Source organism: Eucalyptus grandis, chromosome 2 (genome assembly GCF_016545825.1).
Source record: "Eucalyptus grandis isolate ANBG69807.140 chromosome 2, ASM1654582v1, whole genome shotgun sequence".
NCBI classification, from domain to species: domain Eukaryota; kingdom Viridiplantae; phylum Streptophyta; class Magnoliopsida; order Myrtales; family Myrtaceae; genus Eucalyptus; species Eucalyptus grandis.
In genome coordinates, this window is record NC_052613.1 from 13,126,353 (window position 1) to 13,269,644 (window position 143,292).

The 143,292-nt window shown below is 39.5% G+C and overlaps 8 protein-coding genes, 2 long non-coding RNA genes, 1 other non-coding gene and 7 pseudogenes across 13 annotated transcripts; 6 read left to right on the forward strand and 12 right to left on the reverse strand.

Annotated features, from left to right (window-relative positions):
* Window positions 1-1,296: 1,296 nt before the first annotated feature.
* On the forward strand, window positions 1,297-3,651 carry LOC104423484 (galactose mutarotase). The gene is made up of 5 exons (XM_010035974.3): window positions 1,297-1,466; window positions 1,556-1,605; window positions 1,828-1,954; window positions 2,655-2,759; window positions 2,896-3,651. Exons 1-5 carry the CDS (start codon window positions 1,352-1,354, stop codon window positions 3,519-3,521), a joined length of 1,023 nt encoding a protein of 340 aa, XP_010034276.2. The 5' UTR covers window positions 1,297-1,351; the 3' UTR covers window positions 3,522-3,651.
* Window positions 3,652-3,974: 323 nt separating this feature from the next.
* LOC120290903 lies at window positions 3,975-8,841 on the reverse strand (annotated as a pseudogene).
* A 1,814-nt stretch (window positions 8,842-10,655) lies between these two features.
* Window positions 10,656-21,537, forward strand: LOC104422250 (ERAD-associated E3 ubiquitin-protein ligase component HRD3A). The gene is given in 7 exon segments (XM_010034509.3): window positions 10,656-11,085; window positions 11,088-11,272; window positions 11,650-12,141; window positions 19,980-20,195; window positions 20,426-20,749; window positions 20,910-21,090; window positions 21,344-21,537. Coding segments are annotated over 7 exon segments (1,788 nt in total). The 5' UTR covers window positions 10,656-10,742; the 3' UTR covers window positions 21,391-21,537.
* Window positions 21,538-28,869: 7,332 nt separating this feature from the next.
* Window positions 28,870-33,264, forward strand: LOC104423517 (ERAD-associated E3 ubiquitin-protein ligase component HRD3A). Its single transcript, XM_010036001.3, has 6 exons — window positions 28,870-29,519; window positions 29,891-30,382; window positions 31,105-31,320; window positions 31,552-31,875; window positions 32,037-32,279; window positions 32,744-33,264. The coding sequence occupies exons 1-6, from the start codon at window positions 28,986-28,988 to the stop codon at window positions 32,963-32,965; spliced, it is 2,031 nt and encodes a 676-aa protein (XP_010034303.2). The 5' UTR covers window positions 28,870-28,985; the 3' UTR covers window positions 32,966-33,264.
* A 312-nt stretch (window positions 33,265-33,576) lies between these two features.
* LOC104423501 (protection of telomeres protein 1b) lies at window positions 33,577-40,264 on the reverse strand. 2 transcript variants are annotated; one of them, XM_010035990.3, is made up of 10 exons: window positions 40,043-40,264; window positions 39,159-39,295; window positions 38,741-38,930; window positions 37,670-37,734; window positions 37,415-37,503; window positions 36,410-36,691; window positions 36,253-36,329; window positions 35,524-35,582; window positions 34,683-34,835; window positions 33,577-34,045 (listed from the first exon to the last, which is right to left on the reverse strand). In XM_010035990.3, exons 1-10 carry the CDS (start codon window positions 40,164-40,166, stop codon window positions 33,830-33,832), a joined length of 1,392 nt encoding a protein of 463 aa, XP_010034292.2. In that variant the 5' UTR covers window positions 40,167-40,264; the 3' UTR covers window positions 33,577-33,829. The 2 variants fall into 2 exon arrangements, with proteins under 2 accessions (XP_010034292.2, XP_039162197.1); XM_039306263.1 differs by having other exon boundaries at window positions 39,159-39,330; window positions 40,043-40,152.
* Window positions 39,832-39,929, reverse strand: LOC120290995. Its single transcript, XR_005548805.1, has one exon. It is a non-coding gene; the product is annotated as a small nucleolar RNA snoR113 (small nucleolar RNA).
* Window positions 40,265-40,993: 729 nt separating the features above from the next.
* Window positions 40,994-46,160, reverse strand: LOC104423556 (zinc finger protein VAR3, chloroplastic). Its single transcript, XM_010036031.3, has 7 exons — window positions 45,618-46,160; window positions 44,837-44,954; window positions 44,370-44,716; window positions 43,116-43,232; window positions 41,632-41,748; window positions 41,412-41,510; window positions 40,994-41,322 (listed from the first exon to the last, which is right to left on the reverse strand). The coding sequence occupies exons 1-7, from the start codon at window positions 46,025-46,027 to the stop codon at window positions 41,211-41,213; spliced, it is 1,320 nt and encodes a 439-aa protein (XP_010034333.2). The 5' UTR covers window positions 46,028-46,160; the 3' UTR covers window positions 40,994-41,210.
* Window positions 46,161-48,093: 1,933 nt separating this feature from the next.
* Window positions 48,094-54,703, forward strand: LOC104423567 (prostaglandin E synthase 2). The gene is made up of 7 exons (XM_010036041.3): window positions 48,094-48,218; window positions 49,242-49,792; window positions 50,618-50,752; window positions 50,944-51,037; window positions 51,330-51,424; window positions 52,731-52,898; window positions 54,166-54,703. Exons 1-7 carry the CDS (start codon window positions 48,094-48,096, stop codon window positions 54,324-54,326), a joined length of 1,329 nt encoding a protein of 442 aa, XP_010034343.2. The 3' UTR covers window positions 54,327-54,703.
* Window positions 54,704-56,561: 1,858 nt separating this feature from the next.
* LOC104432258 lies at window positions 56,562-61,907 on the reverse strand (annotated as a pseudogene).
* Window positions 61,908-65,585: 3,678 nt separating this feature from the next.
* On the reverse strand, window positions 65,586-67,177 carry LOC104434587 (annotated as a pseudogene).
* A 24,562-nt stretch (window positions 67,178-91,739) lies between these two features.
* LOC120290516 lies at window positions 91,740-93,241 on the reverse strand (annotated as a pseudogene).
* A 2,919-nt stretch (window positions 93,242-96,160) lies between these two features.
* Window positions 96,161-97,452, forward strand: LOC120286308 (annotated as a pseudogene).
* Window positions 97,453-98,404: 952 nt separating this feature from the next.
* On the reverse strand, window positions 98,405-100,060 carry LOC104435086 (annotated as a pseudogene).
* Window positions 100,061-103,332: 3,272 nt separating this feature from the next.
* Window positions 103,333-108,559, forward strand: LOC120286189 (annotated as a pseudogene).
* A 1,458-nt stretch (window positions 108,560-110,017) lies between these two features.
* On the reverse strand, window positions 110,018-112,855 carry LOC104452767. The gene is made up of 6 exons (XR_005548063.1): window positions 112,294-112,855; window positions 111,997-112,200; window positions 111,380-111,465; window positions 111,096-111,306; window positions 110,873-110,995; window positions 110,018-110,596 (listed from the first exon to the last, which is right to left on the reverse strand). It is a non-coding gene; the product is annotated as an uncharacterized LOC104452767 (long non-coding RNA).
* Window positions 112,856-114,063: 1,208 nt separating this feature from the next.
* Window positions 114,064-116,451, reverse strand: LOC104452766. Its single transcript, XM_039306011.1, has 3 exons — window positions 115,698-116,451; window positions 115,277-115,524; window positions 114,064-114,537 (listed from the first exon to the last, which is right to left on the reverse strand). The coding sequence occupies exons 2-3, from the start codon at window positions 115,520-115,522 to the stop codon at window positions 114,352-114,354; spliced, it is 432 nt and encodes a 143-aa protein (XP_039161945.1). The 5' UTR covers window positions 115,523-115,524; window positions 115,698-116,451; the 3' UTR covers window positions 114,064-114,351.
* A 3,584-nt stretch (window positions 116,452-120,035) lies between these two features.
* LOC104452765 lies at window positions 120,036-122,055 on the reverse strand. 2 transcript variants are annotated; one of them, XR_005548219.1, is made up of 5 exons: window positions 121,490-122,055; window positions 121,281-121,334; window positions 120,850-120,987; window positions 120,545-120,715; window positions 120,036-120,335 (listed from the first exon to the last, which is right to left on the reverse strand). It is a non-coding gene; the product is annotated as an uncharacterized LOC104452765 (long non-coding RNA). The 2 variants fall into 2 exon arrangements; XR_005548220.1 differs by having other exon boundaries at window positions 120,850-120,993.
* Window positions 122,056-122,393: 338 nt separating this feature from the next.
* LOC104455044 (putative receptor-like protein kinase At3g47110) lies at window positions 122,394-125,043 on the reverse strand. Its single transcript, XM_039306795.1, has 2 exons — window positions 122,931-125,043; window positions 122,394-122,791 (listed from the first exon to the last, which is right to left on the reverse strand). The coding sequence occupies exons 1-2, from the start codon at window positions 125,041-125,043 to the stop codon at window positions 122,394-122,396; spliced, it is 2,511 nt and encodes an 836-aa protein (XP_039162729.1).
* Between the last annotated feature and the right edge of the window lie 18,249 nt (window positions 125,044-143,292).

Genomic DNA, 143,292 nt, shown 5'->3' on the forward strand with positions numbered 1-143,292 from the left:
AAATTATTTTGGATATGCTTAGCGACATTTCTATAAGAAACTAATAAATTTTATGGACTAGCGATATTCATTATACTTGGTAAAATTTCATATAGAAAAGTATTAAAATCAATGTGGACAGTAAATTTCCATTTATTAATAACATTAATTAGTGATTGGTGATTCTTTATCGTATATTGAAGTAATCTTCGTATATCTTATTTCCTTAACTCTCTATGTGGCAATAGCAAAAAAATTTGGAAAAATGATACAAACAATTCATGAATTTTGACAAAAAAGTGTAATTTGATCCCTAGAATTTTAATTTATTTAATATGATCTCTAAACTTAATTCCAATGTGTAATATAATTCCTAAACTTTTACTGTATAAAAATTTCAATATTGATACCACCAGTCGTGGTAGCTTTGCTGGATAAAAGCTCCATTAATCCTTGCCAAAGGTGAGGAGTTCGAAACCAATGGAGGCGCTTAATGTCTTAAGTGTGATTTCAACATTGTCACTCTAGGGTTTACTGGTTGCACGGAGTTCCCTGAGTATAAAAAAAAAAAAAGTTTACTCGGTCCTCCACTAGCATCTGATGTCGGGGTGGTGGGTGGTGGCATGGGTTCCTGAGGACAAAAAAAAAAGTTTACCTTGTCCTTTGGAGGCACGGGTTCCTTAGTATAAAAAAAAAAAAGTTTACCTGGTCCTCCACTAGCGTCGATGTCGGGGTGATGGGTGGTGGGTCCCCATTGCGTCACTAGGGTTTACTCTTAAATGTGATGTCGAGGTTGTGGGCCATCCGCTAATGTTACTCTAGGGTTTCACTGCCGCCACATTACGTACAAAAAAAAGTTTACCTGGTCCTTCGCTAACGTCACTAGCTGATGTTGGGGTGGTGGGTTCTCCAGGGTTTCTTTCCGGTTCCGGCCATCAAAAAGGTTTACCCAGTCCTTCGCTAGCGTTAGGAGCTGATGTTGGGGTGGGGGGTCCGCAAGATCACTTCACTGGTTTATGTTGGTTATTAAAAAAAAATGTTTATCTGCAGGGAGCTTCTTGACGGTATGCGAGTTCCTTGGGTATCATAAAAAAAAAAAAATAGAATCTGATTCGTAAATTATATATTAGACTTAAATTCAAACGTTGTCTATGTCATTATCTTTAAAAATTTCGGATAAACTCGGTGAAGAAACTGGCTAAGATCTGTTCAAAAAAATAAAAAACTGGCTAAGATCGGGCCATTTTATGACGTCATCATCTTTGACAGTAGCTGACAGAATCCGATTCCTGCTCTCTCCACCACCTTCAAAATCCCCCTCTCTCTCTCGTCTTCTTCTGGGAAGAAGACGAAGGAAAAAGGAAGAATCTTTATGGCGGATCAGGCCAGGCAAGCGGAGCTCTTCGAGCTCGACAATGGGACCATGCGGGTGAAGATCGCCAACCTCGGCTGCACCATCGCCTCGCTCTCCGTTCCGGGCAAAGACGGTTCGTAGCTGATGCTCCTGGTCTCTGTTCATGGTCGGAATCGTTGCTGATGACTCGATCGTGTCTGCTCTTCTTTTCGTTGCTTTCAGGGAAACTGGTTGATGTGGTTCTGGGTTTCGACTCCGTCGAGCCGTATCTGGTGAGCAAGTTCGTTACTTTTTGGCCGCCTGCGCTTGTGGAGATGTGTCGGTGATCGCGCATTTCCGTTTTCTTCGCTTCCGCGGCTCTTGATCTGCTGAATATTTGGAAACTTTGTGGGCAATCGGGCTGCTTTCGTTGGTTTTGATGTGGGATTGAGCTTTGGAAGATTGGGTTGATGAACGTCTTTTGTGGGTCGATTTGTGTTTTCTGTGCTGCGCAGAAAGGTGCCGCGCCGTTCTTCGGCTGCATTGTGGGGCGGGTCGCGAACAGGATAAAGGAGGGCAAGTTCACTCTCGATGGCGTTGAACACTCCTTGCCCATCAACAAGCCCCCTAACAGTCTTCATGGTATGAATTGTTAATGATCAGTAATTGCGGTGTGGATGTTGCTCGAGCTGGCGAGATCATACTAAATGACGCCCTCGTGCGAATTGGTTATCGTTGTGATTGTGTCAGCCTTCTGGTTGTGTTTGACTATTGATCTGCTTGCGTGAATGCCTTCTATATTGTCCCTTTGGCATAGGTGGTGCCGGGAATCGAATTGTGTGAGAGAGTTGTTGGATCATGAATTAATCACATTTTGACCCTTGCTGCACAGCCTGCCTCTGTGGAAGCTTGAGGATTTGTAGCACTTCAGTTTGAATTTTATGCTTGGCTGATCGAGTATGGAGGATATTTAAAGTCCTTTTCCCCTGAACTGAAAATTACACTGGGGAAAGTGTTCTTATATTATGGTTTGATCACCTCAGCTATCTTTGTATTGTAACTCATGTGAACTGCTTCTGAGAAAAGAAAAGGACCAAGTTTTGCTTTTTTCCAACCATCAGAAGCAGAGCGCACACACAAGCACATTAAGCAGAAGAAACATTTTGAGGAAAATAAGTACTGCTCAATAATCATGAGATCCATGAAGAATTTTTCCTTTTCCAGTCAGTGTTGGTGACAAGAGGTTCACTTTGTTAGAACTAAAAGTATGTATATGTGGAGCAACCTAATTCTTCAAAACGTCAATCTGATAATGGCCTTCTGAATTTTCTGTGTTACTTAGGTGGGCACAAGGGTTTTGATAAGGTTATATGGGAAGTAGCTGATTATAAGAAAGGCGAGAATCCTTCCATTACCTTCAAATATCACAGTCATGATGGGGAAGAAGGTCTCTCTCTCTCTCTCTCTCTCTCTCTCTCTCTCTCATGCATGTGCACACACTGGCGCACATGCTCATCGACACACCCAGTCGTTTGCACCAACATGGCTTTAATGCCTTGGGTTGCATGTTCATATGATTATAGGTTACCCAGGAGATGTTTCTGTGACGGCTACTTACACGCTAACTTCTAGTACAACATTAAGGCTCGACATGGAAGCTGTGCCTGAAAATAAGGCCACTCCTATTAGCTTGGCTCAGCATACCTACTGGAACTTAGCCGGTCACGATTCAGGAAACATACTAAACCACTCCATCCAGATATGGGCTAATCACATCACTCCCGTGGATCAGAACACAATCCCAACAGGTGAAATTATGCCCGTCAAAGGAACGGCTTTTGATTTCACGACGGAGAAGAAGATTGGCACTTCAATTCATGAGGTGCCTGGTTTAGGTTACGACCATAACTATGTGCTGGACTGTGGGGAAGAGAAGTCGGGCCTAAAACATGCTGCCAAACTGAAGGACCCTTCAAGTTCTAGGGTTCTTGACTTGTGGACCAATGCTCCGGGAATGCAGTTTTACACTGGAAATTACGTTAATGGAGTAGTTGGTAAAGGCGATGCAGCATATGGCAAGCACTCTGGAGTGTGTTTGGAGACGCAAGGATTTCCAAATGCCATCAACCAACCAAATTTTCCTTCTGTTATCGTTCGACCTGGTGAGAAGTACAAGCATTCCATGCTTTTTGAGTTTTCATTAGAGTGAAACATTGGGAAGGTTTATGTTAATAAGATGAGTTCTGAACTTGTTTGCCTTTACCTAAGATAAATGTCTTGATGGAAATGTGAGACCTCCTTGAAGTAATAAAAATGGCCAAGTGCTTTCATTGACATTATTCTCCGCTTTCTAGTGGCATACTCGAATCTTTATACATTTGTACCTTCTCTTTTCGGTTTTGGTTTTTAGCGGTTTTCACTGATGTTACGGGGAATACAGCATTGGCTTGGATACAATGGTTATTCTTGCTGTTTAATACATTGTATCTACTCCACCTTGGAGATATAAATATATGTGTGCGTGTGTGTCTGTGCGCGTTGTGTGTCTGTGCGCGTGCGCGCGCATCTTCTCTAGTTACACATGTAATTGAATTTAAACGCGCATCTTCTCTAGTTACACATGTAATTGAATTTACCTGAAACGTGCTATCTAATCTGAGTATAATGGTAAATAGTCAACTATCGTTTAGCAAATGGAAGAGAAGTCATCAACCTCTACAGTAAACGTTCCGAAAGGCCAACAGTCAAAATCCAACCCTTTGAAGCATGTACAGGCTTTAGAGTCTGAGGCTTTAGAGTCTGAGTTGTTGCCTCCAAATATCCAAGAGGATACAACATAATGAACTACGTGATTCTGTTTGCATCCAGTAATAAAAACACCTTTTGACAGCGCAGCCAACGCCATCAAGATTGTGAGCAGATTACATATATGACAACAATCTGAATCAATGGTGAACAACCGCCCAAATGATCACTGATACAAGACACTTCCCTGAAGAAAGTACAGACATTAAAGTCTGAGTTGTTCCCTCCACACTGATTCTCATCTGGTGCGAACCAGTTCAAGTGGTAGAGTTTCCATTGCCATCTAAAATTGATAAAAGGGAGCATTTTTCAAGATAGAGCTCAAGATAAAGCACATAAAACTAAAACAATCCGTTTTCATACCCACAGCCTAGGAGTTCTGGGATCTGACTTCGCCTGCATCTTCGATAGCTCTGATTGAAAGCTAATAACTATGGCAACTTTGAACTCGATTGAAAATGATCTGTTTGTAAGATGCAAGTTAACGTAAAGTCAACGCAGTAGTAGCTTCCACCGGTCCATAAGGAAAGAACAAAAAAGTTACTGCAGATGAATTTTCCAAAGCTGCATGTGAAATGAAGAACAAAAGCCTGACATTCATCTGCGGTCAGAGGTGAAACTAAGTAATCAATAATGTCTTCAAGCACAGAGCATTTCCAAAGGTTGTGCGGTGGTCTCTCAGGAATTTCATTTCAAGAGGAATTTCATTTCAAGCCTTTTGAAACAAAGGTCCAAGCATTCTCTGTTTGTGTGCTTATATTGGGGGCCAACGGGCTGGGTGTTGGATGCTCATCCTTCCAATAAGTGAAGCTCAATGCAGTCAATCAATCTACTTAAAGCTAAGGTTGCTGCATATTTCCAGATTTAACTGAAAGAAGTGATTGTATATAGATCTTTATCAACAAATAAAAAGTTTCCACTGCTGATCTGGATATTTGAAAATAAAATATTGGATATTCAACCTAGTAAGTATATTGAAAGCAAGATTAACCTCTTCGGTTCACTATGATGCTAATGCTCAATTGTCATAAGAGTTCTCCAATAAATTAGATTAGTTGTGTAGAGACTGAAGGGACCTAAGAATACACAATCACTGTTAAGCTGTGGGGTTCCACTACACCTGCTTATGCAGAAAAAGAACAAGACACAAGAGTGGTGGCAATGTGAATCCAGCAACTCACCCAGCCGAGGTCGTTGGACAAGTTAAGAGGCGAGGAGGAATAACGTAGATGGGCAATATCATATGCCGAGACACATCCCCATCTGCTATCTAGTACATGTAGAAGGACGTTGTTAAGGAAGATTTTGATCCAGAAATATACATCTATTTAGTTAAAAATTTACCCACCTGGGTTGTTTGTACCAAGGACGTGTCAGTCACAATTCTATCTCCAAAAACAAATGACTCAATTCAAGTATGTGTATGTCAACAGAGCGAATTGGAACTGCAGATGTTTCCACAATAAGCTCTCCACTAATTGGATCTGACAGAGCACACTGAATGGACATCTTTCAGTCACTCGAAAAAACCACCTGTACGTCAACATCTTCCTCATAAGAAGTTGGATCAGGCGAATGCATATTTGCTTTAGATATAGCAGCAAAACCAATGAGGCTTTTACAATTGATTATAGCAGAACTTGTCCATCCTGTCGCTTTTCATCCAAATATGCATGAGCAAATAAAAAAGTGTAGTACAATTTTCTATCTGACCAATTGACTATAGTTCAGAATCATGCTAAAAGAGACTGAAAGATAAGATACATATAGAAGTTTGCCTGATTTCAACTCAGGAAGCAATGGATGTCTTTGGGTATCCTGAGTAATGTAAAAGATAACTATCTCAGGAGAAGCTGGTTGATCAAGAAGCTCAGCTGAAAAAATTAACAGAGGAAGCACTGGATTAGATCCTTCCCGCAGGTTATCATTGCCAAAATTGATTTATAATCAATGAGAAAACATGTCATACCCTTATCAGCTTCTAAAATGAACTCCATTGTGGCACATAAGGATTTGTGCAGATACCCTCTTGTTACATCTGCAGTTAGCAAGTACTGTAACAGATTTAATGAATATCAACCATGAAAGCAGCCCCTAAAATCAGGCAGAAATAAAAACATTTGCTGAAGGGGAAATAAGAAATCCGATAACTAAATGGTCCAGAAGAAGGGAGCCAAGTGCAAGCTTGCATTTTCTGCGGTTGCCTATATCTTACCATTTTTCACTTTAAGCCAACTGGACTTTAGAACTTATTTATGGAAAAGACATGATGCATATATAGCATTACCTTATCATGTCTACCAAATTTTAAAAGCTCCCAAGATTACTATAACAAAGAAAGAAAGAAAAGGACACATCAGCATTTGATCAAGCTCATCAATCACCTTCGTAGAATAAATATCAAATTTCTTTTATGATCCATTACCCATGCTCATACATCAAGCATCTAATCCTATTATCTATGATCCAACCCCAAGTACTATAATATATGCTAATTACTATGAAGAGCCACCATCTGCTTTCAGGTTAGCACAAAGAATTACTTATTTGGACAGACGCATTGTGCCATGGTGGTGATACAGGCAAAACAAACACAGAACAGTAATGATCCAGAACTTCATTTCCTAACAAGCTGTTTAAATCTAAAGATCATCAAGATATATTCCAACCAACAAGGCTTCCATGGATTTTATGCTTGTACCCAAATTAGGATCAAAACAATGCCTTATATAGTTTGCATTATTCTTCACAAGCAAACAAACATGAAAAATAACCATTCAAAACACAATAGACAAGATGAACTTCAGAAATTCATCATGTCTATTCATGAAAGGCATAAAAATGTAAGTCTTTCTTCCAAGAAAGTTAGTGATCAAATGACAAAAACTGGACAGATACAATGAAAGTTTCATAAAAATCTAAATCTCTTTTAGAAAAATAATTAATTTGGCATTTTCTGGCCTTTTGTAGAATGTGAAAAATCCATGTCCACAATGGCTCCCTCGCTTTTGATAGCAGCATATAATTCTAAATACTGTATCTATCTACAAATAAGACACAACAGTTACACAACGCACAAGTCATATGGAAGCCATCTTTAAAAATCAAATCAAATCTGCAACTGATGTCTGTTCCATATTATATCAAATATGATCAGGTACATGATCAAATTATTCACCTGGATATTGATATTAGCTCCATGAAAGGTCTCATAAAATCTTTCGCGTTTGTCACCTCCTGATTGTTTCAGAGTTACAGAAAAGGGTATCTGCGATGAACAACAGACAACTAAGTCAAAGGCTTCAGGAATTGCATGTCATAGGTTGAATCTGATAAAGGTAAAAACAAGGGCAACTATATGGCCCAACAATAAATACTGGCTTATTTGCACTCTGCTAATATCTTAGCCTAAGACATCAATACAATAGGAAAAAATATTCTGATATTAATATATCGCCAGTAGTGAACTCCTGAAAACTGTGTTATGTTGTTCTCGAAGACTCACATCCAATAAAAAAACAGGCTGCAATCAATTTTGAAGCAGTAAAGGCATCAATTCATTCGAACTTAGGATTACTTCTATCAAGAGATAGAGATTATAATTTTATTTGGAAGACATTAACCATTCATCAAGTAAGATGCAACAGTATGGAAACACCAATCAGCTTGCTCTTTTCAAGACATCGGATATATGTAAACCTTTCTACATATCACTACCTCTGTTGTACCTGATGCAATCCTTCCAGGCGGTCTCACTTCAGTTATCCTATTCCTGTTCAAAAGATCACGTACAACAGCAAAAAAGACGGTAATGTGGACAGTATTCATCCTTCGTACCGCAATTGGATAGTCACGAAAAGCAATTTTATCCAAAAGAAAGTCACATTCTACAGGAATCAAACGCAAAGAAAAAGGGTTTTACTCTTTAAAGAATCTAAAACATCCAAAGAGAAGCAATTTCTAATGCTCAAGATTCAAATGCGGGCAAATACATAAAAACAGAAGCAGAAAAAAAATGCAGCGATTTTCCCGCAATTTCCCCACTTTCGAAGGTGTTTTTTCCAATAACGGAAAACATTTTTCCTTGAGTAATGCACTATCCGCGAAACAAACACCGGAAAATTCGGAAAACGTTTTTCTGAAAGTTATTTTCCAAGAAACGAACGCAGCCATACAGAAATGGAAAGGGCAAGGGCAAGTACACGATCACGACAGGCTTGACAGCGCCCACGATCGACTCGACGAGCCCCGCAGCTCCTCCGCGAACCTGAAAAAAAAAAAACGAGGAGGTCGACGGAACGATGAGCATCGCCGATCACCGATTTCTCACGGCGATCTGACGGCAGAGAGAGAGAGAGAAAGAGAGTACCTGCGTGATGACGGAGCCGTTGACGGCGAGGCGGACGCCGCGGTGGGAGATGGAGGAGGCGGACTTGACGACGATCTTGCCCTCGAGCGGTTCCTGGAGGATTCCATCAACGCCGCCGATCGTGATTCCGGACGGAGAATTGCAGAGCGTAGAGAGAGAGAGAGAGAGAGAGGCGTACGAAGGGGCGGTAGATGCGGTTCGGTCGGGAAAGCTTGATCTCGAGGGTTGCAGAGGACATCGCGAGCGAGCTCCGGCCGGCGACGCGGCGAGCACTGGCGGTCCGCCGTCGACGGCGGTGGGCTCGAAGGAGTGGCGTCGATGGTAGCACAACGACGGCGTTTCGCGCGATTGAGAAGGACGCTGTTGTTAATGCTTCTCTTGTTGGAACCCATTTCTTTCGACTATCCAAACGATATATATATATATATATATATATATATATTGCATGATCTTACGTATGTCTATTTTATAAGAGTCGAAAATTTAATTTTACAAAGTTTAAAATTTCAATTAAATTAGTGGTCAGCACAAAAAATTACGGAATCATCCTTTGACCGATTCGGTTTTGATTTTTATATTATGAACTATCTATTCAACTAAAACATAGATAGATATGTTGTAAATGAATTTCGAATGCAAGGAACTCAGGATATTTTCCTAAAATATATCATTTGAAATAACCTCGACTTTAGAGTTCACCTTGGAATAGAGTAATTCCAATACTAGGAATAAACTCTAGCGGGGTTTGTCCCAACTTCATTATCTAAAAATCCACCCACTCAAGAACGATGTCATAAAAGGTCTAAAAAACACTAGGTTTTGACTATGACTTGAGAGGATCCGACAAGTTCATATGCAATCCTACTCAAATACTAAAAACTTGAAAGTCTCTCCAAATGAGTTATATTATAGTTAGGCAACTCAACATAAAATTGTTCAAAAGTTCACTTGAGACACGAATTGAACTCGTGACCTCATAAAAGATATGCAATTTCAATGGTACATTCTAGACTACACTTGTTTTAAAAGAAATAAAAAAAAAATATAAATGTATGCTAAGGAAAATCTGTTATTTTAGGGCGCGCATGACAAAATTTCCGTTTCTCTATTTCTCTGTTTTTGTTTAACCGAAATCCGTTTAACGCAATTTCATTTTTTATATTCCTGAAATAGATTTGGACAAAAATTAAAAGTTAAATTTTTTAGCTTTTTTTTTTGAAACAAAAATGAGAAATTAATTTTTTTCATCATTTATTCTCATCACCATCTATTGCCCACTTGCCGCTCATGGAATGTTGAATGCCCGCAGTCGATTACTAGCTGCCCACCACTGGCCTTGGTCACGCCTTGGTCACTAGCCATTGACCGTTGGCCACCGGACGTCGATCACTAGCTACTGCACTTCGGTTGCCCGTCGCCAACCACCGATTGTAGGATGCCGGATGCCCACCGGTCGTTGGTTGCTCATCGCCAATCATTGAATACCAAAGGCTTACCACCAACCACCACATGTTTGTTAGCAACCATCTATCGCTCACCACCAATCGCTAGATGTTGATCGCCGCCACTTGTTGCCCATTCTCCCGCCATTGGGCATTCGCCGCCTCCTGTCGTTGGACTCCGAATGTCGGACATCAAATGTTGAACTCCAGATGTTGGACACTGGTTGCCAGTTGTCGGACTCTAGACTTTGGCCACCTATCTCTGATCACTGGACTTGGCACCAGATGCCGAACGTCAGACTTCAGACTTCGATCGCCCGCCGTTGGTCACTAGACGCCAAATGCTGGGTCATCAAACATCGGACTCCCACCGAATGCCAATTGTTGTCACTCCTTAAAATAGAAATTTTATTCTATTATCAAATGAAATTTATTTTAGAAATAAAAATTTTAAATTATCAAACGCATTTTTTATTCGAAATTCGTCCATGGAATAGAAATTAAGAAATTAATTTATGAACAGAAATTTTATTATGAAATTTCCGAAATTATGCAATTTTGGTCGGCCTTTCTTAATCATTCATCTCGATCCGATTGGGCCGGCAATGCAATAGCCGGATCCGGTCCATCAGATTTTACCGACGAAACCCGGTCTCCGACGCGGCAAAACCTCATTGGACAGACACCAGAAACTGACGTGGCCTCACTGGAACATTATACATATCTACGCACGGACACGCCCCAGTCAAAATTCCCATTTCACCCCTGTCGTCACCGTCTCCGACCGCCGCCGCCGCCGCCGTTCCCGACCACCATGCGCGATCCGGGTCGCAGCCTCCTGGTTCCCCTCCTCCTCCTCTCCCTCTACCCGCTCTCCCTCAGCGCCGGCCCCTTCTTCCTCATCCTCACCCAGGAGGACCTCAAGGGCGTCGCCGCCGCCCCCCCGGACGAGCTCCTCGACTCCGCCGACTGGTACGAGTTCGGCGACTCCGAGTCCCGGCCCGAGGAGGAGCTCGATCCCGGCTCCTGGCGCCCGATGTTCGAGTCCGGCGAGCCCCTCGCCGCAGGATCCGAGCCGGAGGAGCTCTACTACTCCGGCGTGTCGAAGATGATGGGCCGCCGCCAGCTCCGGGGAGGGCGGCTGATGGAGGAGGCCGTGTCGAGTTCGAGGCCAGCGCCGCCGCGGGGTACGCGCACGCGCAGTCGGCGCTAGGGTTTCTCCTCGGGACGGGGCAGATGAGGGACAGGAGCAAGGGCAAGGCGTTCCTGTACCACCATTTCGCCGCCGAGGGAGGGAATATGCAGTCGAAGATGGCGCTTGCTTACACTTATATGCGTCAGGATGTGAGTATTCAGCTCCGTTACTAGAATTATATGTCATTATCTCCTATAAGCAGATGATCCATCGTCAGTGTCAAACCAACAAAGACTTTCATTTTGCATTCGCCGTAGATGGTGTTACAAATTTGACGTTTAAGGTTTATGGTGTCTTCATTTCAATGAATTTGATGTTTGGACAAGAAGTTTGTAAGCTTTCCTTTGCAATTCTCACTATGATCACGTTTCTGTTTTTCAGTAATCCTGGGATTTACGTTGGAAAATGAATTTGTTCATCCATTTGTTGTGGGAAGAATTTGGATACCGTAGAAAGTAGTAGAATTTGTTTTGAGATGGTTGTTATTTGACTCGATGAGCTGATCCTTGTTGTAATGTGGTTACAGATGTATAAAAAGGCAGTCGAGCTGTATGCCGAGGTAGCAAAGGTGGCTGTAAGTAGCTTTTTAATCACGAAGGATTCTCTTGTCATAGAACCGATTAGGATTCACAATGGAGCTGAGGAGAATAAAGAAGCTCTGAGGAAGTCTCGAGGTGAGGATGATGAGGACTTCCAGATATTGGAGTACCAGGCACAGAAGGGGAATGCAATTGCAATGTACAAAGTGGGGTTGTTCTATTATTTTGGGCTGAGAGGATTGAGGCGTGACCATACGAAAGCATTGTCATGGTTTATAAAGGCTGTGGACAAGGGCGAGCCGAGGTCAATGGAACTTCTTGGGGAGATATATGCTAGGGGTGCTGGAGTTGAGAGGAACTATACAAAGGCTTTCGAGTGGCTAAAGCTTGCCTCCAGACAGCAGCTTTACTCGGCTTATAATGGAATGGGCTATCTATATGTCAAAGGTTACGGAGTGGAAAAGAAGAACTACACTAAGGTAAATGGGATTGATTGTCTCATAAGTGGATTTGAGTTAATGCTTCCATTATATATGAAAAAATTGGCTCTTAGTTACCGGGGGTATAGATGTTAATATTTGGAAAAATTAGTGTTACTGCCTTGTCTTGTCTCATATGCCACGTGTCACAAAGCTGATTATAGAACTTGTGGCAAGTAGCAAGAGAGAAAGAAGGAAGAGAGAAGAAATAGAGAGGAGAAGAAGGAGAACGTAAAAAACCAAAGAGGGGGCTCTAGGTTTCTATGTGACACAAGTCCTCCACCCATTGTGTTTATATTAAATATAAATTGTCTATGACCATAAAAATAAAAAAGGAATAAAACTCAAAAAATAACAATAACTCAATTAAAGTAACTTAACACTCCCTCTCGAGCTGGAGCATATAGGTCACCCATGCCCAGGTTGGAGCAACCAATAGCAAAGGCAGATCGACATATTGATCTCTAGAGACAACGGAAGGAGTAGCGATTAACTTCTGTCACGAACAAAGTGACGGTAAACTTCTATATGCTTAGTTCGCTCTTGAAAACTTGGATTCCCAGCAATATAAATTGCTATATGATTATCACACATCATATCAATAGGTTGATTAATAGAATATCTAAGCTCCTGGAGAAGTGATTTCAACCACAACAATTCAACCATAGTATATGCCATAACACGATATTCAGCCTTCGCATTAGATCTAGCAATGGTAGTCTATTTCTTGCTTTTCCAAGTAATCAAATTACCACCAAAAAAGGTGCAATACCCATCGTAGACCGCCGATCACATGTTGACTTAGCCCAATTAGCATCAGAATAACCAACCAGAGTGGAAGACTCATTAAATTTAGGGATAAGTGTTCCGTAAGTCCTACAACTTGTCACGAAAATGCGTTTTTTTTTTTTTTTTTTGTGGTAAAGTCACGAAAATGCGTTTGGGTCTTAAAACTTTTAAAAAGCGTGATTTAAGTCCTAAAAACTTGTCAATCCGTAAGATCGACGCTTTAGCATTTTCCGTTAAATATCTGACGTGGCATTTAAAATATTTTTTTTATTTTCCACGTGAATTTTAATTATTATTTTTAAATTAGATTTAAAACTAAAAAAAAATCAAATTTATTCATTTTATCTTATTTTTACCAAAAGCTTTTAAAAAAAAGTTAAAACATTTATTAAAAAAAAAATGTTGCGCCGCCGCCCATCGCCGAGGCCAGCACGATCGACTTGCTTCCGGGCGGGTGGCCGGCCTCGCCGCCCCAAAGGAGGGCCTGCGACCGTTGCCCGCCATAGGCAAGGATCGCCAAATTTGGGCGAGCCTCGCCCCGAGCGAGGGCCGACGAGGCCTCGCCCGGAAGGGCTCACGGCCGCCGCCCCGTGAGGGCTTGGCGACAACTCACCCAAGGGGTGATGGCATGACTCGCTGGGCGGCGGGCCCAGATCCGGGCACCCACACCGAGCCGAGCGAGGGTGCCTCGATTTGGGCCCGTCGCCCGTCGCTGGGGCCAACGGCCGCCCTTCCCCCTCTGTGAGTCGTCGCCGCCCTCACTGGGGCCGACGAGGCCTTGCCCGGGCGGGCGATGCCGCCGCCCAGTGAGGGCCGGTGGCCCGCCACCCGCCTGGCGGCTCGGCGACCGTCGCCCCCCTCCGACGACGGGCCGCTATGGTGGGGGAGAAGAGCCATGGTAATTTTTTTTTTTTAATAATTTTAAAAATAAAATTTTTAACTTTTCTTTTTAGTTTTTGTTGAAAATAGGATAAGAATAAATTTAATTTTTTTATTTTTTTAAATCTATTTTTTTTAAATGGATAAAAATTAATTAAAAAATACACCTGAAAATAAAAAAATTATTTAAAATGCCACGTCAACATTTTTAACGGAAAAGACTAACTGCCGATCTTAGGACTCGATTGAAACAATTTGACAAATTTTAGGACTTAAATGCACTTTTGCAAGTTTTAGACCGAAATGCATTTTCGTGACAAACAGAGGACTTCCGGGAACACTTATCCCTTAAATTTATGAATTAGTCCCTACCAAAAGAGCTTTTTAGATACCAAAGAATGTGACAAACAACATTCGAATGAGTCTTCTTAGGTGACTCCATAAACTAACTCACCACACCAATAAAAAAAAAAAATATCTACATGTAATAGTAAGATAAGTTAGTTTCCCAACTAGATGCCGATATTAATGCTTATATTCAATATCATTTCCATCATCAACTCCAAACTTTTGATTTGGATTCATAGAGTATCAACTGACTTGAAAGCTAATATACTAGTCTCTAGCAAAAGATTAAGAACATACTTTTGCTGAGACAAATTAATAATTTTTTTACTTTGTAAAACTTCAATACCAAAAAAAAAAACCTAAAAGCTCCCAAGTCCTTAATTTGAAATTGCTACTAAAGAAATGACTTAAAATCATCAATGCCGGTTCGATTCCTTATTGCGAACATAATAGAATGATCATAATAACATTGGTGGAAACCATCCCTGAAAATCACTGAACTGAATTTCTCAAACCATGCTCTTAGAGACTGTTTTAACCCATAAATTGCCTTATGTAGCCAGCATACTTACTACGATTCTCCCCTTGAGCAACATACTCAGGAAGTTGCTCCATATGTACTTTTTCAGACAAATCGTCATAAAGAAAAACATTCTTGACATCCTATTGATATAATGGCCAATCAAAATCCATAGCAAGAAAAATAATAACATGAACAGAATTGAAACGTGCCATAGGGGAAAAAGTCTTAAAAAATCCACTCCATAAGTTTAAGTAAAACCTTTAACAATGAGCCGAGCTTTAAGATGCTCAATTAAGCCATCCAAATTGTACTTGATAGTGTATATCGAATGACACTTCACGACATCTTTCCCAAGCGGAAGATTAAACAATGACCATGTTTGGCCAGACATTAGAGCTTCCATTTTCACATCTATAGCTTTTTTCCACTCAAGGCGAAACAAAGCCTCAGTGGTAGAAGTAGGAATTAGATGAGTTTGTAATGATAGAGCAAAGTCATGTAATGGAAAAGGAAGATGTGAGAGAAACACATAACGCTTAATAGGGTAAGCCAAGGAGGATTTTGGCGTATAATAGTACTTTTGCAAAGGGCAATTGGAGAATTGTCCGAACTAGGAGACAAGGAGGAAGATTGAATGGAGGGCATGGAAGAGCTGGAGATTGGTGGTGCTGTAGATTGCTTTCGTTGCTGATACATATGCAAGGGAGGAGGTACTGGAGAAGGACTAACATAATCTAAGGGGGTAAGTTGTGGGATAGGAGGATCAGCTATAATGTTAGTTGAAAACTCTTTACCATAAGTAGAATAGTATGGTGTGCCCTCGAAAAAAGTCACATCAACATTAACATGTTGGGTACAAGTTATAGGATCATAACACCGATATTCTTTTTGAGTACATGAAATACCTGAGAAAAACACGTGGTGGCACAAGAAGATAATTTATCAGCACCGGAACATGGCTTATGGACAAAACAAATACACCCAAAAAGATGTGCAGGATAAGAGGGAATAATGGCTTGTTAGGAAATAAAACACTGATTGGTGACTAATGATTGAGAACAATGGAAAGCATACGATTTATGAGATAACATGGGATAAGGAGAGCATCACTCCATAATGATTTTAGCACATGCATATAAAATAAGAGTGAATGAGTAACTTCTAGAAGGTGACAGTACTTTTTCTCAGCTACACCATTCTACTGAGGGGTATAAGTACAACTTGTTTAATGTATAATGTCAAGATTAGAACAAAACAAAAGGATTGATTTTTGTATATATTCTAGAGCATCTTTCGTTCACAAAATTTAAGGGGATATATTAAACTAATTAGTAACATTCCAATGAAATAATTGAAAAATATGTAAAAATTCAAAATGGTCATGAAGCATATAGTCATGTTAGATGAGAATAATCATCCACAAAAGTAACAAAGCACTTAAAACCATTTCTATTAGCAATATGAGAAGGTCTCCGGTCCGAATGAGCAAGTTCAAGTAAAATAGATACACAAGAATCACTACAAATAGGAAAAGAATTGCGATGATGTTTCCCAAGTTCAGAAGCCTCAAACTCAAGAGTAGAAATTGGTTTACACTCGGGAATTATTTGTTGTAAATAGAACTAACAGCTAAACCATTAGCGTTAGTAGTGGAGACACCATTTGGATAGTAGGGTCCATTACATTCATGCCATCCACCAATCATCTTATTTGTTTGAAGGTCCTAAAAAATGCAATAAGATGGGTAAAATGTAGCCAAACAATCAAGAGCTTTAATTAATTGACTAACAGATAACAAATTCAAAGGATGTTGGGGGACATGTAAAACAAAGGATAAAGATAAAGGTGTAAGTGAAACAATTCCTTATTCAACCACTCGAGTAAATGAACCATTAGCTAAATAACTTCTGATGAAGGACTAGAGTTATGGTAGGAAGACAATGGTTCTTGCTTACCCGTCATAGGACTAGAAGCTCCAAAGTCAATGACCCAAGAGGTGCTAGGAGACAAAGTAGAGAAACATGCCATGTTACTTGCACGTGCAAGAGTGGCAAGGAATGAGAAATTAGAAGCCTTTAGTTTTTGGACACGCTTGATGAGTTATGTAACCATTTTATCCCGAGCCGTAAACTTAGAATAACTACACCCAGATGGGATAGATGGATTCATGTCGTTGTAAGACACATTTCCAACACTCCCTTCAAACACAAAATTTGCATTTGGCAACTTCAATCGTTGAGCCCACTTAGGCTTCTGCCATGCTTAACCAACAAGTGTCACAATATGACCAAATTTGCTGCAGTATATACATTGACAGCTATCTTGATTAGAACTTTGTCCTCCACCACCACGACAACAACCTCTCCCTAAACCATGGTCTTTATTGGAAAATTCACCACAACCATGACCACCACTACTAACCACAAATGCTAAATTGTCTTTAGATGATGTAGAAGACGGAAAAACAATACGCTGAATCCAACAAAATACTTCATTCATAAAAGGAACTCTCTCTAGCAAGAAGTTGACTCTTCACAAGTTGCAAGTTAGCATTCAAGTCAAATAAAAACTGGCCACTTGAAATTAAATTCGCTGTATCTTAAGTTTTTCAAGATCAATAGTGATGGCCTAATTAAAATTGAGTTCTTCCCACATACCTTTTAAAGCACTATAATACTCTCTAAGAGACTTGTCCTCCTATTAAAAACTAAAGATCTTCTTATATAGTTCATAGACTCTACACATTTTTATCTTGTGAGTAACTCTCCGTAAAATGATCCCACACTCCCTTAGCGGTTGTGTAGAACATGACATTAACAGCGATGGATGGTTTCATGTTATTTCATAACCACACCAAAAGTATCATTCTCTCTCATCCAATCACTATAGTCTTTAGACTTTTCAACAGGGGATTTGTAGTAAGATAATTGAGTTTCCCTTTGGCATTAATATAAACCTTCACAACTTGAGCCCATAACAAGTAATTGAAGATCCATTTAATTTAATAGTGGTAATCTAAACATTGGCACTATCTGTAGAAGACTTAGTGTTACTTATGATGATAATCTCAATATAAATATATTTACCACTAATCAAGAAGGCTAAAAATTCAGTGCAATAAATAAAACAGTAATATCGATGTATAATAAGATGTAGTTGGCTCCACCAATTAACAAAAGAGATGCTAAAATCTCATAAAATGTAGGTTGTTGTATTGAAGAAAATATTTGACCAGAAAACTTGATTCAAATAATTATATTTTTGATAGAAATCTAGTAAGACTAGTCAACCATAATCGATGAAGTACTCTGATTTTTTAATTCGTTGATTAGTAAGTATTGTAATCCATGGCAACAAACCAAAAATCTGATATCTTTTTATCTTATATGTATCGAGACTTAGAGAGAACAGGTAAAAGTTGCAGCTTTGGGTGGTTGCACACCAAAGAAGGAATAGGGTTATTGGGGACTCAAACCAACAATAGGATTAAGGAATCAGGTAGTCAAATCTATTTTGATACCATATCACATAGCTAATTAGAGAACCCGCGGCAAGTAGCTAGAGAGAAAGAAAGAAGAGAGAAGAAATAGAGAGGAGAAGAAGGAGGACGTAAGGGTGTGAATGGTAACATTTATGTTCCGGGGAATAATTTCTTTTAAGAAATAGTTCTTTTTTATTTTTACTCCCCAGAACAATTTCGGAGTAAAATAAGGCGTTTGGTAACTATACAAAATTTATATTTTTGGAATGGAAAAAAATAGAAATGCGTTTGGCACAATCAACAAATTTTTGTATTTTTTTTCATTTTTTCTTCTTGCTCACGAATAACCGAATGCCGCCGACCATTGGTCGGCGTAGAGGAAGTGGGCTATGGGCAATGGTCGGGTGGTGGCGAGCGGCGGCGATAGGCGGCTAGCAACGGTCAAGCGACGAGGAGGGTGGCGATGGTCGGCGTGGTTGACAGTGGTCAAGCAATGGCGGTCAAGGGTGGCCGATAGTGGTCGGGTAGTAGCGATTGGTGGCGGCAAAGGTCGAGGATCTGGGCGGTGGTTGGTGTCGGCAATCAACAATTAGCGACAAGGGCTAGCGGTGAAGGCGGCCGGGCGCCAAGGATGCCGATGGGTTGGTGGCGGAGGCGATCGACGGTCAAAGGAAGGTGGTGTTCGGGCAAGCGATCACCGATGACAACGCCTGTCGGTTAGTGGCGAGCTAGCGATCGTGGTGGTGGCGTTGCCGGTCAACGGCCGGCGGTTGGCAATGGCAAGGCTCCGGTGGCTTGGAGGTGGCATGAAGAAGAGAAAGGAACAAAATAAAAATAAAAAAGAAAATTGGTTTATTTTTAGAAATTGTTCCTAGAAATAAGAAGTTACTTTTTTCTCTTTCTTGTTTCTGTTCCAAGTCTATTCTTTGACTACTTTTATATTCTGGGGAATTGAAAAATAAGTTAGCGTTACCAAACGGATTTTTGTTCTTTTTTTTTTTTATTCCGGAAAACAAAAGAACAGAAATTGAGAGTAATAAAAACGTTACTATGCAAGCCCTAAGAAACCAAAAAGGGGCTCTAGGTTTCCATGTGATAGAAGCCCTATACCCATTGTGTTTATATTGAATATAAATTATCTATGACCCTTATGTAAATAAAAAAGGAATAAAACTTAGAAAATAAAATAACTCAATTAAAGTAACGTGACACCATGACTACTTTGACTCTTGTTTAACACATTCGATGTAGTCAAATTCTTCTCATTAACTCATTAGTTTCTCTCTCTTGATTACAACATTGTATGTTAATTTGAAGATTCTCTCTGTTATAACTAAATTTTCTTGGAACGCACACTTGCATGAAATTCTAACTCGAGGCCTTTAACCTTTGACATTATGAACTTCCCATATACCCGTGTTTATGTTTCCTCTGAATTTGTCCTTCCTCCTACAATTGGTCTCTGATTCTTGACTAGGCTACATTAGGATAATTTTAGCAGGTGCCAAGCAAATTTTTGTATGTCATCACTAGAATAAGTATTGTGAGATTTACTATTTATTCGATGACAACAATATTTCGTGATTTTTTTCTTCTTATTTACTCGTGAAATCCTTGTTCCTGTGACTTGATATTCTTTTTCCTAGGCTTGTTCATTTAGTGCCTTTGATTCGATTTGGCAAATGAGTCATCGCTTCATAAAGAACCAACTTCTGAGCACTAGGTTTTTCCTGTGTATGTTCACAGTCCTTATCGTAAATGGTAGTGATGAGATCAATTACGTAGTATTTGCCCCAGACTTATTGTAATTCATTGCAGGCAAAGGAGTACTTTGAGATAGCTGCTAACAACGACGAGGCTGGTGGGTACTATAACCTGGGGGTGATGTATCTTAAAGGCATTGGGGTGAAAAGAGATGTGAAGCTGGCATGCAAGTACTTCATAGCAGCTGCCAATGCAGACCAACCAAAGGCATTCTACCAGCTAGCAAAAATGTTCCATACCGGTATCGGGCTCAAGAAAAATCTTGCCACGGTAAAACTAAATACTTACATTTGTGTGTTTGCAGCTATCTATCCATACATCATGCATCGATGTGTATGTAATGTGTATATCTTGTGAAATTGGAGGATACGCATGCATGCGTATCCTATCTTCACTTTTTGCTTAGTAATCCTTAAAGATTGCGATGCCATACTAATCTTGTATTTATGTAAGGTAATATATATTGGGCTGAACAGCTGTAAGCTTAATATTTTTTTCAGGCTACTGCATTGTATAAGCTAGTTGCAGAGAGGGGACCATGGGGCTCTTTATCAAGATGGGCCCTTGAATCATATTTAAAAGGCGATGTGGGCAAGGCATTCCTCTTATATTCGAGGATGGCTGAGTTGGGCTATGAGGTGGCACAAAGTAATGCTGCATGGATTCTTGATAAGTATGGTGAGCGCAGCATGTGCATGGGGAAAGCAGGATTTTGCACAGATGCGGAACGACACCAACGATCACATTATTTATGGTGGCAAGCTTCCGAGCAAGGAAATGAGCATGCTGCTTTGATGATCGGAGATGCATACTATTATGGACGGGTATGTATTTTCAATGGATTGAATATTGGAAAGGAAAAATAAATAAATTTGTCTTTGTGGACTCTCTAGCCTCTCGATGGAGTACTTAAGGTCTACAGACTTGATCTCACTTGAGTTGCCTCAGCTCCAATTGAGCCTAATCTTTTGTGTCTTCTCTTAGGGTACTGAAAGAGATTATGAACGTGCAGCAGAGGCTTACATGCATGCGCAATCCCAAGCTAATGCACAAGCTATGTTCAATCTTGGTTATATGCATGAACATGGCCAGGGTCTTCCTTTTGATCTTCATTCAGCAAAACGCTATTATGATCGAGCACTTGAGAATGAAACTGCTGCAACACGTAAGTGTTCCATACTGCACTTAAGTTTACTTTGAGTTGCCTTCAAAGCCGGTGGAGTCCTTGGAATGGCCAAGATCTGGTTCGCTAAGATGAAACCGGGTCAAACCCAGTTCCAATTCCAAACATTTTACCAGATCAAAGTGAACCATACAATTAAACCAGTTCAAGATCAGCCTGGTTCAACTGGTTAGTCCAGTCGGGGTTTGAATGGATCGCCTTGAGTTGATTTAGAAGAGCTTTTTCTTGTATGCAGATAATTGTCCTTCTGATGCAACACCTTCCAAAAGCTGCTTCTGTTGATAAGAGGTGGTGCTGAGTCCTGGAGCTGAAGAACACGAACCGTTGATCGATAGATGTCACTTTGATCTCTGTTTCTTGCCATTAGATGTATATTTGTATATGACTTAAGCCGATACCTTTTCGTTTCCTCCCCTGCCCTGATCCTGCCTATAGAGATTGAGGGCCCATTATGTGAAAACATGATTCCTACATAACATAGTGTAAATAGGTGGCAACAAAAGGTTCTTTCTCCGATAAATCAAGCTTTTGATTCCTGTTCTCGTTCGATGGAAGCAATGCCAATAGGCTCGTCTGAGCAAAAGTTGAAAAGGGGAAGAAGATTGTATTCTGTGGTGAAACTCAGATTGCAGGCCGAATTGTCCGGGCTTCACTATTAAGTTATTTCATTAACTATCTTATTCGTTAAAAGTTAGAGTTAGGTTTTTCTTGCTAGCATAGTTTGGGTGTCAATATGCTGTTCAAATGGCCCCAAGAGGTGGAAGGAGTTAGTAGAAGCGTCATACAAGTAACAAAATAAGCCCCATCCACCACTTCTACATCACTGACAAATTGATGGGACAATTGTTGAGGCTCAAAACTTGGCAAATATTCTGAACCAATATTGTTATGCGTCGGGACAATTCATTAATCTCAACAAATCAGGAATTTTCTTTTAGAGAAACTGTCCCCAAGGAATAAAACAGAATATATCAGCTGAACTAAGGGTGCCAATCATTAACAAAACAGGTAAATATCTAGGCGTATCTTTAGACTGGGGACAAATGAATAAACAAATGTTTTCTTGGGTCTTAGCAAGAGTGGAGAGAAAATTAGTAAGGTGGAAAGAGAAGCTAATGTCTAGGGCTGGAAAAGAAATACTAATCAAGATAGTAGTCCAAGCTTTACCTCAATTTACCATGCCTGTCTTCAAAATTCCTATATCAATTTGCAAGGCAATTGAAAAGAAAATACCATCTTTCTGGTGAAAAAAAATGTTGTGGGAAAGGGCATTCATTGAAAAGATGGACTATTTTAAAATCAAGGAAAGATTGTCGAGGGTTAGGCTTCATGGACTTAGTTGATTTTAACAAAACGATGTTGGGCAAACGAGCATGGAGATTTAGACAAGACCAAACATCCATATGGAGTAGTTTGTTGAAAAGTATTTACTTTCCTAGAGGTGATTTTTAGACAGCCAAAAAAGGCCCCCGAACCTCATAGGGGTGTCAAAGTCTATTAATGAGAAGGGATACTATCGAGCAAGAAGTTAAATGAGGTTGGGGATAGCAGCAAGATCAGAATTAGAGAGGATAGATGACTGATGTCAGGCAAGATAGGTGGTCTAGCAAATAAAAATAATCCTCGTTTGGTGTCAAAATTAATCAATCAAACTGAACGGGAATGGAATTCTCAACTACTACAGGAGACTTTCGATGAAAGAATTGCTAAAGAAATCACAACTATGCTTTTAAGCCTAACACCTAGGCTAGACAAGATGATATGGACAACAAACCATTCAGGCACCTACATGGAAAAGAGCAGGTATAACAAGCTTCGAGACTCCAAAAGAATCCAAATGGCAAATTAACCATCCTCATCATAATAGCCTCCTGAAAAACTATGTGCAGAAATCTGGAAAACTCATAACCTCCCCGAAGGTCAAATTTTTCATATGGAGTACATGTAACAACGCTTTACCTACAAAAGAAAACCTACACAAAGAGAAAGATTTTTTCATATGTAGTACATTTAACAACACTTTACCTACAAAAGAAAACCTACACAAGAGAAAGATTTTACTTGAACAAGAATGTCCTCTCTGCGGCCAAGGTCCACATTTTATTCACTGTCCCTGGACAAAGGCGGTATGGTCGAATCAGAGAATTGCAGCCAACACTTCTCCAAAAATCAGCAATCAAATGAATAAATGGATATGGAAGAATCTCACCATAAAGGGAAGCCTACAAGCCAAAGCCGAGTTCGCGGAAGCTATTTGGAGAATATGGAAGGCTCAGAACAGTCAGGTCTTCAAAGGAAAAAAAATCCCAACGCGAGCTTAATAACCAAGGAATCCATACTCTCGACACAACTACAATTGGAACAGGGGAAGAATAACACTTACCAAGCAGATGAAGATCCCTCGGCAGATGTGCAAACGAGTGGACTTTCTTCAGTAGCAAAATCAGCAAGCCCACCAAGCGACTTTCTCTACAAGATCTCAGTGAATAGCGCATGGACCAGCTTGGAACTTGAGGGATCAGCAGCGAGGGTGAGCAAAGATAGAGAGGGAGTCCTCCTCGACGGATTTGCAAAACGGATTTCCACCCCTTCCGTGCTCGTGGCCGAAACCCCAGTGATCCGCAAGGCACTGAACTGGCGGAAAGAAAACAGAGCCGCATGAAGTGAACGAGCTAAAGGAAGTCTTCCACATGATCTGCGCATGCACGGTCAAAGTGAAGTGAGCACGCTCTTAACGTCCAACAGCTTGTCAGCTGTAGAATGTATATGGGGCCAGGCTGAAGCACTATGGGCCGCGCGTTCTGTCATCCAAGGCTGCAGGGACTTGCTGAGCCAGCTTAAAGAAATTCATCTGTGTTTTGAACCAAGAGACTATAACCAAGCCGCGAATTGGGTCGCTAAGACACATTGAACCGACTCGCTCCTAACAAATTGGATTTTAAATCCCCATCATCCTCTTTGGTTAATTTTATGTTTGGACATCAAATCTTTTGTAACCCATCAGTCTCAAGCTAGTAATGAAATATCATTAATTTTGGACCCCCAAAAAAAAAAAGTCAACATACTATCAGCCTTCTTTCAAATATTTAAAAATGAAAAAAAAAATCAAGAACATCATCACGAGGACATATGAAAGCAATACAGTCATATATGTCCCCTTTGGTGAGAGACTTTGTAAGATCAAAATTTATGCAATTCAAAACAAAACCAATCTAGCTAGCCCTAATAAGCCAACAAAGCACAAATGAAGGTCCTAAGCTGGAATTGTCAAGGGTTGGGTACTCCCTTGACAATTCGGCACCTTAGAGCCCTAATAGCTCATGAAAAGCCAGCTTGGTTGTCCTTATGGAAACCAAAAACAGAGAAAACATGGTTCACCGAGTAAGAAAAAGCTTAGGTTTTAAGCATTATATTATTATAAATCCAATTTAAATAGCGGGAGGATTTGCTGTTAGGTGGGGCGATGAAGTTGAAGTGGAATTGAAAGGAAGCTCCAAGAAACTCATCGATATTATTTGCAAAGTCCTTAGTAGTCAACAATCAATGAGGATATCTTTCCTACATGCTTCCATCATATTTTAGGAGAGGCTAAGCTTATGGCAACCTTTGCGTTCAATCAATTACTCTAACAATCTTCCTTGGCTTTGCATAGGAGATTTTAATGAAGTGCTATATCAATAGGAGAAGGTTGGCCGAAGGGAGGTGGCTAGATATAGAATGGCGGCATTTCATGAATTTTTGGACTTTTGTTCCTTAATGGATATGGTAAGTAAGGGTGCACATATACATGGACCAACAATAGAGAATCAAGCGAGCTAGTGAAGAAACGGCTTTGACATGGCCCTATGTAATCCAGCATGGAGAGTTCAATTTCGGAATGCAAAAGTCTTTGTATTACCCGCGATTGGCTCGGATCATTGCCCATTGATTTTAACCTTGGAGCCCAACACAATGAATAGAAGGAGAATGTTCAGGTTTGAGGCATTTTGGCTTGATGAATATGAATGCAAAGAAGTCATCCGAGAAGCTTAGGGAAAAGATAGAAGCAATCCTTTGAACATAGCAAGGAAATCAAGAAGGGTGGTTGCTAAGTTATGGAAGTGGAGCAGGAAAAGATTCAAAAATGCACCTCAACAAATTGAAAGTCTAAGAAAGAGACTCATGGAGCTGATGCATAGTGAAGATGCCGATTCCAACAAAGCGGAGTATAGAGAAATTGTGGAACTTATTGGTAGATTGTGGAGGCAAGAAGAAATGTATTGGTGCACGCGTTCTATGATTAATTGGCTGAAATGGGGCAACCACAACACAAAATTTTTTCATGCCACAACGGTCCTAAGAAGACAAAGAAATAGAATAACCATGCTCAGGCTCAAAGATAACACATGGGGGGTAGAGATCCTTCTATCCTTAAATATCATATAAGGGGCTTCTATCAATCGTTGTATACTTCGATGGGAAATATAAATTATCAGCCTATTTTAGATTAATGCAAGCAAAGGGTCAATGAAGAAATGAATGCGGAACTAATAAGGCCAGTGTCAAGGGAAGAAGTTAAACTTGCAGTCTTTCAAATGGGTGCCACAAAAGCTCTGGGACTAGATGGGCCAAATGGTTTATTTTATCAAAGCCAATGGCCATTGATCCACGAAGTTATATTCCAAATGGTCAACTCATTTTTCAGCCAAGGTATGTCCGACCCTGAGCAAAATCAAACTCACATCACACTCATCCCCAAAGTTACAAATCTTGAAGATATTACCCAATATTGGTCTATTAGTCTTTGCAATTTTAACTATAAGATTATAGCAAAAGTGATGGAAAATAGACTAAAACCTCTCCTCCCTAATATTGTTTCACAAGAATAAAGTGTCTTCATGAGTGACCGTCAAATTCAAGATAACATCTTCATAGTCCAAGAGGTTTTATATCAGCTGAGGGTTCAAAAAAGGAAGTAGAAGTTCTAGGCGGTCCTACTAGATATACAAAAGGCCTATGATAGAGTAGAATGAGATTTTTTGACCAAGCATATGCTGAAACTTGGTTTCTATGAAAAATGGGTCCTCCTAGTCAAAACATGTATCTCATTGGTCTCGTTTTGTGTAAGAGTTAATGGAGAACCCTCAGCCCCGTTCTACCCATCTCGAGGCATTAGACAATGAGACCCACTTTCCGCCTATCTTTTCATCATTATGGCAAATGCCCTATCCTCACTTATGCTGAAAGCCGTCGAAGACAAAACCATCCAGGGTATTCTTTTGAACCCTACCTGTTTCATACTATCACATCTCTTGTTTGCGGATGATGCCATCTTTTTCTTAAAGGGCTCAATTATGGAAGCTCAAAATCTGGCTAATCTTCCGAACCAATACTATTTTGCCATGGGTCAAGCTATAAATCTCAACAAGTCAGGTATTTTCTTTGGGAACGATTGCCCCTACAACTTAAAAGCAAATCTAACGGCTGAATTAAGAGTTCTTATAATGGAGAAAAACAAGGAAGTACCTAGGGATACCTTCTGATTGGGGCCAAACTAAAAAACAATTGTTCGCTTGGGTCCTAGCAAAGGTGGATAGCAAACTGGAGGGTTGGAAAGAAAAGTTGATATCAAAGACAGGGAAAGAGATTTTAATCAAAACGGTCATCCAAGCATTATCGAAATATGCCATGTCAATCTTTAAAATCCCCATATCCATTTGTAAAGTAATTGAGCAACGAATCTCAAATTCTAGTGGAAACAAAGTGTTGAAAAGAAGGGCATTCACTAAAAAAGTTGGAAAGTGCTGAAAACTTGGAAGGATTGTAGAGGACTTCGGTTCAGAGATCTTGCAGATTTTAACAGGGCTATGTTGGGGAAACAAGCCTAGGGGATGATCAATGCCACAGATGCCCTATGGAGTGAAATTTTGAGGAGCCTATACTTTCCCATAAATGACTTCTTGAATGCCAAAAAAGGCCATAATCCTTCTTGGGGATGGCAAAGCCTCCTAGTGGGTCAGGATGTTATTGAACCAGATATAAGATGGGAAATTGGTGATGGGAACAATGTCAGAATTAGAGAGGACACGTGGCTACCCTCGAGTAAGATATGAGACCCTCCAAATCAAAACGACGCTTAGTCTGTTGCTAAACTAATAGATTTTTCAGCAAGCAAATGGGATGAATAGAAACTTTAGGTATTGTTTGAGGATGGAGTAGTTATAGAAATTTTAGCTACTCCCCTTCACTTGAACCTAGGACATGACAAGTTGCTATGGACAGCAAACAATTCGGGAGAATATAAGGTAAAGAGTGAATACAACAGAGTCAGAAATTAGAATAATTGCCATCCACAAGCCCAATTATCTACATTATACCAGATCCCGAAAGCCTTATGGATTGAAATATGGAAGCTAAAAACATATCCCAAAATCAAATTTCTTATATAAAGCATATGTAACAATGCATTGCCTACCAAGGAGTATTTATTCAAGAGGATGATGGTACCTAAGCCTATTTGCGCAATATGCGGCCAACAACCGGAGACAGCGGAACGCCTCTTCCTACTGTGCAGTTGGACAAGAGACGTGTAGTTAGACCCGAGATTAGTAATAGACATCTCCCCAATGGAAATCACACGCATAGACAAATGGGTGTCGGATACTCTTACCTTAAATGCTGACTACTAGGAGAAAGCGTTTGTTGCTGAAGTACTGTGGCAAATTTGGAAGGCGAGGAAGAATGCTATGTCTTTCGAGCTCAACCTCCACAACCAAGATCGATCCTAGAGGAAGCTATCCTAAAATCTCGTCTTTACCAAAAATGGCACCTGCACGAAGAAGTCCCAAACATCAACAAACATTCACAACCCAAACCATGGACGCAAACGAAGAACCAGATCTGGAAAATAAACGTGGACAACTCTTGGTGTAGCTCGTCCATGATTGGATCGGTGGCCATAATCTGTAGAAACGAGCATGGCGTTCTCGTTGATGCTCTTGCGAAGCCGTTCCACGCTACTTCGACTCTAGTGACGAAAACCCTAGCCATGAGAGAGGGGCTACTCTGGTTGAGGAAGATGTTGGATGCACGAACCCCACGAATTGAGTTCAGTTCAGTTTCTGACTTGTACTTTCTCTTTGCCTCCGACAATTTAGTGGTTGTTGAAAGCATTATGGGATAGAGGGAAGCCCTATGGGCTACCAAGTCCCTCGTAAGCGATTGCACTTTTCTGTTGGGCCTTCATTCTCAAGCCTGACTTATCTTTAAGCTCAGAGATGCCAACCAAGTGGCTGATCGGGTAGCGAGGGCCCACCAAATTGGCTCCCTCCCACTGAGTTGGATTGATAATCCTCCCCATTCCTTTGGCTTAATCCTATGCTTAGATGTTGAATTTACTTATTATCCATTTTTTAGCAAGTAATGAAAGCTACTAATTTCGAAAAAAAAAAATGATCGAAGTTCACTCATGACGTTAATTAAACTAGTGACCTCATAAAAATACATGATTCTGGTGTTAAATTCTAGACTAATTATATGATTCACTAGTTTAAAAATTAAATGTGCACGCTAAAGAAAATCTGTCATTTTAATTTACGAAATTATGCAATTTTGGTCGGCCTTTCTTAATCATTCATCTCGATCCGGTTGGGCCGGCAATGCAACAGCCGGATCCGGTCCATCAGATTTTACAGACGAAACTCGGTCTCCGACGCGGCAAAACCTCATTGGCCAGATTCCAAAACTGACGTGGCCTCGCTGGAACATTATACATATACACGCCCGGACGCGCCCCTGTGGAAATTACCATTTCACCCCTGTCGCCGCCGCCGTCGACCGCCGCCGTCGCCGCCACGCGCCGCCGCATCGCCGCATCGCCGCCGCCGTTCCCGACCACCATGCGCGATCCGGGTCGCAGCCTCCTCGTCCCCGTCCTCCTCCTCCTCTCCCTCTACCCGCTCTCCCTCGCCGCCCGCCCCTTCTTCCTCATCCTCACCCAGGAGGACCTCAAGGAAGTCGCCGCCGCCCCCCCGGACGAGCTCCTCGACTCCGCCGACTGGGACGAGTTCGGCGACTCCGAGTCCCGGCCCGAGGAGGAGCTCGATCCCGGCTCCTGGCGCCCGATGTTCGAGTCCGGCGAGCCCCCCGCCGCCGGATCCGAGCCGGAGGAGCTCTACTACTCCGGCGTGTCGAAGATGATGGCCGCCGCCAGCTCCGGGGAGGGGCGGCTGATGGAGGAGGCCGTGTCGGAGTTCGAGGCCAGCGCCGCCGCGGGGTACGCGCACGCGCAGTCGGCGCTAGGGTTTCTCCACGGGACGGGGCAGATGAGGGACAGGAGCAAGGGCAAGGCGTTCCTGTACCACCATTTCGCTGCCGAGGGAGGGAATATGCAGTCGAAGATGGCGCTTGCTTACACTTATATGCGCCAAGATGTGAGTATTCAGCTCCGTTGTTAGAATTACATGTCATTATCACCCATCAGCAGATGATCCATCGTCAATGTAGATTCAGCATAGACTTTCATTTGCATTCGCTGTAGATGGTGTTACTAATTTGACGTTTACGGCTTATGGTAAGAGCAGATTACAAGTTGAATTTGATGTTTGGACAAGAAGTTTGTAAGCTTTCCTTTGTGATTCTCACCATGATCCCGTTTCTGTTATTTAGTAATCCTGGAACTTATGTTGGAGAATGAATTTGTTTATCCGTGTGTTGTGGGAAGAATTAAAGCAGTAGAATTGGTGGTTTTGAGATGGTTGTTATTTAACTCGATGAGCTGACCCTTATTGTAATGTGGTTACAGATGTATGAAAAAGCGGTCAAGCTGTATGCCGAGTTAGCAGAGGTAGCTGTAAATAGCTTTTTAATCACGAAGGATTCTCCCGTCATAGAACCGATTAGGATTCACAATGGAGCTGAGGAGAATAAAGAAGCTCTGAGGAAGTCCCGAGGTGAGGACGATGAGGACTTCCAGATATTGGAGTACCAGGCACAGAAGGGGAATGCAATTGCAATGTACAAAGTGGGGTTGTTCCATTATTTTGGGTTGAGAGGATTGAGGCGTGACCATACGAAAGCATTGTCATGGTTTCTAAAGGCTGTGGACAAGGGTGAGCCGAGGTCAATGGAACTTCTTGGGGAGATATATGCTAGGGGTGCTGGAGTTGAGAGGAACTATACAAAGGCTTTCGAGTGGCTAAAGCTTGCCTCCAGACAGCAGCTTTACTCGGCTTATAATGGAATGGGCTATCTATATGTCAAAGGTTACGGAGTGGAAAAGAAGAATTACACTAAGGTAAATGGGATTGATTGTTTTATAAGTGGATTCATGTTTATGCTTCCATTTTATATGAAAGTTGGATCTCAGTTACACTTTGTAAAGATGTCACTATTTGGAAATATTAGTTTTAATGCCTTGTCTCCCATGCCATGACACTGCTATGACTCTTCTTTTCCACAGCACATTGGATGTAGTCAAGGTCTTCTCATTAACTGAGTTTCTCTCTCTTGGATCACAACATTGTTTGTTATAATTAAATTTTCTTGGAACACACACTTGGATGAATTCCTGATTCGAGGCCTCTAACCTTTGACGTTATGAACTTCCCATATGCCCGTTTTTATGTTTCCTTTAAATTTGTCCTTCCTCCGGCAATTGCTCTCTGATTCTTGAGTTAGCTACGTTACGATAATTTTAGCAGGTGCCAAGCAAATTTTTGTATGTCATCACTAGAATAAGTACTGTGAGATTTACTATTTATTCGATGACAACAATATTTCGTGATTTTCTTCTTCTTATTAACTTGTGAAATCCTTGTTCCTGTGACTTCATTTTCTTTTCCCTAGGCTTGTTCATTTAGTGCATTTGATTCGATTTGGCAAATGAGTCATCGCTTCATAAAGAACCAACTTCTGAGCACTAGGTTTTTCCTGTGTATGTTCACAGTCCTATCATAAATGGTAGTGATGAGATCAATTACGTAGTATTTGCCCCAGACTTATTGTAGTTCATTGCAGGCAAAGGAGTACTTTGAGAAAGCTGCTAACAACGAAGAGGCTGGTGGGTACTATAACCTGGGGGTGATGTATCTTAAAGGCATTGGGGTGAAAAGAGATGTGAAGCTGGCGTGCAAGTACTTCATATCAGCTGCCAATGCAGGCCAACCAAAGGCATTCTACCAGCTAGCAAAAATGTTCCATACAGGTGTCGGGCTCAAGAAAAATCTTGCCACGGTAAAGCCAAACTACTTTCATTTGTGTGTTTGCAACTGTCTTTCCATACATCATGCATTGATATGTATGTAATGTGTGTATCTTGTAAAATTGGTGGATATGCATGCATGTGTATCCTATCTTCACATTTTGCTTAGTAACCCATGAAGATTGTGATGCCATACTAATCTTGTATTTATGTAAGGTAATATATATTGGGCTGAACAGCTGTAAGCTTAATATTTTTTTCAGGCTACTGCATTGTATAAGCTAGTTGCAGAGAGGGGACCATGGGGCTCTTTGTCAAGATGGGCCCTTGAATCATATTTAAAAGGCGATGTGGGCAAGGCATTCCTCTTGTACTCAAGGATGGCTGAGTTGGGCTATGAGGTGGCACAAAGTAATGCTGCATGGATTCTTGACAAGTTTGGTGAGCGCAGCATGTGCATGGGGGAAGCAGGGTTTTGCACAGATGCAGAACGACACCAACGATCACATTATTTATGGTGGCAAGCTTCTGAGCAAGGAAATGAGCATGCTGCTTTGCTGATCGGAGATGCATACTATTATGGACGGGTATGTATTTTCAATGGATTGAATATTGGAAAGGAAAAATAAATAAATTTGTCTTTGTGGACTCTCTAGCCTCTCGATGGAGTACTTAAGGTCTACAGACTTGGATCTCACTTGAGTTGCCTCAGCTCCAATTGAGCCTAATCTTTTGTGTCTTCTCTTAGGGTACTGAAAGAGATTATGAACGTGCAGCAGAGGCTTACATGCATGCGAAATCCCAAGCTAATGCACAAGCTTTGTTCAATCTTGGTTATATGCATGAACATGGCCAGGGTCTTCCTTTTGATCTTCATTTAGCAAAACGCTATTATGATCAAGCCCTTGAGATTGAACCTGCTGCAAAACTGCCCGTTACACTGGCCCTTGCAAGCTTATGGATACGGAAGAACTACGCAAACGGCTTCCTGGTTCTCTCTCTCTCTCTCTCTCTCTCTCTCTCTCTCTGTGCCTGTGTTGTTTTTCTTTAATTCAGAAAATATGGGTAGGGAAGAGTTAATACTACTTCAAGGAGGATTTGTTGCATCCATGTTTGGCCCATCATTTTTATGTTCCACATGTTCCATATCCATAGATGGATTTGAAGAATTGCATCTACGCAAGTTCATACTTCATTTTCTGGTTTCTTCCCTAGTTTTTCCAGAGCCACTAAATTAGCAAGCTTTAACTCTGGATTTCATGGGAAAGTGACGAGGAAGACTTAAATCACCCCTTTGATTAACTCCATAAAATTGTTGGGTACGCAATAATATCTATTGAACTAGTATGTGCTGATAGTTGGTTATGGAGACAGAGCTAGCTTACTATTTAATGTTCCTCTTGTTCCGAGCATCTAAGTCTGAATGATTCATATAGTGGTTGGTTTTCTTTACAGGTCAATATGATTGATTCACTGCCTGAGGCTTATCCGAAGGTGGAAGCATGGGTAGAAGACGTGATTTTGGAAGAAGGGAATGCCACAATACTCACGCTCTTTGTCTGTCTCCTCACCGTCTTATATCTCCGTGAGCGGCAGCGCAGGCAGGCCCCTGCAGTTGTTGGTGAGGTTGGAGGGCAACAGCAACCAATTGAACCTGTTGTTCCTGGAATCAATTAATTGCTGCTGTCACGTCCATTTCCTGTACCCATGAGGTTCACATTAGCTCTCAAGGTGGCAACATGTGGGGTTTTCGATCATGTTTGTATAGCTGATTGTTTTCCTTTTTGTTCATTTGATGGTATCAAATTTTTGTTTACTGAACACTGTAACATAGAGAGAGTAGGTAGGAAGAGGAAACTTACGAATAAGAGTTTATCTTTTCTTCTTCATGATTGACACAAATGTATTCTTAAATAGTATACTTTCAATGCCAATTTCAGCAGTACGAGACAGAAAAGGTCCGTCAGTGTCTGCTATTTTTCAGGGTAATAATAATAATTAGGGTAAGTGCTTCTGTTCACCCTTGTACTTTGAAACATAAAACTGCAGGCGATTGCAGATTCTGAAAATATGGACATCACGACCTGCTTCAATTTCAAACTATGTATTTGTCTTTCCAAAAAGACGAATTTTCTCAATCTCAAGTCTTTTGTCTTCCTACTCTCAGGTGAGCTCTCTCTTTTGCATTGTCGGAAAGCATGTGTACAATCTTTCTCATCTCGCAACCACAGCAACCCAATAAATAGAAAGACTGTTAAGCCAGTGTTGTAGGATTTTAAACCAATTCGTTGGTAAAAGCACAAGCACAAGATGCTTGAGATGCATTCAGAAATCCAATAGTTACTACCATTGCCTCAACAGTGAAGCCTCGACTAAGAGATGAAAGTTGATCCCAAAAGGTTGAAAGAAAGGGGAATAAAACCCAAAAAGAGCATCTCTTACAGACCCTGCTAACCCTATTTATTAAGGGGTTCAGATATTTACTTCTTTACATCTTTACATCTTTACTATACCGTACAATATACTGAATAAGATCGAGCCTTAACCCACCAGCTTGGTGTCAAAAATTCGATACCGACGGCTTCCCCAAACATCACTTTCGTTAAGGTAGTAAGATTTGAGACAGCAAAAGACCCAGGGTGGGTTTCTGTCTGTATACTCAGTTCCCTTGCTGTCGTCATCTTCATTTAATCCGAGTAGCTTGTTCATCCTCCTCTTCAAAACACAAGTAGAAGGATGACCATCAAAAAAGTTTTCCTACAACAGGACGACAAGAAAATGGTTTCAAGTTCCATACACCGAGAGTTTTAACCAATTCATAGAACAAGATCAGGTAGCCTAAGCTAAGAATATGACAGGTCATTGGGCAAAGAAGAAAATTCCATAACAGCAAAGACCAAGGTTATAAGCAATTCCAGCATAGGAGTCTATTAACATATACCTACCTCACCTTTATAGAAAACTTTTAGTTTACCAAGAAGGATTGGTCTCTCATCCAGTGGAGATACTAAACATATAAAAGACTCTTGCTTTGAAAGGTGTCATGCTATTGGGGTCAGAGTTATAGACCTAGCTTGCTAAAGGAGAAAAGACCAAAAAGAAGGTAGCAGGAAATGCTCTGAGATGTCACCAGCAATATTAACCTATTAAAAAAAAAAAATGCAATCCTGGTGGAAATTTATTGTACTCTCCCTCAGTTAACTTTTTCCTTTTTCCAGTCAAGCTCTCTGCACAAAGGACTTTGACTTGACTAAAGATAATGAGGCCTACTTGCGAAGATAAAACCCTTAATTTTCTTCTTGGGCTAGTCAGGGAAACTTTCACATGCAGAAACGAAAGCAATAATCAAAATAGATGGCTACCAAAGAAATTCTGTTTCACTTCAAAATCATACCCCATCTTCAGCATACAGAAATGCATGTACTCGAGCAGTTGGATCTTCAATAGTCAGCCTAACCCTATATGTCCCAGCAGGAGAAAGGAAGTTCTCAGCTTCACATGGAAATGCTGCCACAACTCGTATCACACACTTAAACTTGGCAGTAACCTGGAAAGATAAATTTCTGCTTAGGAGTAAGCACGCACCTTTTATAATATGAGTTTACATTTTCCACACAACAATAAGTCTCAAGCAGCTCTTCAAAGTGAGGCATAAACTCCAAGTCCCATGCTAAAACCGTGCAGAAATTAACAACATGGAACTTGATCTAGATCTTTTTGCTCATCCATACTAGATGATCTAGATAATCAGCAATTGGGGATTCAAGTGCAAGGATTTTTTTTTTTCAAATTGATCTGTGATAAGTGAGATGAGAAAGTGAAGTGTTTCCATAAGAAGCTATTGATTAATATGTCAAAACACAGGAAAATTGCTGCATTGATATCTACATCCTTCTGAAAAAACAATTTAGCAAGATGACTTTAGGCAGCACCATAGGAGGACAAAATTAATCAATGGGTGAGGCCATGCATAGAAGCAAGCATCTCCTTATGTAGAATATGATCAATGATAAAAGGGAAAAATCAATAGAATAAATCCTCAACAGTTCTTCAATTAAACCTCCAACTTCTAACTCATGAGTTTGACTTGTCTACACAGCGTTTGCAGTGACTAAAGCAGTTAGGTGTCACCTCAGAGCGACTTAAAAGATTCTACGCAGCTTTCAAAGAATTGAATCTTCAACAAGCAACTTAGTTCTTCACAAGGATAGAACTTATAGAACTGCATAATTTACCTTGGGATAGGTGAGAACATCCCTTAATGTAACAGGCGGCACGTGATCATGCTCAACCTCTGATAGAGTAAAATTCATCAAGATTATGGATGAACAGACTTCATAATTACAGGAGCTGTAAAGTAAAAAATGGAAATTCCTGATTCAGACGAACATCAGGAATTTAAGTTCATGAATCAATCAAACAGAAAGCAACCTGCATTAAGTAAAAATAAATGAGTTCTACACATCTTTGCTGAAATGATGACTCCGCAATCTTCTATAGCATCAATACCACCATTTACTAAAGTAAATAGATACTTTTTGCTTAGGGAAAAGACAGGGCCCTGCTTTGTTTGACTTTAAGTCATTAACTTTGGGATCATTAAAAGCTAAAACATGGGCATCTCTGTAAATTTGAGGTTTTTAACAATTTAGATCTGATTCACTATCTTAAAAAAAACAGGTGAAAGTTAAAAGCAAAAGCCTCACCAAACACCCACAAAAATCTCTTTTTTTGTCCAGGCCATAACGGAAAAGACAAGTTAATTGATGATTATATAATTGCAGACACGTTGAAACCAGTGTAGTAGAATTCTTCATCCAAGTACAAAAGCAGCTGCAGCACACCAGCAGAGGGCTAGACAGTATATCATGGGAGAACAATCTTTCTATGGATGTCAAATGGTGTATGCCTGTAATCCTAAAATGGAGTCGTAGTCACAGTAGGCCACAAAAAAGAGATCAAACCTGTAACTGTTGATGGTGAAGGAAAGCAAGACCATGGCATGCGACCCCATTTCTCTGACAATCGTTCTTCATAACACCTGAATTATCGAAGGTAATTGAGGAGTTAACCTAAAATCGGCCAAAAGAAAACCTTTAAATTGCCATTTTCTGTGTTGACCTTTGGCACCCCAACACATAGCGGTACTCCTTAGGCACATAACGAAGTTTTGTGAAGGGCATCAAGACACCACGCCAAAGCCCTGCATGGACTTCGCAGATGATGTTGAGAAAGTTTAACCACATGCCAGTCTTTAAGAAACCAAGACCAAGATTCTTGTTGCCTTCACCCAACACCACCATCAAGACACTCCCAACAGAGGGAAAGGTACAGAGCTCGTCTCTAGGCAGTGGCTCTTTTTCCAATTGCAAAGGAAGTGGATTGTCCATCTCATCAGTCATCCTGTGTTTCGCAAAGGACGTAAATGACTCTGGTCCGAAAGCACCAAAAGAATAAATATCTTGTGAGTGATTCAAACATCTTTTAATGCCATTAAAAATCCGCAAATTTGCCCAATTATGTGCAAAGCGAATGCCTTGAAACTAGATCGCCAAGGCATACTGGTTTACTTTATTTCTTTATCAGTAATTATGAGTATATTAGTTAAAGAAACTGTTCATATACATCATTAAATATACATGATGTGCATTTTACTTTTTTTTTAAATTATGGCCAGAAGGTTAAAAAACCTGCCTGGCACTTTTATCTTTTTATATAGAAAGTGAACCAAAATGCACACTTACGTCCCTACCTGAGAGCTATCATTATTCGATTCAGCCTCATTGCCAATAATCAAAACATTCACTTTGTTTATTTCATGGCCAAGTTTTATGACAATCATATTTCTCAAATTCATTGGACGCGTTGTAAAATACTATATGGCCAATAATGGCGGACAGGAAGGGAACAATGTCCAACATTACAGCTTATAGTCGATCTTCAACAAAATGACAGACAAACCACAACAGTCTACAAGGGAAAAGCATCCCACTATGAATGTTCCTCAGGGCACTTGACTATCCTATAACCCCACCCAACTACTAAGTCCAAGGTGTTTTACAAATTTTGAAAATTCAACTTTCACTAACAATTAAAAGAAGAAAAAAATGAACAAAGTTGACTCACTTCGTCTGAATTTTTTTACTGGGGGCATCAGTTCCATCCCAAACATAGATAACCCACTCCTTTTCTGCAACCTCGTGTATGCGAAGAATCTGAGGAAGCAACAGATAGATAGCATGACCATCTTGAAATCACAGTATAATGACAAATCCCTGAAAGTTCCCAAGAAGCTACGAAAGTGACTCAAAATTACTGTAACTGACATTTTAAACATATTAAATGCTGATAATGACAACAAAATGAGGACATGTTGATTACCTTCAAAATAAGACTTAGGCGTTGACCTTCCTTGATCTCTCTTAAAAATTGGAAATCATTCGGATCTACAAAGCACATGTAGAATTGGAATAACTTCTCTTAGGATAACCAGCAAAGAATAAGTTCAACATTGCCAAAAGTATAGGGTACTATTAGCATGCTCACCAAACAAAAGAAGTAATGGATCCTTTTACAAAAACTGACAATGACTGAGCCTTAACATACTATCTAGCTAAATTGAATTTATTTACACCATTGCACGTGATTTTGTATCACACTTGTCATAAGATCTACAAAATTTAAATTTTTATAACTGTCCGTTGCCTCTTCCATCTGCTTCATGTCCCATGTGAATGTGAAATGCAACAAAAAGTCTTCAGATAGTTCTCAAAGACACATTGAACTATCCCTGTGGCTGAGAGCCCTCACAGCCCAGGCACAACAACGCAATTATCAGGGGTGCACTCTACCAAAACCAGCATTCTTAAGACCAAAGAGTTGGTACCAATCAAAAAGACAGTTGTCGCTACTGGACGACGAAATGGATTTTGATTTGCTCTGGAGTAGAACCACTTAGAATACTCTAAAAAATGCTTTCAGCAATACAAAGTCTTTGTTTGATGAGATTGACACTTGACTACAGGACTTCCAATGCATCCTTAGAATGATTGCATCAAGGGGGGAAAGAGAAGTGAATGATGTAGAGCTTCTTACATGCAGAATTCTGTTGTCAACAAATGAAGAATCTTTTACCTAAAAATTTCAATTTTTTGAGATATTTTAAATAATGTACTATAACCAATTTGACAAAATCTTCCATCCCAATCTTGAAAGAAATCTTTTAAACCATTCACACCACCATGTGAAAGCTGTACATCAACTTCAGGAAAATTGCCAAATTCTGCTCTCCACATTTGTCTGAATATTTATATAAACACAGTTGAAACATGAATTATTCTCACCTTCTCTCTGTCCTTGAGCAGAATTTCCCGTGTTTAGCATACCAAAGAGAAAAACACTATTGTAAACACAAAATAACAAGCCAAGATACATAGCCTTAAGGGAGGTTACCTGTATTGAGCTGAAAACCAGTCAACCACTTTCTAAGGTCTGCTATGAACTTCTTGTCCAGTTCTCTGGTTCGAAATCTTGCAGAAACTTGATAAGGACTGAAGTCTCCACTACTTATGCCCTCATATAAAGCAAATGAAGAGAATTTCTTATTGAAGAAAGCATATACTTCGCGTTCATGTGTTTTCATCTGCAGAAATGAAAGGAAGGTATCGTGCTCTTTAAAATGGTGTAAAGAATTTCGGCATAACCACTTTAACTCAACCTCAAAGACCCAGTGTATGTCATGGATGGGGAGCTCAAAACACTGTCTCAGACTTGCAGAAGGAACATACTTCTAGACTCGATATATAAGTTAACTCCCTAATTATTTCAAGTACAATACATAGCATTTGAAGCAAGTAACTGCAGGAAATACCACGACATGAGAGAGCAGGATTATATCTCCTGGTGAGGCAACTACAGGAAGCTTCTCTACGCTTTCAGCGAAGAAGTTGACTGAAATTCCAGGATCCGAATAGGACTCATCAGCTATTTTTAGCGAGATAAAGAAATCTGCAATGAAATATGAATACATCCGATAAAAACGCCTGGAAAAATACAGAAAGCTCCAATGAAAATACAGAAGTAAGTTTCCATTGATAAAATCATCACATTGATCAGGATGCACGGACAAGAAACTAATAAAACAAAACAAGAACTCCATTACGTGTAATGTACAGTTCGAAAGAGTCTCGGTGCCGCCATCGCCTCATCATTGTTGAGCACAATGCACCATTTGAATTAAAAAGCCAAACATCACACTTGCAAGCCGATCGGAATTTGGAGAAAAAGAACGTCGGGCGCACCCTCACCACACGGAACGAGACAAATCACCTCGTTTCCATATCCGGGAGTACGTAAATTTTAATTGCTGCAACACATCATCAAAGACCATCTTTCCAAAATGCTAAATTTAGAGCAACGAAGGAAGCCCCATTCCATATCGAACCGAATCGAGGTCGTAACCATCAAAACAACCTTTACAGCATTACCCAAGCATAGATTCAGAAGGCGAGCGAAGGACCAAAAAAAAAAAAAAAAAAAAAAAACTGGCTCAGACGACAACCTTTTATGAGATTTTTCATCAAACTACTACCCGACCTCGCGGTAGCAGCCGTAAGTCCGGCCTTTTTTGTCATCATTGCCAGCACAAGAGGCAAAAAAAAAAAAGGAAAAAAAAAGGCAAACCTTTTCTCTCTCTCTCTAGAAACTGCAAAGCAGGAAGAGAAGGGTAGAGAGAGAGAGGGAGAGAGATGTTACCGGTGCCTTTGCTCTTCTTGGGGAGGCCGAGCTCGAGGACGACGCCGACCAAGTTCACTCTTTGGTTGAGGCAGGAGACGGCGTCACTCAGCTTCAGGAACTTATAGTCGTCTCTCTCCTCCATCTCTCTCTCTCTCTCTCTCTGCTACTGCAACTCCCGCTGGGATAAAACCCTAATGGGGTTTGGCGCACAAAGTTCGTCTTTTTGAATTTGGGGGAGGAGGATGCTTAGCTAGGGTTTCTGTTTTCGGTTTTTATTTTTTTTATTTTTTTAAATACGCTGGAATGAATTATCCAGCATGAGACTGATTAGTATTTATTTGATGGTATGAAGAATCATTTTGTGTTGATGTGATAAGTTCACCCATACAATTTATGCATAAAAATTGGTTCTTTTTTATCAGGTTCATAGACCTTAACATTATTTTCATATTATCTATTTTTCGACGGGTGCATGTTTATATCTGAGTGCTTAATTAAAATGTGGCAAATCCCAAATTGAAAATTATACGGTCTACATTTCTGTTTCCATTTCGATCAAACCAAATGTTTGCGTAGAAAATTAAGAAAAATTGTGTTGGCGAATTTTTTTGCTATTAGTAAAAACATCATTATTGGAGCCGAACCCAAAAGGCAGGCCTAAAATATTGCTCAAACCTACCCATCCCATAAAGTTTATACGTAACTTTTTGAGCCAAAATTTTTCATATGGGACTATTGCCCAAATCCATCAATTTATCTCTAGGCCGAGCCAATTCCCAAAACAAACGCACTCTAAGATTACTTTACAAATTTGGTTTGTAAGTGGACGTGATGATATTATCATTGAAAGGGAAAATGGCCATAACATCACTTGATATGCTAAATTTTATAGACTATTCTAATAGAGCTATCATTACTCATTTGGTACCACGCGCCCGCCAAAATGATTAGTATACACTCCTCGGAACATCAGGCCAAAATATGCAGTAGCTACCATGCTCGGCAGGCCATTCAGCGTATAAGATCCAATTTGTCAACTTATAATCGTCTCTTCTTTCATTTTACTCAAAATTTGGGAGATCACAGATTTACAGAACAGAATGAAAGTGAAAACTAATGCACACGGGAAGTAGCTTGCTCGAGATCCTGCCACGGAACTATTCCGAATGCCTTAACGAGATTTGGCTTATCGAGGGCTCCTCCATATTTGCTCCTCGTACTCCGTCCTTGTCTCTTGGGGCCGCCTGTGGTTGCATTTTAGGCAGGACGCGTTCCTTCTGTAATTCAAGTAGTCGCACCTGTATAAAGCCATCAGCTATTTAGAAAAGGGTCATCGAGCAGCCATTAAGCAGGAAGGGGCGTGATACAAGAGGGCAGAGAAACTCACGAAGGACATTCCCACTCTCCATGATTTAACTGCCTCTTGGGACGAGGCTCCTCACAGCGCAAGCATTTCCTTTTGCTTGCAAAGTTCATGAAACTGCACCTACAAACAGAGGAAGCACAATAAATTGTTGTCAGACAATAACTATAGCAGGTCCGCACCATCTCTTAATCCCAGACACGATAAAGTTAGAAAGAGGGCCGCAAGATCTGAAGAAACTCACTGTGGGCAATTCCAGTCACCCTTCTTCATTTCCACCTCATCGACACCAACCTTCTTTGGGCCCTGAGTTTTGCACTTTAGGCAATGTGCATTTCTAGAAAAATTGACAAAATTACATCTGCAAAAAGAAAATGTGAATGAGGGTCGCTCTAGCATATTTATGCAATGAATTGGAAATACTCACATTTCATTTGATTAAGCAACCAATGCATCCGTGATCTTATTACTATCATAGGTGGATTTTGCATAAAATGTGTAAGGTAGCACTGAAGAACTAATTCTACCAGCCATTATTGCTCATTTGCATAGTACGAAAAGCATCCTTAGGAAACTATAAATGAAGCATCAAAACCAAATGGTTATTTCAAGAATAAAAAGAGCCATTACATTTTATGTATAAGGTTGTAGGCAAGTCATTTAAGATGAAAAGTCCGGCTATGGTATGGGTTGATGCCTTAAATAAAAAGATCAACTTGACATTAAAACCATCACATATTCAAAATGGAACAAAATAAAAGAAGCTCAATCATGCCACTAGGGTATTTTGAAATTTGCAGCTTTTACATTATCAGCATTTCTTTTTCTAGAATGATCATTGTCTTTCCAGAAACATAATGCAAACCTAAGAAGATTCATTCATAATCAATCTGATAATGTTTCCTTTTGTGGTCGAATCTAAATGCTTGATCAGATTACCTTTGCATTGACCCACTTGAGAGACTTCGAATACATTGTAGGAAATTAAACTCTAACTGGACTAGAGATCAACACGGCAAGACAATAAATTTCATCATAAACAGAAGGTGGTCTCTGGCTAATGTCCTACGGTAGGAATGGGATGCCCACATGATTTCCTACGCTATGATGGTTGCTTAGTCAAAATAATTCTTCTAAAAATCTTGACGATATTAGAAAATTAAGCAATAATTTTTAGGACATATCACTTATCTTCCCAGAATATGCACAAAATCCTTGAAATATCATAAACAGTAAGTGGCCTCATTCAAGATTGTCTGCCCCATCTACATAAGGTTCACCCCAGAAAAAGAACCCAAGATCATAATCTAGCAATACTAACAAAAAGAAGTTCATTCATTCCCAACTTTTGCTTGCCACTCAAGCATTTTTTAGTCGCTAAACTGATACATGGTAGTTCATTCATGTCCCAACTTGCGCTTGCCTGTTTAAGCATCTTTGTCGCTAAAATCATTCACCCTATGTCTGTGATGCTTTTATCCTTGGGAAGCATGAAGAACTACAGTGCCTATATTCTCAGAGTAGAGCAACCATGCACATCATTAAAAATCTCTAAGTCAGTGTCAGAGAATACAAGTATAGTGATGGGGTATTCACTCAGAAGCAAAGAAAAACCATATAAATCAACTAGAATATGCTATAAATCAGATATCATTTTGATTATTGACCTCCACAAGATAAAAGACCATAATGAACAAAATACACAGCAGAACAAACAGAAGGACTTACTCAGGGCAAAGCCAATCTCCTTTCTTAATCTCGACATTATTCGTGTCAACTTGTTTGGGACCATCTTCCATACATTTTAAGCATCGAATATTTTTAGCAAAGTTCAAGAAATTGCATCTGCCACAAGATGAATGCCATAAGTTCCTTGAGAGGCAAAAAACATAAGCAAGCAGTAGATCGAACAGAACAGAACGTAAGCAATGTACCAACATTTTATCATCACATCTAACTAAAAATATTGCTGAAGCTAACACTATAAGGAACAGTTCTCAAATAATCCCCCTTGATGACTAGAAGAACAAAAGATACAGACACCAAATTTGGAAATAAAATGGAAAAGCCAAAGATTGCTACAGGACCTTCTCAACTGTAGCTTAAAGTCTGATGGAAGAGATAATGCTTATAAAATAAGATCAAATCTGACTTCTTACTGCCCAAAACTTTTTATCCTTGCAGAATTCATGACACAAATTCCTCACTATCTGGACAGTCTAAAGACTAAAATTATTCTCAGCAATCACTTGTGGTGATAATAATAGTTGATGGAGCAGTGTATTTTGTTGACAACATAGCTTGCTAAGCCAAAGATTCATGAAGGACTTTAGAACTGTATGGTTCCACAAGTATATTGGCAATTATCAGAAAATAAATCATAAGGTCATATAGAATGAAAACATCTCAATGTATTATGAGAGTTTTAGGTTTAGCCAGAAAAACTGAAACAAGAGGGAAAAATACGTGCAACATGACCAAGCGAAGAGAAAGACATTAGATCACAGCTTAGAAGTAAACTATGAAACTATAATACATTAAAAAGAAGGTTATCTAGCAGCGAATTAAAATAAAAAAAAGGAGGAGCTTTTGCTCTGTCCATGCATCACAGATCACTAGCAGAGTAATTTGCAAGGGAGAGTCCACTTTATACCACAACTTTCAAAGGCATGGAAGCAGTGGTCTTCAAACCCATCCACAAAGAGCTTACCTCTTGGCTTATTTATCAAAAGAAAGAGAAAACCTAGCTGTAGACCAAGGAAAATATCAAGATGGCTCTCAACAGTATCAGGAGCATTGTATGCAGGATTTTCCCACAGACACTCTAAACACTGCTCAAATTTAGATGCACAGAGACACACAAATAAAAGAATCTGATAAAAATTCTAAAAGTATTGTTGACTCTTTTACTCTCCATAGAAGCACAAATCATACCTAAAGCAAATTCAACTGTACTAATCTCAATCTTCTAAACAGACTTACTTGGGACACATCCAATCACCCCTCTTCATTTCCACATCTTGCGACAAATTATCATCAACAAAATTAATCGATTGCTTTATGGCACGCCGAACTTTTGTAGCAGGCTTGGGGAGTTCTGGATCAGGGGATGTCTCACTCAGCTCAATTAACTGAGTAAGCAATTCCCTTGCAGAGGATTCAACAAGGTCTCTGCCAGGAGGTTTCTGACCACCTGAAAAAACAAGTGGATCTGTTGCATAGAATAACAATATCCGGACGATATCTACTGTGCGAGCAGCAGCTTCAGATTCCTTGAGTATCACGTAAGCTTTATCACAAGAGCCTCGCAGGTTGCACGCACTGCAGACCTGCATCAAATCATCCTGGTCAGGATTATGTAGCTTCCCATATGTAGGCAATCGAAAATCTATGGAAATGCAACCAAAGTTAGAGAAAGACTCAAGATCTTAAAATAAACTTCGACATACATCCCCTTCGTCAAGTTGCACATAGACTCTCAGCCTTTTCCCTGAGTTGACAGCCTTGCGAAGAAGATTGGGGCATCCATGCTCCACCACTGTTTGAATGTGCTGTAAAGACAGCGATCTGCACCAATAACAATAAGATCATAACTCAAAATTAGGCTAATCGTAGTCAAGAACAGTTTCAACACAAACGTCAAATGCCATGAGTGGCTGCTGATGTCAGCCCAACAACTTCTAAAATCGCTCAGCCTCAATATGATTCTAACCATAGCTTGGTCATACTTCTACCCCAAACAAATCAACGGCGTCGTGTGTGAAGTTTGCGAGTCCCCTACGAATGATTCAAAACAATCATTCCTCGAGTAGACCTGATCCTCACACCAAATAAAAGCAGCTTCCATAGTCGCACAGCAATTGAGCGCCCAACCAAAGAATCAAAGGCCCTGCTCCGCACCATGTTCAAATCTACAGCCTACTCGCTCGTCTCCTTAATTTCAAAGCTTTCATTACGCGAGGTCGTCCATTAGAGCAATTGAATACAAGAAAAGGTCATCATCTATCGGCTTAAGCTTTCATTACCAAAATATAACACGCCCTCAATTCTTGAGCCAACTCGAAAATGAGAGCCGATGACTCATACCCGAATCTGATAATCTGATCACACGCACTCCTGAAAGACCTCCAGACCGAAAATGACAAACCCCACTTTCCCAAAAGAACCAAGGAGAACCCCACGAACACAACGAGCGAAGAGCAGATGGCCACAGTCCAGGGTCTCCCTTACTTGAAAATGTCGTATCGGTCGCGCGCGAAGCTGAGGCAGGGATCCTTCAGCAACCTCATTTCCTTGTAAAGCTCGCGGTTCTCCACAACATCGCCCGGCTCCTTCGCGGCGGAATCCCCTTCGCTCCCTTCGCTCGGGGGCGGCCGGTCGGCGAAGTAACCCTTGGCCTTGAGGCGGTCGACGAAGCTCACCCACTCGGGCCACGGGTGGTGGTCGTGGTCGTGGTCGTGGTGGAGGAGGAGCGGCGCCTGCGAGGCGTCGGCCGCGACGGCTTCGGCGGCGGAGGCGGAGCAGTGGCCGCGGAAGCGGAGGGGGTGGCGGGGGAATGGCTTGGGGAGGAGAAGCGGAGGGAGGGGAGCGCGGGCGCGGAAGAGGGCGGTCCCAAAGAGGAGGAACTTAGAGGCCGACATTGTTCGCGGCGGCAGACGGCGGCGGACGGCGGCGGCGAGGTCGGGGTTTAGACGGTGTCCATGATGGATTGAGGCGAGCGGTGGCTTGAGAGGGTTTTGGAGAAGACGTTAGAGGGTTTATGCTCAGAGAGAGAGAGAGGGAGGGGGCTTGCAGCAATTATAAGAAAAAATGATTTCTTTTCTAAGGTTATTATTATTGTTTTTAATATTGCCATCATAGACTCATTTTATAAAATATGTGAACCTAAAGTTAATTTTAGCTATTCGGCATGTGATTCAAATGTCGTGCGACCTTCGATAGGAAACTTGGGCTCACGTAGTTAGTCGAGGTTCTGAATAAGAAATGCACCTATAGACTGTATCCACGAACAACAAATTAAGTGGATTGATTTACGGATATTTAAGTTGATAGATGACGGGGAAGAGTAAGCTTGATAGCTAGATCAAAGATGGTCTGCACGTACCAAGGGGCTATGGAGGGCTTCCATTTATAGGTGAGTTTAATTGAAGTAAAGGTCATCTTATATTAGCGAAGAATTTGACAACCTCTTAAAGGAGAAAAAAAATACCTTAAAAGGCTCTAGGCAGGCTGCCCTAGAGGTGTTAAAATGGGTCACAAACCCATTTATGACCCATTTAAATCTTAAATGGGTCATAAATGGGTCACTTGTTTATAACAAAAGATAGTTAAATGGGTTTCACAATTATAGGTTTAAGATAGGTGGGTCTTAAGTGGGTTTTTAAATGGGTTGGGTTGAAAACTCATCTTTAACAAAAACATTATAATTCCTCCCTTCTCTCTTCAACTTTATAAAAATCCAAATTATAATTTATTTTTTATTTTCTCTTTCTTTTTCTTCCTTTTTTTCTTTTCTTTTTTTTTTTTTTTCTTTCTCCTTCCTCCTTCCGGTCGCCGGCACGGCGATGGCCGGCGACCGGCCAGGCGAGCCTCGAGCTCGCCGGCGTCGGGCGAGCTCGAGCTCGCCGGATCTGGCGAGGCGGAGGCCTCGCCGACGCCCGGCGAGGCTCGAGCCTCGCCGATCTGGCGAGACTCGAGCCTGCTGGCGTCGGCAAGGCTCGAGCCTCGCCGATCTGGCGAGCCTCGAGCTCGCTGGCGTCGGGCGAGGCTCGAGCCTCGCCGATCCGGCGAAGCCTCGAGCTCGCCGGCATAGGGTGAGGCTCGAGCCTCGCCAGTTCCGGCGAGGGGCGAGCTCGAGCTCGCCGGATCTGGCGAGGCGGAGGCCTCGCCGGCGTCGGCGAGCTCAAGGCTCGCCAGATCTGGCGAGACTCGAGCTCGCCGGCGTCGGGCGAGGCTCGAGCCTCGCCGATCTGGCGAGACTCGAGCTCTCGGCGTCGGGCGAGGCTCGAGCCTCGCCGATCTGGCGAGCCTCGAGCTCGCCGATCTGGCGAGCCTCGAGCTTGCCGGCGTCGGCGAGCTCGAGCTCGAGGCTCGCCTGTGGCCGGTCGCCGGCCGTCGTCGTGGCCGGCGGCCGGCCAAAGATGAAGAAGAAGGAGAAGAAAAAGAAAAAGAAAAAGAAAAAAAAATTATATTTTAAAAATAAAATAAAATAATTAAAAATTTAATTTTTTTAAAAAATAATTAAATTTCGATTTTTTAAATAATTATTTTAAAATTTATAAAAATTGTCCATTAAATTTATATTGTATAAAACTATTTTAGCAATACAATTTTTAAAAAAATAATATATATATATAAAAGCTTGGAAGTATTTTAATAATATAATCTTTAAAAAAAAACATGGGAATAAGTTTTTCTAAATTTGTTAAATATGAAAATATTTTATTAATATGAGTTGGGTCGGGTCGGGTATGGGTTGGGTATGGGTCCTGCCTCGGGTTTGGGTCGAAAAATTTACATTAAACATTAATGGGTCCATAAATGGGTTAATGGTCAATTTGGTCGAACCATTAATGACCCGACCCAAACCCGACCCGACCCACCGGCTTTAACTACTGTCCCCTCCTGGGGGAAGTGAGCCCGAACGAGACTTTTATCTTCAGGGTTTCTCCCACAAGAAATCCAAGGAACAAGCCCGGAGAGGGCAATGAAGAAAACCCAGGGAAAACGAAGCCCCTGGGGTGGGCCGAGCCTGCCCCCCGAGCCTAAGGATGGACCTAAGCAGATCCTTAAAGTGCTCCTCCCTGAAATGACCATCCCGGGGGGAGAGTAGTATGGGATAATGGTCCCATTGGGAAACCCGGCCAAGCCCTTACGGGTTAGGATTCCACCTCTGATCCCCGTGAAGCCTTCTCTAGTAACCAAACCGGGCGTGGTTCAGGAAAATGACGCCCTTATGGAGGGCTTCCATTTATAGGTGAGTTTAATTGATGTAAAGGTCATCTTATATTAGCCAAGAATTTGACAACCTCTTAAAGAAGAAAAGAAATACAAAAGTCAAAGTCAAGTACAGTTGTTTCTATTGGCATTGCTATAGACCACGTCGTGGTGGTCGTAACATTTGACCAATGACCATTGGTTGCCCTTAAGATTGATTCTCTGTCTCCAAGATTTGTTCTAGACCTGAGGTTGCGCGACAACCTTTTGGTCACGTTGCTCAAGCAATAATGGCCATTGTATAGTAGGACAATCACGATAGCGTTAATAAGCATCAATATTGATCATCGTGGCGATATTAATTCTAATTATCCTATATTCGGATTTTGTCGGGGTCCAATCTCAATCCAAATTCACCAAAAGCTTCATACACGAATAATCTGATGTATTTCTAACACCATCTTATTTTATCAGAAATTTTATTTAGACGGACAAACACAATTTAAAAAGTCCTATGATCATGCAAGTCTTTTATTTTCTAGGCAATCTCGAAGAATCTATAGTCTTATAAGGAAATGTAACTTTATAGGTATTTAGGCAGCACCATACCTCAAAGCTCAATTCTTCTTCCTCTTCTCATACATTAACTTTATAATTACCTCGTCAAGGATACTACAAGTGTACCAAAACATTAATTTCTGTAGCTTAGTTTTTTCGATATGCATTTACATATATTCATACACACACATATATACATACTATTTAATTAACTAAACCGGTAAGAAGTTTCATTTTTACTTCATTATTCAAATCATAATATTGTCAAATATATTTTTTTTTTTAAAGTTAAAATATATATATATATATATATATATATATATATATATATATATATATATTGAAACATAAATAAAAAAGCTTCTCTCGATTTCCTTTTTTCATTTCCCCTTTTGTGGGGTCCCCCGTGACTGGTAAAACCCCAGATCGCCATAAACCCCCTCAACCTCTTCCCCTTTTTCTGTTTCTCCTTCTCCTCCGTTCGACTCGCGAAGAAGCTCGTGGAAGAGCCGCGATCCGCCGTCGTGTCGCCTCGCTCCGCCGCGATGAGAAGGGCTTCCTCCACCCTCGCCCCCTCCTTCCTCTCTCGCGCCCTCGCCTCCTCCTCCTCCGCCTCCGGCCACGACGGCCGCCACCGCCTCCTCCAGGCGGCTCTCTACTGCAGCGGCGCCACCGGCGGCGGCGGCGGCGGAGCCTATTCCCGGCGCGCCGGCCGCCGCTGGTTCTCCCGCCTCTCGATTCGCCCCGGGCTGCATCTCTCGGCATTGCCGGCGCCGTGTTTGCGGCTTCTGCAGCGTCGGCTGCTCTGTCCGGCGAGGTCCTCGCGAAGGAGCCGCCGTCGCCCGAGGTGGTCCCGAAGGAGGTCGTGCTCTACCAATACGAAGCTTGTCCCTTCTGCAATAAAGTTAAAGGTAAGGTGCTCTGGGTGGGGTTGTCTGTTCGTCTGTTCGGTGTTTGGTGCGGTGATGCGGATCTCTGTCTATTTCGTTTTGAGTGATTTGACGTAGTTGCGTGCTATTGTTGTATTTTTCGTCAAATCTTCGATTGAGCTGAATTAGTTGAATCAGGCATGGGATTTGAAGTGCTCCCACCAGTGATAGATTGAGAGAGAGAAAAATTGTTTGAATCTTGGCAAGATGCATCTGGAATTAATCAACTGCGCAGGGAAGTGGATGAATTGTATAATTCAGGTAGGAAGATGAAAAAGTTGGATACTGGAACATGAGTTGGAAATTTCTCGTTATACGTTTGCTCAGATTTGATCACCTAAAGGTGCTGCAGCATAACATGCCTGTTGGTAGTTGATTGTGAATGGAAAGGATTGGTTCTGTTCTTATGCAGTCTCTTACTATTCGTCTTTAACACTTAGAAGCTTGAAAACTGGAGATGCGAGCCTTTTGTCTTTTAGTGCCAAATAATACAAAATTCTGGATCTTGCTTGTATTCATGGCTTATGGCTACATAGATGGCACCCTTGAATCCTCTATCGGGTTTGGAAAATCACGAATTAGTGTCTCCCCTGTCATAGCTTAGTTGTAACCATTGTATGTTGAGAGGTGGAATAGAAAAAGTATTGATCTAGCCCATTTCTTGATGAGTGACCTGTTACAGTTATTTCTTCTTGTGACTATCTATTTAATCCAAGCAGGATGGTCTCATAGGCAATGATGTTCCCTTCTTCAATTTTTCTGTTCCTTTTCATTTCATACTGAGTTCAAGTTTTCTGTCAATCTCAGCTTTTTTGGACTATTATGACATCCCCTACAAAGTTGTTGAAGTCAACCCAATTAGTAAGAAAGAGATAAAATGGTCCGATTACAAGAAGGTTCCTATACTGATGGTGGATGGCGAGCAGCTAGTTGACTCATCAGGTTCTGTGTTCCCATTTTGTTGCCACAACCTATATTCCTGAATTTGTCTCTACCTTTAAATGCTCAGTGAGAAAACTCTAGAAAACTATGTTCATTGAGGATATTTTTCAATGTTATTCAGCCCAAGAGCCCCTTGTTACATTTGAGTGCCATTATGATCGTAACTTATGTGAAAAATTTGAATCATGCAGATATCATTGACAAGCTGGGTCAAAAAATACTTCCTGAAAGGTCAGCCAAACCAGCCACAGAAGATGATGACAGTGAAGAGAGAAAGTGGCGGAGGTAGTCTCCTTTTTCTATATTATGACATGATGTGTTATTGTTGATGATACACCTACACTCGTAAAGTCTGCCATGTCAATCGTAGACTGTAAAGAAATATTGACTTGTTAATTCAGATGTGGGAAATTGCACATCTTTTGCATGCCATCCAAATCATGTGCATTGGTTATTTGCTTAATATCGGCCAGATCAAATGGGGCTTCATCTTTGTGCTTTAATCTGTAGTATGAGTCTAAAACTTCCAATATCATGCCAAGAGTTAATGATTGTGCTCATTTTGTTCTAACTACAGATGGGTTGACAATCACTTGGTGCATGTCTTATCACCAAACATCTACAGGAATACCTCTGAGGCTCTTGAGTCATTTGATTATATCACAAGCAATGGTAAGACACGCTTATGATTTGATGTGAAGTTACGACTGATATTTCGATTTACTTCCCTCACCGAGTTGATTAATAAATTTGGCAGCAAAAGAAGATGATTGATAAGTCTTATGCTTTGCTCATCTGGTAGAATAGGTGGATATATATTTTGATTGCTTTCACTAGGAGGGCAACAAATGCTTCTTCATCTCCTCTCTGTAATGGCTCATGTTTAAAACCCAGGAGAGTGTTTAGCAGGCAAGAATACATATAACAGTAATTGCTGGATAACTAGAGAGAGTCATCAAACTGTTTTATGCAAGTTTCTACATGATCAATGCCTAAGAGGTTGTAGTTTATACGTGGAGATGAATGATGGAGCCAATCGCATGAGTTTTCTTTGGCTTGTGATTTCTCACTCGTATTTTTTATTGTTGCTATTATGGATGCATTTGAAATTGATTCCATGGAGTAAAAGCCATGCCATTCAGTCACTGTCAAAATCTGCCATTTGTTTTGCTGTACTAGTGCATTATATAGCTTGGCTCTCTGATAATATATCTCCTCTCAGTTTGTTTTATTGAAGGAATTCCATCTAGGGTTCTTGTCTATGATTAATATTGTTCTGGTGGAATTAACTCCAAATGATGTAGATAGGTGGAATACACATAATTTGGAAATGAGATGTAAGCGTCATTGCATGATTGCAAAACTAATGCAATGGTACCTGCCTTTCGGATCAGTTTCATGGGGTTGTTTTGCTCAAATACGGCCATATGGTAATTGGCTCAAATATATATAAAAAGTAGATGTGTTTATGTAATAATCATCATAATGTGATCATAAATACATAAAATGAAGTCATGGGCTTGGATTGGCTTAAATTGTTGATTTATTATGCCTTAGAAAGCTGAAACGTGATATACGGACACATTGTAATGGAGTGATATGTGTTATGTGCTCTGGCCTGCTGAGGTGATGTCACCATTTGAGTTGTTAAATGTGTTTAGTTTTGTTTCACATGATCATGCTGCATATATATATATATTTTGAGGGAGTGTGAGGCAAAAAGGACTTGGTTATGTTGATTTGCTGATTAGGTGATTTGCAATCTTTCAAATCCAATTTGGTTGTTTTGGTGTTTGTAATGTCGAATGCTTAAAGTTCATTATATTGGTATTGCTTTTGAAACATGTACAAGGTGGATGTTTAGTGTCATCTATCCATTTGCAATAATTTGGTCGATAATATTTTTCATTTTGTTGTAAGAATCTTACTGTAGAAATGGCTGTATTGGTGTCTAGATTTAAATGTTCTGTGATTCCAGGTAATTTCAGCTTCACCGAGAAAATTATGGTAAAATATGCTGGAGCTGCTGCAATGTACTTTGTATCCAAGAACCTGAAGAAGAAGTACAATATTACTGATGAACGTGCTGCCCTCTATGATGCTGTGGAGACATGGGTTGATGCCTTAAATGGCGGGGAGTTCTTGGGTATGCACTCTAGATATGGAATAGTTGCTTGAAACATGCTTCTTTTGATAATTATATCAGTCTTTTACTCATCTACTGACCTCTGTTGATAGATTGTGTATTTAATATTTTCAGTGCATGTAGTGTAGTCATCTTGCATTCTGCAAGACTGTTGTGAGGTAACTACCCCTCCCAATAAAAGGGGGTTTTTTGTGAAAGCAGGAAGATTCTGTGATTTTACATTTCTGGATCATCCTTGTCACACTTCACCTTGGAAGAGCCACTGGCGTTTGCATTGGTTGCTTTACTTGCATCACTGGTTTTATTTGTACTGCACCTCACATAGCTATCCGACTCTAATGGATTCCTGCTTTATACTAAAAATTGCACTTGGTGAAATTCTGTAATTGTTCCTACAAGGCAACAATCAATTCCATCTTCTTCCATATCTTTCTTTTTTCTAAATTTTTGAATAAATACTCTGATAAGTTGTTGAAAGAGTAGTAAAATGTTCATTAAGTTTTTGCTTTCTAGAATAATTCAGAGTGGTAAAAAAAGAAAATAATGTCAAGTATTTTATCTGTCCACCCAGTGACAGTTATTGACTTCATTATTGATTCCTTACAACGATGTGCGTAATGAAATTATCGCACATGAGCATAGTGCATGCATACAAACTAGTTATTCTTTAAGCCGGGATTGCTTCAAAGAAATGAGTATGATAAGGTTCAAAATTATACATTTGTTAAGCTAGATATGTTAATAGATCAATTTCTTTTGAGAAGATTTTTATTATGTTTATTAGCCTTGGGCCTGTAGAGATGATGGACAAAGGTTCTACCTTCTGAGAAAATACTAATTAAAGCATCTCCACTGTGAGCTATCAGGATATCAGACAATTTGGTGTATAGATGATGTCTCCAACCTACATTAAAAAGTTGGGATGGCATGTAGGCAATAAAAGATATGCTCTCTTATTCTTGAAAGTTGTGGGAAATTCGTCCTTCACAAGATCTAGGAAATGTTCATTATTTAACGATTCTGGAAGTGTGAACTTATGGCATGATGCTTTGTGTTGCTGACCTTTTTAAGGACATTATGATAATGCTTGAGGTAAAAACCTTTTATGCGACTCATATAAAGCTTTTATTGATATAGCTGTTGGTTGACAGCTGGAGAAAAGTTTCCATTTGCAAAAGGTTGTCTGTGATCATATGCACCTTGTTCATAATAATGTCTGCACCTTTGTGGTGAAGATGTTTACTCATCATAATATCTGCTGTTTCAGGGGGCTCAAAGCCTAATTTGGCTGATCTTGCTGTCTTTGGTGTTTTAAGACCGATCCGATATTTGAGGTCTGGTAAAGATATGGTGGAGCACACTCGTATTGGGGAATGGTACTCAAGAATGGAGAGTGCTGTGGGAGAGTCCTCAAGGATTAAGGCTTGAACTGAAATCCTGTTAGATTCAGGAGCATGCTTTCTGCTTTTCAAACTGATGCTCGCTAATTGGTTCTGTATCCAAGTATAGCCACCTGTAGAAAAAGACGAGTCCATATCATTCTTGATTTTTTCTCCTCCAAGATTTATGACATTTGGTGGTAATATATGTCTTAACAAAATTTTTGGGATTCTTTCATCATTGTTTCACTTTGTAATAAACGTCCAACCAATACGAAGGAAAGGAGGTGTTTTATATACACGATTTTTCAGGACTGCTACAAAAATGGTCGTTTCTTGTGTATAAGCTGTTTTATCTGGTTTGACTATTGCCAGAATCCTGGAACTGCGTCTATTTATGTTATGAAAAATGAGAAATTTGTTTCCTTTCTTCTGTTCTTGGGCAATCCGCTAATTTTAACTCCCACGTTTTTGTTCCGGCACATGGGTCTGGAGTTTGTAGCATCGACGGTATGAGACATGAATGGATAGGATCAGGGACTCTTAGATTGATAAGTCTTTTACTTGCTCATATGATGGATCATTCTATTGATAAGATGACACTGCATTTATATGTAAATGCAGTTTTAGGTATGTCCTCTTGGTGAGTTTCTGGCTGAGTCGTTAATTATCAACAAGTTCCATTCTTTCCATATGGATAAGCGAGTTCAAATTCCCGTGAAAGCGGTCCCTTTTGTGCGGCGCTAACTCTACATTGACTGAGTTGGTGCCGCGGCGTGGCATTTGGGATGGGGGTTGCAACGCCTGGGGTTTGAATTGTGCTCGAAGACGAAAATTGTCTTTCCTGGTTAAGTCATGTGGTACAGGTGAAATGCAGATTCAGTAGACAGTGGTCCTGGGAAGGTGCTAGTCTAGTAATCCTTCTTGATGAAGATATTGTATGTTCTGCATCGTTTCAACTTTCATCAGATGCTTGGGAGACTTCTACGCAGGAATGTCTTAGATCTGCATCGTTTCAATTTCATCATATGTCACTAAATTTAATGTGCTATAAATGGTGATATTCTTGTGTTTTTATAAAAATCGAGGTGTTTAAAAATTACATGAATCCAATTTAAAATCATAATAAAGTGCAGTAAAAGAAATAAATTGAATCATATCGAAACAAAGCATTGCATCTTATAATTTGTAAACAGCTAAATCTCTTGTCATTATATGTGTTCAAAAACTTACATAATGGATAAATTTTTTAGAAAAAATATGTTGGATTACCGATATTTTTAGGTCTGATTTGCTTATTTTGTAAATTGAAGTCGAAAGAGTTTGATATTAGTCAAATTTCATACATTAAATGTGGTCCATGTCCATCACCTTTTACTCAATTAATCTATACGTTAAGGCCCCCAACCTACCGGAAGCTGAAGCTATTTCCTTTTTGTGCCAAATCTTCCTCTAGTTTTGTACTTCATTGAAATTTAAGAGATCATACTGCAGAGACTGAGTAAAATATCTTTAAGTCTATATCAAAATCTGTGAGAAAGTGGATAGTGAGTCTACATATAGATAGGTGGAGACCTGATTGAAGTGATGGATGGTGCTCACAGTATACTCGATGTTGTATGGAGATCCATGAACATGTTGAATACGAATTTTGTGCAGAAGAATTAAACAAAAAGAAGTGGACATCAAGAATTTTTCTAAGCAGGACTGCTAGGTTAGCTGTGCAGCCTGTGCTATGTAGATGGTATATCTATCAAAACCATTACTTATGTCAAAATTTTTAGTGAGAGCTCATATGTCAATAAGATGAGACTGAGATTTATTTCATCTACACAGGTTTTTAGAAAAACAACAGGGGCATAGGCCATGCGAAGGTCTAAAGAGGTCTCTCCAACCAGAATGGTCAGGCAAAGTGTTTGTTTATTTGTTTTTTTTTTTTTTTGGTTAATCAGCAATTTGATGTTAGTCATCATATCGAGAGCTATTCTATCTTCCTTCATGTTGAGTTTGTATTGGCATGCGTCAAGTTCCCTGTGACTGCCTTGAAATTGCACAAGAGTTTGCCGCTTTGGCCTTAATATCTAAGACGCTATCATTCTGTTATTAAAGTTCACATGACCCTTCCCAAGGCGTTGTGTAAACTTGATTTCCATATGAAAACCAGCATGCTCCAAGTTATCTTGGTTCACATTTGTTCTCATATAACAATATCATCCCCGGTCTGATTTACCAGTAGAGATTCTATGCGAAAAAACATTTAGTTGAATAAACTCTGCATGATGGCTTTAGATGAAATGCCAGAAAGATATTACTGCACAAAGCATGATCAGGTTTTGTAAAGGCTTGGTTTTATAAGCAACATATACAGCTGCATAAAACAATGTCATCTCAAACTCTCAACATAGAGTAACCAACCATTAGAGCTGGAAAATTGTCAATGTATGAGAAAGGGTGACTGGGTTATAAGCAACAGAAGGCCATTCAATAGCTAATGGCCTGGCCAAAAAAGGGCCACAAACCATATGACTAGGCAGTGCAAAGGACCAGTTCGCAGCACTCCCAACTCTAGGCATGTTGGACTCCTTAGTCTCTGCACCACTTTGAATGTGGCACCGTGCATTTGGCCCGAGCTATCTACCCTAGGAACTGGCTTCACCTCATTCGGTGGGTGCTCATAACTCCGCAAACCTCCAGAGCTGGTGAAGAAGCATCCTGAGTTCAAAAAAGAAGGCAATGTTAAACGGTGAACGATTTGGTGGCACTCGAAAACCATTGGAAGAGCAACATTGTAGGTTAAAATGCACATCAAAAGATGCATACGTTTAAAGAACACCACTTTAACCTTAGATTATAAATTTAGGTTCGGAACCAATTTTTCAATATGATGTTACCCAACAACATAACATTCTCCCCTGAACTCTGCTTAATATCAGCAGAGCTCATCCATCCTTACTTTTCACATTGCAATGCATGGACCGAACTCCAGTGGAGCCGCATCAACAAACCGAAAAAATAATTACCTTTAGGGAATGGTGTGAAAGATTTCCCAAAGCCCATCTTCACGACTTCTGCATCATCTGAGAGAACAAGACTGCCTCCAGAATCAATTCCCCAGAAGAAAGCAACACTTCCATCAACATCCTGCATGATTCAGAGAACAGAAAGGATTAGATACAGATCGCAGGTTGAGGGAGAGATTGCGAGCGATATCCAGAACAAAATCAATGAACATTATTATTACTCACAGAGGCCTGAAAAGCTGTTTTAGAAGAGCTGTCAAAGAGCACAAAACCAAACTTCCTGCTGATGTCTCTCACAACTTGATCAGCAGGGTAAGGCCTCTGATCCCTCAGAGTTCAATAAGCTTCTACGCCGATAATGACCTCATTAGCGGTTTTATTCCATCCATATTGCTGCTTAAGAAGAGCAACATTGTCTATGTTTCCTTGGAACAAGCAGGAGATATCATCAACAACCGCAAACAAACTGCCACAGAGGGTAAGGCATGTCAGATCTCCATGTGGGATGAGCTTATTGAGAAGACAAGACAGTAACGCAATTTCCATCAATTAACAATCCAATAAATTTCATTTTCTGGCTTTCAAAATGAACTAGAGACTCAAGTTCCACAATCTCATTTAGGCTGATATATGGAACCTTTCATGATATCACAATAAAGTCCAACAAAAATCAGTTTGATCTAACCGTTGCCTCTCTAAACAATGAAATCACGATTTTCTTTTTTTGGGTGTGGCTAAAGCTACCATTATCAAGAGATGGAGTGGGTATTTGAATAGAAGAAAGATAAACTTTATTCTTTGACCAGGTAATCAGTTTTTAAATGGGTTTCGGCCTGCATGGTTAATTCAAAATTTAGTTGTTTCATTCGCATATTCAAACCTCTATTTTCAATTTATCCTTCCATCTATACAATAACTGTTATGGGAAGAAAGAAAGCTTCTTATTTTGAATATCACCTGAACATGTTAAAAGGATATTATCTAACCAATTCACATACAGAATTTCATATAGTATTTTTTGGCTAGGCATGGCCTACAACATAGTTACTAAAAGCAATTCTGTACTTAGAGTCAAAAGTACAAACTTTTAAAGCTATTGGCAAATGATACTGCATATTCAATGTTAAAAACTTAAGACTCATCCTTCCATGAGCCCTAATCAAAATGACAAACGAAGGTTGCTGTTACTGTGAGTACATCCTGTATATCAGCAGCAATCCTCTCTTCATCATTTTTTGCTTTCTCTCTGTAACAAAGCCTCATTTTATGTTTTGTAAGGTAATGTCATGTGATCCCATTGAACCACTCTTGGCTGATGAAAAGAACTAAACTCACCTGATTCAACGAGGACTGAAATATCTTCTTATGATCCTGGAAATTCCCACGGAAAGGGACCACCTTGCCTTGAGAAACCATCCAGAGCTTGCCATGCTTCCAGATATTGGATGCTCATTGTCACCAACCTGCAAATCAAGGTAAAAAGATGGCTATTAGCTGTAAAGACGATCCATCATTGGTCAAATTGAAGTATTTTGGCAAAAAAGTCAATCTCACAGTCAGACATCTTCCTTGGAACAAGACCAGACCTTGAATGAGCGCCTCAACCGCATCCAAATCCTGCAGTTTGGGATAGTAAAAAATGCAGAATCATACTCATCAATCCTTAGACAAGAAACTAGGAATTTGCAAAGAGAACACTTTAGTAGTCATAGGCCATTAAAGTAGAACTTAAAGTCCACATTTACAAACAAAGAAATTTCCACATTAATTATGTGGAAAACCCAATGCTGCCTATAGGATATTGGAACTACTTGGTATTATAGATTACTGTAATACAAAAACACTGATCATGCTAGCATACATGTTTGATTCCCAATAATTTGCCAGTTGGACAATTAGATTGGTTTCTGTTCCATTATAAGTTAGATGTAAGATGGCAGAGGCTCCCTATTGTGATCACTAATTGGTTCCATTGTATTTTCAATGTAAAGACCAGATTCCTATAAGTTCAATTAGTGCAAGAACAATATAACAAGCTAACTGAAAAAGTAATCAAAGTCACAAAATGGAGAAAAATGAGTAAAACTTACCAGATGATCGGATGGCTCACAAGCAAAAGTATGTGAGGTTTCTTGAAAAATGCAACACTGCTTTTCTAACCACCTATTTATATGGGCAAAGCACCATGTTATATGTGCAATAACATCCAAAAAGCCTCAGAGAAAGTACACAGTGAACTGCAATTTAGATTACAAATTAACTAACCTCTAATAGAGCTTCACAATCTCACATGAAAATTGCTTCAACCAAAAATTTACATATGCAACAGTAGCAGAGAGGGAGGAGATGTATCAAACAAGGTTTGCATTTGTTGAAGTGCAAGATTTCCAGTTACACCAGACAAACACAAGTGAGCTCGAAACTTTTGTTCCGGAAAACCCTACGGGAAGAATGCCACATAAGAAGGTATTTTCAGATAAAATAACATAATGTAAGACAAAATAATATTCCACTGTAGAGTAAACACACATGACTGATACTTTAAAGAACTGACTAGATTTGCCCCAGAGGTCACTGCTGATAACGCAATCACAGAAGTAGGTAGGATATCATTTCAATCTCAACCAAACAAGAATGAGTAAATTGGCTAAATATTTCTTGCAAGCTTTTAGTAATATTTCCTAACCCACCAGAGATCAAGACCCAAGCAGAAGGTGATTTATGGAATATCAATGCTGTCATGAATTGGTGTGGCATTGAAAGGTTGGAGCCATGAGGTGCCCCAGAATTTTATCCCAGATTGACTGGTTAATACTACAAAGGATCATCATCAACAAAAAGAAGGTTCTCAATGATAAAGGAAACCATTGAAAAAAAAAAAGAAAGGAAGTGCATCCCTTTTCTTCACAATCATATCACAACATCCACATAACTAATCACCACTTTTAGATTTTAGAAAAGATTATTATTATTTAGATCGTATTCACTAGAAGAAAATTTAGAACATCTCAGTACACCAAATAAAATTAAACGCTTCTTTTTTCTTTTATTAAATTGCAAAAAGTGACACTTAACATCAACAGCATTAGCCCCACCTCAACAGCATTCGCAAGAGATCCTTCCAAGAGATTTTGCCAATACAGATCACAATGGTATATGCAAAACAACCACAGTGAATGAGCTTAAGGGCACAAGAAAAAAGATGTTGGGAAGAGAACATACAACAAACGCTGAAAATGCAGAGGAATATGATTGTGGAACTCTATGATTCTTGGTGATTCTCACACAAAGCATAGTGCATTTTAATTCACAATTTGTTTGGTGGGTCACTCAAGTGCAAAAATAAGCACAGTTTTTGGGCATCAAGAAGAGTTCAAGATATGTCATCAATATAGCAAGATGCAGCTTTGTGAACATTTCATTCTACATATGTCAATCTTTCACCTTCAGCGGCTGGTTTTTGAAAATTTATGTGAAAAATCTGAACAAGGAAAATCAGTTTGTATCAAGCATCGAATTGAGGAACCGGCTTCACCTCATTCGGTGGGTGCTCATAACTCCTCAAACCTCCAGAGCTGGTGAAGCAGCATCCTGAGTTGGAAAAGAAGGCAACGTTAAAAGGTGAACAATTTGGCGCTCAAAACCATTGGAAGAGCAACATTGTAGTTGAAAATGCACAAATTAAAACATGCACACAGGTAAAGAACACCATTTTAACCATAAATTATAAATTTAGGTTCGGAACCAATTTTTCCAATATGATGTTACCCAACAACATAACATTCTCCTCTGAACTCTGCTTAATATCAGCAGAGCTCATCCATCCTTACTTTTCACATTGCAATGCATGGACCGAACTCCAGTGGAGCCGCATCAACAATCCGAAAAAATAATTACCTTAAGGGAATGGTGCGAAAGATTTTCCAAAGCCCATCTTCACGACTTCTGCATCATCCGAGAGAACAAGACTGCCTCTAGAATCAATTCTCCAGAAGAAAGGAACACTTCCATCAACATCCTGCATGATTCAGAGAACAGAAAGGATTAGATATAGATTGCAGGTGGAGGGAGAGATTATCCCAGAACGAAACCAATGAACATTATTATTACTCATGGAGGCCTGAAAAGTGGTTTGAGAAGAGCTGTCGAAGAGCACAAAACCAAACTTCCTGCCGATATCTCTCACAACTTGATCAACAGGGTAAGGCCTCTGATCCCTCGAGAGTTCTATAAGCTTCTATAACGATGATGACCTCATTTTCGGTTTTGTTCGATCCATATTGCTGCTTACGAAGAGCTACATTCTCTGTGTCCTTGGAACAAGCAGGAGATATCATCGACAACCACAAACAATCTGCCACAGAGGGTAAGACATGTCAAATCTCGATGTGGGATAAGCTAATTGAGAAGAGACAACAGCAGCACAATCCCCGTCAATTAACAATCCAATAAATTTCATTTTCTGGCTTTCAAAATGAGCTAGAGACTCGAGTTCCAATATCAGTCTGTATTACGCATCGAATTGAGGGAGCGGAATCAAAATTGATGCCTTGAAAACCAAAAACATACCCGAACCCAAGAAAACTTACATTACATCAAAGAATGAATCCAACAAATGAAAGTGAAATATGAAAGAAGTTGGAAGCATTACCTGAGGAACAAAAAGAAGTCAACAAAGACAAATCTATCATCATGGCTCGGGCATGATCGATTTTACTTCATTGGATCCGAATGCTATCAATGCTGATGAAAGGGATCTCTTGAAGGGAGAGAGAGAGGGGCCATCCTCTGGCAAGTACCCCAACTTCGCATCCATATATGAACAAAAATTTGTTGGGATTGAGGCCAAAACAGAAACAGAGGAGGCTGAATTACTTGCTGTTCGAAAGAGCATTGCGGTGGCTAAAGAGAAAAGCCGGCCCAAGGCAGTAGTGGACATGGATGCAGCTGTGGCATACAAGAATATCATCATCATCATCATCATCATTTTTCACAAGCCAGTGCAATTGGAGACTAAAGGAAGCTCTTGCTGGATATTCAAGCAGCTAATTATCAATTTTTCAGCTCTGAATTTCAGTCGTACTCCACGAAAAGCAAACGTCTGCGCACATTGGAAGAAATTACTTCGTATTAAGCGTCGAACCGAAGAACAGAGACACAAAATCGATGCATTCAAGACGAAAGGACTCACCTGAACCCATAGAAATCTGAACGTAGATGGAAGGGATTGAATCGCGGCAATTAGCAAAGGACAGCGAAAGTGGATCGATTTCACTTCATCGGATCTGAGAACCCAATCAATGCGGATGTCAGGGATTTCTTAGATTTTCGGAAATTCATGCGGAGCTTCTTCATGGGAAAGTATCGATTTGTATCGAGCATCGAGCTGAGAGAGCAGAATGGGAAATCGATGCCTTCGAAACCATAAACTTACCCGAACCCTAAGAAAACCTTCGACCATCCATGGAACCCATCAATTTTTGGATCCGAACGGAAATCAATGTCGATGAAGGGATCTCTTGGACGAGGGGCCAATAGTCGCCGGTGTGTTTTGAGCATTGATCTTTCAGAATCTTGCATTTAAATATGGACAACCATTGGAACGAGGGAGGGAAGCCATCCTCTGGCAAGTCCCTCAACTTCGGGCAATTTCCAATCCATAAATCTTGGAGAGAGGAGAGATGGTTGCGAAGGCCATTTGATAGTCTTTCCACGTTCCTCATATCGTCAATCGAAACAAACTTAAGAGAGGAAGGAAAGAGAAGACTCCAGGAATCCCCGTTGTCTTCCTCCGAAGGAAAGCACTCCTTGTCTCCCTCCCCTCCCATGCTGCATCCGTCCATTCCCAATCTCTCGAGGGAAGTGAGCATGGGCAAGCCCCATTTTCTCACTGGCTGCTTCATATTCTTGCACCCCCAAATCTCAAACAACCGCAAATTTGGAGGCAAGCCTCCTTCGGGGAAGCATTCGATATTTTCACAACTTAAAATATATAGCTTCTCAAGGGACGTAAGACGATGGCACTCCAATGACTTTATCTTCGGACAAGAGTCAAGTCGAAGGTGCAATAAGGTGATTGGAAGTTTGGGGAAGCATTCGATATTTTTACTCCATCTCCAAGGGACGTAAGACACCACTCTAATACTTTATCTTCACAAAGTAAAGTGAGATTGTTATCAACTATCAATGTTTGTTACAACTGTTGGCAATAGACTTCATCTTCGGACACCCAGAAAGTGAAAGACTCGACAAGGTGAGGGGAAGGGGAGGGAGGTCCTCCAGTGCTGGACAACCACTTATTTCCAAATGAGTAAGATGGACGAGCGTGTGAAGGCACTGTGGTAGGCTTCTCAAATTCATACAATAGCTAATATTTAGAGATTCTAGCGATTCTACTACGGTGATCTCTGCTAGCGACTCTACTCCCTTACAATTCCTAATACAAAGTGTCTTCAAAGTAGCAAGTCTATCCTTAGCAAATGGAAAAGATATCCAAGAATCACAACCACTAATCCACAGATATTCAAGCTGCGACATCGTGTTATTGCTGCTCGAGTCATTTGGAGAAATGGTTAGTCCCATGATTTTTGGACAACTCCAAATAATCAAACGTTTAAGTGTGTGCAACTTGCTTGGAAGCCTTTCTAAACTCGTGCAACCCCCCAACTCCATCCTTTCAAGGTTGCATGGCAGCTCAATCTCTCCTTCTCCCTCCATAAAAGATGTGAATCGAGGACAATCTTCAATGACTACACTCTGGAGGCAAGAAAGATTTTGCATTTCAATTCCATCTTGCCATAGGTATGTTAGCATCTCACATCTTCCTATATGAAGCTCCTTTAACTTGACCAAGTAGCTCATAAATCCATTATCAAAGCAAACAAGCTCCACAAGATTCTCAATTTTGAGAATGGTTAAAGAAGTTAGGTCTTCCAACTTCTTTAAGATCTCCTTGTTACAATCCCCAATGTGTAACTCACGAAGAGAGGGAAGATGAACCTTATTGGTTGAGTCATTCAAATGCAAGCATGAAAAAATTTCTAGCTTTATGAGATGATCTAATTGACGAGGCAATGTCCCCATCAACTCTGGACATCTTCGGACAACAAGATGCTGAAGACAGGAGAATGATTCTTTTTCTTCTTGACTTCCAGCATAACAAGACCAATCTTTCCATGCCGACATCCCTTCAAACTTCAAAATTGTTAAGGATGGAAAAGGGCTTTTAGTTCCGTAAAATTCAAGCCTATCATGCGTACTGCACTTAGACCTTCAAGAGATAATTCTTTGAGTGAAGGGAGCTGTCCAAGGGATGGTAGCGAACTAACATGAGGACAGCCAAGCAAGCGCAAATACACTATCTTAGAATAGGATGGATCACCTAACCATGACGGGAGTGATTCACCACCATAGTATGAGATAGTGAGATTTCTAATATTAGTGTGAGGTCGCAGAGAGTGAAGAACCCGTGCTTCGCGCTCTGTATTTCGGAAATCTCCAGAACCTTCATTCCAATGCAAGAATAAGTTGCTAAGGTCTTGCTTTCCAAACAAATTAGCATCAATTGCATCTCTAACTTCTTCCACCTTCTGCAATTCAGATATGAGTAAATCTCCTTGAAGATGTGGCAAGTTCTTTAACTCCTTTAATTGTGACCCTTTCTCTGGTCCTACCACAAACTTGGGCAAGATAATAAGATTCCTCAAATTACCGATATTTAATGGCATCTCTTTCAGACCCTTTGTACCTCTAATGTCAAGAAACTGTAAGCTGACCAAATTTGCTATATCCGGAGGCAACATAGAAAGGTACTCACAACCTCTTAAGATCAAAGCTTGTAATTTGCACAAGGCACCAATTGACTCGGGTAGCCTTTTGATATTGGTGTATGAGAGATTGAGATATCGGAGATGTTTTAAATCACAGACACAATTCGGTACCTCTATGATGTCACAATGGCATAATGATAACACCCGCAAGTACTTCAAGTTTGTTAGCAAGTCGTGCAGCACCTTTCCGGAAATAAAAATTCCTTTTCTATTTTGAGTAAATTGAACATTCAACAGCATTAAACTTCTTAGTACCTTCATTCGAGCATATGCTCTCGAGCTTTCTGTTGTAACCATCTCTGAGACAAATGATGCATAACGAGCTTTCTCTTCAGTACTCACTACTTTTGAGTCCCCAAAGGTAAAGCATGTCGTATTTGCAATTGACTTTGCTAGATCATTCAAAAGATCATGCATCAAAAACTTCGATGTGTTAACATTGGATTGCTGAAAAAAGGATCTAGATACTAACTCATCAAAGCAATCACGTCCCAATCTCAAGATACCCCTTTTTCTTTTTCTTTTTCTTCACCTAAAAAGCCCTCTGCTATCCATAAGAGTGCCAGCTCGTCCCTCTCAAATTCGTAGTCCTTTGGAAATACAGCGCAATACGCAAAACATCTCTTCAAATAAGAAGGGAGATGGACATAACTCAATTTCAAAGCTGGAAGAACCTCATCGTTTTTTGCCGATGCTACATCCCATATTCTATTATTTAAGATAGCTTCCCATTCGTCTGGATTCTCTTTATTACGTAGGAGACCGCCCAATATCTTCGCTGCCAAAGGTAAACCTCTACATTTTTCAGCTATTTTCTTGCCTACTATTTCTAGATGCGGGTGCCTCTCGAAATTTCTTGCTTCCAAAGCGTGATAGGCTAATAAGCTGGTACAATTATCAACAGACAACTCCTTCAAAGGATATGGCGAAGCTCCTGTTATGGAAACCACGGGATGGTTGCGCGTCGTGATGATGATCTTGCTTCCCTTAGCCCCCGCTTCAAATGGCTTTAAGAGGGAAGTCCATTCTCCATACTTCTCATTCCAGACATCATCTAAGACCACAAGAAACTTCTTTCCCGATAGATCATCTTTCAATTTAACTTGATGCTCGTTAAGATTGTTGCCCTTGCAGGGACCCAGTTATTGATTGTAAAATAGTCTTTGTTATGTCGACAACATCAAAAACATCTGAAACACAAACCCATGCTTTCCTCTCGAAATAGCTATTCATTTTGGGATCATTGTACAACCGTTGAGCCATTGCTGTCTTTCCAACACCGCCCATCCCAACTATGGGGACTATGCTCAGCCTGGCATCGGAATTTCCAACCTCACCGATCAATAGTTCCAGTAACTCCGCTTCTTCCTTCTCCCTGCCGAAAAACCGAGTCTCCGGCAAAGAAGTGCTAGGGAGCCTTTTGTTGGTGTAGTTGGATATGTCCGCGGCATTCTCTCTCAAGGTCAGACGAGCCTTCCTAGTGACAATATTTTCCAACCTGCCACTGATCTCTTGTACCTTAGTTTCAAACGAGCACGAGTTCAGATTCGATCTGGATGATCCATCTTGGCCCCAGGAAAAGAATTTCCACGAGTTCAAATTCGATCCGGATGATCCATCTTGGCCCCAGGAAAAGAATTTCCTTTTCTTCTGATCTCTGCTTGCGCTGGATTCTGCCCCAGACTTAACTTGAGTGGCTTCAATCGCGAACTCATCGAGCAAGTCTTCCATGTCATAGGCCAAGTCCCTAACATCATCCAGCCACAGCTTCACTAGACGGTTACCGCCCAACTGCTTGTCCTCTGCATCATCCAGCACCACGTTGATTGTTTCCAGCATCCCCTTCCACTCGTCGAGTAAAGCAGTGTTGATTCCTTCGCGTTGTGCATATTCCAATCCCAGAGAAGTCAACCTGTCGAAGAGGACCTGCAAGAAGGAACCCAAAACGATCTCTCCAATGGCCATGGGTGAATCAGTCACTGCAGAGAACAACAAGGGCAATGGCGAAGCAAAATGAGAGTGAGCTAATGGAGAGAAAACTATGAAAGTTCAGGAAGACCAAGGCTTTTTCCTGCCTAAAAGGACCGAACGAAGATGAAGACTTTTAAGGACGATTTCTGTCCACAAGTGCTTGTTTCACCTCCCATTTGATTTTTTTTTTTAAGTCAGGCCCATATATTTGTACTTTCCACTATCATTTATTTTCATTCATGTAATTTAACCATTTACCAAGTTTTTCATGTTTTTTTTTTTTTTTTTTTCTATTTAAAATTCAAGAAGGTCAAGCATAAACTCAGGAAGACCAAGGCTTTTGTGGACATCATGTAGTTTTTTTTTAAAAACACATCATATATAAGTCTAGAAAGTGAAGCAAATGTCAAACCGAAAGGCAATAAAATCCAAGGGCAATGGCGAAGCAAAATGAGATTCTTCAGAGTGAGCTAATGGAGAGAGAAAACTATGAAAGTTCAGGAAGACCAAGGCTTTTTTCCTGCCTAAAAGGACCGAACGAAGATGAAGACTTTTAAGGACGATTTCTGTCCACAAGTGCTTGTTTCACCTCCCATTTGCATTTTTTCTTTTTTAAGTCAGGCCCATATATTCGTACTTTCCACTATCATTTATTTGTTTTTGTAATTTAAGCATAAACTCAGGAAGACCAAGGCTTTTGTGGACATCATGTAGTTTTTGTCTAAAAGAAAGTGAAGCAAATGTCAAACCGAAAGGCAATAAAATCCAGCAATACTAGTAGAATTTCCATGCATTACTGTTAAAATTTACAATACTACAATTTTCATCCAACCCTTTTCATGTTCATTTATTTTGTGATATTTCATCATTAATCTCTATTGTACCTGTCTATTAGAATTATGTCTAAATTTTCATATACCTTTTCAAATTTAAGTTGAATAAAAGAAAAGAAAAGAAAAAGCAAAGAGAAAAACAAAAAGAAAAATACAGCAAGAAAAAAAAAATGCCGGAATGGGGAGAGAGAGAGAGAACTACCAGTCTCACGGTCATTGCCCCGCCGCTGGGCCGTCCACTTCCAACGTACCATTTTATAGTCACATTTGTAGACAATATTTTTCGTCAAATGCTTTTCTTAGAGCGGTTTAGGAGTTAGGGATAATGACATAGTAAGCTAAGCTTTTGTTCAGCTTACAATCGAATACCTACACTTCTTTTTAGGCGATATTTGTTCTACAAACTCATCCTTTGGATTCATTGCTCGGTTTCACTTAAATTGTTTTTGTTTTTTTATATTTTTCATTCTTTCATGTGAAAGAGAATAGGAAATACTTTCGATAATTTCACGCCATTGCAAAAAGATTTTAGCAGCTAAATGTCAAGCACACTTGGAGACTATAAAATTCTCAATGTTAATTTCTTTAAATTATCTTCCCGAATAATTTCAATAATAAAATTTGAAAAATAACGTATTATTCTTGTCCACTTTTTTGGCCAATTCCATTGCTTTTCCTTTCATCTCCTCGCCCAAATCAACAAAAGTATATGCTCAGATAGTTTGGTGCACACTTGAATGTAATTGGAGATTTAAAATATATTTCTAAGTCTAAAGCACTTCTTTTCTTCCACTCAAAATATTTTAGTGGCTTATCAAACATTTGATTGAAGACAGACTTTTTCTACGTACTTGATTTTTTGTCGGTTGGACATTATGTTAATAAAAAATACTATTACATGTACCGTTCATGCACACATAATTTAAAACTTTACTATGATTTCTTTTATTCATTTGAAGACGTTGGCACATTTATATGTTCTTGGTTTGTCTATTTGGTCTACCAATTACAACTAATTTGCATGATAGTCTTTTTCGTAGATAGCAATTTGTATATCTTTCTGTAAGCCAATAAATATTCCCTCATTTTCTTCGTCATTGGATAATTATCCTAAATATCGTAAACCTATTGGACGACCGCCAATTCAATCCTAAACTTTTCAAATTGATCAATTTAGCTCTAAATTTGTTAATGATTTGCTAATGTAGTTCTTCGAGCCAATTTTGACTAAAAAATTGTTGATGTAGATGCTAACCATCCTATGTAGCATGATCATCAATTCAGCGCTTTAGACCAAAAATGATTATATTGATAAATTGTAAAAAAACTTAAAATTAAATTACTTAAATTGAAAAGTTTAGAATTTAATTTGCTATCATATAATATCTTTAGGATTTTTTTAGACAATTTTGTTGGCAAATCACGTACATATGTCAAAAGCATTGAAGCAGTAATAATGTTTTCCTGGGACTAGGCTACAGCACTCTGACATCCATTGAATTTTGGGTGCTTTTCACATGAACGCTAGTGGTTAGAAGAATCAAAATGATGTACTTTTTGTCCACAAGTGCTTCTTTCATAGTATACAGAGAACATCTACATAGACTTTATTGCATATCACGTGCTTTTTTGTCTGGAAAGTGAAGCAAAAGTGAAAGACCTAACAGGAAAGAAACTTTTAAGTTTCCAGGAAGACCAAGACTTTGGCTATGTGAATGTCTTGGTCATCATTACAAGTGCCACTTCCACGAGTTATATTAACATTAATCTATTCTTTTTTCTTTTTTCAAATTTTGCTCAATTTGAGGTGTCCGTCATGTAAATTGCCATGTCTTGACATTGTTCAATTACCCTACAAGTTCGACGATGAGGAGAGAGAGTGTACGTTGGTTTAGACAATCTTGGCATAGATTGTTTTTGCTAACGTGACAACATCTCAAGGTACCATATCGACACCAATATGGACATTTAACAGCTATTTAACAGCGCTAGTCACCATGTCAATCTTTTACATCCGAAATTATAACAAAGACCTCAGGTAATTGATTAAACCATAAAACGTTCATGTACTTTATTGTGAAAGGGATAACAATTCAGAAACTCACGATTTCATTGTCCCAAAAAGTTTATCATACAATCATTGGTCTAGGTTAAATCTCACATGTACTTTTGTTTATGCGATATCTTTTCTACGATTTTATCCTCTCAATTCATTGTTTCGTCTCCCTTTAATAATTTTCTTTTGTAAGATTATTCATTCTCTCATGTGAAAGACAACAAGAGATATTTTTGTTAATTTCACATGCCAAAAGATTTCAGGGGCTAATTGTCAAGCACATTGAAAGACTACGAAGTTTGTCAATGTCCATTTCATTAAATTTCCTTTCCTTTAGACTACTAAGTACTAATGATACCTTGGCGCAAAATTAGATTAGTGCATTTGACGATTTATTTTGTTATGGGTTGTTATATTTGGTTCAAGTATGCCAAGTTCTAAGGTTTGAGTAATATTTGGAAACACTCACTTCAGAAACAGTTCATTTTATTCTAATTCCTAATTTTTAATTACATGTAATCTGAATAAATGCGTCCAACGTCTTCGTCTGTGCGTAGCATGTGTATGAACATTAATAATCTAATTTAATTTCATATTTCATAATCAATTGACCTCACTAATTGGGCTCATATCTAAATTATATCATCTGTTTTTTCAATTAATAACTTTTAGGAAAGGGAAAGATAATTATTGATAGGGCTGATCATGGAGGACTGACCAACTTATTGAATAACATATATATATATATATATATATATATATATATATATATATATGCGTACGTATTTTTTCAATTATATCTTCCAATTCAGGAACTCATGAGCAACAATTGAAATTGTCCACAACTTATTGAATTTTTTCTATCTTTTTTCTTAGTTCTATCTTTTTTGAAGCAGAAGTGAGCTAATGGAGAGAAGATATTATTTAGTCCAGGAAGACCAAGACATTTACCTACCAAAAACATTAAACAAAGATCAAGCCCAAGCCTTTTTTTTTTTTATTTTAATGCATTCGTACATTCTCAGTAACCTTATAATTTCAATATCTTCGTTTAATGTGTTATTGGTGAATATGCAATCAATGTAAGCTTTTACATGGCAATTACGATGCTAAAGATTTGTAGCAAGAACGGGCAATAATGATCTTCTAAAGGGTGTTGAGGCAGTAGTTGATGATCAAGAACCACTTGATAGGAGGATTGTGGTCCTTTGCACGATTTTCCTATTCATAAGTGTGATGCCTACAGTATATCTAGTACATTGTATTGTTAGTTGGTGATGCCTGATCCTTTTTCTTGTCTAGCAATGAATAAAGCTGACCATAATTAATACGACCGACAAATAAGCATCTCTGTACAACTTGCACGGACTGAAATAAACGTTGACGATTCACCTAACAATCGCATCTTACTTTCTATTATACATCTGCAAGTCATCAAAGACAACTTATTTTGATTGTTTGATAAGGAGAGTAGAAACACGTGCCTTGGGCTAAACAAAAAAAGAGTCGGGTACACCAACAAATCCATGAAGCAAGTTTTCTAATTTAACTCTAGAAATAGTAAATGATTGGCAAATCACCAACTAATCCATCAAGCAAGTTGCTTTGGGCTAACTCTTTCTATTCAAAGGACCACGATTCTCCTATCAAGTGAGTCACAATCATCACAACTACTTCAGCACCCTTTAATGGGTCATTGCCACCCATTTTGCTGCAAATTTTTAGCACTATAGCTGCCATGTAAAAACCTATACTAAAAAAAAAAAAAAAAAACAACAACAACAGTATATTTGTAAGTTACAAATTTTTATGAAGATATGCATGCCCTCGAAGTTGATCATGTGAAGAAATATCATCACTTATCCTCCGTTTTGGATGGCCACAAGAAAAGGTTCTTTCTTTTAAACGACAACCAAAAATCTTGATCTAGAGAAAAAGGAGAACGGTTGATTTATCTAACTCAAGGACCCAATGTGCATCAATACTGGTCTCTTCGATCTAACTCAAATTGATGGTTGTCATAATACACTCATAAAGTACTTTTCACAGGGAAGACCAAGACTTTACTGAAGGTGCAAATTGGCTTCATTGCTTCACTTTTCACATCCCTCTTCTTCCATCCCTATGCGAATATCTCTATTTCCATTACTTGTAAAATTTCCACACACTACATGTCTTGCTTAAAATTAAGCATACTATAAATTAGTATAAGAAGGAAGCTAAGAAGGAACCCAAAAAGATCTCTCCAAAGACCATGGGTCAATCATAGAGAACAACCAAGAGTTATGGCGAAGCAAAGTGATCAACCAAGACTTCAAGGACACTTTCAGTCCACAAGTGCTCTGTTCATGTAGATAAACCACAAACTCAGCAAGACAAAGACTTTACTGGACAGCATGTACTTTTTGTCTAGAAAGTGAAGCTGAAGCGAAAGAGAGCAATTGAAAAAAGACAGACTTTGCACAATGCAATTGGGCATTGTTGCTCCACTTTTCACATCCCTCCTCTTCCATCCCTACGAGAATGCCTTTGTTTTTCCAGTACTAGAAGAATTTCCCACACGTTTTAGGCCATGCTTAAAATTGACCGTTACTGTAATTTTCATCCAACTCTTTTTTTGTGCTTAATTGTACTGTGATTTTTCATTCAATAATATCTTTTGTACTTCTCTATTAGAATTATGTCTACATTTTCATGTATCTTTTCAAATTTATGTTCAATAAAAAATGAAAAAAATCAACGAAAAAATATATAGAAAAAACAACTAGAACTTAAGAAAGGGGAAAAAAAAGAAGCAAGAATGATGTTATTCTTGAAGCGATTTAAGAGCTAAGAATAATGATATCGAAAGTGCCTAACCTCTTTTTTAGTTTGCGATCAAGTACCTGAACTCTTTTTTTTTTTTTTTTTTCAATCAAGAACCTCAATTTTTCAAATTTGGCTCAATTTGAGGTATCGATTAAATAAATTGACATGTTATGTAATTTTGCTGACATGACTCGTTTACTCAGAAAAAGTTAAAAATAATAATTGACGTGGCTACTTACCCTTTGATGAGGAGAGAGAAAGTGTGTTGACTTAGATGATATTAGCATCTAATATATCTCGATTGACAGGCAGCATATCAAAGTTTAGGTTTGAATTAGTAGTCATAAAATAAATTTTTGAATTTTTTAGATAATTTTTCGTAAAATCATTTTCATATAGTAGTAATGATGCTTTCTTGGGACAAGGCTATAGCACTTTGTCATCCATTTAATTTTGGGTGCTTTTTAGGCGCACGTCAGTCAGAGGAATCAAAATAAAATACTGTTTACCCACAAGTACTTGTTTGGTAATATTAAGAGAATTTCTCCAAAGACTTCATGGATACCATGTGCTTTTTTTTTTTTAGAAAGTGAAGCTAAAGAGAAAAAAGAGGTAATGGGAAAGAAACTTCAATAAATTCCAGAAAGACCAAGACTTAGCAGGACACAAATTGAAGTTTGTTGCTTCGCTTTTCACATCCCTTCTCGTGCATCCCATGAGAACGTCACTTTTCATGGTTTACTATTTACCCATCATCCTCTCAGATGTGGTTCGGCACTGCTAGCTAAGGGTAATTACTGTTGCTCCTCCAATGATTGTCGATGGGGAGATTTTACTTCGTTTTCTCTTTCTTTCTGATTTCTTCATTCAAAATGAAATTTGCACCCTGTGGTATAGTAAGCAAGAAAAAGCATATTTGGACATAAAATGCAAAGTAATTTCTTATGATTATCTTATATGGAAAGTGTTTTTCTCGGCAGAGTAAGTACATAAGATATGTACAAATGTGTGTCGGGGAAGATCAGTTAAGGTGGATTGCATGGATCAAATGCACAAGAAAATAATTGCAGTCAGACATCTAATCAGTGGGAACGCATTACACACACTTCCATACATCATGTGCGAGTTGTCCAATATTCACATACGTGACACCTGCACCTGTTGCACAACGTCCATGATTTAATTGAGATTTAGTTCCTCCACATCGGTGCAGTTTCTTAACATTTTATTCCCAGGGACTGTGCATCATGTTGTGAAACATTTGAAATGTCGAGGTAATCGATTGAACGGAAAAAAAGAAAAAAAAAACTTTAGATACTTAATTGCTAGCATATTGGTAAGAAATTTCATGCACCTCATTATCTGGTTTTATTCAAGTCAATTTGATTTTCTTTAGGAAGCCACACATATAGAAAGTCTTTTTTTTTTCTTTTTTTTCGGTCCAAAGATATAGAATGAAATTGATGAGGCTCATTTTATGGAGTTTTTGCTTCAACCACTCCCATGCGAAATCGAATAAGCGCCTCCTCTTGAATGTCTTTTTATTTTCCTTATTTAGCCAGATCCCAAATGTTTGAAATAAGGCGCAATCAAATTGTATGTTTTTTTTTTTTTATAAGCCAAAAAATATTCTCTGATTTTCTTTGTCATGTATTACTACTAGGGGATTATAAATGATAGTTGTAAAGTTATATTCACATGTCAAAAGCATTGAAGATGGGACGAGGCTATAGCACTCTGTCATTCATTTAATTTTGGTGCTTTTCACTGGCTATGTGGTGACTCTTGTATTTGGTTTTTTTTTTTTTAAAAAAATTTAATAGTCAATTAAAATTGACATTGCTTGTACTTGAGGCCTCTACAGACCAAATTAGATTAGTGCATTTGACAATGTTATTTTCTTGTTGGTAATTATATTTGGTGCAAGTATGCCAAGTTCTAAGGTTTAAGTAATATTTGGAAACAATCAACCACAGAAACAGTTCATTTTATTCTAATTCCTAAGTTTTTGATTATATGTAATCTGAAAATATGTGTGCAATGTCTTCGTATGTGCGTAGCACGTGTGTGAACATTAGTGATCTAATATAATTTCATATTTCATAACTAATTGACTTGATTAAGTGGGTTCTTATCTAAATAGATCTTAGACTAAATCATCTGTTTTTAAATGAGGTATGGACACTTGGAGTGCTAAAATTTGGCACGGAGGGACACTTAAGTGCCAAAAGTTTGAAAAGTGACACTTAAGTGCTAAAATCGGAGCAAAATGGATCATTTAAGTGTCACTCCAGCCAAAATCTGGCCAAAATGCTGACGTGGCAATTTTTCGATGAAGTAAGGGCAAAACGGCGTCTTTTGTTTGATGTGATGTGGTATAAAAATTAAATTTAAAATTAATTAAATTAAATTTATTTAAAACATTTTTAAAATAAAATTATAATATTAAAAAAAAAAATAAAAAAAGGAAAAAGGGGGAAAAGCGAGGGCTCTGCCCTCACCGTCGCCGCCTCCCCGCCACCAAGGCCCGGTGACCTTGGTTGACCCTCCCCCTCCGCCGCCGACCCTTTCGGTGGCGGCGGCGAGGGTAGAGCCCTTGTCGATTCCCCCCCCTTTTTCCTTTTTTTTTTAAATTTTAGTTTTAATTTTTAATATTATAATTTAATTTTTAATGTTTTAAATAAATTTAAATTAAATTAAATTAAATTTTATATTAATTTTTTTACCACGTCGTGTGTAAAACAACGTCGTTTTGGCTATGTCAACGTGCAAAACAACGACGTTTTGCGCTTGTTTCGCCGGAAAATTGCCATGTCAGCATTTTGGCCGGAGTGGTACTTAAGTGATCTATTTTGCTCCGATTTTGGCACTTGCGTTGTACTTACCCCTTTTTTAAACTAATAACTTTTAAGAAATGGAAAGTAAATAATTGATAGGGCTCATCAAGGAGGACTGACCAACTTTATATATATAAGTACAAATGCTATGCATCGGCTTATAATCAGTGTGTACGTATTTTTAAATTGAAATTTTCAATTTAGGAACTCATGAGAAACAGTAGAAATTATCTACAACTTATTGAATTTTTTCTCTCTTTTTGTTTAGTTCTATCTTCTTTAAAGTAGAAGTGAGCTAATGGAAAGAGTAAACTATTTAGCCCAAGAAGACCAAGACATTCACCTACCAAAAGCATTAAACAAAGACCGAGGCTTTTTTTTTTCCTTTGTGCATCCATACATTTCCAGTAACCTTATAATTTCAATGTCTTCATTTAATGCATTATTGGTGAATATGCTATCAACGTAGGCATTTGCGTGGCAATTACAATGCTAAAGATTCGCAACAAGTTGAGCAACAATGATCTATTGAAGGGTGCTAAGGTAGTAGTTGATGATTGAGAATTGCTCTTGATAGGAGAATTGTGTTCCTTTGCACGATTTTCCTGGTCATAAGTGTGTTGCCTAAAGTATATCTAGTACATTGTACATTGTTAGTTGGCAATGCCTGTCCATTGTCTGGTGATGAACGAAGATGGCCACAATTAATATGACTGACAAATAAGCATCTTTGTGCAACTTGCATCAACTGAAATAAATATTGACGATCCATCTAACAATGACATCTTACTTTTATTATACATCTACAAGTCATCAAAGACAACTAACTTTGATTGTTTGATGAGGAGAACAGAAACACGTGCTTTGGGCTAAACAAGAAAAAGAGTCAGGTACACCAACAAATCCTGAAGCAAATTAAGCACTCTAGAAATAGTAAATCACCAACTAATCCATCAAGCAAGTTGCTTTGGTCTAACTTTTTTTGTTCAAAGGACCACAATTCTCCTATCAAGTGATTCATGATCATCACCAACTACTTCAACACCCTTCGCCAGATCATTGTTGCCCATTTTGCTATAAATTTTTAGCATTATAGCCGCCACGTAAAAGCCCTTACCAAGAGAAAAAAAAGCCAACAAAACATTTGTAAGTTTAAATTTTTCAGTAAGATATGCATGCCCTCTAAGTTGGTCATCTGAAGAAATATCACTTCTTATCTTATGTTTTGGATGGCCACAAGAAAAGGTCCTCTCTTTCAAAAGACGACCAAAAGTCTTGCTATGGAGAAAAATGAGAACAATTGATTTGTCTAACTCAAGGACACAATGTGCATCAAAACGTGGCCTTTTCGGCTAACTCAAATTGCTTGTTGGGATAGTATACTCATAAGGGACTTTTCATCAGGAAGACCAAGACTATACCGGACAAAATATACTTTTTGTCTAGAAAATGAAGCAGAAGAGAAAGAGAACAATTGAAAATAGACAAACTTTGCAGGATGCAAATTGGCTTTATTGCTTCACCTTTCACGTCCCTCCTCTTTCATCCCTATGTGAATGCCTTTATTTTTCCATTACTAGTAGAATTTCCTCACACCTTATATGCCATGCTTAAAATTGACTGTTACTATAATTTTCGTACAACTCTTTTTTTCATGCTTAATCGAACTATGATTTTTCATTCAGTAATATCTCTTGTACTTGTGTATTAGAATTATGTCTAAATTTTCATGTATCTTTTCAAATTTATGTTCAATAAAAGCAAAAAAAAAAAAAAAAAAAAAAAAGCAAAGAAAAATATGTATAGAAAAAACAACTTAAGAAAGGGAAACAAGAAGAAGCAAGAATGATGTTATTCTTAAAGTGTTTTAAGAGTTAAGAATAATGATATCTTAAGTACTTGAGCTCTTGTTCAATTTATGATTGAGTACATGAACTTCTTTTTTCTTAAAAAAGTTCAATCAAGAACCTCATTTGGGGCATCGGTACAATAACTTGTCATATATGTAATTTTGCTTATATGACTTGCTTACTCAGTAAAAGTTAAAACATAATAGTTGACATGACTCCTTACCCTACAGTGATGAGGAGAGAGAAAGTGAGTTGACTTAGACAATATTAGCATCTAATATATCCGGTTGACATGGTATATATCAAAGTTCAAAAATGAATTATTCATTATACAATAGATGTTTGGATTTTTGGATAATTTTTCGTAAAGTCATATAAATATGTCAAAAATATTGAAGTAGTAATGATGCTCTCTTGGGACAAGGCTATAGGACTCTATCATCCATTTAATTTTGGGTGCTTTTCACGCGCACATCAGTGGTCATGGGAATCAAAATAAGAAAATCTTCGTTCACAAGTGCTTGTTTGGTAATACTCAAAGAATTTCTCCCAAGGCTTCATGGATACCATGTGTTTTTTTGCCTGGAAAATTAAGCAAAAGAGAAAAAGAGGTAATGGGAAAGAAACTTCAATAAATTTCAGGAAGACCAAGACTTTATTGGACACAAATTGAAATTTTTTTCTTTGCTTTTCACGTCCCTCCTCTTGCATCCCCATGAGAACGTCTCTTTTTTTCCATTACTAGTAGAAATTCAATGCTTTATGTCAAGATTAATCTCTATTACCTTTTCTTTTTCAAATTTGTCTCAATTTGAGGCGTCCATTAAAAAAATTTGTAATGATTTTATGTACACAATTCGCTTACCCTGTTGATTGGGTGATGTGGAGAGAGAGAGATTGTGTTGGCTTAGACAATCTTAGCATTCAATGTCTCTATTGATATGACAACATCTCAAGATGCTATATTAGACACCAGTATGGACATTTAACAACTACGTCATGTCAACATTTTCCGTCCGCAAAATTAGCAAAGGCCTCACGTTGACCCACATGAAAAATTAAGATGATTGATTGAACCAAAAAACTTTAGGTACCTAATTGCAAAACGGGTAATAATTCAAGTACTAGCAATATTATTGTCCCAAAAGTTTATTATACAATCATTGGTCTAGGCTCAAATCTCAAACATACTTTTGTTTACGCGATATTTGTTCTACAACCCATCCTCTCCATTCATTGCTTGGTCTTTGTTTAATAATTTTCTTTTGTAAGATTATTCATTCATTCGTATGAAAGAGAACGGGAGATAATTTTGTTAATTTCACATGCCAAATAATTTCAATGGCCAAATGTCTAGCACATTGGAAGACTACAAAGTTTCTCAATGTTGATTTCCCTCAGATTTTCTTCTAGTCATTTGATCATAAAAATTCAAGCTTTACACTCAAAACTTTTTAGTGAATTATCAAACTTTTGATTGAAAATAAAAATTTTCTTAGCACTTGATTTTCGTTCGGTTGGACATCATATTGATAATATTATCATCATATGTAACTGTACAGGCACACATAATTTAAAATCTTACTGATTTCTTTACCAATCATAACTAATTTGCCTAAACAATATTTTTTGTAAATAATTTGTTCCAATTCTTCAAGAGACCAATTGATATCATTTGGAACGGTTGGTTTGACCCACAAGAGACAAAATTGATTCCATAAGGATCATATCTGAAGCCAATGTAAACAGTTAGCGGCTACTTAATATTGTTGGTGTCATATAGACAGTTTTTCATTTACGATTTCAACAGAGGTCTCACATCGATTTACATTAATAAATGACGAGGTAATTGGTTGAATGAAAAAAAAAAAACTTTACATACTTGATTGCTAGCACATAGGTAAGAAATTTCATGGACCTCATTATCTAGTTTTATTTCGGTCAATTTGAATATTTTTGGAAGCCATGGATATAGAATGAAATTGATGGGTCTCCTTCTATGTAGTTTTTGCTTCAACCCCTTGCATGTAAAATCGAATAAGCGCCTCCTCTTGAATGTCTTTTTCTTTTCCTTATTCAGCCAGATCCCAAATGCTTGAGATAAGGCACAATCAAATTGTATGTTTTTTTTATAAGCCAAAAAATATTCTCTGATTTTCTTTGTCATGTATTACTACTAAGCGATTATAAATGATAGTTGTAAAGTTATATACACATGTCAAAAGTATTGAAGTACTAATGATGCCTTCTTGGGACCAAATTAGATTAGTGCATTTGACGATTTATTTTGTTGTTGGTAATTATATTTGGTTCAAGTATGCCAAGTTCTAAGTTTTGAGTAATATTTGGAAACAATCAACCACCGAAACAGTTCATTTTATTCTAATTCCTAATTTTTATTTACATGTAATCTGAAAATATATGTGCAATGTTAGCATGTGTATGAACATTCGTAATCTAATATAATTTCATATTTTATAGCTAATTGACCTTATTAAGTGGGTTCATATCTAAATAGATTTTAGATTAAATCATGTGTTTTCTAAATTGATGACTTTTAGGAAAGGGAAAGTAAATAATTGATAGAGCCCGTCAAACAGGACTGACCAACTTTATATATATAGACACATTCGCACAGACACTTTCGTAGAGTACCCATCCTACGCATCGGCTTATAATCAATGTGTACGTGTTTTTTAAATTGAATCTTTCAATTTAGGAACTCATGACCAATAGTTGAAATTGTCCACAACTTATTGAATTTTTTTTCTATCTTTTTGCTTAGTTCTATCTTATTTAAAGCAGAAGCAAGATAGGAAGACTGAGACATTCACCTACCAAAAAACATTAAACAAAGATCAAGACCAAGCCTCATTTTTTTTTTTTTTTTTGGGGGGCATCCATACAATCTCAATAACCTTATAATTTCAGTGTCTTCATTTAATGCGTTATTGGTGAATATGCGATCAATGTAGGCTTTTAGGTGGCAATTACAGTGCTAAAGATTTGCAGCAAGACGGGCAGCAATGATTTACTGAAGGGTGCTGAGGTAGTAGTTGATAATCAAACCGCTTGATAGGAGAATTGTGGTCCTTTGCATGATTTTCATGTTCATAAGTGTGATGCCTAGAGTATGCCTAGTACATTGTGCATTGTTAGTTGGTGATGCCCGACCATTTTTCTTGTCTAGCAATGAATAAAGCTGACCATAATTAATATGACTGACAAATAAGCATCTTTGTACAACTTGCACAGACAAAATAAATGTTGATGATCCACCTAACAATGCATTGTTAGTTGGTGATGCCCGACTATTTTTCTTGTCTTGCAATGAATAAAGCTGACCATAACACCGAACCGTTTTGCAGCAGGGGGCCTTCAAGTCCGGACCTAGCCACTTCAGCAGGGTTTCTCTCTCAGGTGTACCTGTTCCTGGTTCGTGCATTCTCGTGCTCCTGGCCCAGGGTCTGTTGACCAGTGGTTGCGGCCGTTACTCGGTGGAAAGTGGCGCCTTCCACCCCTCTTTGAAACCCCCATTTCGTTGACCCTGGTATGTCCTTCCCTCTCGGTTTGCATGGCTTCGTTGGTTAGGGTTTTCGCCCGCTGATCTGCTGAGAAGTTGATGTCTGGGTTGGATTGTGAGGGGGATAACCCCCATGTTGCGGATGAGGGGATGGATTCCCGTGGGAAATCCACTTTGATTGGGGATGAAGGCCCCTCTTCGACCTTGCCTTCGGATTCTCGGAATGCTGTTACTGCTCCTTCTAATGGAAAAGTTCAGCGACCATCCCAAGCGTCTGCAGATGTGCGGCCTATGAATAGGGGAAGGTCAAGTTCAAAGAGGCCTACTGGCCGAAGTAATTCAAGGAATCCTCAGCAGAAGTCTTAGGTGGCTGTGGGTCGGACGGTTGCAAAGGGCTATGACTTGATTTATACACCACCTACTTTAGTAAACAATAAGCCTGTCATTGAAATCACAGATCAGGACTTAGAAGCTGTTGATCCAAAGATGCATCAGTGCCTTATGGGTCATTTTATTGGCCGTAGGTTACCATTTAGAGTTGTGGAAGAAGCTATTAAGAAGCTATGGGGGCCGAACTTGTTCGAGGTTATGTCGAACAGTAAGGGACTGTATATGTTCCACATTCCAGACAGAGACTTTCGCAGGAATGTCCTCAAGGTGGCCGTGTCACGGTTGCTAATGTTCCCCTCATCCTTTAGCAAAGGGACTCCGGTCTTGAGCTAAGGAAGGAAAACCATCCCACCGTCCCTGTATGGATTCGACTGTCCAATTTACCTTTCTCCTGTTGGTCGGCTCAATTCATAGGAAAGGTTGCAAGTGCGGTTGGTAAACCTGTTTATGTTGATCAGTGAACTGAACAACTTAAGAGCCTCTCTTTCACTCGAGTTTGTGTTGAAATTGCAGCAAATTAGACCTTTGATGAGGTGATAGAGAAAACTTACAACGGTGAAAAATGTGAGATAGGAGTTGAGTTTGAATGGAAACCTTCGGCTTGCGCTATTTGTGGTGTCTTCGGGCATAATTGTGCAGGGAAATTTTTTCCAAAAGCCAAGGATTCTGCTGCTGCGGCAGCTCATCCTGTTGTTGAGGCGCAGCCTCGTTCTCGTGTAGAGGGAAGTTCACAGCAGATCAATGAGGACCCGAGGTCTTTAGCGGTTGCTGCACATGACTTCTCTGTGGAGGGCAGTATAGTGCCTGTAAAGGAAACAACCCTGGTTGCAGAGCTTGTGCAACAGAGGAGCGTGGACCCGAATCTCGGTTTTGGGGTGACTCCCGGTGTCTTGGAATCTCATAAAAGGCGATAGCCTACGGCCGATCCCGATTCCGTGTTACCTCCTGTCTCTGACCCTGGAGAGGCCGGCTGGAATCAGGTAAAACCGAAGAAGAAGAAGCAGCAGTTCTCAATAGATGCGGCCTCATTTGAGTTGTCCCCGCTGGGTGATGGGGGGCAACTCCTAAATCCGAAGGAACCTAGGCCTTCAGAGTTTGTGCAGCAAAAGAAATACCCCAATCGACCCTCGAAAGCTGTGGGCAAGGATGGCACCGGCCGTTCCTCACGAGCTGCAGGTGATGTTGATCATTCCACTGCTGCTCCTTCTCCCACTCAGGAAGATGAGATTTGCAATTTCTCCCCTGGAGAAGATGCAGCTGCGGTCAAGTCTGTTAAAGCTCCCTTGGCTCTTGTGGAGGGATCCATCCAGGAGCAGCTATTACAGATTCGCCCTGATCCCCCCGACTTGTTACAACCGGAGACTTCAAAGGCGATTAAGTCAAGTCGCAAAGCCCACAAGCGGAAGTAGGTTCTCTCATCCCTTTTTTGATGTTTTGGATTCTGGAATGTGAGAGGAATCATGGACCCGTGCGAAGGGCCGAGGTTAGGAAGCTTGTTGCTGTAAATAAGTTGAGCCTTATTGGCGTTTTGAGACGAAAGTCCGGAGCAGCTTTTTGATTCTATTTCATCCTCTATTCTAAGAGGATGGCGTTGGATTGCTAATTATGACTATGCTCCTAGAGGCAGAATCTAGATTGGATGGAACCCAACTTCCGTTGATTTTGATGTGATATCCCTTAATGACCAAGCCATCCATGGTCGTTTAAATATGAGTTCGTCCAACTTTTCTTGCTGCGTTTCTGCTATTTATGGTGAGCACACCTTTGTGTGTCGGAGGCCTCTTTGGGATGATCTTATCTTTTGTGATGAGCTCTTTCAAGATACTGCTTGGTTAGTTTCGGGTGACTTTAATGCAATCAAAGATCCTTCTGACCGCTTTGGTGGCTCTAATGCTTGGATCCCTTGTTTTGATGACTTCAAGCTTTGTCTAGATCAAACGGAACTTGAAGATCTCAGGTACTCAGGCCTCAGATTCACATGGTCAACCTCGGTGGGAGAAGCCAAAAAGATGCGAAAGATCGACAGAGTTCTTGTGAACTCTAAGTGGAGGATGGACTTTTCTTATTCGGAGCGTCCTTTCTCAACCACGAATTTCAGATCGCACCCCTATGGTTGTTAGGGTTGTTGATCCGCAGCCAAAGAGAAAGCCTTTTAAGTTTTTTGATTTCTTGGTTGATCATCCGGATTTCCGGTCTACAATCTCATGCATGGAATAGTCGGGTTTGGGGTGTTCCGATGTTTAGACTTGTTTCTAAGCTAAAGGTGGTGAAAGCCCGCTTAAAGGATCTTAATATGGAAGCCTTCTCGGATATCTCACGAGAGAACCCTTCAAGCGAGGAAAATTGCGTTCTACTCGGATGCTCCTTCGTCGGATCCTGAAAATATCCCGCTTGCTGAACTTGAAAGAGGTCAGCGGAGTGCGTTTATTGACCTTCGTCGTCAAGAAGAATCATTTTACAAACAAAAATCCAGAATTAGATGGTTGAAGGAAGGTGAGCGTAATACAACATTCTTTCACAACTATGTCAAAGCTAGATGCCTCAACAACCGAATTCTCTCGGTTAAGGACTCGCGAGTGTGGTTGTTTCGGATCCTGTTTTGGTGCCTAAAGTTTTCCTTTCCTTCTTTACGGATCTCCTTGCCCCTCGGGTCAATTTGGCTAAACCAGATCTTCAAGAGTTGACTTCTCTTATTCCGAGGCCACCGACGGAGGGCCGGGTATGTTCTCTAGCCTCACCGGTGTCGATTTGGAAATTAAGAATACTTTGTTCTCGCTAGCCAAAGGAAAGGCCCCCGGTCCCGGATGGTTTTACGAGTAGAATTCTTCAAGAATAATCGGAATATTGTGGGATCCTTAGTTACCGAGGCGGTGCAAGATTTCTTCTCCTCAGGTTTTCTTCTAAAGGAAGTCAATGCGACTATCCTAGCCCTTATCCCTAAGGTGCCGAATGCTTGTGAAGTGAATGACTTTAGACCAATTGCATGCTGCAATACTGTCTACAAGCTTATCACTAAAATATTGGCCAATCGAATAGCACCTGTACTTCAGGATCTTATCAGTCCCACCCAGAATGCATTCGTTAAAGGAAGAAGAATTATGGATAATATCTTATTGGCCCAAGAGTTGTTTGCAGGTTTTCACCTTGACCCATATCTTCCAAGATGTGCGGTAAAGGTGGATTTCCGTAAGGCATATGATACCATTGATTGGGACTTCCTAGAGCTCACACTTACAGCTTTTCGGTTTCCTCAGTGGATCATCACTCGGATTATGGCTTGTGTTCGTACACCCGGGTTCTCTATCTCTATTAATGGGAGCTTCATGGCTTCTTCCGGAGGCGAGGTCTTAGGTAGGGTGACCCATTGTCACCGTATCTGTTTACTTTAATCATGGAGATCTTCTCAGGCATTTTGAACCGAAGGTCCTCGGCCAAGGAGTTCAAATACTTCTGGAGATGTAAATCTTCTAAACTCACACATCTGTTTTTTGCAGACGATGTCTTTCTTTTTTGCCAAGCGGATTGGAAGTCGGCTACGATCCTGAAAAGAAGCCTCGACATTTTCTCTTCTTGGAGTGGACTTCTTCCTAACAAAGAAAAGAGCGACATTTTCCTTTCGGGAGGTGATCCTTCTCTACGTAGCAGAATCCTCCCGGCCTTCGGATTCCAGGAAGGAAAACTCCCGGTTCGGTACCTTGGAGTGCCGATCATTTCTAAAAAGTTGAGCAAGGGAGATTGTGTTCAGCTAATTGACCGCATCACCTCGCGGGTTCGCTCCTAGTCTCACAGATTTCTCTCCTTTGCGGGGAGGCTCCAGCTTATAAGGTCAGTGCTTCATGCAATTCAATCGTTTTGGACTAGTGTTTTCACTTTGCCGGCTTCGGTAATCCTGGGGATTGAGAATATTCTACGTAGATTCCTATGGAAAGGTACTTCTTTGGCCACGGGAGGTGTGAAAGTTGCTTGGGCGGATATTTGTTTGCCTAGGGAGGAAGGGGGGCTGGGTATTCGATCTATTAAGGATTGCAACAAGGCCTCAATGCTGAAATATATTTGGATTTTGTTCACTGATAAGGAATCGTTGTGGTGCCGCTGGATTCACTCCAACTTCTTAAAAAAGATAACTTCTGGGTTGCCCAGCAGCCTTCAATGTGTGCTTGGAGCTGGAAAAAAATTCTTCAATTAAGGGGCCCGTTCAGGCAGTCCTTCGGGTGGGAGGTCGGTAATGGCCACTCTATTTCCTTGTGGTTTGATAATTGGTTGCCCAGTGGCCCTCTCCATCTACAGGTTCCTGAGCACTTTGTCTCTGATTCCGACGTTCCTACTAAGGCGACTGTGGCGTTTCTCTATTCGCACACTGGCGGGTCTTGCAAACGGTGTCTGGAGGATCTTGGGTTTTCTTTTCCATCTCTCTCGGCTATTAATGATCGCTTTGTGTGGCATCAACATGCTTCGAGTTCTTTCTCAGTGGCCTCAGCTTGGAATTTTATTAGAATTTCTAAAGCAAGAGTTCCGTGGACCTCCTTTGTATGGGACAAGGACTTAGCCCCTCGATTTCAGTTTCTTTTATGGCTCACCACTAAGAGACGTTTGCCTACCCAGGCTTTTTTGCTCTCTCATGGAAGAATTGACTATTAGGTGTGCACCTTTTGCAATTCTCAGCCGGACTCAATTGACCACTTGTACTTTGGCTGCAATTTTCCAGCAACTTTAGTTTACTTCTGGGCTACCAGATGCAATTTACCGTGGAGAAATGGCACCTGGGAAGAAAACCTTGATTGGGCCCGGAGGTTCCTTGCTGGTAAGGACTTCTTTCATAGTCTCTCTCGGTATTCCTTTGGTGCTCTGTGCTATCTTATTTGGAAGAAAAGAAATGCCATGATTTTCCGAGGGGATTCGTTGGATATTCCCACTTTCAAGAACTGTTTGATTAGGATGGTTAAGGAAAAAGACCCTTACTTATAGAGATGTGCCTGACACTCCAAGGAATCGGCGCCTTCAGAGAGGTTGGGGATTTGACCCAGCCATCTTTGTGTAAGACTGCAGTTCTTTTGTTCTTCCGTTTTGCTTCCTTTTGATCCCTGTCTCGGTCGCTTCTGGCCTTTGTGTTCCTGCCTTGCACAATTGCTTCACGGCCGTCCTTGGAGGTTTATGGTTGAAGCTAGTGGATGGGTAGTTCTACGTGTCCTGCCTTGTGCTCTTCCCCTTCACTTCCCTGGCGTCCTTGGTGGTTACGTGGCCAAGTTTTTGGCTGGGCAGAGTTTGTTATAGTTAGTGCTTTTGCCTTTATGGCTTTTACGCGGCTCCCTTCCACTCTTGTGCTCTTGCATCTAGAGTGTAAGCTTTTGGTGCCGTTTTTTGTTCATTTGTCCTAAGCTATCAATATATTCTTACCTTTACCAAAAAAATAAAAAAAGCTGACCATAATTAATACAACTGACAAATTAAGCATCTTTGTACAACTTGCACAGACAAAATAAATGTTGATGATCCACCAAACAATTGCATCTTACTTTCTATTATACATCTATAAGTCATCAAAGACAACTAACTTTGACTGTTTGATAAGGAGAACAAAAACACATGCCTTAAGCTAAATAAGAAAAAGAGTTGGGTACACCAATGAATCCATGAAGCAAGTTTTCTAATTTTACTCCGGAAATAGTAAATGATTCACAAGTCACCAACTAATCCATCAAGCAAATTGCTTTGGGCTAACTTTTTCTGTTCAAAGGACCAAGATTCTCCTATCAAGTGATTCACAATTATCAACAATTACTTTAGTACCCTTCAGCAAGTCATTGCCACCCATGTTGTTGCAATTATTAGCACTATAACTACTGTGAAAAAGTCCATACTTAAAAAGAAAAAGAAGAAAAAACCAACAAAACATTTGTAAGTTAAATTTTTTTTTACGAAGATATGCATGCCCTCAAAGTTGGTCACGTGAAGAAATATCACCTCTTATCCTCTACTTTGGATGGCCACAAGAAAAGGTCCTCTCTTTCAAACGTCAACCAAAAGTCTTGATTTGGAGAAAAAGGAGAACAGTTGATTTATCTAACGCAAAGACACAATGTGCATCAAAATGTGGTCTCTTCGGTCTGACTCAAATTGCTTGTCATGACAGTTTATTCATAAAGGACTTTTCATCGGGAAGACCAAGGCTTTACTGGACATAATGTACTTCTAGTCTAGAAATTGAAGCATAAGCAAACGAGAGCAATTGAAAAAAGACATACTTTGCACGGTGCAAATTGGGTTTATTGCTTAACTTTTCAGGTCCCTCCTTTTCCATCCCTATGTGAATGCCTTTGCTTTTTCATTATTTGTAGAATTTCCCCACGTGTTACATGCCATGCTTAAAATTGACTATTACTATAATTTTCGTCCAACTCGTTTTTCACGCCTAATCATACTATAATTTTTTATTCAGTAATATCTCTTGTACTTATCTATTAGAATTATGTCTAAGTTGTCATGCATCTTTTCAAATTTATGTTCAATAAAAGGCAAAAAATAAAAGCAACGAAAAAATATATATAGAAAAAAACAACGAGAACTTAAGAAAGGGGGAAAGAGCAAGAATGATGGTATTCTTAAAGCGGTTTAAGAAATAAGAATAATGATATCGTAAGTACCTAAGCTCTTGTATAGTTTACGGTCAAGTACCTAAACTGTTTTTTTTTTTTTTTAATCAAGAACCTCAATCTCTCAAATTTGGCTCAATTTGAGGCATCGGTCAAATAACTTCATGTAATGTAATGTAAAAGTGAAACATAATTGTTGACGTGGCTTCTTACCCTACAAATTGAGTGATGAGGAGAGAGAAAGTGTGTTGACTTAGATGATATTAGCATCTAATCTATCTCAGTTGATATAATAGTTATCAAAGTTTAAAATTGAATTATCCGTTATACAATAAATTTATGGATTTTTGGACAAAATTTCATAAAGTCTATGCATATAAAAAAAAATATTGAAGTAGTAATGATGCTTTCCTAGGACAAGGCTATAGCACTCTGTAATCCATTTCATTTTGGGTGCTTTTCACGCGCACATCGGTGATCAGAAGGATCAAAATAAAATACTGTCTGTCCATAGGTGCTTGGCTGGTAATATTCATAGAATTTATCCAAAGGCTTTATGGATACCATGTGCTTTTTTGTCTGGAAAGTGAAGCAAAAGAGAAAAAGAGGTACTGGGAAAGAAATTTCAATAAACTCCAGAAAAACCAAGACTTTGTAGGACACAAATTGAAGTTTGTTACTTCGCTTTTCACATTCCTCCTCATGCATCCACATGATAAAGTCTCTTTTTCCATTTCTAGTAGAACTTCCATGCATTATGTTTGGATTAATTTCTATCGTTTTTTCTTTTTTCAAATTTGTCTCAATTCGAGGTGTCCATTAAATAATTGCCATGTTGTAATGATTTTATTGACAACATTTTTCTTGAGATGTTTTTCCTTAGAGCGGTTTTGAAATTGAGGATAATAACATCGAAATTATCAAAATTTTTGCTTGTTTTACAATCGAGTACCTAAACTTTTCTTTTTTCAATCAAGTATCTCACTTTTTTCAAATTTGATTCAATTTGAGGCATTCGCTAAATGAATTGTCATGTCATATATTTTTGCTAGCACAATTCACTCACCTTGCATATCAAGTGATGTGGAAAGAAAAAAAGTATTGACTTAGATAATTGTAGCGTCTTACATATCTCAACTGATGTAATAGCATATTAAGATACCGTAGCAAACACTTATGTGGGCAATTAACGACTATTTAACAACATTAGTATCATATCAACATTTTTTTGCCCGTGATTTAGTAGAGGACTTAACCACTATTTGAAAATTTGAGGTAATTGAGTGAACGAAATAAAATTTAGGTACTTGATTGCAAAATGGGTAATAATTTGAATACTTGTGTGTTGTTATCCACAAATTTATCATTTTGTTTACGTGATATTTATGAGAAAGAGAATATTATATAGTTTTGTTAATTTCAAGCCATTGCAAATTACAGTGGCTACATGTCGAGCCCATTTGGAGACTATGAAGTTCTCAATGTTGATTTCCTTAAAAAAATTTGCAATCATTCTATCATAAAGCATTGCTCTTGCCCCTTTTTCTTGGTCAATTCCATTGCTTTCCCTTTGATCTATTCACCCAAAACTCAAAAAGTATGGGCAGGTAATTTGGCCAAAATCAGATCGAACCAGTTTGAACACCAGTTCACTCGCTAAACCAGCGAAACATACCTTCCAAAATTGGATCCACCCAGTTTTGGAGTCTCATGGGTACAAAACTGGGCTTTTGGCTACTGTTGCACATGGAGGGACTCGAGCACTTAACTCCACGGATCACCGGCATTTCACTTTACCACCAAGGCCAAACAATTCATGTGTTCATGGGCAATCAACAGCATTACATATCTATAAGCATTTGCTCATGACATCATCACTGGTTCACCTGTAGTCCAGCACCTTGGACCGCAAAGTGGCAAACTAACTGGTTCTCTGACTGGCTCAATTTCAAAAGCATTGGTGCAAAGCTCCAATCCCTTCTTAAAACAAGTAGATATGACTATCTTATATGAATCGAGTCGTCATGCATGCGATACTTTTGCCACGTAATGGAAGATGACAGCAAGTGGTTATACCTCATAAACATTGATGCTCCTCTTTCTCCTTGATCATATGAGATCTGGAAAACCTTCGTAGTGCCCCAAATGAGGTTGATGCTCATCCTTCATGGTATGTTACTCCTGTCGTTGCTGTAGTTGGAGCTATGATTGATGCTTGACCTTTCCCTTAAAAATTTCGTATTCCACGATGAGTCTTTGCTTTGGTATCGCACATACTTTGACTTAAGATGCTAATATATCTTAGTCAAGAGGGAAAAAAAGTTAACATCTACCACTCTTAGGAACCTTATATGCTCTTAGGAACTTAGTTGAGCATGGCATGTTATCGAGAGGTTGTAGGACCTTGTCAGGCTTAAGAAGAGATCTAATCGCTGTGATCAAAAGAAATGAAATCTATCAACCATTGGATTTTTTTTTTATGACCCGGGAACCCCCATATAGCTGGCAGCCGGCGAGGTAAACCCGGGGTGACGCTAGCGGAGGACCCACCACCCCGACGTCACACTTAAGACACCAGATGGCCTGCCAGCCTCCCTTCAACTTGCGTTGAAGGGGTTTCAAACTCTGGATCTCCCGTTTGGAGGTCTGGAGCCTACCCAACAGAGCCACCACGGTCGGTGGTATCAACCATTGGATTTTGTTATAAAGCAAAAACCATAAAATGACGCAATGCAATATATTTAGCTACACAATGGCAATTTGATTTGTCACATAAGGTTTTGGATGTCATGGTCTTTATGAGCATGAAAAGAAATCAAGTCGAAACATCTGGAACCAAATTACTCAACATCATCTCCAGTGAGTTTGATAAGAATTTTCTTTTGATAAGCAAAAGAAATTTATTGCACAATGGCGTCAAGCAGATGGTCGTCCATGTAACAAATCATAAACGCAATTCGTGCTATGAGGTATAAGAAAGAATGCACATTAGTAATATCATTTTCACGCAACCAAAAGCTGTGGAGAGCCATCTATCATTCAAATTAAAAAACCAGTCTTGCTATTTTCAAAGGCTCTCCTATTTCTTCTTCAAAATGAAATAGTAAGCTAATGAAATGAATCAACCAAAAACACAGCCCAACATAAACAAACAGTAATAAAAACTACTTACTATTTGATGTTGGGTTCTAAAATCCAACAAAAGGAAGTTCTCCAGTAGAACCCAAAAACAGGAGTTTGCCATGGTTTCATGGAGATTTTGAACAAAAATTACAAGACCTATGGAACAGGCAATCAGATAGAAAGCAAATGAAAGTATGTTGCAAAAGGCAATCTTAGATATTGTGGCCCTGAACGTCCACCCAACAATTGAGATTCAAATGCAAGGTGGCAAATTCATCTTCATAATAGAATATTGGTATGGCAGCACTCATTAAGTCGGAGCAATAACTGAGAATGAACCGGTCACCATACATAGACTGCTTCTGATGTCCTTGCTGGCACCAAGGCGAGCGGAGAGTTGCCAAAAGCATTATCTGCACATTCTTTCTGAATCATTGATTTCAGGAGTTCAAGTGGCAATGTTTAGGACTAGCAAGGAATGGGATGGATCAGTTCGCTACTGGTTGACTTGGTTTATAGATGTAAGCAGAGCTTGTCTAATTAAATCTGTACAAAAACTTGAAACTTTTAACTTGTGAAGAAGAAGACTGGAAAGCAAGTTATCTTGACAACTCAAATAAGAACATATGACCTTAAAATGAATCATGAGGCTTGTATTTATTGTCAATTTCATGTATATCCATTAAGGAGCTGTCAATGTCCTCCAATTCACTGATGGCTTCTATTTGGTTAAGCTGCATAGCAATGCCTTCATCCTCAGAGCTACCCTCTAGAAAATCATTATCTTCCATATCTGATGAGTCCATAAAAGTTTCCATCTTTTTCTTCCTCCCCATATAACCAATAAGGCTTAGGACTTTTTCCTTCCAAATAACGAGTAGACATTTCTAAATCAGCTCCGCACCTTCATAAGCTCCTCTGAAGAACACACTAAACCTTTTCCCCTCTCAGAGACATAGAAAACACCACAATGCTTCAACAGGAGTCTCATCAGCTTCTGAGGCATCACAAATTCTTGTCGAAAGTGCGTGAGGTGATTGGTTACCAACCTCTTTTCCATTGTGAAGCTAAGTAACTTGTGCATTGCTGCAATGGATCTCTTGTTAGATTCTTTCAATCCAGCTTGAAGGCCACATGCATCAACATAAGGAGTCAAGTAAGACCTTTTTGAAAGTGCTCAATCTTCCCTCCATATCTACACAGCTTCTTGTAACTGGCAAGAAACTTCAAGGGGAAAGATAGGGAAAGCAACCCTAGAGTATGAAAAGGCAAATTCTGATACCCCCAAAATGGGCTTCTCCAACTCTGTGATAGCCCAAGCAGGATTCCACTCTATGAGCTCGAGATAATCAACTTCATCCAGAGATTTAACCACTTTGAAGTGCTGCGGATACTCGTGTACCCACTTGCTCCTAAAATTAGCTAGCAAACCAAACTCTCTCCTGGAATGAGCAATTTTGTCCAGAGGAAGCCGTTTATCGACCAACATCGTTAACATCCTAGTCACGTATTCAACAGCCGTGTCAGAATGTCCCCTAATCTATCTCTCCTCTTCCTCTAACAAGTCTTCAGCTTCTTTAGTTAATTCCAAACCACAATACCCCCTTCCGATCCTTGTACAACTCACAACAGTTTTGGTGACTTCAGAATAAAATCCACTACACCGTTTGCTTGGCTATAGATCCGGTGATCTCACAGGGATTATCATCTCGGGTTCCTTTCTCAACATTTCCATCAAAACCAACACCTTTGACACCACTTTTGCTTCTCAGTGGCAATTTCGAGATCATAGACCCTCTTGTCCTTGTTCCTATCTTGCACTCTCTTGCTTGTGGTCATGAATCTACGCTGTGACCAGTTAAATAAAATCTCACCAAAACTCGAGTTTCCTCTCAGGGTAGGCGAATGCACTGGTGAGGCGACAAAGCAACCAAACTCTCTTGCCGCGCTTCATTCATTCGAGAAAGCCATTGTTTTAACAATGATTTGAAGACGGGTCATCTCAAGATGGTAATGCCTCGCTCCAAATTCAAGAAACAAGCCCAACAAAAGCAAATGCCTCTCACTTAGGGCAAACATCAAACGGCTTACGTGCAATGGGACGAGGAACAACAAGAGCCCAAGACAAAAACATTCGAGAAGATCGCCGTAAATGCACGATTACCACCTCTCTCGGATCACTCGATCAGCATCAGTCTCGACTTCGACGGAAGCTGGTTGGGATTTCAGGCCGGGCTTGTGCGGAGAACGAAGAAGAAGAAGAAGAAGAAGAGGGGCGCGAAGAAGAGGGAATGGGCGGTAGAAACGGAACGGATTGTCGTTGGTTTTTGCGTTTCTCGTCGCGGGAGAGATGATATTTAGATTTAAATAATTAAAAGAGCTTGAGGGTCTTATAAATGGCGATATTCTTGTGCTTTTAAAAAAATAATAATAATCATAAAACTGAGGCATTTGAGATTACACCAGAAATCCGATTTAGAAACATAATACATTTTAGTAAAAAAAATCGAACCATATCGAAACCAAACATTGTATCTTGTATTTTATAGACAGTCGAATGTCTTCTCTCGTTATACATACATTCAAATACTTACGTAAAAGAACAATTTTTTTAGGAAAATTATGTTGAAGATTAGTGATGTTCTATATTTTAAGTATGATTTGCCTATTTTGTAAGTTGGAGTCGAACCATTAAATGTGCTCTATGTTCAACAAAGAAAGCACATGCTCCATGTTCATCACCTTTTATTGAATCACCGAGTTACAAATTTTAGGATGTATGCCTAAACTGATCACGAGCAAGTTCTTAGCAAGTCATTCCGGATAACTCAATTGTTCATTGATATTTTCCTAATTTTGCCATGCAGTTTGAACATAATGCAATTAGACCAAGTATTCACCATAATATGGATTGATTCTTTTCCTTTTCTAAGAAGAACTTGATTCAGTCCAATTTAAGAAAATCATAAGCCGAACATGATTAAGATAAATATAAAACCAAGCTAAATAAAAAAAAACTGAGTTGTTTAATGCGAAATAAAAATAAAAGATCAAACCAATATTTTCCTCTCCCTCTTAAGGAGTGTATCTGATAAATTCTTAAAACAGATCCATTAAACCTCAGTCAAACCTCAGAAAAACGAAACTCAGTCAAACCTTTTTTTCTTGAAAGAGAAAAAGAAGAGAAAAGAAAAGAAAAATAAGCCGAGAGCCATTCCCCCCCGCTTCCCGCCTCTCTGTATATATATAATAAGATTCCCTCCAATTTCCGATCGTTTCCAAAATCTGCAAAAAAAATTCGAGAGTTTCTCCTGCTGCGCAGAGCGAAATTCCATCGTCGTCGAAGATGCTTTTGTCTCTCAACTGAGTTTCACGAAGCTCCGCTTGATTCCACCTCATGTCCCTTTCCGCGGCGCGATCGCCTGCGATGATGATTCTGAGTTTCGTCTCGTGTTCGCTCGTTGATGTTCAGAGCCGAAGAGCAGAAGATCGTGGAACGAGAGGACGTCGACGACGGAGCAGAAGACCTGCTCGAAACGATCGACAAAACAAACGTGAGTTACGGCAGAACAGAGTGTAGGCAACTCCTCTCTGTTCATCTGATCGCTTTCGTAATGCGTTTCAGTGCGTCCTTTGATTCTCAGATGATTATCGTGATTTTCTGATCCATGTTCGATGAAGCTATGGCTGTGATTATCGTGATTTACATCTCGAGCTTTCTCTCGAACTTGCTGTGATTTCCTGCGCGTGCAGTAGTCCTCACTTTTCAGTTTTTGTCTTCTGATCATCCAAGAGCAATTCCAGCCTTCCTTATGTTACGTGACCTTGGAATTGCGCCATCGTACATCTTATTTTCCATGTATTCGTGACATAGCTGGATTAATAACGAATGTCCCAAGCTTAATTCATCAATAAAGACTGTTGGAACGCTAGATTGTCATTGATCATTTAGGAAATGCTTTTGTCCTGACATTCTACATTCACCAGAAAACATAGAGTTTAACACGATGGTTGAGCTCGAGTCTTTGTTGAAGGACGATTCTGATTCGCTCAAATCCAGCAAAGTGAAGAATAATGTGGAGAGAATTGACTATTGGAAGCCAAGCCCTCGATAAGCTTTTAGGCAGTAACAGACTTTCTTTTGCGGACTGTGTGTCTTTTTCTCCATGCATTTCAACGAAAACAAATTTCACCGGTTTGGCAATGTTTACAGGTAGTATTGAAACTCCGGCAATTATGGAAGCATTTGGCAAAGCTGGGTGAAAATCACAGTCCAATAACGTTACCTTTGATGAACTTTTAGTTGCTTTTGTTAATTAGCTTTCTCAGAAATGTTGCTGACGTCACTTCAGGTCTGGGAAAACCCAGCTTGCATATACCCTATCTTACGTTTGGTGCTCGCTCAGGACATGATAAAAGCGGATATAAGAGGGATATAGACAGGATAAAATTATCCCATGGGGGAGGTGGGATGAAGGTGGATAGGATTTATTATGTCCAAAATAGAAAAGTTATTTTCTTGAATAACAAACTTATTTTAAACTAACAAAATTGAAATTATATTTCAATGTAAATAATATTTGAATTATAATTTAAGAAATTTAAAATAAAAAATATTTTTAATTAATCTTATTTTAATTTATATATTCAACTTTAATTCTATCTTATAATAAACATTCAATCTATAAATTAAATATTTATATTTATTATATATTTTAGGTATTTTTGTATTTTAGGTATGTTAGTACAGTTTATTATTTGATAAAATTTTATTAAAATAAAATAAAAATAAATTAAGGAATAGTGTTACGAGAGATTTTCATCATCTCCGTTTATGATCATTTAGCTTCATTTATAATGATATGCGTTTATATAAATATATATATATATATATATACATGATATGATGTGAACATATCCGAAACTTTAATAATGCGATTCACCAAACAATGGACGGGATATAAAAAAATCCCAGGATTTCATATCCTATCCTATCCAGTCCTATCCCGATTAGAAATCTGGACGACCAAACGTAGCCTAATGTGTTACTTCCCAGGTTGGTCTGAATTGGATATTAGGTTTCTGTCTTGAACTTCTGTTGCATTTTTTTTCTCTGATGAACAATGCAAATAGTAACATAACGATTGAATTTCTATAAAGTATAAAGATGTGGGTGATCCTGGCATCATAGCGTGTGTATTAGGTGATGCTGGAAGTATGGCACTCATTTTCTGTAATCTGCAATCAGTATACTGGAATGCATATACAGTGGCTCAAACCAAGCAGGAAAAAGGCCAGAAGAGTTTGTCCTATGTCATAACCGAGTAAAAGCCTTAATCATAGTCGGACTCGGACTTGGGTTGATCATTAGTCAAATGTGATGCTTGAAGATACTCTACTTTATTTGCAAATCCTACTACAGTATTTACCCTGGTTTTCAATCATTCTTTATTAATGGTATGTGGATTCCATGGTCGTAAAATATTTACAGCTGCCAACTCACATGCGAGGAGGAAATGGCAAGGTAGCTTATATTGACGCAGTAGGAACTTTGTATCCTATTATAATCTGTCTGTATTTTTCTTGACCTCGACAAAGCTACTTGTGTTTCATAATCGTTGTCTGTCCATGTAAGCGCATGTGCACTTTCTTAACTTAGTACACCTGCAGTCTTAGATAATGTAAGCAATGCTTCCTATACTGGTGGCAACTCTTACTTTTCTGGCTATTGTACTTGCTGTAATCTAGTCTTTCCATGAATTTGAAGATCATATATGCTCGTGCCTCTACTTCTGAGCATCAGTACAACTTGCTTCTTGGTTTGGCTGCCAAAATGTCTGAAGAACCATTCAAATTACTGGTAAGACACTGCTCGAGAATCAAACCCTACAGATTTTCTGAGGTGTGGATGGTTGACCTATGGTGAGTGCCTTTCTCAGATTGAGGATTCAGTGATTGCTCTCTTCCGAGCGGATTTTACTGCAAGAGAACTTGCAGAGCCCCAGGTTGATCCTGAAGCCATCAAATCATGCAAGTTGTTATTCTGCAGCTTATCTGGTTTGACACTAATTAATTCCAAATTGCAGCAAAAATTGGCACAAATGTCTTACGTTTAATTAAGATAGCTGAGGAAACTAACGTGGCAGTGTACATGGCCAATCAAGGTACTGTATCACATCTCATTTCTCCCACGTAGTCCTGCATCCATTCAAAGTTGTTATTCAATTTAGCCCTTTGATGGTTGCACACTGACAAATAGCATTTTAGGGACTGCACTAAGCTCATACTGATTCTTGTAAATCTCAAGAACCAGCTATTTGGTGTAAACTGGTGATGCATACAGTAGCTGCAGTCCATGGCATAGGAAAAGGATTTTATTATTTTTAAGACTCTGTCTTTGATTTATCTGTTTTAGTCGTAGCTGATCCAGGCGGAGGTATGTTATCAGACCCAATGAAACCTGCAGGCGGGCATGTTCTGGCTCATGCAGCCACAACTAGGTTAATGGCTAGGAAAGTCAGAGGGAATCAGCGTGTCTGCAAGGTGTTTGATGCCCCAAACCTACCCGAAGCTGAAGCTAAGTCGATACTGAGGCTACATATAGATAGGTGGAGACCTGATTTAAGCATGGTGCTTACAGTATACTTGATGTTGTATGGAGATCCATGAACACGTTGAATACGAATTTTGTGCAGAGTAATTAAACAAAAAGAAGTGGATATGGAGAATTTTTTTTAAGCAGGACTAGTAGGTTAGTTGTGCAGCCTGTGCTATGTAGACAGCACATCTATCAAAACCATCACTTCCTTATGTAAGAAAGTTCAGCGAGAGCTCATATGTCAATATGATGAGACTGATATTTATTTTATCGATGTTGAACTTGACAAACACACGTTTTTCAGATAACAACAGGGGGCGTAACCGATGCGAAGGACTAAAGAGGTCTCTCCTACCGAGATGGCTAGGCGAAGTGTTTTTTTAGGTTAGTCTGCATTATGGATAGCTATCTCTATCTTCCTTCATGTTAAGTTTGTACCAACATGCATCAAGGTCCTTTTGACTGCTTTTAAAATTGCACGAGAGTTTACTTTTAGCCTTTAATATCTAACATGCCACAAGGTATCGTGTAAACTCGATTTCCATATGAGGACCAGCATGCTCCAAGTTTTTATAGTTCACATTTGTCCTCATATAACAATGTCGTCCCAGCCTAATTTACAAATGGAGAGAACAATTTCGCAAGACATCTAAGTTAAAAAAAAAAAAAAAAAGAAGACAGTCAATAGACTCTGCATAATGGCTAAATGAAATGCCAGAAAGATATTACTTTACAAAGCATGAGCAGGTTCTGTAAAGGCTTGGTTTTATAAGCAACATATACAGCTGCATAATACAATGTCATCTCAAACTCTCGACATGGAGTAAACAACCATTAGAGCTGAAAAATTTGCAATGTATGAGAAAGCATGACTGGGTTATTGGCAACAGAAGGCCCTCCAATAGCTAAAGGCCTGTCCAAAAAAGGACCATAAACCATACGACTCAGTAGAATGAGGACCAGTTCACAGCACTCCCAACTCTAGGCATGCTGGAGTCCTTAGTCTCTGCATCCACTTTGAATGTGGCGCCGCACACATGGCCAGAGCTGTCCACCCTAGGAACCAGCTTCACCTCATTCGGTGGGTGCTCATAACTCCTCAAAACTCCGGAGCTGGTGAAGTCGTGAGTTGGAAAAGAAGGCAACACTAAAAGGTGAATGATTTGGCACTCGAAAACCATTGGAAGAACAACATTGTAGGTGAAAATGCACAAATCAAAACATGCATATAGGTAAAGAACACCATTTTAATCATAAATTATAAATTTAGGTTCGAAACCAATTTTTCCAATAAGATGTCACCCAACAACTTAACATTCTCCTCTGAACTCTGCTTAATATCAGTAGAGCTCGTCCATCCTCACTTTTCACATTGCAATGCATGGACGGACTCCGGTGGAGCTGCATCAACAATCCGAAAAATAATTACCTTTAGGGAATGGTGCGAAAGATTTTCCACAGCCTATCTTCACGACTTCGCACCATCGAGAGAACAAGATTGCCTCGAATCACTTCCCCGAAGAAGGCAACACTTCATCAATATACTGCATGATTCGAGAGAACATAAAAGGATTAGATATAGATCGCAGGTGGAGGGAGAGATTGAGAGAGATATCCCAGAACGAAACCAATGAACATTATTATTACTCACTGAGGCCTGAAAAGCGGTTTTAGAAGAGGCGTCGAAGAGCACAAAAACAAACTTCCTGGTGATGTCTCTCACAACTTGATCGGCGGGGTAAGGCCTCCAATCCCTCGGAGTTCTATAAGCTTCTATGACGATGATGACCTCATTTTCGGTTTTGTTCCATCCATATTGGTGCTTAAGAAGAACTACATTCTCAATGTGTCCTTGGAACAAGCGGGAGATATCAACTGCAAACAATCTGCCACAGAGACGGTAAGACATGTCAAATCTGGATGTGGGATGAGCTGATCGAGAAGAGAAGACAGCAAACGCAATTCCCATCAATTAACAATCCAGTAAATTTCATTTTCTGGCTTTCAAAGTGAGCTAGAGACTCGAGTTCCAATATCGGTTTGTATTACAAATCGAATTGAGGGAGCAGAATCAAAATTTATGCCTTGAAAACCAAAAACTTACCCGAACCCAAGAAAACTTACTGTACATCGAAGAATGAATCCTGGCGGTTAACAAATGAAAGTGGAAAGAATGAAAGAAGTTGGAAGCATTACCTGAGGAACAAAAAGAAGTCAACGGAGACAAATCTATTATCATGGCCCGGGCATGATTGATTTTACTCCATTGGATCCGAATGCTATCAACGCTGATGAAAGGGATCTCTGGAGGGAGAGAGGGCCATCCTCCGGCAAGTACCCCAACTTCGCATCCATCTATGAACATAAATTGTTGGGATTGAGGCCAAAACAGAAACAGAGGAGGCTGAAAGAGCATTGCAGTGGCTAAAGAGAAAAGCAAGCCCAAGGCAGTAGTTGACATGGATGCAGCTGTGGCATACAAGAATATCATCATCATCATCATCAACTTTCGCAAGCCAGTGCAATTGGAGACTAAACCAAGCTCTAAATTTCAGTCGTACTCCACGAAAAGCAAACATCTGCGCGCAGTGGAAGAAATTACTTGCATGTCGAGGATTTCTTGGATTTCCGGAAATTCATGTGGAGCATCTACACGGGAAAGTATCGACTTGTATTGAGCATCGAGTTGAGGAAGCAGAATGGGAAATTGATACCTTCGAAACCATAAACTTACCCGAACCCTAGAATACCTGACCGTACCAGGACGAATCAATTCATTGGATCTATTCACCATAAATGTAGATGAGAGGGATCTCTTGGATGAGGGGCCAATAGTCGCCAATGTGTTTTGAGCATCGATCTTTCAGAATCTCGCATCCAAGAATGTGCAATTGTTGGAGGGAGGGAGGAGGAGGCCATCCTCGGCAAGTCCCTCAACTTTGGACAACACTCAATCGATAACTCTTGGAGAGAGGAGAGATGGTTGCAAAGGCCATTTGATAGTCTTTCCACGTTCCTCATATGGCCAATCTGAAGAGAGGTAAGAGAGGAAGGAAAGAGAAGACACCAGGAATCCTCCGAAGGAAAGCACTCCTTGTCTCCCTCCCTCCCATGCTGCTTCCATCCATTCCCAGTCTCGAGGGAAGTGAGCATGGGCAAGCCCCATTTTCTCCTTTTTGCTTCATATTCTTGCACCCCCTAATATAAAACGACCGCAAATTTGGAGGCAAACCTCCTTCGGGAAGCATTGGATATTTTCTAGAATAATTTCTAGCCATTGAAGGGACGTAAGATGATGCCACTCTAATGACTTTATCTTCGGACATAAGTAAAGTGCAAGATGCAATAGGGTGATTGGAAGGGGAGGGAAGTCTTCCATCTCCAGTGTTGGACACTCCCATATTTCCAAATAAGTGAGATTGTTACAACTATCAATGTTACCGCTGGCAATAGACTTTATCTTCATACACCTAAAAGTGAAAGACTCGACAAGGTGAGGGGAAGGGAGGGAGGTCCTCCATCTCCTTTGCACAATCACTTATTTCCAAATGAGTGAGATGGATGAGCATGCGAAGGCACTTTGTGGTAGGCTTCTCAAATTCATACAATTGCCAATAGATAGAGATTCTAGCGATTCTACTACGGTGATCTCTGCTAGCGACTCTACTCCCTTGCAACTCATAATACCAAGTGTCTTCAAAGCAGCAAGTCTATCCTTAGCAAATGGAAAAGATATCCAAGAATCACAATGATCAATCCACAGATATTCAAGCTGTGACATCGTGTTATTGCTGCTTGGGTCATTTGGAGGAATGGTTAGTCCCATGATTTTTGGACAATTCAAAATGATCAAATGTCTAAGTGTGTGCAGTTTGCTTGGAAGCCTTTCTAAACTCACGCAATGCTCCAATTGTATTGTTTCAAGGTTGTGCGGCAGCTCAATCTCTCCTTGTCCCCTCATAAAAGATGTGAATTGAGGACAATATTCAATGACTACACTACTGAGGCAAATAAGATTTCGCATTCCATCTCCATCTTGCCATAGGTATGTAAGCTTTTCACAACTTCTTATACGAAGCTCCTTAAGGTTGATCGGTGGCTAATAAATCCATTATCAAAGCAAACAAGCTCGCAAGATCCTCAATTTTGAGAATGGTTAAAGAAGTTAGGTGGTCCAACCTCTTTAAGATCTCTTTGTTACATTCCTCAATGTGTAACTCACGAGAGAGATGGAAGACAAACCACATTGGTTGAGTCATTCAAATGCAAGCATGAACAAATTTCTAGCTTTATGAGATTATCTAATTGACTAATTCCCCCAGTCAACTCTCGACATCTTCGAACAACAAGATGCTGAAGACAGGAGAATGGTACTTTTTCTTCTCGGCCTCCAGCATAATAAGACCAATCTTTCCATGCCGACAACCCTTCAAACTTCAAAATTGTTAAGGATGGAAAAGGGCTTTTAGTTCCGTAAAATTGAGCCTATCATGCGTACTGCACTTAGACCTTCAAGAGATAATTCTCTGAGTGAAGGGAGCTGTCCAAGTGATGGCAATGATGTGACTTTCAGACAAGCATGCAAGCACAAATACACTATGTTAGAATAGGATGGATCACCAAACCATGACGGAATATTCCACCACCATAGTACGAAATAGTGAGATTTTCAAGATTAGTGTGAGGTCGCGAGAGTTAAGAACCCGTGCTTCACATTTTGTATTCCGGAAATTTCCAAAACCTTCATTCCAACGCAAGAATAAGTTGCTAAGGTCTTGCTTTCCAAACAAATTAGCATTAGCTGCATCTCCAAATTCTTCCACCATCTGCAATTTAGATATGAGTAACTCTCCTTGAAGATGTGGCAAGTTCTGTAACTCATTTAATTGTGACCCTCTCTCTGGTCCTACCATAAACTTGGACAAGATAATAAGATTCCTTAAATTACCAATATTCAGTGGCATCTCTTTCAGATTCTTTGTATCTCTAATGTCAAGAAACTGTAAGTTGACCAAATTTGCTATATGTGGAGGCAACATAAAAAGGTACCAACAACCTCTTAAGATCAAAACTTGTAATTTCCACAAGTCGCCAATTGACTCAGGGTAGCCTTTTGATTCCGGTGTATGAGAGATTGAGATGTCGGAGATATTTTAAATCACGTACACAATTCGGTACCTCTGTGATGCCACAATGAGATAATGATAGCACCCGCAAGTACTTCAAGTTTGTTAGCAAGTCATGCAGCACCTTTCCGGAAATGAAAATTCGTTGACTAAATTGAACATTCAGCAGCATTAAACTTCTTAGTACCTTCATTTTAGCATATGCTCTCGAGCTTTCTGATGTAACAAACTGTGAGACAAATGATGCATAACGAGCTTTCTCTTTAGTACTCACTACTTGAGAGTCCCCAGAGGTAAAGCGCTGGTTGCTTCCATTGCCCCCACCCTGACGCCGACGCCGACACCGACGCTGCCGACGCCGCCGACGCTCCTCCTCCTCCCTCTCGCGACATCCGCTCTGCTCTCTCTCTCTCTTCCCCTCCGCGAAGTCGTGCCTTTCTTCCAGCGAAACGCGACGCCGACGGCCCTCCACCTCCGCCTCCGCCGGTTGCCTCCGTCGCCCTCAACTCCGACGCCGACGCCAACGCCAACGCCGACGCAGCCTCCGCCTCCCTCTCGCGACCTCTTGTCCACTCTCTCTCTTTCGTCCTCGAAGTCACGCCTCTCTTCCAGCAAACCCCGACGCCGACTCCCCTCCGCCGATTACCTCCGTCGGCGTCGGAGTCCGTCGCCCCCGTCTCCTCCGCCTCTGCCTACGCGCCCGACGCCAACGCGTCGAACCACGACGGCGAAAATGGAGGAGAGAGAAACGACGAAGCAGAAGATGGAGACGAAGAAGCAAAAGCGCGCGCGCTCGGGGTTCTGGACATAGGTCATCACGTCGGTCGCGTTCCGGCTCGCCCTCGTCTACCTCCCCAGGAACCTCCACCTGTCCACCCGCCCCGAGGTCGCCACCCTTCTCACCAGCATTCGCCACCGTAATGCCGCCTCTCTTCGCTCCGTCGATCGATTCCCCATCCCCGATCCACCGCCCCTTCCTCCCTTGAAATCTTGGAGGTCCATTTTCTAATACGATTTCTGGTTTTTCTTGTTTGTTTGTGCCGCCTGCAGTTGGCGAAGGCTATTGGTTGAAGCAGTCGGTGATATCTCCCTATGCAGGTTCGGCTCCGTTCGATCTCTGTAGGAAGGAAGCTGCTTGTTTGCCTACTGGTGTGTCGCTGTTTGATGCTTTGATCTCTTCCACAGGTTCCATGTGTCACGGTTCTCCTTTGCTGTTGCTCGTTCTCGGACTTCTCGCTGTCAAAAGGTAACTAGCAGAGTATAATTGCCGATGCATTTTGAAGGCTAGGTTGATTGTGAGCTTCGCTGGTTATCTGCTCGTTCTTGGATGTGTAAAACTTTTGATCTGACAGAAAGCAGTAATCTTTCAGGATCCTTTTATCTTCCCTCCATACCACGAAGCAGCAAGGGAGCCTTTTGACTACTATATGTTTGGTCAAAATTACATCCATCCTCTGGTTGATTTCAGGTTCATCGATAATTTTGTGCTCACTTCCTTCACAAAGCTTCGCTGAAGAATATTAAAAGGCACTCAAATTATTTATGTTCTATAATTTGCTTGGCTTGTCTTCACATGTCAAAGGTCCATGACGTTCTAGCGATGAACCTATACATTTACTTTTAATTAACTTGCATTTCTAGGAAACTTGCCACTTTGTCATGACGTCTTTTTTCCACCTTTACTCCCCTTTCAGCCCTAATTGCTTTAGGAAAAATTGATTTCCATTCCAGGAAAGTGCAAAAACACTGTCCCTTCTGTCCTTTTTTTAAATAATAATTCAGAATACTAGGGAGCATAAAATACTAAGAATTAAGCTTCTGTTATTAACTCAATATATGAATTGCAAACTCCTAAATTGTTTTCAGAGGGTTTTTATGGACTTATCCCTAAACAGGGAAAGCTCCTGCGCTAGCTTTTCTCATTGGACCTTTGACTAATTAGTTACTTTCCTCTAGATATCTCTTAGTTTGCTCTTTGCTTCTGATTTTCCTTTCTGCAGAAACTCATATGTTGGAAACATTCTTGTTTTTGATGAAATCCGTGAGAAACTTCAGGAGGTGAATAGTTCTTTTGTTACCCTTCTCCTTTAGATGGACCGATGATGACTCTGTGTCTTACTGAAACCTGTTGCATTCACATTGCCTCTTAAACTGAAATTGTTTTTGTTAGTCTAAAGAATAACTGAAAGCCACAGTATATCCCTCTTGTTCTTTTTTTGGACTCTTATATATTTCACTTCTTGGCCTTTCCTATTGCTCTTCACTGAATGAAATTACCATTCAGTAGATTGCATTCTGCTTGCTTGTAATGTAGAATTATGATCTGAAGCTGTTTATAAATGATTCTGGTTTATTGTATGCATGCACATCAAATTTGACCTTTAGCTGCTTCACAAAGTAAATAGAGGCAACAGATCACTATAGAAGAGGATCCAACTGTTATACAATGCTAATTTATATCTTAAATTGCAGGGCCACAACGTTGTTTTGATATCCAACCACCAAACGGAAGCAGATCCAGCTGTTATTGCTCTGCTTCTTGAAGGAACACATTCACATATTGCGGAGAATGTGGTACAGATTTTATCTTTTATTAGACTTGATTATTACCTCATTCGTGAGTATAGGCCACAAGTGGGCCACTTGCTTGAACATATCTTTTATCTTCTAGTGTAGACTTATGTAGCTGGAGATAGAGTTGTAACAGATCCACTCTGCAAGCCCTTCAGTATGGGAAGGTGCTTAAAATCTCTATCCTTATGAGTAGTTATAAAGTTTAGCATGCTGATGAGTGATTAGGCAAGCTCATAACTCGAATCTTCTATTTTTTTCTAGGAACCTTGTTTGTGTATATTCGAAAAAGCATATGTTTGATGTTCCAGAGCTTGTTGAGATGAAAAGGAGATCAAATACATGAAGCTTGAAGGAAATGGCTTTGCTTTTAAGGTACTACGTTCACAGCTTTTCATGTGAATGCAATCTCATATATGAAAACAATTGAACGGTGATGTATCTTCAGCTCCTGTGAAAATGCACTGATGGTAAAGATCCTATTTAATGTGAACAGTTGGTCACCTTTTGCCTCCTCTATTTGTCCTTACATTGATTCTTCATGTTCATAAGTAGACCAATGCTCTTACTACAAGTGAGATGATATGCTAGTTATGCCTGAGCATTGCAGAGGTGGATCACAACTACTGTGGATTGCGCCAAGTGGTGGCAGAGATCGTCCTGATCCTCTTACAGGAGAATGGTATCCGGTAGGTTTTCACTCTGCTCTCTGGGATTGTGCAGCCGAGTTCCTTTTCTGCTGCTGCTCTTTCTTGAGTATGTCAAATATGCTTTACTGAACTTCCATACAGTACCATAGTTGTAATCACTTGTGTTTACTTCATTCTGCCACTCGAAGATAGAAAAGTTTGGTCTGCTCACTAAAATCCATTTAGTTCTCTGGTCGTTGTCATCTGCCATTTTCAGTGATTCTGATATAAAAGAGTGGGCAGGCACCCTTTGATTCTGCTGTGGTAGACAATATGAGGAGGCTTGTAGAACATTCTGCCATGCCAGGACATCTCTACCCATTAGCATTATTGTGCTATGATATCATGCCACCTCCACCCCAGGTTTGGGAATCTACATGATGTACGTATCTCTTATTGTAACATCTTTATTCTGTCTCATAAGGTGCAACTTTACAGGTGGAGAAAGAAATTGGTGAAAAAAGAGTGATTACTTTCCACAGTGCTGGGTTATCAGTTGGACCGGAGATTAAATTCAATGAAGTTGCTTCCACCTGTTACGACTCTGAGGAGGTTATTCCTTATTACTTTACCCTGATATGCCTTAACTTTTCTAATATATAGTCTCTATCCTTTTATGCTTTTCTATAGCAAGTATTATTGGTGCTTATATTGACTCGTGAACAGGTCCTTATCACTACTTGTTGCAACTGACTAGTGTGTGTATTTTATCTCTTTGGAATATATCTACCTTACTTTTCCAGATTTCTTCTAAATTAAAATAATTGAATTCCTAATTGTATAATGTTTTTGTTCTTGTGAGTTTGGTATGATTTACAATAGTTGGATGGCAATAAGTATCGGCATTGTTTTAGTGATGTCAGAAAATTTGCATAGAGAAGCCAATGCAGTGGTATTTATACAGATCTTTGCAGGTCTTCCATTTTTAGATTCTTTTCTTGCTCGAAGTGAAAATCAATAATCTTTATTGTGAAAAGACTAAGCTGGTGTGACTCTTTACATGCTATTATGGTACTGTCAGAAAATTCAAAAACGTTTTTTTTTTGGTTGGTAACCAATGAGAAAACCAATGCTCTCTCTTTCCTTTCTTTAACACTCGTTGCGTCTTCCAAGCATGGTCCCTGACATGTCCTCGTTCCCTTTGCAGGCAAAGGAGGTATATGCACGGGCTCTTTATGAGTATTACTGCACAATATAATATTCTCAAATGTGCTATACATGACAAAAAAGGACTTGAAGCATCAACTGCAGAGGTTTCCTGTCGCAACTATGGAATTATGAGAATTAGTGGCATCTTTCCAGAGGTATTTTTCACTTCAATATATTTAAATAGAAAAGGTGCTTCATGAGATGTTTCTGGTATCAGAATCTGTTCTTGGTTGTGTCATGTCAAAACTTCTGTTGGAGAATGACTTTGAAGCCAGTTTTAGAGATATGATCAGAAGGTAATTATGAGCATATCAATTCTTTAAAAGAAAATGTATCAGCTTGTTAAAACTGAAGGGTTTGGGTTGTTTGGTTGGTTGTGCTTTTAACGACGGCATTTCGTGGATGTGAAAATTTTCCATTTAGCATCATGCACATCAATATACTTCTTCAATAAGATCAAAGGTCCACCTGACAAGCATCAAATTCTGCCTGGTTTGATGAGAAAGGCTAATAGAAGTTTGATGTTATATCAATTTGTCAACAATGTTAATTAGAAGAAATCAGTGGAAGTGCTTTTCTCATTCTGTACCTTCTCTTTTTCGTGCTGTGCCAATAATCTTTCTTGTTCAGATAAAAGTATTATGATGATGCGTTAATTATCTATCCTGGGTTATTTTAAACACCATCTACCTTGACAGGACAGGCATATGTTTTTTTGGTTTCCAAAATTCTTGTCTTGTTCATTGCCCATTTAAATGACGTGTCAGCGAAGTGGTGTTATTTGCTGTGCTGTTGTTTGGTTTTTCTTTTAGTGCCACTGTTCAGAAAGTTTTGTGTTCCCCTGTAAAATGAACTTTTTCCACTGCCCAAAAAAGATGTTGCTACATATATTAGATGTTCAATCTTCTGTGTGGATCCACTTGGGGTTTTGCACTGACGAAGTACTGGTCCAAGACAGCATTTGTACTGTTGAGGAGGGGGAAGCCAGGCTTATGCTTCTTGGTATCCGTCTTCTGAAGCTTGATGTTCCGTCTATGAGCCTGATCTGCTACGTGTCTATGTAGGGGGCATGAAAGCTTCACTCGAAACTGCACATCTAAGTTTCTAACTCGGAAAAGATCATGCGATTTGCATGTTAAACATACATTATATACTCTGTAACAATGTCGGTTCCTTGGTGTTGTTTTGCAGGGGAAAGGTTTCCTTTTGGACGTGTATTCATAATTCATTAAGTAGATATCTTCTGATCCAATTCAAGTACATACTGGAAAATGGAGCTTTCTTTCTGCGGACCTTTTGACGAACTCTCGGAAGTACTCAACCAGCCTCTCTTTTCTCCTTCCGTCCATAGCTTCTGGGAGCTGACTAGTCAGAAGTCCAGGGCTGCCTCAATGTGGCGCATTGTATGCTGTACAGCAATAGGTGGAGCTAGTCACTGATCGGCCATCTTAGAGTCTCACATGTATATGGTCTGCTACATAACAGCCATCAATTAATCGCTCTAGTTATCTTCCGTAGCTTTTTGCCTAATAGTCTTCATCTTAGTCTCTTATTTGAACATGGCATATGACATGATTTGGTGCCGGAAGGTGGTAGATTTTGCCTTGGCAGGTGGGTGGAAAGCCCCTCGGTTTTGTTAGCCGTTTAGGACATTCGTTTTTCCTGATAGGAGGAGCAATGGATAGTTGCCCTCTTATCAGTACAGGCCAAAGAGAATACGCTTTCTTATGATATCGATACTCCCCATCCTCATCTCTGGCACTCAACTCATGTCATGATTTTCATTCATTCATTCACTTTACAGCTTGCTGTATTGATTCAATCTGCCAAGTGACTGTTATAGAGATGAGGCATATATTAGCCACTTACGACGGCCCTTTAGCTAGGGAATTGCTGCTATTGGCACTCTAATCTTAACTCGAGGAGATCAGCTTCCTTTTGTCTTTGGACGACTTGGAGTAAGTTCAAATCCACTACGATCTGCTCTAATCGGGGATTGTGGAGACCTAACATCTCAAGTTTAGGCCTACATCCTCTCTGATTCATGCGATTTTCCTGTTTAGTAGTGGGGGTTTGCAGGAGGTAACCAAACGTTATGCGATAAAACAAACCAATTAAAGAAAAGTGATTGTGCATCCGTAAGATACATGGCCATCAGATAACCTTTTTTTTTCTGGTGCACAGGCGCGGAAATTGCCATGAAATCATATGTCAGAGCCTCATTACTATAATCCCATATCAACTAAGTCTACGGATACCAAGTAAGAGTTTCGTGATGCAATATTTAAGTTGTAGAGTGCGCTTAATGCTTATGATTGCGTCATCCTCATTCGAATACCTGCGCTTAACACTTATGATCGCGTCATCCTCATTCGAATACCGATGAACGTAATAAGATCACCTAACTTGCCATGGTACGCCATGTCAGCGACATGTGATGCGTCGGATGCATAACTCATTCAAGCATCCGGCAACTTTTGTCCCCAAAAAAAGATTTTGAGGCGCATCACGTGTGGAAAAATGGAGCCAGTCCAATAGCTTCACGAGAAAATATTGGGTACCCTAAAGGGATCACGTTATCGGTGCTCTGAACGAGTCAGATAATGTTTTATGAAGCCGAGGGGCCAAGCTCTCAGTATTTTCAGATGCCTCTAGTACTTAATTGTGGGAAGAGCCAGCATTTCACTGTAGAGCAAGTATGCGTTTACAGAGAATTGACAACTAGGACATTCTTTAATTTGAAAATCTCATAGTTTATAAGCTTGTTTTGCTATGAAACTCTCAATGGTATAGATCCGTATATGCATTACACCCTAACTCCAACACCAACAGTTTTGCTCACTCGGTTAGGAACATTGAGCTGGAGCAAACACCTATTCTTGTGTTCCGTTATCTAGTAAAATCCCAAGTAATACCTTTTGTCATTTACACACACCAAACACTAAAACGCTATAAGGTACAAATGCCACAGGGCAAGTGTGGCGTGGTAGTATAGATTTTGGAGAAATGTTTCAAGAGTACATTATCCAAGATCCTCATTTCTAGCTTGTTTAGAACTGCTGTGAACTTCCATATGTTCATACCCATTTCTAGCTTGTTTAGAACTGCTGTGAACTTCCATATGTTCATACCCTCTTCTGTGTGAACCGTAAAGAGGTTGCGATGCCCTAAAGCTGAAAATGTTATCTATTCGTATTGTGTTTGGCCCAATTGCTTCATTGTTATCCACTTCAAAATTTGATGTATGCTTGCTCCCATAAACTCGTACACTAAGCACCTTCCTGCGCTCCAATTCGTATGTGCTCATTGAAGAAAGCTATCAATTCTTGTTTTGCCAGCTTCCTTAATGTTGCAACCTGGTGCAATGCAAACGAAGTGAAGTTTTGTGAGTTGCTTTGCATGTCCAGCTTCATGAAGATAAATTAGGCAATTTCAGCTGAGAGGAGGGAGAGGGCATACTGCCAATTGTATACAGGTAACTTTAGTTCCATAAAAAGAGATCAAGCAGAAGATGAATGTAGGCGAAACCAACAGTAGATGAAAATAGTGTCGATTTGCTCAGTCCCTACTGAGAAGACTAGGATTTGATGTCCGCAATAGAAAGAGAGAGAGAGAGAGGCAATATCTTGTACCTCAGTTTCTATTCGATCAAATAGGAAAGTTCTATTAGTTATCTCTTCCCAGTGACGCTCAGATTCTTCCCACAAATTCTTGTCCTTCTCCATCTTTGATTCAATTAGTGTGTTTAAATGGCTCTGTCAAAGGCAGAAATTCCACAGGTTTGATGTAATGGTTTAAAAATTATTTGACAAGCTAACATGATATTCATTATGGAACACGGGAGAAACAACTCACCTTGAAATCAACCTCACTCATCTTAAGGAGTTTACTTTCGAAAGACTCAAGAAAGCTCTGGACCCGTGTGTCGATGTACCTTGGACCCCGTTAAGATTAACAAAGTGAAGGAGTTAAAGGTGATGAGGCAGTCAAAACACAGAGAACCTTGTGGTATACCTTCACAGCAGACAGAACAATGAACTGCAGGCCATGCACACCGAGGTCATCTCTGCACGAAACCCTTAGAATAATTAGCAGAACACACATCTGGGGAGAAGAAAGGAGAAATGAAATGGTTTTACCGATGTGTGACCAAACAGACATAACCAAGTTGCTCAACTGTTCTGAGCTGGTGGAAGGCTTCATGCCATGCAATAAAAGCCAAAAGCTGAAGTTGTACATTCAAAGTAATGTCAAAGTACATTCAAAGTTGTACATTCAAAAGCTGATGGATCTGCAATTATCCATGGGGATTGTAATCAAATACATACAGAAAAAGACCAAGTAGACCTACCAAAATGAAATACTCCATGTTTTTAATGCTTCTAATCTGATGAACTTTTTGTCTTTGCTAATGTACAAACATATACTTTCTCAAAGTGAATTGGTGAGTCAGAAATCAACAATCTCAAGGGGGTAAACCATGCGCAATTCTAATTGTTGAACCTACCCCCAAGGGGGTAAACCATGCGCAATGTGTCACCAGATAGATTTTTGGCCGAAATTACAAGCAAAACACAGCCTCACATACCCAGAGAAACATACTAGCAGATCAAAGGTGGCCTAGGCTAATTAAGTTCATTGGAGCCGGGAGTCATCTTGAATGTCTATTTAGGCAAAAGACAGGCCAGAAGATTTCATGACAAAGTTATGCAGAGAGAAATTTGTTCTTTTCATTAATATTGTTGAGTAAAAGTACCTGAATAATGTGAAGCAATGCAGAATTCTCATCATTTGAGTTTAGGTCTTCAGTTGAGTAGACGTAACTTACACCCTCGTCGAGTGTGACGAGTCTGCTTGTCATGAGCTGGATTGGAGCACAGGCTTGCATATAGGATGAGAACCATTAAAACATCTTCAACATGATGAACAATTGACTCTGCTTCATCATGCTCTATATTCTCTAGTGAGTTATGACAAAATAAAAGTAGATCAAGATTCAAATATGAGAGAGTTAACTTAAAAAAGAAAGGAATAACTTCTAAAATCACTGAACCTGCTATGTAACACTCTAAGAATGCTCTCGAGAGCATTGTAGGTGCAAACCGAGAAAAGTCTTCATGCTGAAGGTCTCAAGTATTTCTAGATCTTCCTCCCAAGGCCATGAATGGTCATTTAATATTAAAGAGAGATAATATGAGGCATGATATCTTGGCTCATCAAACTTGAAATTCTGATAACTTTTTGTCAACTTCTCCTAGAAGACAATAAAAGATGAGTCTTAATAGTAATTGGTGCAGCCAGCACATAGCTCAGGAAACTTGACAAATAAGATTACTTTATGACATTTTTTAGGTCAAAGCATAACAAAACCAATCTGGAAGCTACTGCTCTAGTGGCGGTTCTTTTTAAGAGGTATCGCTTGAATCAGCAAAGTGTATTTGGACCCTTTGCAATTTCACGACTTAGTCATGTACGAAGAGATTTCCTGATTAGATTCGGCGTACTCGAAATAATAATAATCTATTATATGACCAGGTAAAAACATTACTCTGCAAAATGATTGGCATTTCTGCCTAATGTCGTGGAAGCTTCTTGAGAAAAGTTGACCAGAGTTCACAATTAATTGGTCTTCCAAGCTATTTGATCACGAAGAGAACATGGATTGTCAAGTTTATGGCACTTTGTGCCAAGATGCACTTTGAGACTATGAATAAGGCAAAGATAATATCAACATTTCTTAAAGTATTTCAATACATTAAACTTGTTAGAATTTTAAAATTTTAAGTTAGGTCTCCATCTAATAGCTTGAACTTACATGGTCCTGCAATTTCAACATGGTATTATAATAGGTCCTGACAAACCTTTCCTGAGCCCCCCGATCATAGTCAGTTTCCACGCCTCAGTCTTAGGTCAAAGTTTAGCCTATGCATATGGGGTTGTTGTGTTGAAACATTTAAACAGTAAAATACTCTTTCACGTAATACCTTGAGCTTTTAGATCAATTAGCAGAAGTATCCACAATTTCCACCAATAAAAAACCCACATAACAGGATGCTTCTCCTATTATTCTGCACTCCTGATGGCCCCCACAAAAAAATTAATTTTGCAGTCCTTATAGGAACTAATGCAAATGTTTTGGTAGATCATATAACAAAAGTAAAAAAATGTAAAAAGTAGTTGCTGCTTCTGGCCTGCATTTATCTAACTTTCCTCAACCAAGCGTATGAAAGATTATTGATACACAGGAACTGATATAAGCTTCTTTCTGCAGCATAAATTTCATGATTACCTTGATCACATAAAATCTTTCTAGCTTCACTGTAAAATCTGCCATTGCTTTCAGGATGGTATCCAATAATACCCGCAACTTGTGATAATAGCCACTGACTTCCGGCTTAAGAAAATCAGAAAAAGAGTGAGCATGTTGTAAATGGAGAACCCCACTTACTGGAGGAATAAGGATGTGAAAAAGGAAATATTTTTGCATCGAATCAATGCCCAATTTGTATATGTATGTAAATACACACAAAATAAATGTACATATATGTGTGTATTTTTTTCCTATGGCCAGAACTCTCTACATAAAAGAAGCTGATTCTTTCACCCAGGCAGGCAAATCAGATAGTCAGAATAATTTAAACACATTCAAGAAACCTTGGATGGGTAGTGGGCTGGGGCCTTCTGTAGCAAGATAAAGTATCTATATGCTGGCATGGGACAGAAAAAACGAATGACTAATCAATAGCCACAAGCAAAAAATCTATAGGTTGATGCAGGCATTGTATATCGTTCCACTCTTACCTCAGTTGATGAATTGCTAAAACTAACCAGGAATCAGCAGTTATTGATAGAAAATGAAACTAGTTTGATGGCAATCATGCATGACAAAATGGGGCCGCAGATATGCACACTAAACAGGTATGCACACTAACATGCACAAACCCCAATCTTCTTAGACACCAGTACATACCATGATCATACTTCTGTGGTACAACCAGATGTCTATATCAATCATCGTTGATCACAGACTTGCGCGCTCCGGGAAAGACCAGGAAGTGCTAGTAGAATGGAATGCAAAAATTTGGACGCGAAGGACCTCATGAATGGCACCTCAATGAAGCATTCTGAGGACCTCATTTTCCTGAGGCAATGCTAGATCTTGCTGGGAAACTGAACGAGAATGAGACTCGTCTCGCATTCGGAAGCCATAGAATAATCTGCCGAGCTTCCACCATTTGACACTCACTTGATGTTGTGAGATCCTGCTATTCTGAAGCGCTTCCATGACATGCTCAGCCTGCAAAATTTTATATGATTATTTCACCATGGAGTAAACTCCAACCAATCTCCGGAGTCTCTGCGACATGATTCAATGCATTGGATAATGATAGAGTGATATTCCTAACTGACAAGCCAGAATGAGACCTCTACCCTTAACAAAACAGAAATCAACAGGCAAATTAGTAAAGAATCCCATTATGATTAGCCCATATCTGTTCATCTGCATGGTGCGATTCCACAAATCAAAACCAAGTAACTCATATTCAAAGGCAGGGCATTACGTATAGTATGCAAATTTAAAATTTTCATTTATCATTCTTCTTTTCAGCAGTATGTAGCTAAATAAGAGGCCAGACGAACAATCAGGCTATAAATATCAACTTCGAGATTGACGAAATTTGAGACTGACACAAATACAATCTTCAAAAAGCAAGTTCTCTCATAGAGTGATGCACAATATTTGCAAGGAAAGGTTTATACCATATACACAATCTTTCATTTTCCCAACAGATGAGATGACTTGCTGAAGAGATCTTTCCCCAGTGTAAGAGGAGAAGGAAAATGCTACAGCCATAACAAACACAAATTCCTGCTTTTGTTTCTGGACATTTTAGCACCATTCAAAAGTTCTACACACCACATTCTAGCAAAGCCGAAACATCAAAGTCTGCTCAACGACAGTAATTGAAAGCAAAATGCCCATTTGGCAGTTATGTGCATCTTTCCTCGGTGCCCAAAAGTAAACAGTTGCTTACTGGCACTTCAAGCCAGTGCATGCCGTAATGCAAGCCGACCAAGTTCAGCAGCACATTCACTTCCGGCCTGAACAGAAACATTTCGACGTCCTTGAATCCAAGTTGCATAGAGCTCAAGTGCTTGATCGCTTTTAGGTAGTCCCTGATCTCGAGCGAATCGGAAAACAGACATTGCTCGACGTGCTGAACAACCAACGCAGCTTGCTCGGCCATCTCGGCATGCCAATTCATTAAAAGTCCCTCCATCCCTATTCTCAAATTCCAACCACCAACAAAGTACCCAAACCTACCATGATCAGAATTTCTCCCTCCTCGCCGACAATTGCACGATCATCAAAATAAGCAATTTTCATCATAAAAGATTAACACCAACCAAACCCAAACCCAAAACCCGAGACCCGATGCTGAAAGAGAAGATTACCTTGAAAGAGGAAGAGTCGTCATGATCAGCCGATGAAGATTCAGTCAACGAATCCAGAGAAGGCCATCTCCGTCGCGCCTGAGGCTCCTACGGGAAATCCGACCCGCACAAGTTCCGACTTCCTCAACCAGTAGTGCCCGACCATGCGGCCCTCTCCCAGGCCGGGTTCGCGATTGCGCCCTTCTCCAGCTCCTCCATCGCCTTGAACGCGGCCTGGAACCGAGGCTCCATCTTCTCCACGAACTCGTTCGTGAACCCGATTCGGCTCAAGTCCAAGGAGAAGCCCTAGCTCCAGTACTGGTGTAGCCAGTCCACGTACCTCGTCCACAGTGAGCGGGAATCCTTCTCCAGCCCTCTAGCCCGCACCTCTCCTTCTTCGCCGTGCCGTCGGCCCTGCCCAGGTCTACCGAGATCTCCCTCGCGATCGATAGGGCCAGCGACAGGGACAGCACCCGGTCAACGGCGGGGAGCCTAGCACCGCTCGGGAACGAGACCGAGGCCCAGAAGTTGCCGAGAGACCAACGCGAGCACAAACCTTATGCTCGATCTCTGCGTTGGAAACAGTCGGAGGCGAGGGCGGTCCGGAACCAGCTGCGACTGGCGGGCTTCTTGGAGGAGGCGATGTGCCAGAGGTAGATGACCGGCGAGGCTTTTTGGGGGAGGCAGAGGGGGAGGCGGAGGTGGAGGGGGTGGGACGCGCTGAGAAGGAAACTGAGGAAGTGCAGCTCGTCCACGAGGAGAGAGAGAGAGCCCAGAAAATATTCAAGTGAGGAGAGAGATTTTAAGCGGGAGTGTTGCGCATTTATTACCCGTGCTTTCTACTGTCAGCCCAGTCGAGCTGAGCCGAGCCATCAGCCGAGAGTTATTTCGGAGAGAGTGAGAAGAGAGAGGAGAGAGACAGAAGCGCAGAAGATGGAGTGAGCGGACGTGGCGGGTCCCGTGGACAGGTGTCGACGCCTGAATGGTTCAGAGCACCGATGACGTGGCACTATTGGCGTGACTCGAGGTTTGCGGTTGAATTGTCTCGGTGATGACGGGGACGAGCTGAGGGGGGTAAGTCCTCACGATGGTGTGAATGGTGCAGGCCAGTGGCGAGCTTGACAGCGCAGCGTTGACCGTCCAATATTTGAGGCTCGTTTTTTCGAATGAAATCCCGATTGTCATATCTTTATCAATAGAATTACCAAAAAAAAAAAAAAAGTCATACTTATTGCAATTATGTTAATTAAGTCATAATTTTTTTCTTACTTAAATTCTAAACCTTTTGCATTTATATCAGTTTAGTTTATCCGACCAATTAGTTCGTCCGATCAATTTGTGCTATGTTGCATTGATTTGACAATTTAAAACAATTTAAAATAATTTTTATTTTTTTAATAATTTTTTTTCTTTTTATCTTTTTTTCTCTTCTTTTCTTTAAGTTTTTCCCTACACTTAGCACCAGCGAAGGTCACCAGCTAACCCTCGTTGGCACTAGGCGAGGGCGTTGCGACCCCCACTTAGTCTAGGTGAGGGCTGCGACGGCCTTGCTCGCCCAAATTGCCCTCACTTGGCCAGATTTGTTGAGGTCATTGCGGCCCTTGTCAAATTTGGACGAGGGGCTGCACACCTACACCCTTGTCAATGGCCAGGGTTGGCACACATCTCAAACGCGTAGCCATTTATTCATATTCACCGTTTGTACCTTGAGTTTTGGACACAAAATTGCACTTGTCAAACTGTCAACCTGTGCAAGATCATCCACATTACGATGAGGAATTAGAGAATTACTTCTCCTAGTATGACTTCTCTCGGCACTCTACTATGGTGAATCGCTAACGAAGCTAAAATGACTTGACAAAATGCAAGCACCAAATGTCACCAACGAAGCACTTTAATCTCAACTCAATGTGACCAGGGGAAGCTACGAGAGCAACCGTCAAAAAGGGTCGAAAAATCTCAATGATAATAAGTAATCTTACATATTAATTGTAGTATACTTCCCTAGCAATAATGGAGAGGAAAAAACAGTGTAGAGATTCTTATTATAAATATGGAAAAAGAAGCTAAGTCAACCACAAAAATGAATATCCTGAGCACCTCAATCACATCATCGAACCCTGAAAGAGAGTCACCTGATCTCGACGAGACAGAGAAGTCATCAGAGCCCACCGCTCTCGGCAACGCACATTTATTCTTTCCAGATTGATGGGAGGGCTGTTATCAACATGCAGAAGGGAAAGAATACGATCATCTCAAAGTGGTAACCTCAAAATACAGACGTTGATATAATAGCACAAGTCATACGGATAAATACGAATACACTTAAAGGAACAGCGCCTGTGTTGCCAAGATCACCCATTGGAGATGCCTACCTTTCTAGGGCGGGTCTCCCGCCTCGAGCTTTTCTTATGTAGGAAGAGTCAAAGCTTAGGGTACTCACAACATCATGTCGCTAGAACGTGCTCATCTTAGCGACACCCTGAAACTGTTGCCTTCAGATGTGCCGTCCCTGCTTGTCGTATATGGAGGCGTAAGTGACAAAAATACTCTGCCCCAGAAAGAGCAGGATCCGCGTGCACAACGCATCCGGATCTGATCAATCAGATTTCGCGCTCAATGAGCTCACTAGAACGAAATCCTGGCATCTTCCTCGAATTGGTAAGGGGGAAATCGAAGCCGCGTATCATCCCCTTTGAGTCATTTTAAGGTCTGCATCTCATCAAGCGCGGTTGCTCGAAATTCCCTTCGCGGGTCATTCAAGAATGTGAAACGGAGGCAAGGCTTGCTCTGTTCAAGAACGGCCTCTGCTGGGGATGTGAATGAGGCTTGTAGTGAACAATGGCCAAGAAATGTTGATATTACTCGGATTACGAGACGTGTAAAACAGCAATCCACGATTTTGTATACCAACCAGAACAAAAAAGTTTTTGGGAGTGCTGGGGAGATTTCTTCAACTTAAAATGAGTTTAAACATTTACAAAGCCATAGTTGAGTATGCACAATAACCTTAACCAAGTAACTACAGAGAAAATCTGAAAAGGAAATGATCATATCCAGTTTTTGCTTATGCCAAGAGTGTACCTCATCTAGGAGTCACAAACCCAGTATCGATTTCAGATGGAGCAAGCACAACTTCTAAAAGAATTAGGGGAAGATAGATGATCATTAATGCAGAAATGCAAGTCCACGCATGCAGAGCCGCCGAAGTGAAAAGAACCATGTGTTTATTACAACATTGCCGATTCGTAGGAAGAGACGTCATTACACCTGAAAGGGAAATTTATCAAGGAAACCTAAGACGATAGCAGCACCGTGCAAATGGAGGAGACAGAGACCAGCAATCACGTGGGGAACGTGAGACAGGATTTTACAGAGTTAATTGCATAAAGGAATAGCTTCTTGAGGCCAAAAGGACTTTTCAGCATTTTTAAGACTACAGGCATGTCATATGACATGAAAGCAACGTGACCATGTATCAAAACACCACAAACAGCCAAGAATCCTGCCAGTAGCTTAGCAGTATTAATAGAGTGCTAACTAAATGTCTATAAGAAAACATAGAGCTCAGCCGCTTAAGTCCTTTTCGAAAAGAAAGACATCTGAAAATTTGTAGCCAAAACAGGCATTCATTTCTAAGGCAGCTTCTTTTTTGCATAGAAATAACGCATTACTGCCACAGGTGAATCTCTTGCCCTATCCTCAAAAGAGCCATCTAGACACCAAAAAGCTGTCTGCACTCCCAGAGTCACAAATGCCAATGAAGAAGTCGACCAAGATTGATCTCAGATGCATTTGCAATTGCTAAAGCATGTAAGTGAAAGAGAATCCAGTACTGATCATATCATTGAAAGCTTAAGGCCAAATTTGATTGTTTAAGTCAAGCAACCAATGCTGTCAGACCATAACATCAAAACAAGCATTCACGGATATTAAACAGTTGAATCTTTTAGCCAAAGTTCACACAACAAAAGACTGATCAAGCAGACTTGTCCACCCAGAGAATAATAAAGAAGAGATTCAGCAGAAGGGACTTTGACACCTCCATAAAGTAACAGCAGTACCTCCAATTGCTCTGCTACAAGCACAAAATATTTTTCAATCAGTGCAGAATCAACTGCTTTACTATAACTGGAAAAAAAGTATGTGCATAGCCATCAGTAGTATTCTTTCTACCCCAGACGGAAGTTCCCTGTACCACAACATTCATAGGGACCAGAACGTGTCCTGATTGTAGGAGCATTTCCTGATCCTCCTTGAGTACAACTATCCCTATTGCGCCCTCCAGATCAATCACCATTTCGATCAGGACCATAGTGCCCACCACCACCAACTCCATACCTGTCATCCCTCCCCCATACCTACCTCCCCAGCCCCCTTCACGAGGACACTCCCTTGCAAATGCCCAGGCTTGTCACACTTAAAGCACTCTGAACCTCCACCTCCATGTCCACCACCAGAGTCCCAACTGAGGCCACAATTATGACCACAATCACGACTGCAATCACCATCTCAGTCTCTACCTGAACCTCAAGGCTGAGCTTTTTCCTCAATGATATTTCTCCCGTCCAAGTCCATTCATTTCCTCAATAGCCTCATCCATTGCTTGCTTCTCATAACCAAATCCACGAGAGCATCCAGAGAACTTGCCAACTATCCCTGCATTAAAAATATTCTTATCCGAGGTAGTTTGTATTATATGACAGGGATAATTACAGATATAAGAGCTTGTACTTCCAACTTTTAGATGGAGTCATCAACACAGAAAATCTGTGATAAAATGTACATTATATGTGGCAATGATATTCACAAATGTCAGCCAAACCTCATTCAGATGCAACAAGCAGATGGTGAATGAAACTACTTACGTCGAGGGTTAGACATAAAGGCAAAATTTGTCAAGTCTTCTGCAAGTGTTTCTCCCAACACTTTTTGCCATCCTTGGCTTCAGATACTGGCCGTACAACTGCTATCCTGGTTGTCAGATTGACGCTGGTGGCAGATACTTGTGGCTGTCCAATGTTTAGAGCAAACCATGCCTGGTTCAAACCACACCCAGAAAATGACATTTCTCACACTAAGTTAAATTGAAGTCAATGACGATTCTTTTCATGAAGAAAAATGGATGATTCTTCACAAGTTAGGAGAAAGAGAAAGGCAATGGTAAACTCACTTAGACTTAAGCCACAATTTGTGTGAGTTTTTTGCAAGTGTTTATCGCCAACTCCTGCCAATTAGGTATAGCTTTGGCTTCAGAAACAAGCCATACAATTGCTGTCTCAGTTGTAAGATTGACCCTTGCGGCGGATACCTGTGGCTGTCCAAAGTTAGAGCAGAAAAATAAAAAACACACAGGGTTCAAATCTTAGCACAAAAATTGATGAAAGCCATTTCTCCTGCAATTCTTTCCACCCACATAAGGGATAATTTGGAACCTTATTTCACATAACCCACTAGATGAATATCCTGTCACACTAAGTTCAATTCAAGTTGATGACGATTTATCTTCATATGAAAAATGGACGATCCTAGTTACTTTAGAGAATATAAAAGCAAACACTCTTCACGAATTAGAAGAAAGACAAAAGCAAATGGCGAACTCACTTGATTTTCCAGAATTCTCTTCAAGCTCGCTGCACATCCCCCACAAGTCATTCCCTGCAGAGACGAAACAGAGCCAGTCGAGTGACCGCACAAAAGAAAATGATAAAAAAAAGAAAAGGATATGCACCGTGGAGTAACATCTTCAGCAATATAAAGCTCGTACATTCACATAAACTGCGAGAGAAATATATAAAGAGAGAGGGGCTTACTCCGACGTCGAGAATTATGGCATCCGAGAAGACGGCTGAGGCTTCCTCGGCTCCATCCACGGCCGATTTCGCCTTCCTATCCTCACCGTCAACTCCGCCGCTGCCGCCGCCGCCACCGTGTCAGCCGCAGCGAAGCTCGGAACGCACCGCAAGCGGAACCTCGCGAGAGCCGGAGGAGATGAAGGGATTGACGGAGGAGGGAGATGAGGATAGAGAGAGAGAGAGAGAGTCTTGGATATGGTTGACTCCATCGAAGCTCGTCTTCCCTCTCTCTAAACTCTCTGCAAGCCTCTCGGTTTGAGGAGAGCCACCGGACGGAAGGGAGGAGATGAACATGGTCGGAAACTGACGGCGTCGAAAACATTAATTATAAAAATGCAAAAATTCAATACACGATAATTATCTGGGATTTGGCAATGTCCAATATATATGGTATTTATTTTATAAAAAAATATGCGAGAAAACATTTCATAAGTCAGATTTTTCATATTAACGATACACTTTCTTGTATATCACCCAATTTGGCAGCCGGACATAAAAGAGTTAATCACAATCAAACAATGTCATGAAAAATTCTAGCTCAACGTGCTTATTTACTTACGATTGCATTGAAAAGTCATAGTTAAAAGCTAATATTCTGCAATGACAATGAGACCTAACATCTAGAGACTCTCTGAGTAACTCTCTGAGACCTAACAAAATAAAGTACAATAATTTTTCATACCATTTCAAAGATAGTGCTCTTTCGCTTAAGACAACATAAATTATTTTGATCTTCCTCGAATTGCTAAGTCATAGCTAGATTCAAACTGTTTGTGAATGACAAAACAACATATCTAGTTCCACACAAAGCAATGACCACAGAGATCACATGACTCCATATGAAGTTTAGATTTGACATCAACTAGGCAATGACAATGAAATTAAGAAATTTCTTCTTGATTCCTTGGAGTTTAGTCAATGTATCACCGATGTCCATTCGTTCCCTTGGAGACTTGGAAGAGCAAGCGACTCCTATTTTGATAATTGAAGCCAAACAGTCCTGAATGTTGCTCCAGCTTTTGTTCTTGCCCTTCGGAGTGACTCTTTGTGTCTTATTCAATTCCTCAATTTCTTGAAGCAGAACGGGATCAATTGCCTTCTCCACTCGGTCCGTCAAAGTTGCCTTTGCAAAGTGATGAAGGTCCAACCCATTTTCAAACATGTCATTGGTTGGCCTCTTGCCTATGAACATCTCCAAAATGAGGACCCCAAAGCTATACACATCTCCTTGTGTGGATACCACACTTCCCATGCCATACTTTACAACAATAAACAAAGCATAGTGATGCAAGGTGAATAATTGATGTTGAAATATCATGTCGATGATGTTTTGGGTGCCTTCTTTTCACGTGTTCTTATAAAGAGATAAACTTAAAAAACCTAACTTGTGTGTCATTACCTGGAGCTATGTAGCCGAAAGATCCTTTGACTTTGACAGAGCTTGATTGATTGGCCAGTAACTTATGCATTGCTTCTGGGAGGAACCTAGCAAGCCCGAAATCGCCCAAATGTCTAGTCTTTTCATCGTCAAGAAGGATATTGCTTGGCTTTAGATCACAATGAACTATTGGCATTTCATAGTGATGATGGAGATAATCTAGTGCACAAGCAACATCAATGGAAATGTTCACTCTCTCAAGTAGACTCAACTTGCTTCTCTCTGTATATTGTGATGCAATTGGGTGCAACCACTCATCCAAGCTTCCATTTGGCATGAATTCATAGACCAGTGCCTTGAAATCATTTCCTTTAAAATCAAACCCAGAACACACGGTGAGCACCTTCACAAGATTACGGTGTCGGATTCTTCTCAAGACCTCGCACTTTGCTACAAAGCTATTGGAAGCTCCATGACATGTAAGGTCGAGAATCTTGACGGCCACAATCAACTGAGTTTGATCAAGAAGTCCTCTATACACGGACCCAATATTGCCCACGCCAAGCAAATTGGTGGAAGAGAATCCACCTGTCGCTTTTAGTAGACTGTGATAAGAAACATGCAAAAACCCATCTTCAGAAGAGCTTGAAGTAGACACTTTCTTATTGTGTCTAAACCAGAAGAAGTATAACAGAAACAATATGCAGGCTACTCCTACAAGAGCAGAGACTACGGATATCAAAACTTTAGCAGTTCCACTTATTCTCCTTTGTTTTGACTCTTCATAGTCGCATTTCGGTAGTTGAAAATCTAGCAAACCCCCACAAAGCTTCTTGTTTCCAACAATTGAAGTTGAAATGGCGCTTCTGAAAATTCCTCCTGTAGGCAATGCACCCTCAAAATCGTTGTAGGATAGGCTCAAATTCATTAGATTTAGTGATGCTAGATATTCCGGGATTTGGCCCGACAATCGGTTTTTCGAAACGTTCAAAACTTGAAGGCCTCTCATGGAACTCATAGTTGATGGTAGGGGCCCTTCAAAAAAGTTATCCTGTACATATAGGCGCTCCATGGATGTACAACTACCGATACTGCGTGGGATTTGTTGAGATAATTTGTTCCCATTAAGACTTAATTCATTGAGATTTCGCAAATTTCCAACTTCTCCGGGAAGGGAGCCAGTAAGACTATTTTGTGACAAGTTGAGATAAATCGACAAAGATGAGAGGCCCACAATTTTTGGGGGAATATTACCGTTGAGGTCATTGGTTGAAAGGTCCAAGAGAAGTAGATTATGGCAATTTCCTAGAGATGATGGTATCGAGCCTTGGAAATTATTGCTGTCCAAGTACAATTTGGTTAACATCCTTAAATTCCCGATGAATTCTAGTATCTGCCCTGAGAAATTATTTGAACCGAGATCCAAATACTTCAGTTTGATCAGATTTCCGATCTCAGGAGGAATTTTTCCCGAGATGTTGTTGCCTACTATCTGTAGGAGCTCCATATTGATGAGATTTCCGATTCTAGAAGGTAAGGTTCCAGAAATGTAATTGTAACCTAACCCAAATCTTGAAAGAGAGATAGAGAGGTTACCGATACAGCCTGGGATTGGTCCTCTAAAAGCATTGCTCTCTACATTAAAATACTCCAAGTTTGTAGAATTGGTTAAAGAGCACAAGAAGTCAAGATTAGCATATTGCCCACTTCCAAAGTTGTTACTGCTGATGCTAAACCAATAGAGTCCTCTCATCTTTGAGAAAGAAGGAACTTTTCCAATAAAGTTGTTCGACTTGAGTTGGATTTGACCGAGATTAGATATGTTGGATATTGACTCAGGAATGGGTCCGATGAGGTGATTGTCAAACAAACCAATTCTTTGGAGATTCGGAAGAGTGAAGCCTAAGTCAATGAGTAAGCCCCCCTCTAATTGGTTTTCACCCGCAGAAAGAATTGTCAGAGTGGATATATTAAAGATTGAGATAGGAATCATATTGACAAACTTATTCATGTTGAGAACGAGCACTTTCAGATTTCTAAGCCAACCAAGAGTCTCTGGAATCGTACCGTCAAGATCATTTGAAGATGTTGCGAAGACGTGAAGAGAGGAGAGGTTTCCGAATGACGGGGGCATGTTTCCTGTCAACTTGTTGTGTTGAAGAATGAGTGAATGGAGCTTGGACAAGCAGCTAAGTTCTGCATGCAAATTTCCTTCGAGCATGTTGAAGCTTAACTCAAGATTGAGCAAATTAGAGCAATGGGAGAGATTTGAAGGGATTTGTTCGCTTAACGAGTTGTTATTGAGGAGCAACATCCGCAACCGAAACAAGCGGCCAAATTGTGGGGGAATTCCAGAGTAGAAGCTGTTGTTCTGCAAAAAGACTCCTCTCAAGAAACTCAAATTACCAATATGGGGTGGCACGATCCCGAACAGGTTATTGGAGGCAAGGTCCAATACGGTGACTCTATGATGTCTACGACTGCATGTGATATCGAACCAATTGCAGATGTGGCTAGTATCATTCCACGAGCTCAAAACCCTGCCGATCGCCTATCTGCGCCTTTAATTCCAAGAGAGCCAATCGATCAGTCTTGTCCCCTCCAACTTCTACCAAAGCCAGGACACTCCCTAATAGAAAAATGATGGTAGCTAAGCATGAGAATGACCCGGATAAAACCCGATCCCTATTGCGAAGGTCCATAAGGATTTTTAGCAAAGCGAGTTTCTTTTGGTTTTTATGTGCTGTTATATCGAAACAATTTGCGAAATATATAATAGGGGGCAACATGATCTTCCATGCGAAGACGCGTTGATGTCATCAATACAAGAATAGTGGTGACATATCTTTCATGGGCCTCTCAAGTTGAGAAAATTACAAGGTCATGATGATCAAGTCAGTCAATGAAACTATTGATGATCAAGTCAATCAATGAAATCAAAAACATGATGAGGTGGGGGTAAAGACATAATAAGTGACATAACTTTCACATGGCACTCACTTAATTGTCATAAATTTTTTTTCGAATAATTAAGTCATGGTTGGTAACATTTATGTTCCTCAATTGTTCCGTTCTTTTATTTCTCAAAATAGGAAAAAGAACTAAAATTTATTTGGTAATACCAATTAATTTTTCTATTTCCTAAAATAGATCAATGCTAGGGAATAGATTTGGAATAGAAACAAGATGTAGAAAAAAACTTACCTTTTCGTTTCCGAGAACAAAAAGAGAAATAAGGTCATTTTGAAAAAAAAAAAACTCAACGTAATCCAATGCTTGTCTTCACAAAATCATTTGGTCCAATTTCCCATTTTTCGAAATAAAAATAATAATAAAATAATAAAATTCAGAAATTTGGGAAAAGAATTTATAAACTAGAATTTGAGTGTTTTTACTAGATTTTAGTGTTAATTCCAGTTTAGATTTAGTTTATTATAAAAATGTGAATATCTTTTGATGAAAATTGGTTTCAAAAATTGAATAAGCTTTTGGGCTTTACTCTATGTATTTTTGAATGCCATTTTCTTTTAGAGACATGCTAAGTTGCAATCATTTGGCAACTTCCAGCGATGTTTGCTCTTCTTCTTGGTCTATGCACCTGTTTATTGTAATGCCCAAAGATATATTATTAACCTCTTCATATCATGAGTTATAAACTAGCGTGACTCTCTGTTGTCGTATGTAGTCATCCCCATTTCTAGTCATCCATCTTTAACTAACTATTGCATGGATTTTCTTAGGCCATCTTAGAATATCTTGATCAATTAAAGCATTACAAAAATCCATTTTTATTCAAATATGGAATGTTAAGTCTCCATTGGCATTTTTATAATTAAACAAAAAAATGGGAATAGAAATTTTTAGGGTCATACCAAATGCATTTATGTTCTTTCTTTTTGTTCTAGGTATATATTTTATTTGCAATTACGAAACACATTCTTCGACTCAAAAACTCATCTAGGGAATAGAAATTAAAAAAAAAAAAATCTCTAAACAAAAATTGTTTCCCGAACAAAGATGTTACTAAACACACCATTAAATGCCATGACTTCTAAAACATGTTTACATGAGTACCATAATTTTCAATCGATCACTTAAGTGCAATTTTTCTTTTTAAATTGTTCACTCAAGTGCCAAAAATCCAACATCACATAACACTTGTGTGAATATTTTTAAAAAGTTATGGCATTCAAATGAACGTCATACATAAGTTATGACACTCAAGTAATCGAAAAGAAAATTTACGGTACTCATATGAGGGCCGTGCAAAAGTTATGGCACTTGTTATGTCCTTTCTCCCATGGGCCCGAGGTTTGTTCATTATCAATTGTGTCTTTCCAATCCCTGAATTATCGGGTTGTTTAGCAGGGGGATGACTCTAGTCTTTTCTATGCGTAATAATAACCTTCCAATCCTCCAAAGCTGAGGACTTTAACTTTACATGTAAGTATGTCTACTTTACAATTCATAATCAACTTTACTTCCATTTGTCAATTAGGAAAAATTGTCCAAAAAGTCATAAATTTATTGCACTCTTGCTAATTTAGTCCGAAACATTCCAATTTTGCCAATTGAGTTCTAAATATTTTCACATTTTGCCAGTTTAGTATTAAAACTTTTCACCTTTTTCCAATTGAGTTTATTCAATTAATTTTGCCGGGAATTTACTGACGTGGATGTTGGTTGCGCCACGTGGCTTGGCCGGCACTAATGTGGACATTTTGAAATTATTTTTTGAATCTTTACGGTTTTTTTTTTCCCCTTTGCTTTGTTTTTTTCCCGGGGGTCTTTGGAGAGGGCCAACGAGGGTGGCTAATAGACCCTCTCCAATCACAAGCATGGGCCGGCCCACCCTTGCTGGCTCTAGGCAAGGGTCGCGATGCCCTCGTTAGATCTGGCCAGGCAAGGTCTTGGCAATCCTCACCAATCCCGAGTAAGGTCGCGGCCATTGCCAGGCCAAGTCGAGCAAGGGCGTTGTGGCCCTCACCAATTCTATGTGAAGGCGTGCACGCCCTTGCTTTAGCTGGCAAGGGCATTGTGGCCCTCGCCTAAAGCTGGCGAGCGGCGCAACGCCTTGCCTAGAGCCAGCCGAGGGTCGCTAGCCCTCACCTATGGCCGGAGAGGGTATGCAGGCCAACCTTGTTGACCCTCTCCAAAACCCAAAAAGAAAAGGAAAAAAAACCATTAAAATTCAAAAAACTATTTAAAAACGTCCACATCATTGTTGGTCATGCCACATGGTATGATCGGCGTCCACGTTAGTGAATTTTGGTCAAAATTGGCCGGATGGACTCAACCGACAAAATGTGAAAATGTTTTGGACTTAATTGGCAAAATTGAAAGGTTTAGTATTAACTTGACAAAATTGTAATAGATTTTTTCTTGTCAATTATAGTATATATTTTCTATAAATATATGTTTTGGAATATTGTTTGTTATTATACAGTTGAAAATGGTGCTCATACATAAAGAGAGCAAAATCTCTTCTATGGTGAAGAATCTATTTCAAAATATTACCTTTTTCTGTCCATGTTGTACCGACCTTTCACTTCTTATACCAATATGCAAATTGCTTTTGGCATTTTGAATACTTTATAGATGGATTATTAATTAATAACAACAAAATAATGATCTTTAACATTTTGATATAGTTCCAATTAATATTCAAATTATTGGAATTATAAGAAAAGGTATGTATTAAATCTCCAAGGAATACCACTAGTTAGAAAAGTAAAAAGTTGCAGCTGGCAGATGATATATAATTGAAGAAGTGGACAGTTCAAGTCAAGTCAACGATCCTTATTCTCCTCCTTTAGTCAGTTTACATGACAAAAGTCAGTTCAAATGGGGGCCTTGACATGCAAGGTGAACTATTAATGATCAAATCTGTCGATGAAAGCTGATAACACTATGGGGATCTACTTTTTCTTTCCTTGTCAATTGTGTCTTTCCAATTTCTAAATTTACGAGCCGTTTAGTATGGGGCGACAATTCTAGTCTTTTCTGCGTACATAAAATCTTTACTTTCCTCAAAAGCAGAACACAATTAACCATATATGTAAGTAAGTCTATTTCATAATTTGTAATCAGCTTTACTTTCATTTGTTTATTATAGTATATATCTTTTCTATAAGTTATACATTTTGGAATTTTATTAAAATTGAAAATGGTGGTTATACATAAAAGAGAGTAAAATCTCTATTATGGTAAAATAGAATTTATTTCAAAATATTACCTTTGCGATTAATTTGGTGCCGGCATTTAACTTGTTATATTGATAAGCAAATTGAAATTTGCTTCTTGAGTATTTACAGATGAATTATTGTTTGAAAGTAACAAAGCCCACGCTATTATATCACGACCTTTAACATTTTAGTCTATTCATATTGTTATTTAATAAATTATTGGAATTAAATAACTAGGTATATTTATTTAATCCCAAAGGTATATAGCTAGTCAAAAAAGTAAAGAAGTTATAATTGGCATATGATGTTTAATTGAAAAAGTGCAATGGTTCAAGTCAAGTCAAGTAAACGATCTTTCTTCTGCTTTTTCTTCTTTTGACAGGGTGTAATCGAGACAGTTCACATGATAAAAGTTGTGGGAACATCAATTTGTTACATTTGTCCAACCTTTCGTTTGCTCTTACATCCCTGAAATCAAGGAATTATAAACAAAAACCAAATTATGGAAAGTCATAACACCAATGTAGCTAATTATTAGACACACCACAATGTCCTTAATTGATCTGATAGATTAAGTGCCGTGTCGTGTTGTGCCTTCGGTATTGAAAATCCAAGGGAGGGTGTTCAGCGTTATACTTTCCAAAAGCAAAAGTAGAGAAAAAGACCATAAAAGAAAGGGGTAATTCGAACATGTTCACATGTAAGAAAGCAACTTAGGCACATCGCCTCAAAGTGCACGGTAAGCCATCTTTGGTTCCCACGCCGACCACATTTCCTACATGTATAGGCCCATTGAATAGTAATTGGATTCACTTACATGAATTAACTCTAAATTTTCTTTTAATTAGCCGTGACGTCCACACAAAAGACAATGAAGAAATAGTATAGGAATCACCTAAGATCAATTAGGACTAGACAACCAAGAAATAAACATTAACCATATTGGGAATAAGATTGTAATCAAGAAATAATTAAGATTTTTGTTGCACGACTTGATCTTTATCCAAGGGGAATCAAACAACAATGGCATGAGAAGGCAATATGATTGAGTGACTTGGGACAAAGAGGGACATGTGAAATTAGTTTGCGTCCTTTGTACAAATTATGCATTCTTTAAGCAAAGTCTCCATCAACAAATTAAATTTTACATTGGATTAGGTTCTTGAGAATTGTTATATGGAGTTGTAGACATCACCCTAGACCGTGGAATTTATAAGAAGAGAAATTCTGATTAAGTGCAAAATGCCAAAATTTTATTGGTGTGTATGCAGTAACTGAATGGTATTCCAAAAAAGTCGAGGATAGAAAGAATACATAGGTGATGAGAATATAATGGTGAAAATTGCAAGAGTTATTGCATAAGGTGTGTTAGTTCCAATTAGTTAGATTTGAAGCAGAAGAAATATTAATTAGATAAAGCTATACATATTTGATTAGACAAAACTTAAAGTTTAGAGGATTTGATAGGAAAAAAAATGCTCAAACTTAGGGATAAAAAGTACAGTTTTATTATATTAATGTAGCATATAGGAAATACGAGACAAGTGGACTTGGCCTTCAAATAAGGACACGTCATGAAACAAGTTGAATTACGGGGACAAACCGAGATCACGCTACCTTGCCATTAACATGCATGAGCATGAACTTGAAGAAGAGAGACAGAGAGATTGGCATTATTTCCAAGACCATGTATTAGGAAGCTGATTTCAGTGAACTACATTAGTCTCTCTTCTTTCGCATGCTATATAAGAGTTAATGGTGGTCTGGGTTTGAGTCCGAATAGAATATTAATTTATCACGTCTAGTGTTTGGTGACATTCTCCGGACTGGATTGACCTAGAGACATTTGGACAAAATGCTAGATAAGAAATCTGGTTTAGGGGTGGAAGAAACCCATATCAAATATAAAATTTTAGAAATTAACTTAATAATTCCCATGCACCAAGAAAATCCCATATTAAACAAGACTCACCATCCTTGGCGTTTGTCACTGGCGGTACACCACCAACACTCTAATAGCCGTCCACCATGACAGTTCCTTGCTCCGGCTTCTTTGAGCATCCTTGCTGATGCCATGGTTCACGGCTCACTTGGAAGGCTCGAGCTCACCACCTCATCCATGGCTCCCTCTCTTTCTCAATCAGTTTTTCAGCTTTTCCACCACCACTTAACATATGATTACCCAATCTCGGCCTCCATTGTTCCATGATCTTTCTTTTGGTTGACTTTGAACTAGGCGACTTGATGAACGCCAGAGAGAGATCTTCCTCATTCAATTTAGAATTTTGTTCAATAGAAGACATGTCTGTGGAAAGTCGTCACGCTCCCAAGGTCGATCTTTGAAAGTCGTTAAGCTCCTCTGGTTGACGACAGTGGTCAACTACATGAGGATTCCGTTGGAGATGGATATTTAAAGATTTTCAAACAAGAAATTTTTTAAAGATTCTAAATTCTATCTTAGGTTGCACCAAACATTTAATGACATATTTCTACTATCCAGAGGATATATGGAGGATTTCAGATCCCCTTTTATCCTATTCTGTCATATCCCAATCCCAATCTGGTTGATTGAACATAGCCTTATAGGTTACCATATTCAATATACTTCCCCTTAAAGTGCAAAAGAAGAAAAATGATTAATATTGCTTGAGAAAGTTGTTGTATAGAGTTAATACAATATATCATGCCAATCACATATTAAGAGATAATGTGATTCATATTGGATCCAACTCAAAAGCTGAAGTTTTTGCACGGTTTTTGCATATTATAAATGACTCTATCCGTCAGGTCATCCAAAAGATATTCAATATTTTTACTATTGATTCTTGAACCGTCAATGTTTCCTACATATATGAGCAGCTCGTAGTTAAAACAAAAGCCAACCTTCCTCCCTCCCTCCGCTCTTTTGCACAGCCTCATACATAGATGGAGTCGCACAAGCATTTCAGCCATCCACGCAACGTGATCCTTTGTCAAACCTAACAAGGGTTTCGCCATCCAATTCAATGCTCCGGACCCCGCCGCCTCCTTTGTGTATTTCGTAAATCGAAGATTAAGATCCTTGTACCAGTTGATTGTGGTCCTTTGGGTTTCCTGTTTCAGCTTCCTTTTCTTTCTCTTTTTATGATTCCGAAATAATTTTGAAATTTATTAAAAATCTATTTAAGAATACCCTTGAGCACGTATTGCCAATTTGATCTCCACTTTTTTTTTTCTAGCATGACGGGAAAAGAAAATATTCATTTACAAAGCCATAGTTAAAAATGCACAATTGCCTTACCCAAGTAACTACAGAGAAAAATTGAATAGGAAATGATCATGTCCACTTTTTTGCTTATGCCAAGAATATGCCCCGTATAGGAGTCACAAACCCAGTATCAATTTCAAATGGAGCTAGCGCCACTTCTGAAAGAATTAGGAAGAGATACATTATCAAGAACGAATGACTGGCTGAAAGAGCGTGGCAAAGATCATCAATGCAGAAATGCAAGTCAATGCACGCACAGCTGCCCATGCGAAAAGAACCATGTGTTTATTAGCAACATTGCCGATTCATAGGAAAGGCCGTCATTACACCAGACAGGGAAATTTATCCAGGAAACCTAGGACGATAGCAGCACCATCCACACAGGTGAGACAGAGACCAACAATCCTCTACTGAAGATAAGAGACAGGAGATAGCTAGGAAGAAGGTCATGCAAATCAAATTGCCATGCTCACCAAAGCTTCCAAAAGATCTCCTCGTTTAATTGAGAAAGGAACTCCTCCATCAGTACAATGGGTGGAAGGTAAGACGGAATTTACCGAGTTAATTGCATAGAATAGCTTCTTCAGGCCAAAAGGACATTTCAGAGTTTTTAAGACTAAAACCACGTCTTATGCGATGAAAGTAACGGGATTGCATATCAAAACACCACAAACAGCCAAGATTCCTACCAAAAGCTTAGCAGAGTCAATATAGTACAAACTATAGACAGGAAGTTCAAATACTAAATGTGTATAAGAAAACATAGCGTTTACCGGCTAAACTCCTTTCCAAAAAATTAAACACTAGCTCACATTGGGAAATACAACTTCACACGCATTTTCCATCTCCAGATGTGCTCTGTCAACTGTTCTATCAAAAAAGTGTACAATGTCCTAATAGATGACACAAAACCATGTTGTAGATGAGAGCACCGATCCAAAACTTGGTGAGTTCCGCCAATGAACATGGAGTATCAACTCTGATCCATTTAAAAAGTAATAAGTACACCAAATCTCAATGAGCAATAGAGATTCCAACTCCATGTTGAGCTCAGTTGAAGTAAGAATTTCCAGACTAATCTCAATGAGCAACAAAGATTCATGAAGCCAAGGCTGACCAATGACGATGACACAAAAAAGGTACAGTTATTGCAAGCACCATGTTGAACTAATGTAGCAACTCAAGGGCTGGCAACATTTCTGTACTGGCGACAAACTATTTGATTACTAATGTGACTGAGATTCTCCATACTAAAGAAAGATTCCTATAGCGGCCAGTTCAATATTTCAAAAGAAAACCTTTTACAGTTGTGCCCAACAGCTTTCCTTGTTACGTAAGCTTTGGCCTTTGTTTTCTTTTGATGACAAGGAAGTGCATCTTATGCGAGTAAAACCCAACTCTTGATATGTACCTGTGACAAGCCAAAGAGATAGAAGTTCATACTTTAAACTAGTAGATGGAGTAATCGACACAAAAAATCTGTGATAAAGGGCACGTTTTATGCAGCACTGATATTCCCAAATGACAGCCAAACCTCATTCTACTGCAACAAGCAGATGATCCCTTGAGGATTAGACTTAAATCCACGATTTGTCAAGTATTTTGCAACTGTTTGTCCCAACTTTTTTTGCCAGTTATGTCCTGCTCGGCTTCAAATAGAGGCCATATAACTGCTGTTCTCGGCTGTAAGATTGACACTGGCGGCACGTATTTGTGGCTGTTCCAAGTTAGAGCAGAAAAAAGAAAAAAACACACAAGAGTTCAAATCTTACGCAAAAAATTGATAAAAGCCATTTCTCCTGCTATTCTTTGACCCCACATAAGATCATTTTAAACCTTATTTCTCTTCACATATACGAGAGGACAAAAAGCGTAACCCGGGGGATGACTGTTCTGTCACACTAAGTTTAATTTAAGTTGATGAACAATTTTTTATTATGAAAAATGGACGATCCCAATTACCTTAGAGATTATAATAGCAAAACGAAAGCAATGGCAAACTCACTTGATTTTCCCAAATTCTTTCATACTTGCTGCACATCCCCACGAGTCATTCCCTACGAGACGAAACAGAGACAAGTGTGGCCGCACACCAAAAAAATAAAAATCGAACCTTTAGCTCATGCATTCACATAAAGTGCGAGAGATATAGAGAGAGAGAGAGGGGGGGGGGGCTTACTCCAATGTCGAGAATTATGACATCGGAGGTAACACCCCTGAGGCCGCCTTGGCTCCATCCAAGACCGATTTCTCCTTCCCATCCTCACCGTTGACTCCGCTGACGCTCCGCATCTGCCGAGAGGAGCTCGAAACGCACTGCAAGCGGAACCTCGTGAGAACCAGGGAGACAGATGAGGCCGGAGTGAGGCTCGAGGTGCGGATGCGGTTGGCGTAGATGTAGCGGAGCCTGTGGGCGATTAGCTGAGACGTGTGTTTGGCACCAATGATCGCATCACCGTCAGCATAACCCCCAGTGGGTTGAGTGAAGCTTGATATGAATTTGTTGCTAGAAAAGTGTTGACCGCTATAAGAATTTCTTCCTTATATTGAGTTATTGGACCTTGAACCTTGCGAATTCGCCGAAGATCATTTTGATACGAGGGAGGTAGAGAGAGATTGAGAGAGGGAGGGAGGTAGAAATAGAGAGACAGACCTTCTATTTATTCAGATCCGAAGATCAGGCTCTCTATTTCTACCTCCCTCCCTCTCTCAATCTCTCTCTACCTCCCTCGCTCCCTCGTATCAAACTGATCTTCAGCGAATTCGCAAAGTTCAAGGTTGACTCAATATGAGGAAGAAATTCTCATAGTAGTCAGCACCCTCCTAGCAACAAATTCGTACCAGGCTTTGCTCAACCTTTCAGGGTTATGCCGAAGGTGATGCGATTATTGGTGCCAAACACTCACTGGCAGCGGCGATGCAGTGATCGGATGACGTAGCGGTAAAGGCGGAAGACAAAGGGATTGAGGGAGGACGGAGATGAGGATAGAGAGAGAGTCTTGGATATGGTTGACTCCATCGAAGCTTGCCTTCTCTCTCTAAACTCTCCCTGTAAGCCTCTCAGTTTGAGTGGGGAGGGGAGCGAGGAGATGAACATGGCCACGTAATATGCTTACTTCATCACCACATAATCATATCAAGGATAGTAAATATACCAAATGAAATTTCAGCATAGATGCATCTCATGTTCCAAAAAAATGAGAACCTTAGGTTTCTAGAGTTAATTAATCTGAAGCATACAAACTAAATACAATGCTAGAGCAGTTATTGCCCACACTCACTAAACTAGACCTGACTGATCAACTTACAAAATTTTGGGGACCCACGCTAACTCATAATGGGAAATACAACTTCCCCTACATTTTCCATACTAGATTTGTTGTGTCAACTGTTCTATTGAAACAGTACAATTTTTTAATAGATGACACAAAACCATTTTGTAGATAGGAGCCCCAATCCAAAACTTGGTGAGTTCCGCCAATGAACATGGAGTATCGACTCTGATCCATTTAAAAAGCAATACGACTAGTCTCTAAAACTACAACAAGAGATTTTTCATTCAAATCAAACCAGCAACCTGCATCCAAGCGTTCAGCAAGAATAAGTAATGAAGGTTTTAGAGTCTAAAACTAGCAATCAAATTAAATTATTTAGTCAAATCAGGGACCACAATTCAGTCTCCAATGCCACGAATATGGTTTTTCCACAAGAAAGGCTAGCAAAAGCAACATATTTTATCTTTCATAATTTGCCCATTTCCCCCTAGCTAGGTTCTCAGGGTTTGAAATTGATAAATCAATATAATGCATAAGTTTAGTCAGAACTATGAAGTTTTATTTGGTTGTCCTCTCCTGTCATGCATTGTGACTGCCAAATTTCCACGCTAAATAAGTACACCAAATCTCAATGAGCAACAAAAGATTCCAACTCCTTGTTGAGCTCGGTTGAAGTAAGAATTTCCGGACTAATTACAATGAGCGACAAAGATTCATGAAGCCAAGGCTGACCAATGACGATGACACAAAAAAGGTATAGTTATTGCAACCACCATGTTGGACTGATGTAGCAACTCAAGGGCTGGCAACATTTCTTTATTGGCGACAACTCTAACTATTTGATTATAATCGTGACTAAGATTCTCCATACTAAAGAAAGATTACTAAAGTGGCCATTTCAATTTTTAAAAGAAAACCTTTTTATAGTCATGCCCAACAGCTTTCCTTGTTACGTAACCTTTGGTCATTTTTTCCTTCTAACAAGGAAGTGCATCTTAAGCGAGTAAAACCCAACTGTTGATATGTACCTGTGACAAGCCAAAGAGATATAGAAGTTCACACTTTAAACTAGTAGATGGAGTAATCGACACAAAAAATCTATGATAAAGGGCACGTTTTACGCAGCAGTGATATTCCCAAATGACAGCCGAACCTCATTCTACCGCAACAAGCAGATGACTGGCAGCAGGTACTTGTGGTTGTTCCATGTTAGAGCAGAAAAAAGAAAAAAACACACAGTTCAAATCTTACCAAAAAAAAATGAGGAAAGCCATTTCTCCTGCCATTCTTTGACCCCACATAAGAGATCATTTAAAACACACAGTTCAAATCTTACCAGAAAAAAGAAAAAAACACGCCGTGGACTCCGCAGCCGCGGCGTCCGCTGAATGCGCTGAGAAGAGCAGCAGAGCTCGGAATGCACCGCTATTCACTACTTCCGGCCATTGCTGCCATGGACGTCGCCTCCAAACGCCATCCATTACTACAACACCGCCATCGACTGCCACCGATCGTTCGAAGATCTTGGAACACACAGCGTCACAGATAATAATTCAACACATGAACAACACGATGAAAATATAAAAGGAGAAAAAGATTGAGAAAGGCTCACCTCCGGTCATCATTGTCGAAGCGTTACACAAACTCCGAGCCACTTCTCACGGACGGACCAGCACTGTCGACGACCGAGAAACACCTCAATGAAACGGAGTTCTAATCACGATTAATGATCAAGCGAAACCCCGAGACAGCCATGGAAACTTGTCGCCGACGAAGACACGGGCCGGGTGGCGAAGTTTCAATGGAGACCGGGATCAATGAGACTTCTCGGCCAGGGGAGAAACGGATCGATTTTTCACTCTCTCGAAGCCTCTTTCACTCTCTGCGTACGGTATCCGTTTCTCTCTCTAAAAACGGCGCCTCCGAAGAAGAAAACCGCTGCGGTTAACTTGAGACGCTCCAGACGGTTTTCGCGGATGAAGAAAACCGCTGCGTTAAAATCCCTGTACTTCCCTCTTCAAAACTACCTTTGTTAGATAAAATTGCATATATCATCCATTAACTTTAAATTGATTTCATATGGTCCCTAAATTCTAATTTATTGTACAATGAGGTCCCTAGATTTCCAATATATGTTCAATTTAGTCTATAAATTATATTAAAATATTTAATGTTGTGTCCAAATTTAAATTGTCATATTATCGTCACTCGAGAAATTAACCTGAAAAAAGAGAGTAAAAACTACTTTTTGTTGTTAGACCAATCTAGCTATTATAGAACTTATCAAGAGTTCGTTTCGGTGCGTAGATTTGAGGAATCAATTATGAATTTTAACCTATTAAATTATATTTCTGTCTATATTATATATTGAAAACCAAAGTCATTAGAGCATCTTGAGCTTCCTCCAGTCAAAATTAGATTCCATTCATCGGTTCGTCATGCCCGGTCATTGATATCTACCTACATTTATAATACTCGTTTTCCACCTATGTCCAATATACATGCGGAAGAGCTTCAAACTAGATGTCAGCGCGCCTCAGGATCCCGGTCATCTCGGAAACAAGGGGGTGCACACGGCTTCGGAATGGCGAGAAACAGTGGCGAAAAGATGGCCGAAGGCGTGGGGAGGGCGACGGGGGAAGTCCTCTGTAGTGATAACGCGGAGTTTAAATCGGCGAGGAAAAGTGACTCCAACTCCTTCAGTAACCGTAATCGAAAAAATCGCCGTTTCCCTCTCAACCTCTTGGTCTGAACGTCAAGTCAGTTATAGGTGAGTTTCAAAGCCTTGACTGAGATTAATGGGTGGGCCTGGTGAGTTCAATTCTGATGGGCTTGAAGGGAATGGGCTGCACAGAGTGGACTCAGTTTGATGAATTTGTCTTGGGTTGTGCAATGATAAGCCTAGGGCTTCGGAATTATTTTTGAACTTAGGCACAGTGTACAACATGGTCCGTAAGCTTTAATTTATTTAATATGAGCTGAACTTTAATTCAATATGCGATGTGATCTTTGGATTTTAATCTATTCAACGTGGTTTAATGGACTTTTGATGTATGTTTAATTCAATTCGTAGATATGTAAAAATATTTAATGTTTCTTGTATATCACCCAACGTGGTAGCCAAATATAAAAGAGTTAATCACAGTCAAGCAATGTCATGAAGAAAATCCTGACTAGACGTGTTTGTATACTTACTATTGCATTGAAAAGTCATGGTTAAAATCTAATATTTCATGATGTCAGTGAGACCTAACATGTAGAGAGTAAATACCAATCGCCTATTTTCACCTTTTTTTTTTTTACTTGTAAAAGAAATTACTACTTCATATTTAAATTTACTAAAGTCAACATAAAATATCTAATATTTGAATTTCAATGTCAAGGTGATCAGTAACTTACTAGTTTGCATCAAAATTTTATGTATAGACAACAAATTTACATCTATGCTACAATACATTAAAATGGTGTTTACTAAGAGTAAATCCAAGGAGAGTAGTTTCCAAATTTGCAGGTTATTTGATAACTTGATTAAGTCTTGAAAACTTAAATATTTAGCACTTAGTAAAATTAAACACATTTTGTTATTATAATAAAAATAAGCTTAAAAGGTTTAATTAAGTCAGAAAATCACCAAATTGCTAGGCAAGGGAAGGCCACTTATTCATTCAATAGAAAAAGATACTTACTGGCAATAAGAATCTTGCTAAATATATTGCCAAAAACTTATTAAAGGTGCTCGTGCTTAGTTAACAAACTGGTATTATTTGGTATTCAATATTCAATTATTATGGAGCATATTTTACTTTCATTTTCAACATTGGTAAATATAAGTATTGAAAAATTGAGGGCCTTTATGGCTTAATCTCAAATCACTCATAATTTTTTTGGAATCCTTAGGTCCTGATGACCTTGAATCCAGTAGAGCTTCGTGTTTGTGTGAAATATTCTGTATCCAAGAAAGATCAATTCGATAAATTTTCAGTATCTCTTCATCTATCAAAAGTATTGAAATGAATGGATAGCCGCCATTCACAAAAAGAGAAGTAGTCTCTATCCTTGTGCTTGAGTTGACCAATTTAAGATTTTCCTTTCATAATTTGGAATTAAAAGGTATATCCAATCTATTTCAAATTTCAATTGGATAAATGCAATTGACTCCTTGTCAAATTAAGTGGATTTTGGAAAATGATATTTTTAGTTATTGCTAAACAAATTTGCTTCTTCAAATGAGATAAGCATGATCTAAAATAAATGATATTAAAACAAGTAGTCTCTGTCCTCATACTTGAGTTGACAAATTTAAGATTTTCCTTTCATAATTTGGAATTAAAAGGTATATCCAATCTATTTCAAATTTCAGTTGGATAAGTGCAATTGACTCCTTGTCAAATTAAGTGGATTTTGGAAAATGATATTTTCAGTTATTGCTAAACAAATTTGCTTCTTCAAATGAGATAAGCTTGATCTAAAATAAATGATATTAAAACAAGTGCATTCTAAAATAAGTAAACAAAACTAAATGGTGTAATCCAAATAATTTGCAATTTCTATTATTTGAATATAATGTTAAATTTAGTGCATATTAAGTAGAATTTATTCAAGTGATAAAATTAGTTATCATTCACATTATTTCAATTTGATTTTGAGTTAAATGGAAAATTGATTCTTCTATTCATGTAGTTAACCCAAACTATACTTCAAATTATGATTGTTATCCATTTAATATGAAATATTTCTTCCCTGAATTAATTTCAGATTAAATAGAATAATTACATCACTTTATCTTTTTTTTTCAAATATAAAATCAATGACATAAGTCAAAAGAAGGTAAATTTTTAGGAAGGATAATCAATTGTCTTTCAACATTTTTTTAACATTTTTTATTGACGAATACACTAAAGAATAGTACACTTGCTTTTCATCCATCCTTAAGTTTAAATTCAAATACAATAAATGACAGATACTTGAGGATGATAAATTATAAAACTAATGCTAATTGGAGGAATATGGACCATGTGGGACGACTATGTCATATGGTTTGCACATTGCAATCATAGTGATAAAATTTGCCATGTGGCAATCACGAAAGCCTATATTCTCTCATTTCGACTTCATCTCGGCTTCATCCATAGATGTAAGATGAACAAATATTGATACATGAAATCATATATTCCTTTTCATAAGCTCTTATGAAATTGAAACACCATTTAACTTTTTAGAGGAAAGTCATTCAATAAATTTTTTTTTTTGTTTAAGCTGTTTTAAAAGCTAAAACAAGCAAGCCAACTTTGTATGAGAGCAAGACAAAAGTCCATATTACCAAATGTCTAGAAATACTTACATTGGAGCTATGCTATGATGATTTTTATATTATTACATTTTCCTGGTGCGATACAATTTCTTTCTTGTGGGCTAAAACAAAATAAAGTATATTAAGGGCACGCATGATAAAATTTCCACTTCTCTATTTCTCTGTTCCTTTGTTAACCAGAACATGTTTGGAACAGAAATCCGTTTGGTAACGCAATTTGATTTTTCTATTTCTGGAACAGATTTCTATTTCGGAAATAGATTTGAAGAAGAAATCAGAAGCGAAATTTTTAACTTCTCAATTTCTGAAATAGAAATTGAGAAATCAATTTCTGATTAGAAATTAATTTCTATTCCAGAAAGTTTGTCATGCACACCATAATTTTCCATACAACTAAAGGATAGTGCTCTTTTGCTTAAGACAACATAAACTATTTTGATCTTCCTTCAATTGCTAAGTCACAGCTAGATTCAAAACGCCCGTGAATGACAAAACTCCATATCCAATTCCAGACAAAGCATTGACCATAAGGACCACATGACTCCATATGAATTTCTTTCTTGTAGTCTACCATTTTGAGATTTGTTTTTTCTTTTGTGAATAAAAATTAATTTGAAGTGAATGTGACACGAATATACCGATTTGGATTAAATGCAACACGATACTTCGAGAGGTTTATGTGACACGAATTGAAGTTTTTTATGGTATTAATTCAAATAAAAAGATATGGTCATTGTGTATTTTTCGAAATTAATATTGGATGAATGAAATGATTTTTATTTTTTGGGGATAATGACACAAATTGCTTTTTTTTTTTTTTTTTTTGAATTTCCAATTTCGGAGAGTGGGCTAGGTAATGTTATAGGTTACCATGCTCAATGTACTTGCCCTTATAGTGTAAAAGAAGAAAAATGATTAACATTGCTTGAGAAAGTTGTTATATAAAGTTAATACAATATATTATGCCAAGCACATATTAAGAGATAATGTGATCCATATTGGATCCAACTTAAAAAAGCTTTCACAAAGTTTCCGGATAGTATGACTGACTATGTCCATCGGGTCATTCAAAGGATATTCAATATATTTACCTTTGATTCTTGAACCATCACTGTTTCCTACATATACGAGGAGTTCCTAGTTAAAACAAAAGCCAAACTTCACCACCGGCCGTGGTGGTTCTGCTGGATAAGACCCTGCTGATCCTCAGCCCAGAGGTGAAGGGTTCAAAACCCAGGGGAGGCGCTAGGTGTATTAAGTGTGACTTAGGGGTGGTGGGTCCTCCTGCTTAAGTGTCACTTGAGGGTTTACGGTGCGGCTGTCGGCTGCAAGCCGGTTCCTCCAGCACCAAAAAAAAAAAAAAAAAAAAAAGCCAAACTTTCTCCAACCCTGCACTCTCTCTCTCACGCACATAAGCGAGTGTGCGCTCACAGAGCCTGGTACATAGATGGAGTCGCGCAAGCATTTCAGCCATCCACACAATGCGATCCTTTTGCCAACCCTTCAACAAGGGCTTCACCATCCAATTCACTGCTCCAGATGCGAACCCCCCACGACCTCCCCGTGCACTTTGTAAATTGATGGTTAAGATCCTTGTACGGTTTAATTGTGGTGGTTTGGGTTTCCTATTTTCAGCTTCATTTTTTGAGGGATTCCAAAATGATTTTGAAATGATGAAAAGCCTATTTAAGAAGATCCTTGAAATGAGGGATCGAGTTATGTATGTGACTAGCTTTGACATTAAAGATTAACTATATAAAGAAAGTCTGCATAGATTAACAGAAAATTGATAGAATGTACTGTCAAGCTCTACTTGAATTTTAAACAAATTCCAATACGAATAGATAACTCTTCCCTGCTGAGCACGTATTGCCAATTTGATCTCCACATTTTCTGACAAGCATAACGAGAAAATAAAAAATTCATGTACAGAACGATAGTTAAAATTCACAATAACCTTAACCAAGTAACTGCAGAGAAAAAAACTGAAAAGGAAATGATCATATCGGCTTTTTGGCTTATGCCAAGAATATACCACATCTAGGTGTCACAAACCCAGTATCAATTTCAAATGGAGCTAGCACAACTTCTAAAAGAACTAGGGGAAGATAAATGCTCACAAATGACTGGCTGAAAGTGCATGGCAAAGATCATTAACGAGGTATTGTATTAATTTTGCGCCATGTGGCTCGGGCTATTTTGCTTTCCATACTTTATATGCTTTATAATCGATTAATTTGCTTGAGTATTTGTGCATGGACATCTAGAACCATGTTAAGGAGTAAAATGAAAATATTACATGAAAAACGTGTTACGTAAAAAAGAAAAGCTAGCAAAAAGGCATTAGATTATTCTAGCATAACCA

What these genes read in the sequence shown, in the direction of transcription:
- LOC104423517 (XM_010036001.3), top strand. Translation starts at nt 28,986, where the DNA reads ATGCGCGATCCGGGTCGCAGCCTCCTCGTCCCCGTCCTCCTCCTCCTC. An exon ending in ATGCATACTATTATGGACGG is followed by an intron (nt 31,876 to 32,036) that starts GTATGTATTTTC and finishes GTCTTCTCTTAG; the next exon opens with GGTACTGAAAGAGATTATGA. An exon ending in ACTACGCAAACGGCTTCCTG is followed by an intron (nt 32,280 to 32,743) that starts GTTCTCTCTCTC and finishes TTTTCTTTACAG; the next exon opens with GTCAATATGATTGATTCACT.
- LOC104423556 (XM_010036031.3), bottom strand. Translation starts at nt 46,027, where the DNA reads ATGTCGGCCTCTAAGTTCCTCCTCTTTGGGACCGCCCTCTTCCGCGCC. An exon ending in GACCGATACGACATTTTCAA is followed by an intron (nt 44,955 to 45,617) that starts GTAAGGGAGACC and finishes TTATTGGTGCAG; the next exon opens with ATCGCTGTCTTTACAGCACA. An exon ending in GGTGACTGGAATTGCCCACA is followed by an intron (nt 41,511 to 41,631) that starts GTGAGTTTCTTC and finishes CTCTGTTTGTAG; the next exon opens with GTGCAGTTTCATGAACTTTG.
- LOC104423501 (XM_010035990.3), bottom strand. Translation starts at nt 40,166, where the DNA reads ATGGAGGAGAGAGACGACTATAAGTTCCTGAAGCTGAGTGACGCCGTC. An exon ending in TGGTTTTCAGCTCAATACAG is followed by an intron (nt 37,735 to 38,740) that starts GTAACCTCCCTT and finishes TGTGCTTTGTAG; the next exon opens with ATCCGAATGATTTCCAATTT. An exon ending in TATGTGTTGGGGTGCCAAAG is followed by an intron (nt 36,330 to 36,409) that starts GTCAACACAGAA and finishes TCGATAATTCAG; the next exon opens with GTGTTATGAAGAACGATTGT.
- LOC104423484 (XM_010035974.3), top strand. Translation starts at nt 1,352, where the DNA reads ATGGCGGATCAGGCCAGGCAAGCGGAGCTCTTCGAGCTCGACAATGGG. An exon ending in CTCCGTTCCGGGCAAAGACG is followed by an intron (nt 1,467 to 1,555) that starts GTTCGTAGCTGA and finishes CGTTGCTTTCAG; the next exon opens with GGAAACTGGTTGATGTGGTT. An exon ending in ACTCCGTCGAGCCGTATCTG is followed by an intron (nt 1,606 to 1,827) that starts GTGAGCAAGTTC and finishes TGTGCTGCGCAG; the next exon opens with AAAGGTGCCGCGCCGTTCTT.
- LOC104455044 (XM_039306795.1), bottom strand. Translation starts at nt 125,043, where the DNA reads ATGCCCCCGTCATTCGGAAACCTCTCCTCTCTTCACGTCTTCGCAACA. An exon ending in TTTCGGCTACATAGCTCCAG is followed by an intron (nt 122,792 to 122,930) that starts GTAATGACACAC and finishes TTATTGTTGTAA; the next exon opens with AGTATGGCATGGGAAGTGTG.
- LOC104423567 (XM_010036041.3), top strand. Translation starts at nt 48,094, where the DNA reads ATGAAGAAAACCCAGGGAAAACGAAGCCCCTGGGGTGGGCCGAGCCTG. An exon ending in ACCATCCCGGGGGGAGAGTA is followed by an intron (nt 48,219 to 49,241) that starts GTATGGGATAAT and finishes TAAATAAAAAAG; the next exon opens with CTTCTCTCGATTTCCTTTTT. An exon ending in TGATTATATCACAAGCAATG is followed by an intron (nt 51,425 to 52,730) that starts GTAAGACACGCT and finishes CTGTGATTCCAG; the next exon opens with GTAATTTCAGCTTCACCGAG.
- LOC104452766 (XM_039306011.1), bottom strand. Translation starts at nt 115,522, where the DNA reads ATGGAGGGACTTTTAATGAATTGGCATGCCGAGATGGCCGAGCAAGCT. An exon ending in TGCACTGGCTTGAAGTGCCA is followed by an intron (nt 114,538 to 115,276) that starts GTAAGCAACTGT and finishes AAAATTTTGCAG; the next exon opens with GCTGAGCATGTCATGGAAGC.